Source organism: Hordeum vulgare, chromosome 7H, assembly GCF_904849725.1.
Source record: "Hordeum vulgare subsp. vulgare chromosome 7H, MorexV3_pseudomolecules_assembly, whole genome shotgun sequence".
Lineage (NCBI taxonomy): Eukaryota > Viridiplantae > Streptophyta > Magnoliopsida > Poales > Poaceae > Hordeum > Hordeum vulgare.
In genome coordinates, this window is record NC_058524.1 from 548,532,911 (window position 1) to 548,677,089 (window position 144,179).

At 42.9% G+C, this 144,179-nt stretch overlaps 1 protein-coding gene and 1 pseudogene across 1 annotated transcript; both read left to right on the forward strand.

Moving 5' to 3' along the window:
• Positions 1-46,488: 46,488 nt before the first annotated feature.
• On the forward strand, positions 46,489-47,523 carry LOC123412976 (MADS-box transcription factor ANR1-like). Its single transcript, XM_045105926.1, has one exon. It carries the CDS (start codon positions 46,520-46,522, stop codon positions 47,480-47,482), a length of 963 nt encoding a protein of 320 aa, XP_044961861.1. The 5' UTR covers positions 46,489-46,519; the 3' UTR covers positions 47,483-47,523.
• A 3,599-nt stretch (positions 47,524-51,122) lies between these two features.
• Positions 51,123-116,713, forward strand: LOC123409267 (annotated as a pseudogene).
• The last annotated feature ends 27,466 nt before the right edge of the window (positions 116,714-144,179 follow it).

Sequence of the window (144,179 nt, forward strand, 5' to 3'; positions counted from 1 at the left end):
ACACATGTGTGTAAATTTTCAGAAAAAATACATTGAAATGATGGTTGTGCAAAAAAGACAAATCTGAGGCTTTTTTACACATGACACTATTCATCGTTTCAGGCCATGAATTCTTTTTTTATGCAGATCGTATTTCATCCTAAATTTTTGCACACATACACATAACATCCTTCTTTACTTTCATATTTTTTTTTTCAGGTTTTTTTTAAACAGAAAAGTTTGAATTTTAAATTATTCAAAAATTTCGGCCTCCATGAAGGCCGAGCTCCAAACTTCCGCACTCGTCAAAAAGTCGTTATTATGAGGCGTGGGGAGTACCTCGGAATATACCATTGCTTGTATCGGTACAAAGCTCAGGTTAGCGATGGATCAAGCGAAAACTAGCAATGACGCATGAGCACCATGGTGTCTGTTTCCAAAAATCATATTTTTACAATGAAGAAAATTAAAATTTTTGTAGACACACATAAACATGTATATTATATATCTATAAAATTTCAAATCATTTTACTTTCACACGTGGCATACACAATATGACAAATATGTATCTTCAAATAGGCTTCTTTTTTGTTATTGGACTAAAATTTTGTTATTTTTGTATAGCTTAAAAATTACATTTTTAAAACAAGATTTCACTGATTCGTAATGCATACATAGAAGTTTCCATATAATTTTTTTTGATTTTTTTTGAAACTTTTAAATATGTTTTTGAATTTTTTCAAAAAAGGCACCAAGGTGCCCGAGCACACAAATTTCGCTCTCTGGATCAAGGGGTATTTGCGGCTCGGCATCGCATTGAGGGCGAGCATAGTGAGGTCGTGCCTGGTCGCGTGAGTATTTGCGGCCATTTTTTTGTAAGGACGTGGATGTGGTTAAATCTTAGCAAGGTGTAGGTGTTGGAAATATGCCCTAGAGGCAATAATAAATTAGTTATTATTATATTTCTTTGTTCATGATAATCGTTTATTATCCTTGTTATAATTGTATTGATTGAAAACACAAATACATGTGTGGATACATAGAAAAAACACTGTCCCTAGTAAGCCTCTAATTGACTAGCTCGTTAATCAAAGATGATTACGGTTTTCTAACCATAGACGGTTAGACAACTATTGTCACTTGATAACGGGATCACATCATTAGGAGAATGATGTGATGTACAAGACCCAAACTATAAACGTAGCGTATGATCGTGTCATTTTATTGCTAATGTTTTCTGCATGTCAATGTATCTGTTCCTATGACCATGAAATCATGCAACTCCCGGACACATGAGGAATACCTTGTGGGTTATCAAACGTCGCAACGTAACTGAGTGACTATAAAGGTGCTTTACAGGTATCTCAAAAGATGTGTGTTGGGTTGGCATGGATCAAAACTGGGATTTGTCACTCCGTGTAACGAAGAGGTATCTCGGGGCCCACTCGGTAATACAACATCACAACAAGCTTTGAAAGCAATGTGACTAAGGAGTTAGTTACAGGATCTTGTATTATGGAACGAGTAAAGAGACTTTTCGGTAACGAGATTGAACTAGGTATGGAGATACCGACGATCGAATCTCGGGCAAGTAACATACCTAAGGACAAATGGAACATCATACTGGATTAACTGAATCCTTGACATAGAGGTTCAACCGATAGAGATCTTCATAGAATATGTGGGTGTTGGGGAACGTTGCATGGGAAACAAAAAATTTCCTACGCACACGAAGACCTATCATGGTGATGCCATCTACGAGAGGAGATTTGGATCTACGTATCCTTGTAGATCGCACAACAGGAAGCGTTAAGAAACGCGGTTGATGTAGTGGAACGTCCTCACGTCCCTCGATCCGCCCCGCGAACCGTCCCGCGATCCGTCCCACGATCCGCTCCGATCTAGTGCCGAACGGACGGCACCTCCGCGTTCAGCACACGTACAACTCGACGATGATCTCGGCCTTCTTGATCCGTTAAGCAAGATGGAGAAGTAGATGAGTTCTCCGACGGCGTGACGGTGCTCCAGTGGTGGTGAAGGATCTACTCCTGCAGGGCTCCGCCCGAGCTCCGCAGAAATACGATCTAGAGGTAAAACTATGGTGTCTAGATCTGAGTTGCACGTGGCAAAGTTGTCTCAAATCAGCCCTAAATCACCACTGTATATAGGAGGGAGGGGGAGGAGGCTTGTCTTGAGGGCCAAGCCCTCAAGGGTGCGCCGGCTAGGGAGGAGGAGGAGTCCTAGTCCAATCCTAGTCCAACTAGGATTGGAAAGTGGAGTCCTTCTCTTCCTTCCCACCTTTTTTTTTATTTTCTTTGGTTTTTATTTCTTGGCGCATAGGTCCCTTTGGGTTGTGCCATCAGCCCACCAAGGGCTAGTGCGCCACGCCTAGGGCCTTTGGGCTTCCCCCAGGTGGGTTGCCCCCCTCCCGGTGAACATCTGGAACCCATTCGTCACTCCCGGTACATTCCCGGTAATGCCCGAAAACCTTTCGGTAACCAAATGAAGTCATCCTATATATCAATCTTCGTCTTCGGACCATTTCGGAAACCCTCGTAACCTCCATGATCTCATCCGGGACTCCGAACAACGTTCGGTAACCACACATATAACTCAACTATACTAAAACATCAACGAACCTTAAGTGTGCAGACCCTGCGGGTTCGAGAACTATGTAGACATGCCCCGAGGTACTCCTTGGTCAATATCCAATAGCGGGACCTAGATGCCCATATTGGATCCTACATATTCTCCAAAGATCTTATCGGTTGAACCTCGGTGTCAAGGATTCATATAATCCCGTATGTCATTCCCTTTGTCCTTCGGTATGTTACTTGCCCGAGATTCGGTCGTCGGTATCCGCATACCTATTTCAATCTCGTTAGCGATGAGTCTCTTTACTCGTTCCGTAATAAAAGATCCGGTGACTTAAACTTAGTCACATTGCTTGCAAGGCTTGTCTGTGATGTTGTATTATCGAGTGGGCCCCGAGATACCTCTCCGTCACACGGAGTGACAAATCCCAGTCTTGATCCATACTAGCTCAACGGACACCTTCGGAGATACCCGTAGAGCACCTTTATAGTCACCCAGTTACGTTGTGATGTTTGATGCACACAAGGTATTCCTTCGGTGCCAGTGAGTTATATGATCTCATGGTCATAGAAACAAATACTTGACACGCAGAAAACTATAGCAATAAAACGACACGATCAATATGCTACGGTCATAGTTTGGGTCTAGCCCATCACATGATTCTCCTAATGATGTGATCCACTTATCAAGCAACAACACTTTGCACATAGTCAGAAAACCTTGACCATCCTTGGTCAATTGGCTAGCCAACTAGAGGCTTGCTAGGGACATTATTTTGTCTATGTATCCACACTTGTATCTATGTTTTCATTCAATACAATTATAGCATGGATAATAAACGATTAACTTCAAACAGGAAATATAATAATAACTATTTATTATTGCCTCTAGGGCATATTTTCAACAGTCTCCCACTTGCACTAGAGTCAATAATCTAGTCCTTACATCGCCATGCGATTTACATTGTAATAAATCGAACACCCATACAGTTCTGGTGTTGATCATGTTTTGCCCATGGAAGAGGTTTAGTCAGCGGGTCTGCTACATTCAGATCGGTGTGTACTTTGCAAATATTCACGTCCTCTCCTTCGACGTAGTCGCGGATGAGGTTGAAGCGTCGTTTGATGTGTCTGGTCTTCTTGTGAAACCTTGGTTCCTTTGCTAAGGCAATGGCACCAGTGTTGTCACATAACAGAGTTAATGGATCTAGTGCACTCGGCACAACTCCAAGATCTGTCATGAACTGCTTCATCCAGACACCCTCCTTTGCTGCCTCCGAGGCAGCCATGTACTCTGCTTCACATGTAGAATATGCTACTATGCTTTGCTTGGAACTACACCAGCTTACCAAACCCCCATTAAGAATAAATACGTATCCGTTTTGAGACTTAGAGTCATCCGGATCAATATCAAAGCTTGCGTCGACGTAACCCTTTACGACGAGCTCTTCGTCACCTCCATAAATGAGAAACATTTCCTTAGTCCTTTTTAGGTACTTCAGAATATTCTTGACCGCCGTCCAATGATCCACTCCTGGATTACTCTTAAACCTGCCTGCCATACTTATGGCCAAGCTGACGTATGGTCTAGTGCACAACATTGCATACATGATAGAACCTATGGTTGAAGCATAGGGGACGAAACTCATTTGTTCTTTATCTTCCGCAGTTGTTGGGCACTGAGTCTTACTCAATTTTGTACCTTGTAACACTCGCAAGAACCCTTTCTTGGACTGTTCCATTTTGAACTTCTTCAAAACTTTATCAAGGTATGTGCTTTGTGAAAGTCCTATCAGGCGTCTCGATCTATCCCTGTAGATCTTAATGCCTAGAATGTAAGCAGCTTCTCCTAGGTCCTTCATAGAGAAACTTTTATTCAAGTAATCCTTTACGCTCTCCAAAAACTCCATGTTATTTCCAACCAGCAATATGTCATCCACATATAATATTAGAAACGCCACATAGCTCCCACTCACTTTCTTGTAAATACAAGATTCTCCAACCACTTGTATAAACCCAAATGCTTTGATCACCTCATCAAAGCGCTTATTCCAACTCGGAGATGCTTGCACCAGTCTATAAATGGATCGCTTGAGCTTGCATACTTTGTTAGCATTCTTCGGATCGACAAAACCTTTGGGTTGCATCATATACAATTCTTCCTTAAGAAAACCGTTAAGGAACGCTGTTTTGACATCCATCTGCCAGATTTCATAATCGTAAAAGGCAGCTATTGCTAACATGATTCGGACGGACTTAAGCATCGCTACCGGTGAGAAAGTCTCATCGTAGTCAACTCCTTAAACTTGTGAAAAACCCTTTGCCAAAAGTCGAGCTTTATAAACGATCACATTACCATCTGCGTCCGTCTTCTTCTTATAGATCCATTTGTTCTGAATAGCCTTGCGACCTTCAGGTAGTACTTCCAAAGTGCACACTTTATTCTCATACATGGATCCTATCTCGGACTTCATGGCCTCCATCCATTTGTTGGAATCCAGGCCCACCATTGCTTCTTCATAATTCGCAGGTTCATTGTTGTCCAACAACATAATCGTTAAGACAAGATTACCGTACCACTCACGAGCAGTACGTGACCTTGTCGACTTGTGAGGTACGATAGTAACTGGATCCGAAGTTTCATGATCGTCATCATCAACTTGCTCTTCAATCGGCGCCGCAGCAACAGGGGTTTCCTCTTGCCCTGTGCCACCATTTAGAGGAATTAGAGGTTCGACAACCTCATCAAGTTCTATCTTCCTCCCACTCAATTCTTTCGAGAGAAACTCCTTCTCATGAAAAGCTCCGTTTTTAGCAACAAACACTTTGCCCTCGGATTTGAGATAGACAGTATACCCAACTGTCTCTTTTGGGTAGCCTATGAAGACACACTTTTCCGCTTTGGGTTCCATCTTTTCAGGCTGAAGCTTTTTGACATAAGCATCACATCCCCAAACTTTAAGAAACGACAACGTTGGTCTTTTGCCATACCACAGTTCGTATGGTGTCGTCTCAACGGATTTTGATGGTGCCCAATTTAAAGTGAATGCAGCTGTCTCTAATGCATAACCCCAAAACGATAACGGCAAATCGGTAGGAGACATCATAGATCACACCATCTCTAATAAAGTATGATTATGACGTTCGGACATACCATTACGCTGTGGTGTTCCAAGCGGTGTCAATTGTGAAACAATTCCACATTGTCTTAAGTGAGCACCAAACTCGAAACTCAGATATTCACCCCCACGATCAGACCGTAGGAACTTGATCTTCTTGTTACGATGATTTTCAACTTCACTCTGAAATTACTTGAACTTTTCAAACGTTCCAGACTTGTGCTTCATCAAGTAGACATAGCCATATCTACTCAAATCGTCAGTGAAGGTGAGAAAATAACGATATCCGCCATGCGCCTCCACACTCATCGGACCGCACACATCGGTATGTATGATTTTCAACAAGTCACTTGCATGCTCCATTGTTCCGAAGAACGGAGTCTTAGTCATCTTGCCCATGAGGCATGGTTCGCACGTGTCAAGTGAATCAAAGTCAAGTGACTCCAAAAGTCCATCGGTATGGAGTTTCTTCATGCGCTTTACACCAATATGACTTAAGCGGCAGTGCCACAAAAACATGGCGCTATCATTGTTAACTCTGACTCTTTTGGTCTCAATGTTATGTATATGTGTATCATCGCTATCAAGATTCAATATGAACAATCCTCTCACATTGGGTGCATGACCATAAAAGATATTACTCATAGAAATAGAACAACCATTATTCTCTGACTTAAACGAGTAACCGTCTCGCAATAAATAAGATCCAGATATAATGTTCATGCTTAACGCAGGCACTAAATAACAGTTATTTAAGTTCATAACTAATCCTGATGGTAACTGAAGTGAAACAGTGCCGACGGCGATTGCATTAACCTTGGAACCATTTCCCACACGCATCGTCACTTCATCTTTCGCCAGCCTTCGCTTATTCCGCAGTTCCTGTTTTGAGTTGCAAATATGAGAAACAGAACGGTATCGAATACCCAGGCACTACTATGAGAGCTGGTTAAGTACACATCAATAACATGTATATCGAATATACCTGATTTTTCCTTGGCCGCCTTCTTATCAGCCAGATACTTGGGGCAGTTGCGCTTCCAGTGACCCATACCCTTGCAATAATAACATTTTGTTTCAGGCTTAGGTCCAGCTTTGGGTTTCTTCGTCGGATTGGCAACAGGCTTGCCGCTCTTCTTGGAATTACCCTTCTTTGCTTTGCCGTTTCTCTTGAAACTAGTGGTCTTATTCACCATCAACACTTGACGCTCTTTACGGAGTTCTGACTCTGGGACTTTCAGCATCGCGAATAACTCGCCGGGTGACTTGTTCATCCCTTGCATGTTATAGTTCAACACAAAGCTCTTATAGCTTGGTGGCAGTGATTGAAGAATTATGTCAGTGATAGCCTCTTGCGGGAGTTCAATCCCCAGCTCAGCTAGACGGTTTGAGTACCCAGACATTTTGAGCACATGTACACTGACAGACGAATTCTCCTCCACCTTGCAAGCATAGAATTTATCGGAAGTCTCATACCTCTCGATCCGGGCGTTGTTCTGAAAGATTAACTTCAACTCCTCGAACATCTCAAATGCTCCATGACGCTCAAAGCGATGTTGAAGTCCCGGCTCTAAGCCATACAAGACTGCACATTAAACTACTAAGTAGTCCTCCTTACGGGTTAACCAAGCGTTCTTTACATCTTGGTCAGCCGTAGCGGGTGGTTCATTTCCTAGCGCAACATTAAGGACATAATCCTTCTTTCCAGCTTGCAGGAGCAACTTAGGATTACGAGCCCAGTCTACAAAGTTGCTTCCATCATCTTTCAACTTAGCTTTCTCTAGGAACGTATTAAAATTCAGGGTGACTGTCGCGTGAGACATTGATCTACAACACAAATATTTTCAAAGTGGACTTAGACTATGTTCAAGATAATTAAAGTTTAACTAATCAAATTACTTGCTAAACTCCCACTCAAAAAGTACATCTCTCTAGTCATTTGAGTGGTACATGATCCAAATTCACTAACTCAAGTCCGATCATCACGTGAGTTGAGAGTAGTTTCAGTGGTAAGCATCTCTATGCTAATCATATCAACTATACAATTCATGCTCGACCTTTCGGTCTCATGTGTTTCGAGGCCATGTCTGCACATGCTAGGCTCGTCAAGCTTAACCCGAGTGTTCCGCGTGTGCAACTGTTTTGCACCCGTTGTATGTGAACGTTGAGTCATTCACACCCGATCATCACGTGGTGTCTCGAAACGACGAACTGTAGCAATGGTGCACAGTCGGGGAGAACACAATTTCGTCTTGAAATTTTAGTGAGAGATCACCTCATAATGCTACTGTCGTTCTAAGCAAAATAAGGTGCATAAAATGATTAACATCACATGCAATTCATAAGTGACATGATATGGCCATCATCATGTGCTTCTTGATCTCCATCACCAAAGCACCGGCACGATCTTCTTGTCATCGGCGCCATACCATGATCTCCATCAACGTGTTGCCATCGGGGTTGTCGTGCTACTTATGCTATTACTACTAAAGCTACGTCCTAGCAATATAGTAAACACATCTGCAAACACAAACGTTAGTTTAAAGACAACCCTATGGCTCCTGTCGGTTGCCGTACCATCGACGTGCAAGTCGATATTAACTATTACAACATGATCATCTCATACATCCAATATATCACATCACGTCACTGGCATATCATATCACAAGCATACCCTGCAAAAACAAGTTAGACGTCCTCTAATTTGTTGTTGCATGTTTCACGTGGCTGCTATGGGTATCTAGTAGATCGCATCTTACTTACGCAAAAACCACAACGGAGATGTGCAAATTGCTATTTAACCTCTCCAAGGACCGCCTCGGTCAAAACCAATTCAATTAAAGTTGAAGAAAACGACACCCGCCAGTCATCTTTATGCAACGAGGTTGCATGTCAAGCGATGAAACGAGTCTTTCATAAGGGTACGAATAATGTCGGTCCGGGCCGCTTCAATCCAACAATACCGCCGAATCAAGAAAAGTCTAAGGATGGCAGCAAATCGAACATCACCATCCACAAAAACTTTTGTGTTCTACTCGAGATTACATATACGCATGAACCTAGCTCATGATGCCACTGTTGGGGAACGTTGCATGGGAAACAAAAAATTTCTTACGCACACGAAGACCTATCATGGTGATGTCCATCTAGGAGAGGAGATTTGGATCTACGTACCCTTGTAGATCGCACAGTAGGAAGCGTTAAGAAACGCGGTTGATGTAGTGGAACGTCCTCACGTCCCTCGATCTGCCCCGTGAATCGTCCCACAAACCGTCCCGCGATCCGTCCCACGATCCGCTCCGATCTAGTGCCGAACGGACGACACCTCCGTGTTCAGCACACGTACAGCTCAACGATGATCTCGGCCTTCTTGATCCAGCAAGCAAGACGGAGAAGTAGATGAGTTCTTCGGTAGCGTGACGACGCTCCGGTGGTGGTGAAGGATCTACTCCTGCAGGGCTCCGCCCGAACTCCGCAGAAATATGATCTAGAGGTAAAACTATGGTGTCTAGATCTGAGTTGCACGTGGCTAAGTTGTATAAAATCAGCCCTAAATCACCACTATATATAGGAGGGAGGGGGAGGAGGCTTGCCTTGAGGTCCAAGCCCTCAAGGGTGCGCCGGCTAGGGAGGAGGAGGAGTCCTACTCCAATCCTAGTCCAACTAGGATTGGAAAGTGGAGTCCTTCTCTTCCTTCCCACCTTTCTTTTTTTCTTTTCTTTGGTTTTTCTTTCTTGGTGCATAGGTCCCTTTGGGCTGTCCCACCATCCCACCAAGGGCTGGTGCGCCACCCCTAGGGCCTCTGTGCTTCCCCCGGGTGGGTTGCCCCCCTCCCGGTGAACACGCAGAAAACTATAGCAATAAAACGACACGATCAATATGCTACGTTCATAGTTTGGGTCTAGCTCATCACATGATTCTCCTAATGATGTGATACAATTATCAAGCAACAACACTTTGCACATAGTCAGAAAACCTTGACTATCCTTGATCAACTGGCTAGCCAACTAGAGGCTTGCTAGGGACATTGTTTTGTCTATGTATCCACACATGTATCTATGTTTTCATTCAATACAATTATAGCATGGATAATAAATGATTATCTTCAAACAGGAAATATAATAATAACTATTTATTATTGCCTCTAGGTCATATTTCCAACAGCGGGAGCCAATATGGACATCCAGGTCCCGCTATTGGTTATTGACCAGAGAGTGTCTCAGGTCATGTCTGCATAGTTCTCGAACCCGCAGGGTCTGCACACTTAAGGTTTGGTGATGTTTCGGTATAGTTGAGTTATATGTGTTGGTGACTGAACTTTTGTTCGGAGTCCCGGATGTCACGAGGAGTTCTGGAATGGTCCAGAAACGAAGATTGATATATAGGAAGTTGGTATTTGGATTTCGGAAGGTTTTCGGACATTGCCCGGAGTGTACCGGGAGTGACGAATGGGTTCCGGGGGCCTACCGGGTGGGCCCACCATGCCCCAATGGGTCCACATGGGTTTATTGGATGTGCAATAAGGCATAATGTGCTGACAAAGTAATCCAAGGGCAGCCCATGAGGAAAAAGTGGACAATCCAAAAGAGGTGGGAAATTAAGGAAGGAGTCCTAATCCAAGTGGAGTTGGAGGAGGACTCCTCCCTCCTCCACCTCGGCCGACCCAAGGGAGCCTCCCTCGTGGCGCCAAGGTGCCTCCTCCATCGTCCTATATATATGAGGTTTAGGGCTTTTTGAGACACAACTTTGCCACGTACTGCCCTGTCCTCTAGATTGTAGTTCTTCCTCTAGATTAGTTTTCTGCGGAGCTCGGGGCGAAGCCCTGCTGGAATAGATCACCACCATCACCGGAGCGCTGTCACACTGCTGGGGAACTCATCTACATCCCTGCCTCTCTTGCTGGATCAAGAAGGCGGAGATCGTCATCGAGCTGTATGTGTGTGGAACGCGGAGGTGCCTTCCGTTCGGCACTTGATCGGGACGGATCACGAGACGGTTCGTGGCACGGATCATGGGACGGTTCGTGGGACGGATCGTGAAGAGGTACCACTACATCAACCGCGTTTATTAACGCTTCCACTTAGCGATCTACAAGGGTATGTGGATCCAATCTCCCTCTTGTAAATGATTGCTATCCCACAAACAATAGCGCCAGAAATTGACACGTTGACAGAGGCTGGGTTTGCGTCAGTTTTTCCCTTGAAGAGGAAAGGGTGATGCAGCACAAGAGCAGTAAGTATTTCCCTCAGTTTGAGAACCAAGGTATCGATCCAGAAGGAGGGTCTTGTCAAGTCGAGAGTACCTGCACAAACACAAACAACCTTGCACCCAACGCTTCAAAGGGGTTGTCAATCCCTTCAAGATTGTTTGCAAAGTGAGATCTGAAGGCGGAAAGTGCAACGAAGTAAAAAGTGTAAGGCTGAAAATATGGTGTGGAGTAGACCCTGGGGGCCATAGTGTTCACTAGAGGCTTCTCTAATAATAGCAAGCATCACGGTGGGTGAACAAATTACTGTCGAGCAATTGATAGAACCGTGCAAAGTCATGACGATATGTAAGGCAATGATCATACATATAGGCTGTTGGGGAACGTCGCATGGGAAACAAAAATTTTCCTACGCGCACGAAGACCTATCATGGTGATGTCCATCTACGAGAGGGGATGTATGATCTACGTACCCTTGTAGACCGTACAGCAGAAGCGTTAGTGAACGCGGTTGATGTAGTGGAACGTCCTCACGTCCCTCGATCCGCCCCGCGAACCGTCCCACGATCTAGTGCCAAACGGACGGCACCTCCGCATTCAGCACACGTATAGCTCGACGATGATCTCGGCCTTCTTGATCCAGCAAGAGAGACGGAGAGGTAGATGAGTTCTCCGGCAGCGTGACGGCGCTCCGGAGGTTGGTGGTGATCTAATCTCAGCAGGGCTCAGCCCGAGCTCCGCAGAAACGCGATCTAGAGGAAAAACCGTAGAGGTATGTGGTCGGGTTGCCGTGGCAAAAGTTGTCTCAAATCAGCCCTAAAACCTCCGTATATATAGGTGGGAGAGGGGGGGGCCTTGCCTTGGGGCTCAAGGAGCCCCAAGGGGATCGGCCGAGCCAAAGGGGGAAGGTCTCCCCTTCCAAACCGAATCCAACTTGGTTTGGAAGGTGGAGTCCTTCCCTTTCCCACCTCCTCCTTTTTTTTATTTTCTCTTTGATTTTATTCCTATGGCACATAGGGCCTTCTTGGGCTGTCCCACCAGCCCACTAAGGGCTGGTGCACCACCCCCAAGGCCTATGGGTTTCCCCGGGGTGGGTTGCCCCCCCGGTGAACACCCGGAACCCATTCGTCATTCCCGGTACATTCCCGGTAACTCCGAAAACTTTCCGGTAATCAAATGAGGTCATCCCATATATCAATCTTCGTTTTCGGACCATTCCGGAAACCCTCGTGACGTCTGTGATCTCATCCGGGACTCCGAACAACATTCGGTAACCAACCATATAACTCAAATACGCATAAAACAACGTCGAACCTTAAGTGTGCAGACCCTGCGGGTTCGAGAACTATGTAGACATGACCCGAGAGACTCCTCGGTCAATATCTAATAGCGGGACCTGGATGCCCATATTGGATCCTACATATTCTATGAAGATCTTATCGTTTGAACCTCAGTGCCAAGGATTCATATAATCCCGTATGTCATTCCCTTTGTCCTTCGGTATGTTACTTGCCCGAGATTCGATCGTCAGTATCTGCATACCTATTTCAATCTCGTTTACCAGCAAGTCTCTTTACTCATTCCGTAATACAAGATCCCGCAACTTACACTAAGTCACATTGCTTGCAAGGCTTGTGTGTGATGTTGTATTACCGAGTGGGCCCCGAGATACCTCTCCGTCATACGGAGTGACTAATCCCAGTCTGACCCATACTAACTCAACTAACACCTTCGGAGATACCTGTAGAGCATCTTTATAGTCACCCAGTTACGTTGCGACGTTTGATACACACAAAGCATTCCTCCGGTGTCAGTGAGTTATATGATATCATGGTCATAGGAACAAATACTTGACATGCAGAAAACAGTAGCAACAAAATGACACGATCAACATGCTACGTCTATTAGTTTGGGTCTAGTCCATCACATGATTCTCCTAATGATGTGATCCCGTTATCAAGTAAGAACACTTGCCTATGGCTAGGAAACCTTGGCCATCTTTGATCAACGAGCTAGTCAACTAGAGGCTTACTAGGGACAGTGTTTTGTCTATGTATCCACACAAGTATTGTGTTTCCAATCAATACAATTATAGCATGGATAATAAACGATTATCATGAACAAAGAAATATAATAATAACTAATTATTATTGCCTCTAGGGAATATTTCCAACAGTCTCCCACTTGCACTAGAGTCAATAATCTAGTTCACATCACCATGTGATTCCAACGAATCCAACACCCATATAGTTATGGGGTCTGATCACGTCTTGCTCATGAGAGAGGTTTTAGTCAACGGTTCTGAAATTTTCAGATCCGTGTGTTCTTTACAAATCTTTATGTCATCTTATAGATGCTGCTACTATGTGCTATTCAGAAATACTCCAAATATCTACTCTACTATACGAATCCGTTTCACTACTCATAGTTATTCGGATTAGTGTCAAAGCTTACATCTACGTAACCCTTTACGACGAACTCTTTAACCACCTCCATAATCGAGAAAAACTCCTTAGTCCATCAGTTACTAAGGATAAATTTTGACCGCTGCTAGTGATTCAATCATGGATTACTCTCTGTACCTCTCAACACACTTGCTGCAAGGCACACATCAGGTGCGATACTCAGCATGGCATACTTTAGAGTCTACGGCTAAGGCATAGAAGACGACCTTCGTCTATTCTCTTTATTCTGCCGTGGTCGGGTTTTGAGTCTTACTCAAATTCACACCTTACAACGCAACCAAGAACTCCTTCTTTTCTGATCTATTTTGAGCTCCTTCAAAACTTGTCAAGGCATGCATCTTGTTGAAACTTCCATTAAGCGCTTTCGATCTATCTCCATAGATCTTTGATGCTCAACGTTCAAGTAGCTCAATCCAGGTATTCCTTTGAAAACTCCTTTCAAACAACCTTGTATGCTTTACAGAAATTCTACATTACTTCTGATCCACAATATGTCAACCACATATACTTAACAGAAATTCTATAGTGCTCCCACTCATTTCTTTGGAAATACAAGTTTCTCATAAACCTTGTACAAACCCAAAATCCTTGATCATCTCATCAAAGTGTGTATTCCAACTCCGAGATGCTTGCACCAGTCCATTTAAGGATCGCTGGAGCTTGCATACTTACTAGTATCTTTAGGATCGACAAAACCTCATGGTTGTATCTCATACAATGTTTGCTCAAGGAAACCGTCGAGGAAACAATGTTTTGATATCCTACATGCAATATTTCATAAATAATGCAGCAACTACTAACATAATTTTAACAGACTTTTAGCATAGCTACGAGTGAGAAAGTCTCATCATAGTCAACTGTTTGATCTTGTCGGAAACATCTTTGCGACAAGTCGAGCTTTTCTTAACAGTGACTTATCACCATCATCGTCTGTCTTCTTTTAAAGATCCATCTTTACTCAATAGTCCTATGACCATCAAGTAGTTCTTCCAAAGTCTACACTTTGTTTTCATACATGGATCCTCTCTCGGATTTCATGGCTTTCAGCCATTTGTCGGAATCTGGGCCCACCATTGCTTTCTCCATAACTCGTAGGTTCACTGTTGCTCAACAACATGACCTCCAAGACAGGGTTACCGTACCACTCTGTAGTAGTATGCGACCTTGTCAACCTAAGAGGCTTGTAGTAACTTGATCCGATGCTCGATGATCACCATCATCAGCTTTCACTTCAATTGGTGTAGGCGCCACAGGAACAACTTCCTGCGCCCTGCTACACACTGGTCGAAGTGATGGTTCAATAACCTCATCAAGTTCTACCACCCTCCCACTCAATTCTTTCGTTAGAAACCTTTCCTCGAGAAAGGATCCGTTTCTAGAAACAAACACTTTGCTTTCGGATCTGAGATAGGAGATGTATCCAACTGTTTTGGATATCCTATGAAGATGCATTTATCCGCTTTGGGTTCGAGCTTATCACACTGAAACTTTTTCACATAAGTGTCGAAACCCCAAACATTCAACAAACGATAGTTTAGATCTCTCTAAACCTCAGTCTATACTGTGTCATCTCAATGGAAATACGTGGTGCCCTATTTAAAGTGAATGCGGTTGTCTCTAATGCTTGACCCATAAACGACAGTGGTAATTCGATAAGAGACATCATAGCATGCACCATACCAAATAGTGTGTGGCTATGACGTTCAGACACATCATCACACTATGATGTTTCTAGGTGGCATGAACCGCGAAACAATTTCCACATTGTCTTAACTGCGTACCAAAACTCGTAACTTAGATATTCATTTCTATGATCATATCGTAGACAGTTTATCCTCTTGTTACGACAAACTTCACTCCGAAACAGAATTGAACTTTTCAATATTTTAGACTTGTGATTCATTAAGAAAATACTCTAGTATCTACTCAAATCATCATTGAAGTAAGAACATAATGATATCCACTGCGTGCCTCAGCACCCATTGGACTGCATACATCAAAATGTATCACTTCCAACAAGTTACTATCTTATTTCATCTCAATGAAACAAGGCCTTGCTCATGTGGTATGATTTGCATGTCACTAGTGATTCAAAATCAAGTGAGTATAAAGATCCATCAACATGGAGCCTCTTCATGCAATTTATACCAACATGACTCAAGCGGCAGTGCCACAAGTAAGTGGTACTATCATCATTACCTCGTATCTTTTGGCACCAATATCATGAACATGTGTAACACTACGATTGAGATTCAATAAACCATTGAAGGTGATTATTCAAGAAAATAGAGTAACCATTATTCTCTTTAAATGAATAATCATATTGCAATAAACACGATCCAATCATGTTCATGCTTAACGCAAGCACCAAATAAGAATTATTTAGGTTTAACACAAATCCCGATGGTAGAGGGAGCGTGCGACGTTTGATCATATCAACCTTGGAAACACTTCCAACACGTATCGTCACCTCGCCTTTAGCTAGTCTCCGTTTATGCCGTAGCTTTCATTTCGTGTTACTAATCACTTAGCAACCGAACCGGTATCCAATACCCTCATGCTACTAGGAGTACTAGTAAAGTACACATCAACATCATGCATATCAAATATACTTCTTTCGACTTTTGCCAGCCTTCTTATCTACCAAGTATCTAGAGTTGCTTCGCCTCAGTGAATGTTCCCCTCATTACAGAAGCACGTAGTCTCGGGTTTGGGTTTAATCTTGGGTCTCTTCATTAGTGCAGCAACTATTTTGCCGTTTCACGAAGTATCCCTTCTAGCCCTTGCCTTTCTTGAAACTTAGTGGTTCTACAAACCATCAACTATTGATGCTCCTTCTTGATTTCTACTTTCGCAGTGTCAAACATCGCGAATCGCTCAAGGATCATTGTATCTATCCTTGATATGTTATAGTTCATCACGAAGCTCTCACAGCTTGGTGGCAGTGACTTTGGAGAACTATCACTATCTCATCTGGAAGATTAACTCCCACTTGATTCAAGTGATTGTCGTACTCAGACAATCTGAGCACACGCTCAACGATTGAGCTTTTCTCCTTTACTTTGTGGACAAAGAATCTTGTTGGAGCTCTCGCACCTCTCAACAAGGGCACGAGCATGAAATCACAATTTCATCTCTTTAGAACATCACTTATGTTCCGTGACGTTTCAAAACGTCTTCGGTGCCTTGCTTCTAAGCCATTAAGTATTTTGCACTGAACTATCGTGTAGTCATCAGAAACGTGTATGTCAGATATTCACAGCATCCACAGACGACGCTCGAGGTGCAGCACACCGAGTGGTGCATTAAGGACATAAGCCTTCTGCGCAGCAACGAGGACAATCCTCTTCAAAGTTTGCTACTATCAACTTTCAACTAAATTTTCTCTAGGAACATATAAAAACAGTAGAGCTATAGCGCAAGCTACATCGTAATTCGCAAAGACCATTAGACTATGTTCATGACAATTAGTTCAATTAATCATATTACTTAAGAACTCCCACTCAAAAAGTACATCTCTCTAGTCATTTGAGTGGTACATGATCCAAATCCACTATCTCAAGTCCGATCATCACGTGAGTCGAGAATAGTTTCAGTGGTAAGCATCTCTATGCTAATCATATCAACTATACGATTCATGCTCGACCTTTCAGTCTCATGTGTTCCGAGGCCATGTCTGTGTTGGGGAACGTCGCATGGGAAACAAAAATTTTCCTACGCGCACGAAGACCTATCATGGTGATGTCCATCTACGAGAGGGGATGAGTGATCTACGTACCCTTGTAGATCGTACAGCAGAAGCGTTAGTGAACGCGGTTGATGTAGTGGAACATCCTCATGTCCCTCGATTCTCCCCGCGAAAAATCCCGCGATCAGTCCCACGATCTAGTACCGAACGGACGACACCTCCGCGTTCAGCACACGTACAGCTCGACGATGATCTCGGCCTTCTTGATCCAGCAAGAGAGACAGAGACGTAGAAGAGTTCTCCGGCAGCGTGACGGCGCTCCGGAGGTTGGTGATGACCTTGTCTCAGCAGGGCTCCGCCCGAGCTCCGCAGAAACGCGATCTAGAGGAAAAACCGTGGAGGTATGTGGTCGGGCTGCCGTGGGAAAGTCGTCTCAAATCAGCCCTAAAACCTCCGTATATATAGGTGGGAGGGAGGGGACCTTGCCTTGGGGCTCAAGGGGGTCGGCCGAGTCCAAGGGGGGAGGACTCCCCCCCCCCAAACCGAGTTGGACTTGGTTTGGTGGGAGGGAGTCCCCCTTCCTTCCCACCTCCTCCTTTTTTTTTCTTTTCTCTCTTGATTTTCTCTCCTTGGCGCATAGAGCCCTTTTGGGCTGTCCCACCAGCCCACTAAGTGCTGGTGTGCCACCCTCAAGGCCTATGGGCTTCCCCGGGGTGGGTTGCCCCCCCGGTGAACTCCCGGAACCCATTCGTCATTCCCGGTACATTCCCGGTAACTCCGAAAACCTTCCGGTAATCAAATGAGGTCATCCTATATATCAATCTTCGTTTCCGGACTATTCCGGAAACCCTCGTGACGTCCGTGATCTCATCCGGGACTCCGAACAACATTCGGTAACCAACCATATAACTCAAATACGCATAAAACAACGTCGAACCTTAAGTGTGCAGACCCTGCGGGTTCGAGAACTATGTAGACATGACCCGAGAGACTCCTCGGTCAATATCCAATAGCGGGACCTGGATGCCCCTATTGGATCCTACATATTCTACGAAGATCTTATCGTTTGAACCTCAGTGCCAAGGATTCATATAATCCCGTATGTCATTCCCTTTGTCCTTCGGTATGTTACTTGCCCGAGATTTGATCGTCAGTATCCGCATACCTATTTCAATCTCGTTTATCGGCAAGTCTCTTTACTCGTTCTGTAATACAAGATCCCGCAACTTACACTAAGTCACATTGCTTGCAAGGCTTGTGTGTGATGTTGTATTACCGAGTGGGCCCCGAGATACCTCTCCGTCACACGGAGTGACAAATCCCAGTCTCGATCCATACTAACTCAACGAACACCTTCGGAGATACCTGTAGAACATATTTATAGTCACACAGTTACGTTGCGACGTTTGATACACACAAAGCATTCCTCCGGTGTCCGTGAGTTATATGATCTCATGGTCATAGGAACAAATACTTGACACGCAGAAAACAGTAGCAACAAAATGACACGATCAACATGCTACGTCTATTAGTTTGGGTCTAGTCCATCACGTGATTCTCCTAATGACGTGATCCAGTTATCAAGCAACAACACCTTGTTCATAATTAGAAGACACTGACTATCTTTGATCAACTGGCTAGCCAACTAGAGGCTTGCTAGGGATGGTGTTTTGTCTATGTATCCACACATGTAAATGAGTCTTCTTTCAATACAATTATAGCATGGATAATAAACGATTATCTTGATACAGGAATTATAATAATAACTATATTTATTATTGCCTCTAGGGCATAATTCCAACAGTCTCCCACTTGCACTAGAGTCAATAATCTAGCCCTCACATCACCATGTGAATTACATTGCAATAAATCTAACACCCATACAGTTCTGGTGTTGATCATGCTTTGGCCGTGGAAGAGGTTTAGTCAGCGGGTCGCACTTTGCATATATTTACGTCCTCTCCCTCGACGTAGTCGCGGATGAGGTTGAAGCGTCGTTTGATGTGTCTGGTCTTCTTGTGAAACCGTGGTTCCTTTGCTAAGGCAATGGCACCAGTGTTGTCACAGAACAAGGTTATTGGATTCAGTGCGCTTGGCACCACTCCAAGATCCGTCATGAACTGCTTCATCCAGACACCCTCCTTAGCCGCCACCGAGGCAGCCATGTACTCCGCTTCACATGTAGAATCTGCTATGACGCTTTGCTTGGAACTGCACCAGCTTACTGCACCCCCATTAAGAATAAATACGTATCCGGTTTGTGACTTAGAGTCGTCCGGATCTGTGTCAAAGCTTGCATCGACGTAACCTTTTACGGCGAGCTCTTCGTCAGCTCCATACACGAGAAACATCTCCTTAGTCCTTTTCAGGTACTTCAGGATATTCTTGACCGCTGTCCAGTGATCCACTCCTGGATTACTCTGGAACCTACCTGCCATACTTATGGCCAGGCTAACATCCGGTCTAGTGCACAACATCGCATACATGATAGAACCTATGGCTGAAGCATAGGGGACGGAGCGCATATGCTCTCTATCTTCATCAGTTGCTGGGCACTGAGTCTTACTCAATCTCGTACCTTGTAAAACTGGCAAGAACCCTTTCTTGGACTGTTCCATTTTGAACCTCTTCAAAACTTTATCAAGGTATGTGCTTTGTGAAAGTCCTATCAGGCGTTTTGATCTATCCCTATAGATCTTAATGCCTAGAATGTAAGCAGCTTCTCCTAGGTCCTTCATAGAGAAACTTTTATTCAAGTAACCTTTTATGCTCTCCAAAAACTCTACGTTGTTTCCAATCAGTAATATGTCATCCACATATAATATTAGAAACGCCACAGAGCTCCCACTCACTTTCTTGTAAATACAAGATTCTCCAACCACTTGTATAAACCCAAATGCTTTGATCACTTCATCAAAGCGTTTGTTCCAACTCCGAGATGCTTGCACCAGTCCATAAATGGATCGCTGGAGCTTGCACACCTTGTTAGCATTCTTAGGATCGACAAAACCTTCGGGTTGTATCATATACAACTCTTCCTTAAGGAAATCATTAAGGAACGCCGTTTTGACATCCATCTGCCAGATTTCATAATCGAAAAATGCAGCTATTGCTAACATGATTCTGACGGACTTAAGCATCGCTACGGGTGAGAATGTCTCATCGTAGTCAACTCCTTGAACTTGTGAAAAACCCTTCGCCACAAGTCGAGCTTTATAAACAGTCACATTGCCGTCAGCGTCCGTCTTCCTCTTAAAGATCCATTTGTTCTAAATAGCCTTGCGGCCCTTAGGTAGTACCTCCAAAGTCCACACTTTGTTCTCATACATGGATCCTATCTTGGACTTCATGGCTTCTAGCCATTTGTTGGAATCCGGGCCCACCATTGCTTCTTCATAATTTGCAGGTTCATTGTTGTCTAACAACATGATTGACAAGACGGGATCACCGTACCACTCTGGAGCAGCACGTGATCTCGTCGACCTGCGTGGTTCAACAGAAACTTGAACTGGAGTTTCATGATCATCATCATTAACTTCCTCCTCAACCGGCGTCGCAATGACAGAGGTTTCCCCTTGCCCTGCTGTTGGAGCATATATTGGAGCATATATCTCCATATGTGGTTTTGGTACTTGATGACAATTCCTATGGACTAATGGTTGCCTTAAGTTACATTTATAGGATTTGTCCATAGGCACTTCTTGAAGTCCATCTGTTGGGTTCAAGGAGTTTATATGATGACCAAGATGGTATTCAAGGTATTATCCAAAGAATGGTCATAGAGACGCATGGTTGATCAAGATCTCAGACAAAGAGTAAATCAAGATGATCAACACACAAAGCCTACAAGATATACCGAGAGGGATCAAGTGACCCCATGGTATGGTAAGCATTGTCCATTACGTGTTTGTGTACTAACCCATGGTCTTCGTGAGAGTTCTATGTGGGGGTTAGGTGTGTTTACATGGGCTTGCGTCAAAAGGAAGATCTCATACAACCCATGGAGTATGACGTCAAGTTGTGATCATCATCAATGGTTGATCAAGATCTCAGACAAAGAGTAAACCAAGATGATCAACACACAAAGCGTACAAGATGTACCGAGAGGGATCAAGTGATCCCATGGTATGGTGTGTTTCCATGAGCTTGCGTCAAAGGGAAGATCTCATACAACCCATGGAGTATAACGTCAAGGTGTGATCGTCATCAAGATTGCGACGTGCAAGTTCAAGTGGATCAGCACGAAGATAGCATGCTTGAAGCTTGCCGTCCATTATGGTGGCAATGGACTTGTGAAGATATGCTGAAGAGTGGCTCACCCATAGTGAGTATGGGGGAGCAATCAACTAGTATTCATCAAGCCAACACAATCAAGAAAGGTGGTCCATCTTGAGGAAGCTAAGATCATCATCATCTAGCTCAAGAGGATGAGGTGCAAGGTATAGGTTTGCCCTTGATAGGTTTTCTGGTTAGGATAGATTGTTGTTCTATCAAGGGGGGCTCTCAAGTGAGTAGCTTGATCGTATCGTTCGTTGAGAGCTCAAACCATTTGCATCCTTGCATCATACTTCTTGGTTCTTAGTTGGTGTTTCTCTTTGTGAGTTTTAGAGCTTATGGTCATCTTCATGACAAGCTCGAGTTCATCGAAAACGGAGTCCATATGCATCTACTATGATGTTTTCGATGTTGGAGTTTTTGCCGGTTCTTCATTCATAGAGATCTCACATCTCTATATCTTTGGCATATTCATAACCGCATGGTCTTAAGATTTCCCTTGTCGTCCTGAATCCAACAAGCTTGGGTTTGCTCGATTCGGAGCTCGTATGCGAAAGTTATGGCTGTTTCAGTGGCGAGCGGTAGTACCGCTGGACCTAGCGGTAGTACCGCTCGACCTAGCGGTAGTACCGCTAGAGTTGGCGGTAGTACCGCTGGCCCTAGCGGTAGTACCGCTGGCTCGCGGTAGTACCGCCCCTGGTCAGCGGTAGTACCGCCCCAGGAGCTTAGTACCGCCTGCCTAGCGGTTGTTCGTGGACGGACCTTTTTGCGAAGACTTTCGTGGCGGTGGTAGTGCCTTTGCACTACCAAGGGCCCAGCGGTAGTACCGCTGGGGACAGCGGTAGTACCGCTGGAGTGCCAGCGGTAGTACCGCTGCAGCTAGCGGTAGTACCGCTAGCTGGCGGTAGTACCGCTGGAGTGGCAGCGGTAGTACCGCTGGGGTGCCAGCGGTAGTACCGCTGCAGCCAGCGGTAGTACCGCTGGAGCTCGGGCAGAGAGTGGGGGTAACGGTCTGATTCTTCCCCCACTATATAAAGGGGGTCTTCTTCCCCCTTGCCTAATTTATCTGTTGAGCTCTTGTTCTATCTCCATTGTTGACATTCTTAGAGCTTGATTACTCTCTATCCCTCCAATGATTCTTGCTTGTTCTTGAGGGAAAAGAGAGAGGAGATCTAGATCCACATCTCCACCAATCACTTTCTCCTCTATGTGAGGGGAACCCCTTGGATCTTGATCTTGGAGTTCTTTGTGAGCTCCTTGTTCTTCCTCTCATATTTCTCCATAGCTTTTGTTGTTGTGGAGGGATTTGAGTGTGAGGGACTTGACCACTTCGTGTGTTCTTGCCATTGCATTAGTTGCATCGGTTTGAGTTCTCCACGGTGATACGTGGAAGTGAGAAGTTGAGAAGCTTACTACCTTCGGTACTTAGTACCCTTGATATTGTTCTTCGTGGATGCTTTGGCGTCCTAGAAGCTTGGTGGTGTCTCGGAGCTCAATCATTGTGGTGTGAAGCTCCGGGAAGCGTCGGGGTCTCCAATAAGGTTGTGGAGATTGCCCCGAGCAATTTGTACGGGTACCGGTAACCGCCCCCAAGGGTTGCCACGTGTACGGGTTCGGTGACCGCCCCCAAGGGTTGCCATTTGTACGGGTTCGGTGACCGCCCCCAAGGGTTGCCATTTGTACGGGTTCGGTGACCGCCCCCAAGGGTCCCTTAGTGGAATCACGGCATCTTGCATTGTGCGAGGGCGTGAGGAGATTACGGTGGCCTTAGTGGCATCTTGGGGAGCATTGTGCCTCCACACCGCTCTAACGGAGATTAGCATCCGCAAGGGTGTGAACTTCGGGATACATCATCGTCTCCCCGTGCCTCGGTTATCTCTTACCCGAACCCTTTACTTATGCACTTTACTTTGTGATAGACATATTGTTTATTGTAATATATCTTGCTATCACTTAGTTGTTTATCTTGCTTAGCATAAGTTGTTGGTGCACATAGGTAAGCCTAGTTGTTTGTAGGTTTTGTGCTTGACATATTAATCGTTAGTTTTATTCCGCAGTTGTTCAAGCCTAAACCTTAACTATTTTAAAAGCGCCTATTCACCCCCCCCCTCTAGGCGACATCCACGTCCTTTTCACCTGCGCCACCATCCAGAGGGATGAGAGGTTCGACAACCTGGTCAAGCTCTATCTTCCTCCCACTCAATTCTCTCGAGAGAAACTCCTTCTCGAGAAAAGCTCCGTTTTTAGCAACAAACACTTTGCCCTCGGATTTGAGATAGAAGGTGTACCCAACTGTCTCTTTTGGGTAACCTATGAAGATGCACTTTTCCGCTTTGGGTTCCAGCTTTTCAGGCTGAAGCTTTTTGACATAAGCATCACATCCCCAAACTTTAAGAAACGACAACTTTGGCCTCTTACCATACCACAATTCGTATGGTGTCGTCTCAACGGATTTTGATGGTGCCCTATTTAAAGTGAATGCAGCTGTTTCTAATGCATAGCCCCAAAATGATAACGGAAAATCAGTAAGAGACATCATAGATCGCACCATCTCTAATAGAGTACGATTACGACGTTCGGACACACCATTACGTTGTGGTGTTCCAGGCGGTGTTAACTGTGAAACAATTCCACGTTGTCTTAAGTGAGCACCAAACTCAAAACTCAGATATTCACCCCCACGATCAGACCGTAGGAACTTGATCTTCTTGTTACGATGATTTTCCACTTCACTCTGAAATTGCTTGAACTTTTCAAATGTTTCAGACTTGTGCTTCATCAAGTAGACATAACCATATCTACTCAAATCGTCAGTGAAGGTGAGAAAATAATGATATCCGCCGCGTGCCTCCACGCTCATTGGACCACACACATCGGTATGTATGATTTCCAACAAGTCACTTGCACGCTCCATTGTTCCGGAGAACGGGGTCTTAGTCATCTTGCCCATGAGGCATGGTTCGCACGTGTCAAGTGAATCAAAGTCAAGTGACTCCAAAAGTCCATCAGCATGGAGTTTCTTCATGCGCTTTACACCAATATGACCTAAGCGGCAGTGCCACAAAAATATGGCGCTATCATTGTTAACTCTAACTCTTCTGGTCTCAATGTTATGTATATGCGTATCGCTATCAAGATTCAATATGAACAATCCTCTCACATTCGGTGCATGACCATAAAAGATGTTACTCATAGAAATAGAACAACCATTATTCTCTGACTTAAAAGAGTAACCGTCTCGCAATAAACAAGATCCAGATATAATGTTCATGCTCAACGCAGGCACTAAATAACAATGATTTAAGTTCATCACTAATCCTGACGGTAACTGAAGTGACACTGTGCCGACGGCGATTGCATCAACCTTTGAACCATTTCCTACGCGCATCGTCACTTCATCTTTCGCCAGCCTTCGCCTATTCCGCAGTTCCTGTTTCGAGTTGCAAATATGAGCAACAGAACCGGTATCGAATACCCAGGCACTACTACGAGAGCCGGTTAAGTACACATCAATAACATGTATATCAAATATACCTGATTTTTCTTTGCCCGCCTTCTTATCTGCCAGATACTTGGGGCAATTGCGCTTCCAATGACCCATACACTTGCAATAGAAACACTCCGTTTCCGGCTTAGGTCCAGCTTTGGGTTTCTTCGTCGGATTGGCAACAGGCTTGCCGCTCTTCTTTGAATTGCCCTTTTTGCCTTTGCCGTTTCTCTTGAAACTAGTGGTCTTATTCACCATCAAGACTTGATGCTCTTTACGGAGTTCAGACTCTGCGACTTTCAGCATCGCAAACAACTCGCCGGGAGACTTGTTCATCCCTTGCATGTTGTAGTTCAACACAAAGCCTTTATAGCTTGGCGGCAGTGATTGAAGGATTCTGTCAGTGATAGCTTCTTGCGGGAGTTCAATCCCCGGCTCAGCTAGACGGTTTGAGTACCCAGACATTTTGAGCACGTGTTCACTGACAGATGAGTTTTCCTCCATCTTGCAAGCATAGAATTTATCGGAGGTCTCATACCTCTCGATCCGGGCGTCCTTCTGAAAGATAAACTCCAACTCCTGGAACATCTCAAATGCTCCATGACGCTCAAAGCGACGTTGAAGTCCCGGTTCTAAGCCATACAAGACTGCACATTGAACTATTGAGTAGTCCTCCTTACGTGCTAACCAAGCGTTCTTAACATCTTGATCAGCCGTAGCGGGTGGTTCATCTCCTAACGCAGCATTAAGGACATAATACTTCTTCCTAGCTTGTAAGATTAGCTTAAGATTACGAGCCGAGTCTACAAAGTTGCTTCCATCATCTTTCAACTTAGCTTTCTCTAGGAACGTATTAAAATTCAGGATGACTGTCGCGTGAGCCATGATCTACAACACAAATATATTCAAAGAGGACTTAGACTATGTTCAAGATAATTAGAGTTTAACTTAATCAAATTATTCACTAAACTTCCACTCAAAAAGTACATCTCTCTAGTCATTTGAGTGGTTCATGATCCACTTACACTAGCTCAAGTCCGATCATCACGTGAGTTGAGTATAGTTTCAGTGGTAAGCATCCCTATGCTAATCATATCAGCTATATGATTCATGATTGACCTTTCGGTCTCATGTGTTCCGAGGCCATGTCTGCACATGCTAGGCTCGTCAAGCTTAACCCGAGTGTTCCGCGTGCGCAACTGTTTTGCACCCGTTGTATGTGAACGTTGAGTCTATCACACCCGATCATCACGTGGTGTCTCGAAACGACGAACTGTAGCAACGGTGCACAGTCGGGGAGAACACAATTTCGTCTTGAAATTTTAGTGAGAGATCACCTCATAATGCTACCGTCGTTCTAAGCAAAATAAGGTGCAAAAAAGGATTAACATCAGATGCAATTCATAAGTGACATGATATGGCCATCATCACGTGCTTCTTGATCTCCATCACCAAAGGACCGGCACGATCTTCTTGTCACCGGCGCCACACCATGATCTCCATCAACGTGTTGCCATCGGCGTTGTCATGCTACTCATGCTATTACTACTAAAGCTACATCCTAGCAAAATAGTAAACGCATCTGCAAGCACACACGTTAGTATAAAGACAACCCTATGGCTCCTGCCGGTTGCCGTACCATCGATGTGCAAGTCGATATTTCTATTACAACATGATCATCTCATACATCCAATATATCACATCACATCATTGGCCATATCACATCACAAGCATACCCTGCAAAAACAAGTTAGACGTCCTCTAATTTTGTTGTTGCATGTTTTACGTGGTGACCATGGGTATCTAGTAGGATCGCATCTTACTTACGCAAACACCACAACGGAGATATATGAGTTGCTATTTAACCTCATCCAAGGACCTCCTCGGTCAAATCCGATTCAACTAAAGTTGGAGAAACCGACACTTGCCAGTCATCTTTGAGCAACGGAGTTACTCGTAACGCTGAAACCAGTCTCTCGTAAGCGTACGAGTAATGTCGGTCCAAGCCGCTTCAATCCAACAATACCGCAGAATCAAGAAAAGACTAAGGAGGGCAGCAAAACGCACATCACCGCCCACAAAAACTTTTGTGTTCTACTCGAGAAGACATCTACGCATGAACCTAGCTCATGATGCCACTGTTGGGGAACGTCGCATGGGAAACAAAAAATTTCCTACGCGCACGAAGACCTATCATGGTGATGTCCATCTACGAGAGGGGATGAGTGATCTACGTACCCTTGTAGATCGTACAGCAGAAGCGTTAGTGAACGCGGTTGATGTAGTGGAACGTCCTCACGTCCCTCGATCCGCCCCGCGAACAATCCCGCGATCAGTCCCACGATCTAGTACCGAACGGACGACACCTCCGCGTTCAGCACACGTACAGCTCGACGATGATCTCGGCCTTCTTGATCCAGCAAGAGAGACGGAGAGGTAGAAGAGTTCTCCGGCAGCATGACGGCGCTCCGGAGGTTGGTGATGACCTTGTCTCAGCAGGGCTCCGCCCGAGTTCCGCAGAAACGCGATCTAGAGGAAAAACCGTGGAGGTATGTGGTCGGGCTGCCGTGGGAAAGTCGTCTCAAATCAGCCCTAAAACCTCCGTATATATAGGTGGGAGGGAGGGGACCTTGCCTTGGGGCTCAAGGAGCCCCAAGGGGGTCGGCTGAGTCCAAGGGGGGAGGACTCCCCCCCCAAACCGAGTTGGACTTGGTTTGGTGGGAGGGAGTCCCCCTTCCTTCCCACCTCCTCCTTTTTTTTCTTTTGTCTCTTGATTTTCTCTCCTTGGCGCATAGAGCCCTTTTGGGATGTCCCACCAGACCACTAAGGGCTGGTGTGCCACCCTCAAGGCCTATGGGCTTCCCCGGGGTGGGTTGCCCCCCCGGTGAACTCCCGGAACCCATTCGTCATTCCCGGTACATTCCCGGTAACTCCGAAAACCTTCCGGTAATCAAATGAGGTCATCCTATATATCAATCTTCCTTTCCGGACTATTCCGGAAACCCTCGTGACGTCCGTGATCTCATCCGGGACTCCGAACAACATTCGGTAACCAACCATATAACTCAAATACGCATAAAACAACGTCGAACCTTAAGTGTGCAGACCCTACGGGTTCGAGAACTATGTAGACATGACCCGAGAGACTCCTCGGTCAATATCCAATAGCGGGACCTGGATGCCCATATTGGATCCTACATATTCTACGAAGATCTTATCGTTTGAACCTCAGTGCCAAGGATTCATATAATCCCGTATGTTATTCCCTTTGTCCTTCGGTATGTTACTTGCCCGAGATTTGATCGTCAGTATCCACATACCTATTTCAATCTCGTTTACCGGCAAGTCTCTTTACTCGTTCCGTAATACAAGATCCCGCAACTTACACTAAGTCACATTGCTTGCAAGGCTTGTGTGTGATGTTGTATTACCGAGTGGGCCCCGAGATACCTCTCCGTCACACGGAGTGACAAATCCCAGTCTCGATCCATACTAACTCAACGAACACCTTCGGAGATACCTGTAGAGCATCTTTATAGTCACACAGTTACGTTGCGACGTTTGATACACACAAAGCATTCCTCCGGTGTCCGTGAGTTATATGATCTCATGGCCATAGGAACAAATACTTGACACGCAGAAAACAGTAGCAACAAAATGACACGATCAACATGCTACGTCTATTAGTTTGGGTCTAGTCCATCACGTGATTCTCCTAATGACGTGATCCAGTTATCAAGCAACAACACCTTGTTCATAATCAGAAGACACTGACTATCTTTGATCAACTGGCTAGCCAACTAGAGGCTTGCTAGGGATGGTGTTTTGTCTATGTATCCACACATGTAAATGAGTCTTCTTTCAATACAATTATAGCATGGATAATAAACGATTATCTTGATACATGAATTATAATAATAACTATATTTATTATTGCCTCTAGGGCATAATTCCAACAGTCTGCACATGCTAGGCTCGTCAAGCTTAACCCGAGTGTTCTGCGTGTGCAACTATTTTGCACCCGTTGTATGTGAACATTGAGTCTATCACACCCGATCATCACGTGGTGTCTCGAAACGAAGAACTGTCGCAACGGTGCACAGTCGGGGAGAACACAATTTCGTCTTGAAATTTTAGTGAGAGATCACCCCATAATGCTACCGTCGTTCTGAGCAAGATAAGGTGCAAAAAGGATTAACATCGCACGCAATTCATAAGTGACATGATATGGCCATCATCATGCGCTTCTTGATCTCCATCACCAAAGCACCGGCATGATCTTCTTGTCACCGGTGTCACACCATGATCTCCATCATCATGATGTCCATCAACGTGTCGCCATCGGGGTTGTCGTGCTACTCATGCTATTACTACTAAAGCTACGTCTTAGCAATATAGTAAACGCATCTGCAAGCACAAACGTTAGTTTAAAGACAACCCTATGGCTCCTGCCGGTTGCCGTACCATCGACGTGCAAGTCGATATTAACTATTACAACATGATCATCTCATACATCCAATATATCACATCACATCGTTGGCCATATCACATCACAAGCATACCCTGCAAAAACAAGTTAGACGTCCTCTAATTTTGTTGTTGCATGTTTTACGTGGTGACCATGGGTATCTAGTAGGATCGCATCTTACTTACGTAAACACCACAACGGAGATATATGAATTGCTATTTAACCTCATCCAAGGACCTCCTCGGTCAATTCCGATTCAACTAAAGTTGGAGAAACTGACACCCGCCAGTCATCTTTGAGCAACGGAGTTACTCGTAGCGATGAAACCAGTCTCTCGTAAGCGTACGAGTAATGTCGGTCCGAGCCGCTTCGATCCAACAATACCGCGGAATCAAGAGAAGACTAAGGAGGGCAGCAAAACGCACATCACCGCCCAAAAAAACTTTTGTGTTCTACTCGAGAAGACATCTACGCATGAACCTAGCTCATGATGCCACTGTTGGGGAACGTCGCATGGGAAACAAAATTTTTCCTACGCGCACGAAGACCTATCATGGTGATGTCCATCTACGAGAGGGGATGTGTGATCTACGTACCCTTGTAGACCATACAGCAGAAGCGTTAGTGAACACGGTTGACGTAGTGGAACGTCCTCACGTCCCTCGATCCGCCCCGCGAACCGTCCCGCGATCAATCCCACGATCTAGTGCCGAACGGATGGCATCTCCGCGTTCAGCACACGTACAGCTCGACGATGATCTCGGCCTTCTTGATCCAGCAAGAGAGACGGAGAGGTAGATGAGTTCTCCGGCAGCGTGATGGCGCTCCGGAGGTTGGTGGTGATCTAATCTCAGCAGGGCTCAGCCCGAGCTCCGCAGAAACGCGATCTAGAGGAAAAACCGTAGAGGTATGTGGTCGGGCTGCCGTGGCAAAAGTTGTCTCAAATCTGCCCTAAAACCTCCGTATGTATAGGTGGGAGAGGGGGGGCCTTGCCTTGGGGCTCAAGGAGCCCCAAGAGGGTCGGCCGATCCAAAGGGGGGAAGGTCTCCCCTTCCAAACCGAATCCAGCTTGGTTTGGAAGGTGGAGTCCTTCTTCCCTTTCGCACCTCCTCCTTTTTTTTCTTTTCTCTTTGATTTTCTTCCTATGGCGCATAGGGCCTTGTTGGGCTGTCCCACCAGCCCACTAAGGGCTGGTGCGCCACCCCCAAGGCCTATGGGCTTCCCCGGGGTGGGTTGCCCCCCGGTGAACACCCGGAATCCATTCGTCATTCCCGGTACATTCCCGGTAACTCCGAAAACTTTCCGGTAATCAAATGAGGTCATCCCATATATCAATCTTCATTTCCAGACCATTCCGAAAACCCTCGTGACGTCCGTGATCTCATCCGGGACTCCGAACAACATTCGGTAACCAACCATATAACTCAAATACGCATAAAACAACGTCGAACCTTAAGTGTGCAGACCCTACGGGTTCGAGAACTATGTAGACATGACCCGAGAGACTCCTCGGTCAATATCCAATAGCGGGACCTGGATGCCCATATTGGATCCTACATATTCTACGAAGGTCTTATCGTTTGAACCTCAGTGCCAAGGATTCATATAATCCCGTATGTCATTCCCTTTGTCCTTCGGTATGTTACTTGCCCGAGATTCGATCGTCAGTATCTACATACCTATTTCAATCTCGTTTACCAGCAAGTCTCTTTACTCGTTCCGTAATACAATAAGTCACATTGCTTTCAAGGCTTGTGTGTGATGTTGTATTACCGAGTGGGCCCCGAGATACCTCTCCGTCATACGGAGTGACAAATCCCAGTCTTGATCCATAGTAACTCAACTAACACCTTCGGAGATACCTGTAGAGCATCTTTATAGTCACCCAGTTACGTTGCGACGTTTGATACACATAAAGCATTCCTCCGGTGTCAGTGAGTTATATGATCTCATGGTCATAGGAACAAATACTTGACACGTAGAAAACAGTAGCAACAAAATGACACGATCAACATGCTACGTCTATTAGTTTGGGTCTAGTCCATCACATGATTCTCCTAATGATGTGATCCCGTTATCAAGTAAGAACACTTGCGTATGGCTAGGAAACCTTGGCCATCTTTGATCAACGAGCTAGTCAACTAGAGGCTTACTAGGGACAGTGTTTTGTCTATGTATCCACACAAGTATTGTGTTTCCAATCAATACAATTATATCATGGATAATAAACGATTATCATGAACAAAGAAATATAATAATAACTAATTATTATTGCCTCTAGGGCATATTTCCAACATAGGCATCACGTCCGAGACAAGTAGACAGATACTTTCTGCATCTACTACTATTACTCCACACATCGATCGCTATCCAGCATGCATCTAGTGTATTGAGTTCATGACGAACAGAGTAAGCTTTAAGCAAGATGACATGATGTAGAGGGATAATCTCAAACCAATCATGAAACCCCCATATTTTTACCCTTGATGGCAACAACACGATGCGTGCCTCGCTATCCCTTCTATCACTGGATGAGGTCACCACACGGTATGAACCCAAAACCAAGCACTTCTCCCATTGCAAGAACCATAGATCTAGTTGGCCAAACAAAACCCACAACTCGAAGAGAATTACAAGGATATGAAATCATGCATAAGAGAGATCAGAAGAAACTCAAATAAGATTCATAGATAATATGATCATAAATCCACAATTCATCGGATCTCGACAAACACACCGCAAAAGAAGATTACATCGGATAGATCTCCATGAAGATCATGGAGAACTTTGTATTGAAGATCCAAGAGAGAGAAGAAGCCATCTAGTTACTAGCTATGGACCCGTAGGTCTATGGTGAACTACTCACACATCATCGGAGAGGTCATGGTGTTGTTGAAGAAGACCTCCGTGTCCTAGTCCCCCCTCCGGCAGGGCACAGGACGTGCCCCAGATGGGATCTTGCGGAGACAGAAGCTTGCGGCGGCGGAAAAGTGATTGCAATAATCTCCTGATTTTTTCTGGAATTTATGGGAATATATAGGTGAAAGACCTAGGGCAAAGGGCCTCCAGGGGGACCACAAGATTGGATGGCGCGGCCACCCTGGCCACGGGGTGGAGGCTTGTGGGACCCCTGGGGCTCCCCTGCCTTGGCTCCCAAGCTCCCCGATCTTCTTCCGTTCCAAAAAAACTCTTTTCGGGGATTTTCTTCCGTTTGGACTCCGTTTCAAAATCTCCTGTGAAAGGGGTCAAAAACATGGAAAAAATAGGTACTGGCACTTGGCACTGAGTTAATAAGTTAGTCCCAAAAAATATATAAAAGGCATGCAAAACATCCAAAGTTTGACAAGATAATAGCATGAAACCATAAAAAAGTATAGATACGTTGGAGACGTATTGATGATCATCACCATGATAGGACTTCGTGTGCGTAGGAAATTTTTTGTTTCCCATGCAACTTTCCTCAACAGTGGCATCATGAGCTAGGTTCATGCGTAGATGTAATCTCGAGCAGAACACAAAAGTTTTTGTGGGCATTGATGTTTGATTTGCTGCCGTCCTTAGTATTTTCTCGATTCGGCGGTATTGTTCGATTGAAGCGGGCCGGACCAACCTTACTCGTACGCTTATGAGAGACCGGTTTCATCGACTAACATGCAACTTGTTGCATAAAGATGACTCGCGGATGTGTGTTTCTTCAACTTTAGTTGAATCGGATTTGACCGAGGCGGTCCTTGGAGAAAGGTTAAATAGCAATTTGCATATCACCATTGTGGCTTTGCGTAAGTAAGATGCGATCATACTAGATACCCATAGCAGCCACGTAAAAGATGCAACAACAAATTAGAGGACGTCTAACTTGTTTTTGCAGGGTATGCATGTGATGTGATATGGCCAAAGACATGATGTGATATATTGGATGTATGAGATGATCATGTTGTAATATTTAAATATCGACTTGCACGTCGATGCTACGGCAACTGGCAGGAGCGATAGGGTTGTCTTTAAACTAACGTTTGTGCTTGCAGATGCGTTTACTATATTGCTAGGTTGTAGCTTTAGTAGTAACAACATAGATAGCACGACAACCTCGATGGCGGCACGGTATTGGAGATCATGGTGGGGCGCCAGTGACGATGAAGATCATGCCGGTGCTTTGGTGATGGAGATCAAGAAGTACAAGATCATGGCCATATCATGTCACTTATGAATTGCATGCGATGTTAATCCTTTTTATGCACCTTATTTTCCTTAGAACGACGGTAGCATTATAAAGTGATCCCTCACTAAATTTCAAGATAAAATTGTGTTCTCCCCGGCTGTGCAATGTTGCGACAACTCGTCGTTTCGAGACACCACGTGATGATCGGGTGTGTTAGACTCAACGTTCACATACAACGGGTGCAAAACAGTTGTACACGCGGAACACTCTGGTTAAACTTGACGAGCCTAGCATGTACATACATGGCCTCGAAACACAAGAGACCAAAAGGTAGAGCATGAATCATATAGTTGATATGATCAACATGGAGATGTTCACCACTGAAACTATACTCAACTCACGTGATGATCGGACTTGAGTTAGTGGATTTGGATCATGTGCCACTCAATTGACTAGAGGGATGTCTATTTTGAGTGGGAGTTATTAGTAATATGATTAGCTAAACTCAATTATCATGAACATAGTCAAAAATGTCTTTGCAAATTATGTTGTAGCTTGCGTTGTAGCTCTACTGTTTTTATATGTTCCTAGAGAAAATTTAGTTGAAAGATGATAGTAGCAATTTTGCGGATTGAGTCTATAAACTGAGGATTGTCCTCATTGCTGCGCAAAAGGCTTATGTCCTTAATGCACCGCTTGGTGTGCTGAACCTAGAGCGTCATCTGTGGATGTTGCGAACATCTGACATACACGTTTTTGATGACTACGTGATAGTTCAGTGCGTAATGCTTAACGACTTAGAATTGGGGCACCGAAGACGTTTTGAAACGTCACAGAAAATATGAGATGTTCCAACAGATGAAATTGGGATTTCATGCTCGTGTCCTTGTTAAGAGGCATGAGACCTCCTGCAAGATTCTTTGTCTACAAAGTAAGGGAGAAAAGCTCAATCGTTGAGCATGTGCTCAGATTGTCTGAGTGCTACAATCGCTTGAATTGAGTGGGAGTTGATCTTCCAGATGAGATAGTGATGGTTCTCCAAAGTCACTTCCACCAAGCTACTAGAGCTTCGTGATGAACTATAACATATCAAGGATACTGATGATCCTTGAGCTATTCGCAATGTTTGACACTGCGAAAGTAGAAATCAAGAAGGAGCATCAATTGTTGATGGTTAGTAAAATCACTAGTTTCAAGAAAGGGAAAGGGTAAGAAGGGATACTTTATGAAACGGCAAAACAGATGCTGCTCTAGTGAAGAAACCCAGGGTTGAACCCAAACCCGAGACTAAGTGCTTCTGTTATGAGGGAAACGGTCACTGAGGCGGAACTACCCTAGATACTTGGTAGATGAGAAGGCTCGCAAAGTTGACAAAAGGATATTGGATATACCTGATATTAATGTGTACCTTACTAGTATTCCTAGTAGCACCAGGGTATTAGATACCGGTTCAGTTGCTAAGTGTTAGTAAATCGAAGTTATAACTACGGATTAAAAGGATACTAGCAAGGGTGAGGTGACGTTGTGTGTTGGAAGTAATTCTAAGGTTGATGTGATCAAACATCGCACGCTCCCTCTACCATCGAGATTGGTGTTAAAGCTAAATAATTGTTATTTGGTGTTTGCGTTGAGCATGAACATGATTGGATCGTGTTTATTGCAATACGATTATTCATTTAAAGCGAATAATGGTTATTCTATTTGCTTGAATAATTACCTTCAATGGTTTATTGAATCTCGATCGTGGTGCTACACATGTTCATAATATTGATGCCAAAAGATACAAAGTAGTAATGATAGTACCACTTACTTGTGGCACTGCCACTTGAGTCATATTGGTATAAAATGCATGAAAAAGCTCCATGTTGATGGATCTTTGTACTCACTCATTTTTGAAATGTTTGAGACATGCAAACCATACCTATTGGTATAAACGCATGAAGAAACTCCATGCAGATGGATCGTTTGGACTCACTTCATTTCGAATCAGTTGAGACATGCAAATCATACCACATGGGCAAGATGACTGAAGGCCTCGTTTTCCAGTGAGATGGAACAAGAAAGTAACTTGTTGGAAGTAATACGTTTTTGATGCTTGCAGTCCAATGAGTGCTGAGGCACGCAGTGGATATCGTTATGTTCTTACTTCACTCACGATTTGAGTAGATACAGGAGTATTTACTTCATGAATCACAAGTCTGGAATACTGAAAAAGTTCAAAGCTATTTCAGAGTGAAGATCGCCGTGACAAGAGGATAAATTGTCTACGATATGATCATAGAAATGAATATCTGAGTTGTGAGTTTTGGTACACAGTTAAGACAATGTGGAAATTGTTTCCCAATTCATGCCACCTAGAACACCATAGTGTGATGGTGTGTCCGAATGTCATAGCCGCACCCTATTGGATATAGTGCATACTATGACGTCTCTTATCGAAATACCACTATCGTTTTGGGTTAGGAATTAGAGACAACCGCATTCACTTTAAATAGGGGACCACGTAATTCCGTTGAGATGACACCATATGAACTATGGTTTGGAGAAACCTAAGCTGACGTTTCTTGAAAGTTTGGGGCTACGACGCTTATGTGAAAAAGTTTCAGTCTGATAAGCTCGAACCCAAAGCGGATAAATGCATCTTCATAGGATATCCAAAACAGTTGGGTACATCTCCTATCTCAGATTCGGAAGCAAAGTGTTTGTTTCTAGAAACGCGTCCTTTCTCGAGGAAAGGTTTCTCTCGAAAGAATTGAGTGGGAGGGTGGTGGAACTTGATGAGGTTATTGAACTTTCACTTCAACCAGTGTGTAGCAGGGTGCATGAAGTTGTTCCTGTGGCGCCTACGCCAATTGAAGTGAAAACTGATGATAGTGATCATTAAGCTTTGGATCAAGTTACTACAAACCTCGTAGGTCGCGTACTGCTACAGAGTAGTACGGTAACCCAGTCTTGGAGGTCATGTTGTTGAACAACAATGAACTTACGAGATATGGAGAAGCGATGGTGGGACCGGATTCCGGCAAATGGCTGGAGGCCATGAAATCCGAGAGAGGATCCATGTATAAAACAAAGTATAGACTTTGGAAGAACTACTTGATGGTCGTAAGACTATTAAGTACATATGGATCTTTAAAAGGAATACATACGACGATGGTGAAAAGTCACCATTAAGAAAAGCTCGACTTATCGCAAAGATATTTCCGACAAGTTCAAATAGTTGACTATGATGAGACTTTCTCACTCGTAGCGATGCTAAAAGTATGTTGGAATTATGTTAGTAGTTGCTGAATTATTTATGAAATATTGCACATAGGATGTCAAAACATTGTTTCCTCGATGGTTTCCTTGAGGAAAGGTTGTATGTGATACAACCAGAAGGTTTTGTCGATCCTAAGGATGCTAACAAGTATGCAAGCTCCAGCGATCCTTCTATGGACTGGTGCAAGCATCTCAGAGTTGGAATATACGCTTTGATGAGATGATCAAAGCTTTTGGGTTTATACAATGTTTATGAGAAACTTGTATTTCCAAAAAAGTGAGTGGGAGCACTATAGAATTTCTGATAAGTATATGTGCTTGACATATTGTTGATCGGAAGTAATGTAGAATTTCTGGAAAGCATAAAGGGTTGTTTGAAAGGAGTTTTTCAAAGGAAAACCTGGATAGAGCTACTTGAACATTGAGCATCAAGATCTATAGAGATAGATCAAAACGCTAAATAGAACTTTCAATGAAATGCATGCCTTGACAAGTTTTTGAAGGAGTTCAAAATAGATCAGCAAAGAAGGAGTTCTTGGTTGTGTTGTAAGGTGTGAATTTGAGTAAGACTCAAAGCCCGACCACGGCAGAAGAAAGAGAAAGGACGAAGGTCATCCCCTATGCCTTAATCGTAGGCTCTAAAGTATGCCATGTTGTGTACCGCACCTGATGTGTGCCTTGCCATACGTCTGTCAAGGGGTACAAAGAGTGATCCAGGATTGAATCACCGAACAACGGTCAAAGTTGTCCTTAGTAACTAATGGAGGTGATTAAAGAGTTAGTCGTAAAGGGTTACGTCGATGCAAGCTTTGACACTAATCCGAATAACTCTAAGGAGTAAAGCGGATTCGTATAGTAGAGCAGTCATTTGGAATAATTTCAAATGGCACGTAGTAGCAACATCTATAGGATAACATAGATATTTGTAAAGCACACACAGATCTGAAAGGTTCAGACTCGTTGACTAAAACCTCTCTCACAAGCAAGACGTGATCAACCCCAGAACTGTATGGGTGTTGGATTCGTTAAAATCACATAGTGATGTGAACTAGATTATCGACTCTAGTGCAGGTTGGAGACTGTTGGAAATATGCCCTAGAGGCAATAATAAATTAGTTATTATTATATTTCTTTGTTCATGATAATCGTTTATTATACATGCTATAATTCTATTGATTGGAAACACAAATACATGTGTGGATACATAGACAAAACACTGTCCCTAGTAAGCCTCTAGTTGACTAGCTCGTTGATCAAGGATGATTAAGGTTTCCTAACCATAGACAAGTGTTGTCACTTGATAAGAGGATCACATCATTAGGAGAATGATGTGATGGACAAGACCCAAACTATAAACGTAGTGTATGATCGTGTTAGTTTATTGCTACTGTTTTCTGCATGTCAATGTATCTGTTCCTATGACCATGAGATCACGCAACTCCTGGGCACTTGAGGAATACCTTGTGGGTTATCAAACGTCGCAACGTAACTGGGTGACTATAAAGGTGCTCTACATGTATCTCCTAAGGTGTCTGTTGGGTTGGCATGGATCAAGACTGGGATTTGTCACTCCGTGTAACAGAGAGGTATCTCGGGGCCCACTCGGTAATACAACATCACAACAAGCCTTGCAAGCAATGTTACTAAGGAGTTAGTTACGGGATCTTGTGTTACGGAACGAGTAAAGAGACTTGCCGGTAACGAGATTGAACTAGGTATGGAGATACCGACGATCGAATCTTGGGCAAGTAACATACCGAAGGACAAAGGGAACAACATAGGGGATTAACCGAATCCTTGACATAGAGGTTCAACCGATAGAGATCTTCGTAGAATATGTGGGAGCCAATATGGACATCCATGTCCCGCTATTGGTTATTGACCAAAGAGTGTCTCAGGTCATGTCTGCATAGTTCTCGAACCCGCAGGGTGTGCACGTTCAGGTTCAGTGATGTTTCGGTATAGTTGAGTTATATTTGTTGGTGACCTAAGTTTTGTTCGGAGTCCCGGATGAGATCCCGGACGTCACGAGGAGTGCCGGAATGGTCCGGAAACGAAGATTGATATATAGGAAGTTGGTATTTGGATTCCGGAAGGTTTTCGGGCATTGCCGGCAGTGTACCGGGAGTGATGAATGGGTTCCGGGGGCCCACTGGATGGGCCCACCACGCCCCAAGGGGTCCACATGGGATTATTGGATGCGCAATAAGGCATAATGGGCTGACAAAGTCATCCAAGGAAATCCCATGAGGAAAAAGTGAAAAATCCAAAAGAGGTGGGAAATTAAGGAAGGAGCCCTAATCCAAGTGGAGTTGGAGGAGGACTCCTCCCTCCTCCACTTCGGCCAACCCAAGGGAGCCTCCCTTGTGGCGCCAAGGCTGCCTCCTCCCTCCTCCTATATATACTAGAGTTTTAGGGCTTTTTGAGACACAACTTTGCCACGTACTGCCCTCTCCTCTAGATCGTAGTGCTTCCTCTAGATCGGTTTTCTGCGGAGCTTGGGCGGAGCCCTGCAGGAATAGATCGCCACCATCACCGGAGCGTCGTCTCGCTGCCGGGGAACTCATCTACATCCCCGTCTCTCTTGCTGGATCAAGAAGGCGAAGATAGTCATCGAGCTGTACGTATGCGGAACGCGGAGGTGCCGTCCGTTCGGCACTTGATCGGGACGGATCACGAGACAGTTCGTGGGACGGATCGTGAAGACGTACCACTACATCAACCGCGTTTATTAATACTTCCGCTTAGCGATCTACAAGAGTATGCGGATCCCATCTCCCTCTCGTAGATGATCATCACCATGATAGGTCTTCGTGTGCTTAGGAATTTTTTTGTTTCCCATGCAATGTTCCCTAACAGTGGGAGGGGGGATTGGGGCCTTGAGAAAGGTGTAACACCACCCGGATGCCTACGCACCCTCTATGAACAATAAAATAAAAAATGATGAAAAACAGTTTCAAAAAAGTCTAAACCTTTGCAACATATAAGATGATCAAACTTTGTAGGTTCTTACAAGTTTTCATGCCAAAATATTATATAGAGAAAGGTCTACAAACAAATTTCAGATTTCAGTGCTAAAAGAGCTCAAAATTTGAAGAACTAAAAAGTTTTTCCTGTATAGAGCTCCTCAAATGTTTTTAGCACGAAAACTTGCAAGCACCTAAAAAGTTTGATCATGTTTGATCTTGCAAAGTTTCATATTTTTTGAATTTTTTTATTTGTTTTGATGTTACTATTCATAGAGGGTGCTGAGGCACCTGGGTGCTGAAAATTCACTCTCTTGGGGCCTTATGGTGGAGGAGGAGGTGTGATGGTGGTTGGGGAGGTGGGGGTGACAGAGGTGGTAGTGGCAGTGACAGGGGATGAGGTGGTATTGGTCAAAGTAATGGAGAGAAGATGACAAGAATGGTAAAGTTTGGTGTGAGGAGGGGCAAAGATGCATGAAGAGGAGCATGGCAACAACAACCATAGTACATGTTGATGAATTGATGGTAGTGGACGCAACGATGAAGAATGAGGAGAAGTGGTGGCAATAGAAATATTACCGGTAGCTAAAGAGACTGCAAAATAGTCATGGTAGTGGTACCAATGCACAAGGCGGCGTGGACACATGTGGTAATGGTGGTGACGGTGCTAGCAGATAGCAACAATAGTTGTGACCCGTTTGATAGTGGAAGCAGATGTAGCATCAGCTAGAGCATCTCTAGCAGACCTCGTATAATCGTCAGAACTGTAAAATTCCGGCGATTATATGGGTTTGGCCGTTTTAACTGTTAGAACAGGCACCGTAAATGAGGTCTGGACCGTAGTTTTTTTGCGATGGCCCACAAACGAGACGTGTGTTGACTCTACCTGCGAGTTCGACTGCTGGATACGGGTCTGAACCCTATTCCTCCATCGCGAAAAATTCCCACCCCTCACCCAGGCCCAGTTCTATGGGTGTACCACCTATGCGGGCGCAGAGGGCCCCCAGGATTTTGGGGCCTCAAATTTGTTTACAGGTCTATTAGGCTTGATAATGATATATGGGCCTCCCGACTGCTCCCCAGCTGCTGACCGCTGCGACGCTACCCTGGGCCTTGTGACGCGCACTAGTGTATGAGACCCAACGATCGAGACGAGACCCAGCGACTAGCGTCTATTAATCGAAGCGACAAAGTGGCTCTTCTTCCTTGTCCCTTCGGCTTTGTCGGATGGTCCCTTGTCTTCGTTTCTCTGTGCGGCAGGTAGCGCTTCTAGCAGTCCAGCGATTAGATCAAGAAAAAGGAGGAGGGCAGGAGAAAACGGCACTACGACAGCCGACACGAACTAGGGAGCAGGGCTGCAGGGTGCAGGTAAGGTTCACACCATCTTCATTATTCAATTTCTCAAGCAGCCAAGCCTCCAGCCTCGTTGCAACCCTTGAGATTTTGTCCGGCCTGACCGTGAGCTCTTGTCCCTTGAGCTTGTCTTGGCTGTCAGGTTGCGAGTATTAATTTTGATCTCTTATAGTCTTGCCTCAAGTTTGTACTTTGTAGCTAACTTTATTATTATCAAAATTGCAAGATTCAAGTCATGTCTTCTCTTAGAAAAATGACTCTGACCATCCCTGTATTTGTTTCATCACTAGAACGGAACTTTTTGAAATTAAAGTTATTAAAGTTCTATATGCGTACTATCATGACATAACAAAGACTTACTGATTTAACCATAATAGCACTTAGAAGTGAAGTATTGAAAAAGATTGATTATGAGGATATTATCAAAAAATTTATTTCAAGAAACCCTAAAAGAATGATGTTATTTAAGTAAACACTTTATGACCAAGAATAAGTATGATTCATGCCCTCGTGTGATTCTTGATATTATTCATTGCTCTCTAAGATCTTTATATTATATTGTAGTTATCTTTTTGAGGCCATATTATATTGTAGTTATATTTATATAGTTTTTCCAGTAAGGTAGGGCCCATTTTACAGTTTCGCACCGGGCCTCGAATTTCATCGGCCCACCCGTGCCTTCACCGTCGGCGCCACAGATTCGCCGCGCGCGCCTCGAATCCGCCGCCTCGCCCCTGCAATCCACCGCCCAAGATGGCCAACTCCGGCGGCTGTGGCAACGACGATCCCGAGAGGGCGCGCCATGCCAGATCCGACGCAGTGCGGAAGCACGCCACCCTGCGGTACACGCGTTGGAGTCATCCGCTGCCGCCGTCGCGGGACATAGAAGTACGACCGCGCGCGCGGCCGCCTCTTCTCCAGCAGCAGCAGTTCCTCTGAGGCGTTGAGCTCGCGCTCCTTCCTCCCCCCGGTGAAGAGGGAGCTAGAGGAACTCCCTTCGGTGAAGATGGAGCCTGACGGAGAGGCGGGACCGGAGCGACCTGCCGGGGGCGTCGTCGGATCGGAGGACTTCCTCCCCCCGGTGGAGGCGGACACCCTTTTGCCTATGATGCTAGCTCGCAGCGCGGGAGGCGGAAGAGGACCGGTAGCGCCATCGGAGGGGCGAGGAGATCGACACCGTGCTCTACGAGCAGGGTGTCGCGTCGGCCCTCGCCTTCGGCGACAAGGTGGAGGAGTGGCGCCGCAAAGCCACTGAGCAGGAGCGCATCTACGTCGACCTGTGCTCCTTCGACGACTACTGAGCACTGCCGCTGGATAACTATCCACGAGCTCCGATAAGCTTAATTTTGCATAGTAGAGTAGGGTAGTTAGCTCCCGTGAGCTCCGGTAGGGTTAGCTTAGTTCGACCCCCCCCCCCTCTAGTAGTTGTGCAGAATAGAATGTAGTATGTATGATCATATAGTATGTGATGAACTATGAATGTTCAGTGTGGTTGCAATTTCTCCTATGATTTTTTTTTTCAAATTATATAATTTCATATACGGGGTCTATTCTGCAGCGTACGGTTTCTCCCCGCAAAAGCACGCTCCATCGAACTATAAATAATTTATGCGGGTTGAAAAAATATAGGGTCTACTAAGAGCAACTCTAGCAGACCCCGCATCCTCCTCGACCCGCAATATAACCGCCAAAATGCGGGTACGAGCCGGAAAGCCTGCCCGACCAGACCCCTCATCCCGCCCCGGCCCACAAAATTTTTTGGGGGGCGCGGCAAATTCCCGACCCTAACCCAGGAAAATGCGTGTTTCCCCCTCGCGGTTGCGGTGCCATGCATCACAGAGAAGCAGTTGGCGGGAGGGACATTTCAGCCCGCGCTCTTTTCCCCCTCCTTCCGCCGCCGCCCCGCCCTTGCTTCCGCCCGCCCGCCGCCGGCGATTCCGGCCATATCTGCAGGCGAGCCGCTGCACCGCCCCTCCGGATCCGGAGAGAAGAGCCGCCCCCCGCCGCCGCCGCCGTCGAGCGCACCCCCTCGTCGCCGCCCGGGATCACCCGCCACCGGATAGTCCCTTTTTTGTGATTTTTGCGAGCTGTGCGAGACGATGGAGTTGACCCCGTGCGAGAAGTTCTTACTATCCGATTCGTCCGATTCGGACGGCTCGGATGTTGAGACCATGCTTGCGAACTTTCGGCAACAAACATTAGTCATGACGCTTGCCATGAAGGAGCATGAAGACGAGAACCGGAAGAGGAGGCGAGGATCGAATGTCGGGCGTATGTGCATTCCTCGGAATCGCCATCTTGGGAACGAGATGTTGGTGCAAGAATATTTCGCGGAGAATCCTACATATCCTCCGCACCTCTTCCAGAGAAGGTACCGAATGCGCCGATCCCTCTTTGTGAAACTTGTTCAAGCTTGCGAAGCAAATTGCTAGTATTTTACTCAAAGAAGGAATGTTGCGGGCTTAAAGGGATTTAGTGCATATCAAAAAATCTTCGCAGCCATGCGGGTGATTGCATATGGCGTTCCGGCTGACTATGCTGATGAGTATCTTCGCATTGGTGAAGATACCATAATTGAGTCTGTGCGTAGATTTGCGAAAGTGATCATCCGTGTCTTCGGTCCTGAGCATCTTCGGGCACCCAATGAAGATGACACAAAGAAATTGATGGCATCTAATGAGAGAAGAGGTTGGCCTGGCATGCTAGGTAGCATTGATTGTATGCATTGGAATTGGAAAAATTGCCCCAAGGCTTGGCAAGGAATGTATTGTGGCAGGTCTCGTGATGCAACAATTGTGCTAGAGGCCGTAGCATCCGAGGATTTATGTATTTGGCATTGCTTTTTTGGTATGCTGAGCACTCTCAATGATATCAATGTGTTGCAACAGTCTCATTTGTTTGCTAGGCTTGCTAGTGGTGATGCTCCTGCTTGCAACTACACTATCAATGGGCATGAATACACAAAGGGGTACTATCTTGCAGATGGTATATACCCTCCTTGGTGCATATTTGTCAAGAGCATCAAAGAACCCAAAACAAAAAAACAATGTGAATTTGCAAGGGTGCAAGAGGCAGCCCGCAAAGACATTGAAAGAGCATTCGGTGTTTTGCAATCTAGGTTTGCCATTGTCCGTGGTCCTGCTCGTTTTTGGGATAAGAAAACCTTGAAGAACATCATAACATGCTGTGTTATTTTGCACAATATGATTCTTGATGATGAGCGAGGATTGAACTTAGAATTCTTTTACGACAATGTGGGTAGCCGTGTCAAACCAGCTAGAGACCCAAACCGCATTAGAGCTTTTTTTGAGACATACAAGGAGATTGAAAATGTAGACACCCACTTTCAACTTCACAAAGATCTCATTGAGCACCATTGGCAATTGGCTGGACAGTGACTTATTTTTGTACCCATTTGTATTGATGACAAGTTTTGTATTGCACTATTTAAGTTTGCTACGGTTATTTGAATAATTATTTGTAATGCGGATGATTATTGTATTATGTTTGATTCGAATAATTCAGTTTGTTTTCGATTGTTGAATTATGTTGTATTTGATATTGACGGGCTGATGATATGCGGGATGCAGCGGCGCAAAGAGCAGATCCCGCAAAGCCGACCCGTAAAAAAGTATATTCCGCGAATATACTTTTTTACGGATCCGTTTGAGGGTCTGCATATGTGCTAGCCCGGGCCAGCCGCAAAAGCTGTTTTGCGTGAACTGTAAACGAGTTTTACGGACAGGCGGGATGTGGGGTTTGCTAGAGTTGCTATGTTCTTACCATGCTAGACATCACAAGAGTCACCACGACATTATTGTATAATGTTGAGTTGCCACAAAGCTACACGGTGATCCAAATAAGGCATAAGCTTCGTTAGACACAAAATAATATGTCGAGTTGCGAATATTACAGGTTAATGCCGGATTGGCTTGACTGCCTCCTGAGAACTTTCTAATTGTTGCGAGTACTTCTGTCTGCTTTGAACATTCTGTTGATATGGTTATCTAATATATGGCCTTTAAGTGCACGAAATCAATTCTTTTTCTTTTTTGCGAGTGAAGCTTTGGCAATTACATTCCATGTGGTTGAACCAACTTATCAGGGTTTAAGTCCTAAGTTTGACATTGATGATTGCATTTCTTTATAATTATTTTAAGTCTTTTGATGATGTGCGTTCAGTTAAAAAAGACGTTCTCGTCGACTATGAAGACATCTATGACGACTTCGTTAACTTTAAAATGATATGTCAGTTCAGTCTTTCAAAGTTGTCCATAAAAGTAAAGTATACGTGTGTATGTTCATAAAGATAAACGTATGTACATATGGAAGTAATTTTGAGACGCAAATGTTTACAACTATAGCAAAGCTGCACTAGCGGGGACGTGATGTTTTTGAGTCCGAACTCAAATGAACTCGAGTGAACAGTATGGTCAAAAAATATTCAAATTAACAAAAGTTCCCAGTGCTTCGTCAAAAGATAACATTTGTAGAAGTCGTAGCAAAAATAACAAAATTGATGCTTCAAAAATGTTATTTACATAACATTTTGGGTACTGATTTTATTTTTTTCATGACTTCTACCAATGTCAAATTTTGTAAAATTTTACAAGCACTGAGAACTTTTGTCAATGATTGCAGCAAAAATATTCAGATCTTTTTCAAATATTTTTCAGTTATTTTCGAATTTACTGTTCATTCTAAGTTCAAATGAGCTTGGGGGCAAAACATGACTTTCCCACTAGCTAGCTTAACTAGGCATCTAAAGAAAAAGTCCGTCCATATCTTCTACCCTCCGTTTCAGTTTATAAGTCCGGCACGTGTATCTAGGTCGTCAATTAGCTAGTAGATGGAAGTAATTATTGCCTTTGAATATATGCTGCCATTAATTAGGTTTCAGTTACTATGAAACTCCGGTGGTCATCTAGCAACCGTGGTCAATTATTTAATTCACATATAGCAAAAAATGGTAGAACTTAATTCACACAACGTGCATGACCAATCGGTTTAATTGGGTGTTTATCTTTGTAGATAAATAATTTCACTTTATCTATGCATTTTGAGATAATTTAAGTATGCTCTTTACGGATTTTTTTGATAATAATTCGGTTACAACGTAGCATTTGAATAAGCATTCATCTTTAAAACATATTAAATTATAAAATTAATTTGGTAATGTATAGCTGAAATAACGATATCCATTTAATAAAGATTCATGCGGCTCTTGAGAGAAACTAATCTTTTAATGCATTTTTTGCTCGAATGATTACTATGAGTAGTCTATGTGTTAATCTTAAAAATGTTATGTTTTGATGATGCATTTATGAAGAACCTCCTTATCCTATCAACGTACATTTAAAAGTTTCTGGATTGGCAAGCTACAACTTCGTCGTCTTGGGCTTCTTGGCTGAACGTCTACTATAAATCTATCCACTCACAATGCTTTCAACTCACCAAAACAAAGCAACTCTCATTTGTCGTTTTATCCCTTTGTCGGAAATGGCTCGCAAGAAGGTGGCCCTTCGGTATATCCTCGATAAAAAGTCTCGATGCGCTACTTTAAAGAAGCGTCGCGAGGGCTTGCAAAAGAAGGCAGAGGAGTTGGCCATCATGTGCAATGCCACAACATGCGTCCTAGTGTATGGCGAAGGTGAGGCGGTACCAAAGGTGTTCCCATCTCACGCTGAGGCGGTGCCTATACTGACTCGGTACAAGAATATGCCAGAGGGGAGGTTCAAGAAGACGGTGAATCACGAAGACTTTCTCAGCCAACACTTTAGCAAGCTCCTGGCCAAGGGAGACAAATTCCGTGGGGTCTGCCAGGACAACGAGACCAGAATCCTCCTACACAAGGCCATGCTCGAAAGCAACCTCACGAGCCTCGATGGCCTCAACGTCGAGGATCTCACGAATGTTGGCCTAAAGCTAGAGGTTATCCTCCAAAGCACGGGGGAAAGCATCACAAAAATTAGTGGCCAACCTCCAGTCTTCCAGCCTGAGGAGCCATACGTCACCAACAACATGGACATGGGGCCTCCGTCAATGTATCACGCACCACCACCAACTCCATACGTCACCAACTACATGCACATGGAGTCACCATCGACTTATCAGGCACCACCATTGGCGCCATACATCAATCACAACATGGACATGGAGTCTTCAGCGATGTATCAGGCGCCATCGCCAATTCCTTACGTCACTACTGGCATGGACATGGGGCCTCTGACAATGTTTGAGGCCCGACCGCAGCAACAAGAGGATTCACTTGACATGATGAGGTATGGAGGAGACCTCAATGCCCTGGTCTATAGTGGATACAAGTCTAATGGTTGTAATGACACAAGCACTGGCTTCTCTAGTGGTGATATTCCGAAGAAGTCGTTTGAGGTGGGGTTTGGTTGGCAGTTCGGTGGCGCTGATCCCGAAGCGTCTTCTTCGAGTCATTTCCCCCCAATGTAAGTCATGAGACAATGGTTAAAAAATGAAAGCAAGGAGAGGATCTTTACATGCAATCCCATCAATAATAAGAGACATCTAGTCTTGGTTTGCTATTTGAGTGAAAGCATATTTCATTTAGTCATTGGAATTGTTATTATGGATGTGGTCAATGATCTATTTGTTTGATCTCCTCTATTTAGCTTGTTCTAACTTCTATGTTGCACCTACTCTTTGTGTAAACATGCATGTGTTGTCACGCACACCTTTTTTGATAGTTTTTGTTTACTCTTAACGTCGCGTGAAGTTATACAACCATGAAGAGTTCACTCCCGATGTCTGCATAGCTAGATGCACACAACCTATACAAATATATCATAGTTCTAGGAAAGTTAAAACACGTGACATTGTTTGACACAAAAAAAAAGAAAAACTTCGAGAAACGGAAGACTGATCCGATGATCACACCTTCATCCATGTTAGGTAAAGAACACCTTAAAGATCACCAATTCTATTGTAAAATGCTTCCTGTGTACTGTATCCTAAGTGGGGTCATTTCCCAACCACAAGTCCCGCCAAAACCTAACATGTGAGTTGTCCTTGATAGTGATAGTTTTAGACCAGAAAAAGAGTCGTGTTTGCTTCACCAAAAACAACCGAAAGGTGGGAGTCCTCGGTTTTCCTCTAGACCTAGGACAGAACCTTAGAGCTCGTATATTTAGTACCGAATATATCATGCCATGCCTCATCCTTGGTAAGAAGTTTGAGTAATTACTTATGGATAATACATATGTGGTGACTTCTCTCGATGCCAATCTCTAAGGCGTAGTACCTTTGAAAATGAAATTAATGAGCTCCTTCGTAATGTTCTAAGCTATTATAACAAATATTTTGATTTAGTAAACACAAGTTTAGTCCAATACTGAATTAATCCGCAAGTCATTCGGAGGCAACTAGAAAGGAGTATCCAACAAGAAATTCTAAAGGGCGAATGAAAATGGTTTGTACGTCAACAGTAAATAGGATGTAAGCATGAATGCTATTCACATTAAATTTTCTCCACTTTTGCATATTTGGTGTATTAAGCCTATTGTAAATAAGCAACCACATAAATACTTTAAACTCCAGTTTTTCACTTTGAAGAAACACATCATCTAAATAATCATATTAGAAAGCACATAATTGGTAAGGATATGTCATCCTACGTAGAGAAAATGCATCCCTTTCCAACTATTGAGAAACTTTATATTCCTTCATCCACGTGTATCCATTCCTAGTGGTCTAGCATAATCATACACATTTCTATTATAACCAACAAATTCCTCTTTCTACTTGATGTTCAAATCTACATTTGACGCTTTCTCTTCATATGGTATATAAGTAAATGAATGTGCAAAAGAGTCTGTAGGAGATGTAGGATTGCTTCAATAATGTTCAAGGCCTAGCATGATGAGAATATGATGGCAAATTTAGTGGGACTTGACGACCCACGAGTATTGGGGATCAATCGTAGTCCTTGCGATAAGTAAGAATATCGAACCCAATGAGGAGCAAAAGGAAACGATAAACAGTTTTCGGCAAGGTATTGACTACAAGTGTTGTGATTAATAGTGATATATAGTTTTATAGCAAGATAATTGGTAACAGGTAACAATTAACAAGAGTAGCAAGTGTGCAGCAAGGTGTCCCAGTCCTTTTTTCTAGCAAACGACAAGCCTAGAAGTTCTCTTATATAGAGGAAAACACTCTCAAGTACACATGAGAATTTCTATCTAGTCATGTTCATCATGTTGAGTCGATTCACGTTTGTTACTTTCGTAATTTGATATGTGGGCGGACCGGTGCTAAGGTGTTGTTATTAGTTGAATAAGCAACCCACTTATGATTGCCCCATCTCGCAAGCATCCTCAAGTACGAAAGAATAATTAAGATAAATCTAACCATAGCATGAAACATATAATCCAAATCACCTCCTTATAAAATAATGAACAAACTAGGGATTAGGCTTATATCACTCTAGCAACTCATCATCTACTTATTTATCTACAATGCCTTCCCTTAGGCCCAAAATATGCTGAAGTTTCATGTGGTCGACGTTCACATGACACCACTAAAGGAAGCAACAACACACAAACTATCGAATGAATACCAACTTCACACGATTACTTATAACTAGACTTCTCCCATGTCCCCGAGAACAAAAGCAACTACTCACATATTATATTCCATCAAGAAAACCAACAATCATTAACTACAAGAAGTAATCAAAACTACTAGTAACCCACATGTACCAATCTGAGGTTTTGAGACAAAGATTGAATACAACAGATGAACTAGGGTTTGAGAAGATGTTAATGAATATTGGCCCTCCCAGAGGTGATGATGATGGCTTCAATTTCCCCCTCCGAGAGGTGACTTTCCCCAGCAGAATCTCTCTACTAGAGAGCAAAAGGGCATGTGTCCAGGTTTCTGCCTTGAGACGACAACACTTCGTCCTGAAAGTATCTTCTTAATTTTTTCCTAGGTCAAAACCCATCATATAGCATAAGAGGGGGGTCAGAGGCCGCCTTTGGGCCTGCCAAGCCATCAGGGCGTGCCTACGGGGCAGGCGCGCCCTGTTGGCTTGGCACCAATAGGTGGCCCCTCCTCCTGTACTTCCTTGTTGCATAAATTCAGATATATTCAACAAAAAATCCTCGTGAAGTTTCAAGTCATTTGGAGTCCAAATAATTTTCAACCTTTTTCTTGGTTTTCAGGTCTACAATTCTAGTTTCCGGCAATTTCCCTCTTTGTGATGTATGTGTAAATTAAGAGGGAAAAGGCATAAGCATTGTATCATAGAATAATGACCAAGAATAATATAGTTATCAATAAGAAATCATGATGCAAAATGGACGTATCAAGACTACCCGTGATAATGGGATAAGGTGAATGAGTACAAAAGGCAAACAAGATATGAGTCATGGCTAGAGTTGTAGGTAACATGGAGAAAAGCTGAATATACTTTGAGTTTACCAAGTAGTTCTATGCTTGTAGTTTCCTTAAACTATCGGCGAATTCTAAACATGTAATCATTCCATGCTTTCACACTTCAAATGGGGGGGGGGGGTCATGACAAAAATTAGAGTGGATAAACAAAGTCACAATATCATTCAAAATGATTTCAAAATTCAAGTTAATTGGAAAATTAAGGACATACATCAAGGCTAGATTTATGTGACAGGATGGAAGAAATGCATGAGTGCTTTAATGTTAATTCACTTCTAGAGGAAAGAGAATAGAGAAATCAAGCATAGGAATTGGAGCCCACAAGTGACCTTGACTATCTATAATTAAGAATGCATTGCTAAAATACCCGACCATTCGTCGGGCGAGACCGGGCTTCAAATCGGGCCTAACCATGCTGCACGCAAAAAACCCAGGTCCAAGCCCAGCCCTACCCAGGCACCGGGCCTAGAAATAAGGCCCAAGCCCGACCCATCAGTGTAAAAGCCCGTCAGGAATAACACTGGGCCTCTTTGCTAAATCGTGAATATGAAAGGCCCGAGCCCAGCCCGGGCCAACCTCCAGGCTTAAAATCTAGACCTAGGCACGGTCCGCACGCAGCACTGGGTCGGACCGAGTTGGGTCGGGCCGGGTGTCCCATGGCTAGTTATAATCGATAATGGGGTACATGTTACTTATAAGTGACCTTTATTTAATGTTTAACATGCTACATTCCATGTCTGAATATTGAAATGGCAAGAACATGGTGAGGTGAGCGGGGGCACGTTTCACACATACGTTGACGAGCGTTACAATAATGAGAGGAACTACAATGAAGATGTAGGTGACTAATAAATAAGTGATAGGCAACATAACTTGATGGCGGTAACTCGACAAGTCAATTCATTTATCTAATTTGGCAACACCTAAGTAGTTCTTATAAAGTTTAATTTTATTCTTTCTTTCTAAAATTAGATGATCTTATTGATATTTTAAATGACTATCTGATACGTCCATTTTGCATCATGTCTTTCCACTGTATTTATTATATTTTGAAGTCATATTACCTTTTATTATGCAATTATAAGTTTTTCTCTCTTAAAATGCAAGGTACACCCCAAGAGGAAGATTATTGACAGCTGGAATTCTGACCTAAAAAAGCTACAACAAAGATAGAAATTTTGTGGAGCTCCAAGTGACATGAAGAGTTAGGGGACTTGTTTTGGAATTTATTAAAAATACTAGAAAGAAAAAAATACCGGAGACGAGTGACGACGAGATGATGTGTATACTTCTCGCACCTCGTTGGTTACCCCAAGTGGAAGGTCGAGATGTAGTCAGCAAGTTCTCCCTTAAACGAAGACTGTAAGGTTTATCGAACCAGGAGGACTCCTAGGATCAACAAGTAGGTGTGGCAAGTCCTGGTCAGCAGGAGACGTGGACCTGCACACACAACAAATAACTTTGCTCCCAACGAGTACAGAGAGGTTGTCAATATCTCCGACCTTGTAGTTTGCAAAAGATCAAAACACAAGTGGGAAAGGTAATACTGTTGGAAATATGCCCTAGAGGCAATGATAAATAGTTATTATTATATTTTCTATTTAAAGATAATCGTTTATTATCCATGCTATAATTGTATTGAATGAAAACATAGATACATGTGTGGATACATAGACAAAACAATGTCCCTAGCAAGCCTTTAGTTGGCTAGCTAGTTGATCAAGGATAGTCAAGGTTTGCTGACTATGTGCAAAGTGTTGTTGCTTGATAACTGGATCACATCATTAGGAGAATCATGTGATGGACTAGACCCAAACTATGAACGTAGCATATTGACCGTGTCGTTTTATTGCTATTGTTTTCTGCATGTCAAGTATTTGTTCCTATGACCATGAGATCATATAACTCACTAGCACCGGAGGAATACCTTGGGTGCATCAAACGTCGCAACGTAACTGGGTGACTATAAATGTGCGCTACAGGTATCTCCGAAGGTGTCCGTTGAGTTAGTATGAATCAAGTCTGGGATTTGTCACTCCGTGTGACGGAGAGGTATCTAGGGGCCCACTTGGTAATACAACATCACACACAAGCCTTGCAAGCAATGTGACTAAGTGTAAGTCACGGGATCTTGTATTACGGAACGAGTAAAGAGACTTGCCGGTAACGAGATTGAAATAGGTATGCGGATACCGACGATCGAATCTCGGGCAAGTAACATACCGAAGGACAAAGGGAATGACATACGGGATTATATGAGTTGTTGACACTGAGATTTAACCGATAAGATCTTCGGAGAATATGTAGGATCCAATATGGGCATCCAGGTCCCGCTATTACGTATTGACCAAGGAGTGCCCCGGGGCATGTCTACATAGTTCTCGAACCCGCAGGGTCTGCACACTTAAGGTTCGATGATGTTTTAGTATAGTTGAGTTATATGTGTGGTTACCGAATGTTGTTCGAAGTCCTAGATGCGATCACGGACGTCACGAGGGTTTCCAGAATGGTCCGGAAACGAAGATTGATATATAGGATAGTTTCATTTGGTCACCGGAAAGTTTTGGACAATTCCGGCACTGTACCAGGAGTGACAAATGGATTCCGGGAGTTCACCGGGAGGGGCCCACCCACCCGGGTGTGAGCCCAAGGCTCTAGGGTGGCGCCACAAGTCCCTAGTGGGATGGTGGAGTTAGCCCAAGGGGCCCATGGCGCCACTTAAAGAAATACCAAAATAAAATAAAAGGAAAAAGGAAAAAAGGGGAGGTGGGAAGGAAGAGGAGGACTCCTCCTTCCCCAAACCGAATTGGAGGAGGAGTCCTCCTCCTCCTAGCGTCGGCGCACCCCTTGAGGGCTTGGCCCTCAAGGCAAGCCCCTTCCCCTCCCTTCTATATATAGTGGTATTTTAAGGCTGATTTGAGACAACTTTTGCCACGTGCAATTCAACCCTAAACGACATAGTTCTACCTCTAGATCGCATTTCTGCGGAGCTCGGGCGGAGCCGTGCAGGAGTAGATCATCACCACCACCGGAGCGACATCATGCTGCCAGAGAACTCATCTACTTCTCCATCTTGCTTGCTGGATCAAGAAGGCCGAGATCATCGTCGAGCTGAACGTTTGCTGAACGTGGAGGTGCCGTGTGTTCGGCACTAGATCGGAACGAATCGTGGGACGGTTCATGGGACGGTTTGTGGGGCGGTTCGAGGGACGTTAAGACGTTCCACTACATCAACCGCGTTTCTTAACGCTTCCTGCTATGCGATCTACAAGGGTACGTAGATCCAAATCTCCTTTCATAGATGGACATCACCATGATAGGTCTTCGTGTGCGTAGGAAATTTTTTGTTTCCCATTCAACGTTCCCCGACAATGGCATCATGAGCTAGGTTCATGCGTAGATGTTATCTCGAGTAGAACACAAAATGTTTTGTAGAGTTCGATTTGCTGCCCTCCTTAGTCCTTTCTCGATTCAGCGGTATTGTTGGATTGAAGCGGCCCGGACCGACATTACTCGTACGCTTACGAGAGACTGGTTTCATCGATTAACATGCAACCTCGTTGCATAAAGATGACTGGCGGGTGTCGGTTTCTTAAACTTTAGTTGAATTGGTTTTGACCGAGGCGGTCCTTGGAGAGGTTAAATAGTAATTTGCACATCTCCGTTGTGGTTTTTGTGTAAGTAAGATGCGATCATACTAGATACCCCTAGCAGCCACGTAAAACATGCAGCAACAAATTAGAGGACGTCTAACTTGTTTTTGCAGGGTATGCTTGTGATATCTTATGGCCAATGACGTGATGTGATATATTGGATGTATGAGATGATCATGTTGTAATAGTTAATATCGACTTGCACGTCGATGGTACGTCAATCGGCAGGAGCCATAGGGTTGTCTTTAAACTAACGTTTGTGTTTGCAGATGCGTTTACTATATTGCTAGGACATAGCTTTAGTAGTAATAGCATAAGTAGCACGACAACCTCGATGGCGACACGTTGATGGAGATCATGATGATGGATATCATGGTGTGGCGCTGATACGTCTCCATCATAACCACTTTTCCAAACTCTTTTGCCCTTGTTTTGGACTCTAATTTGCATGATTTGAATGGAGCTAACCAGGACTGACGCTGTTTTCAGCAAAATTGCCATGGTGTTGTTTTTGCGCAGAAATAAAAGTTCTCGGAATGACCTGGAAATCTACGAGAATTTTTTGTGGAATATATAAAAAATACTGGCGCAAGAATTACCTGGAGACGTGGAGCGAGGAGCCCACAAGCCCAGGAGGCGCGGGCCCCCCTAGTCGCGCCTAGCAGGCTTGTGAGGCCCTCGTGGCTCTGCAGCCTCCAACTCCAGCTCTATATATTCTCTTTCGCCCAGAAAAAATTAAGAAAGGAGAGTTCATCACGTTTCACGATACAGAGCCGCTGCCACCACCTGTTCTTCCTCTGGAGGGAAGATCTGGAGTCCGTTGGGCTCCGGAGAGGGGAAATCGACACCGTCGTCATCACCAACCATCCTTCATCGCCAATTCCATGATGATCTTCATCGTTCGTGAGTAATCTCATCGTAGGCTTGCTGGATGGTGATGGGTTGGATGAGATCTATCATGTAATCGAGTTAGTTTTGATGGGGTTTCATCCCTAGTATCCACTATGTTCAGAGATTGATGTTGCGACTACGTTGCTATGCTTAATGCTTGTCATTAGGGCCCGAGTGCCATGATTTCAGATCTGAAGCTATTATGTTTTCATCAATACATGTGTGTTCTTGATCCTATCTTGCAAGTTGTAGTCACCTACTATGTGTTATGACCCGGCAACCCCGGAGTGACAATAGCCGGATCCACTCCCAGAGATGACCATAGTATGAGGAGTTCATGTATTCACTATGTGCTAATGCTCTGTTCAGGTTCTCTATTAAAAGGAGACCTTACTATCCCTTAGTTTCCATTAGGACCCTGCTGCCACGGGAGGGATGGACAATAGATGTGATGCAAGTTCTTTTCCCTAAGCACGTATGACTAAATACGGAATACATGCCTACATTACATTGACGAATTGGAGCTAGTTACATATCACCCTATGTTATAACTGATACATGATGAGTGTCATCCGGCAAAATTATCCATCACCGATCCAATGCCTACAAGTCTTTTCCTACTCGTCCTTGCTAAGTTACTTTACCGCTACTGCTGTCACTACTATTACCGTTACTATCACACTACTTTGCTACTGAAACTTTGCTGCAGATACTAAATCATTCAGGTGTGGTTGAATTGACAACTCAACTGCTAATACTCGAGAATATTCTTTGGCTTCCCCTTGTGTCGAATCAATAAATTTGGGTTGAATACTCTACCCTCGAAAACTATTGCGATCCCCTATACTTGTGGGTTATCAAGACCTTTTTCTGGCGCCGTTGCCGGGGAGGCATAGCTCTATTCTCTGAGTCACTTGGGATTTACATCTGTTGATCACTATGAGGAATCTGATACGTCTCCAACGTATCTATAATTTTTTATGGTTTCATGCTATTATCCTGTCAAATTTTGGATGTTTTGTATGCCTTTTATATCTTTTTTGGGACTAACCTATTAACTCAGTGCCAAGTGCCAGTTCCTGTTTTTTCCGTGTTTTTGACCCTTTTTAGAGGAGGATTTTAAACGGAGTCCAAACGGAATAAAACTTCCAAAAAGATTTTTCCGAAACAGAAGAAGATCACGAAGCTTGAGAAGCAAGGCAGTGGGCCACCAGGGACCCCACAAGAACCCTAGTCACGGCCAGGGGGGCTTGCGCCTCCCAGGCTTGTGGGCTCCCTGGGCCACCTCTGCCCTAGGTCTTTCGCCTATATATTCCCAATAATTCCAGAAAAAAATTAAGAGATCACCGAAAGTACTTTTCCGCCGCCGCAAGCTTCTGTCTCCACAAGATCCCATGTGGGGAACGTTTTGGTGCCCTGCCGGAGGGGGGATTCGGATACGGAGGGCTTCTTCATCAACAGGATGACCTCTCCGATGATGAGTGAGTAGTTCACCATATACCTAAGGGTCCATACATAGTAACTAGATGGCTTCTTCTCTCTCTTGGATCTTCAATACAAATTTCTCCATGATCTTCATGGAGATCTATCCGATGTAATCTTCTTTTGCGGTGTGTTTGTCGAGATCCGATGAATTGTGATCTTCATGTCATCTTGCTTAAAGCATTACTCTGTTCGTCATGAACTCAATACACTAGATGCATGCTGGATAGCGGTCGATGTGTGGAGTAATAGTAGTAGATGCAGAAAGTATCGGTCTACTTGTCTCGGACGTGATGCCTATATGTATGATCATTTCCTTAGATATCGTCATGACTTTGCGCGGTTCTATCAATTGCTCGACAGTAATTTGTTCACCCTCCATAATATTTGCTATTTGGAGAGAAGCCTGTAGCGAACACTATGGCCCCCGGGTCTACTTCACACCATATTTTCAGCCTTACACTTTTACTTTATTGCACTTTCCGTCTTCAGAGCTCACTTTGCAATCAATCTTGAAGGGATTGACAACCCTTTTATAGCGTTGGGTGCAAGCTCTTTTGTGTTTGTGCAGGCAGTCTAGACATGACGAGATTCTCCTACTGGATTGATACCTTGGTTCTCAAACTGAGGGAAATACTTATTGATCCTGTGTTGCATCGCCCTTTCCTCTTCAAGGGAAAAACCAACGCAAGCTCAAGAGACGACAAAAGAATTCTGTCGCCGTAGCAGAAGGATTTCTGACGCCGTTGCCGGGGAGGATCAAGTCAAGAACTCATCCAAGTAAGTGTCCCAAACTCATCTCTTGCATTTACTTTTTTGCCCCTCGTTTTCCTCTCCCCCACTTCTGAAAAACAAAAATTTACAAAAAAATATTTGCCTTTTCCGTTTGCGTTTTTCGTTCGCCCTTTTCTCTCGCTTGATCTTTGTTCGCTTGTGTGCTTGCTTGCTGAAGTCACCATGACTGAAAACACCAAACTTTGTGACTTCTCGAATACTAATAATAATGATTTTATTAGTACTCCGATTGCTCCCGCCTCTAGTGCGGAATCATACAAAATCAATGCTGCTTTGCTGAATCTTGTTATGAAAGAGCAATTCTCCGACCTTCCTAGTGAAGATGCCGCATCCCATCTTAATACCTTCATTGAGCTTTGCGATCTGCAAAAGAAGAAAGATGTGGATAATGATGTGATTAAATTGAAGCTTTTTCCTTTCTCGTTGCGAGATCGAGCATAAACTTGGTTTTCTCTTTGCCCAAAAATAGTATTGATTCTTGGAATAAGTGCAAAGATGCTTACATATCCAAGTATTTTCCGTCGGCTAAGATTATCTCTCTCCATAATGATATCATGAATTTTAACCAAATTGATCATGAACATGTTGCACAATCTTGGGAGAGGATGAAATTGATGATTAGAAATTGTCCCGCTCATGGCTTGAGTCTTTGGATGATTATACAAATCTTCTACGCTGGCTTGAATTTCGCTTCTAGAAACATCATGGACTCCGCCTCCGGTGGAACATTCATGGAAATCACGTTAGGAGAAGCCACAAAACTCCTAGATAATATCATGACGAACTACTCTCAGTGGCACACTGAAAGGTCACCTACTAGTAAGAAGGTACACGCTATAGAAGAAATTAACTCGTTGAGTGCTAAGATGGTTCAAGAAGACGGTGAATCACGAAGACTTTCTCAGCCAACACTTTAGCAAGCTCCTGGCCAAGGGAGACAAATTCCATGGGGTCTGCCAAGACAACGAGACCAGAATCCTCCTACACAAGGCCAGCTCGAAAGCAACCTCACGAGCCTCGATGGCCTCAACGTCAAGGATCTCACGAATGTTGGCCTAAAGCTAGAGGTTATTCTCCAAAGCACGGGGGAAAGCATCACAAAAATTAGTGGCCAACCTCCGGTCTTCCAGCCTGAGGAGCCATACGTCACCAACAACATGGACATGGGGCCTCCGTCAATGTATCACGCACCACCACCAACTCCATACGTCACCAACTACATGCACATGTAGTCACCATCGACTTATCAGGCACCACCATTGGCGCCATACATCAATCACAACATGGACATGGAGTCTTCAGCGATGTATCAGGTGCCATCGCCAATTCCTTACGTCACTACTGGCATGGACATGGGGCCTCTGACAATGTTTGAGGCCCGGCCGCAGCAACAAGAGGATTCACTTGACATGATGAGGTATGGAGGAGACCTCGATGCCCTGGTCTATAGTGGATACAAGTCTAATGCCCAAGGCCTTTTCCTAGCAACCCCTCTAATAACTTTCGCAACTCCTACAACAATACTCATGGAAATTACAATAGATTACCCTCTGATATAGAGAGTAATATCAAATAATTTATCAACTCACAAAGGATTTTCAATGCGTCCATAGAGGAAAAACTACTCAAAATTGACGATTAGGCTAGGAGCGTTGATAGAATGTCTAGTGACATTGATGCTTCGAAAGTTAGATGTGTTGGAAATATGCCCTAGAGGCAATAATAAATTAGTTATTATTATTTTTCTTAGTTCACGATAATCGTTTATTATCGAAACACAATACTTGTGTGGATACATAGACAAAACACTGTCCCTAGTAAGCCTCTAGTTGACTAGCTCGTTGATCAAAGATGGTCAAGGTTTCCTGGCCATAGGGAAGTGTTGTCACTTGATAACGGGATCACATCATTAGGAGAATCATGTGATGGACTAGACCCAAACTAATAGACATAGCATGTTGATCGTGTCATTTTGTTGCTACTGTTTTCTGCGTGTCAAGTATTTGTTCCTATGACCATGAGATCATATAACTCACGGACACCGGAGGAATGCTTTGTGTGTATCAAACGTCGCAACGTAACTGGGTGACTATAAAGATGCTCTACAGGTATCTCCAAAAGTGTTTGTTGAGTTAGTATGGATCGAGACTCGGATTAGTCACTCCGTGTGACGGAGAGGTATCTCGGGGCCCACTCGGTAATACAACATCACACAAAAGCCTTGCAAGCAATGTGACTTAGTGTAAGTTGCAGGATCTTGTATTACGGAACGAGTAAAGAGACTTGCCGATAAACGAGATTGAAATAGGTATACGGATACTGACGATCGAATCTCGGGCAAGTAACATACCGAAGGACAAAGGGAATGACATATGGGATTATATGAATCCTTGGCACTGAGGTTCAAACGATTAGATCTTCGTAGAATATGTAGGATCCAATATGGGCATCCAGGTCCCGCTATTGGATATTGACCGAGGAGTCTCTCGGGTCATGTCTACATAGTTCTCGAACCCGTAGGGTCTGCACACTTAAGGTTCGACGTTGTTTTATGCGTATTTGAGTTATATGGTTGGTTACCGAATGTTGTTCGGAGTCCCGGATGAGATCACGGACGTCACGAGGGTTTCCAGAATAGTCCGGAAACGAAGATTGATATATAGGATGACCTCATTTGATTACCGGAAGGTTTTCGGAGTTACCGGGAATGTACCGGGAATGACGAATGGGTTCCGGGAGTTAACCGGGGGGGCAACCCACCCCGGGGAAGCCCATAGGCCTTGAGGGTGGCACACCAGCCCTTAGTGGGCTGGTGGGACAGCCCAAAAGGGCTCTATGCGCCAAGGAGAGAAAATCAAGAGAGAAAAGGAAAAAAAAAGGAGGAGGTGGGAAGGAAGGGGGACTCCCTCCCACCAAACCAAGTCCAAACTCGGTTTGGGGGGGGGGGGGGGGCGAGTCCTCCCCCCTTGGACTCGGCCGACCCCCTTGGGGCTCCTTGAGCCCCAAGGCAAGGTCCCCTCCCTCCCACCTATATATACGGAGGTATTGGGGCTGATTTGAGACGACTTTCCCACGGCAGCCCGACCACATACCTCCACGGTTTTTCCTCTAGATCGCGTTTCTGCGAAGCTCGGGCGGAGCCCTGCTGAGACAAGGTCATCACCAACCTCCGGAGCGCTGTCACGCTGCCGGAGAACTCTTCTACCTCTCCGTCTCTCTTGCTGGATCAAGAAGGCCGAGATCATCGTCGAGCTGTACGTGTGCTGAACGCGGAGGTGCCGTCCGTTCGGTACTAGATCGTGGGACTGATCGCGGGATTGTTCGCGGGGTGGATCGAGGGACGTGAGGACGTTCCACTACATCAACAGTGTTCACTAACGCTTCTGTTGTACGATCTACAAGGGTACGTAGATCACTCATCCCCTCTCGTAGATGGACATCACCATGATAGGTCTTCGTGCGCGTAGGAAATTTTTTGTTTCCCATGCGCTATTTCCGCTTTTTCTAACAAAAAGTTCGAGTAGTTCAGTGAAAAAACGGTCAAGCTTTCTTCCATCCTTCCTAGCTCCTCGAGCTTGCACCCGCTCGACGCCTTTTTCATTGTTCGTTCTGAGGCGACGTTCCCCAACAGTGGCATCATGAGCTAGGTTCATGCGTAGATGTCTTCTCGAGTAGAACACAAAAGTTTTTGTGGGCGGTGATGTGTGTTTTGCTGCCCTCCTTAGTCTTTTCTTGATTCCGCGGTATTGTTGGATTGAAGCGGCTTGGACCGACATTACTCGTACGCTTACGAGAGACTGTTTTCATCGTTACGAGTAACTCCGTTGCTCAAAGATGACTGGCAAGTGTCGGTTTCTCCAACTTTAGTTGAATCGGATTTGACCGAGGAGGTCCTTGGATGTGGTTAAATAGCAACCCATATATCTCCGTTGTGGTGTTTGCGTAAGTAAGATGCGATCCTACTAGATACCCATGGTCACCACGTAAAACATGCAACAACAAAATTAGAGGACGTCTAACTTGTTTTTGCAGGGTATGCTTGTGATGTGATATGGCCAACGATGTGATGTGATATATTGGATGTATGAGATGATCATGTTGTAATAGTTAATATCGACTTGCACGTCGATGGTACGGCAACCGGCAGGAGCCATAGGGTTGTCTTTATAACTAACGTTGTGCTTGCAGATGCGTTTACTATTTTGCTAGGACGTAGCTTTAGTAGTAATAGCATGAGTAGCACGACAACCCCGATGGCGACACGTTGATGGAGATCATGATGATGGAGATCATGGTGTGACGCCGGTGACAAGAAGATCCTGCCGGTGCTTTGGTGATGGAGATCAAAAAGCACATGATGATGGCCATATCATGTCACTTATGAATTGCATGTGATGTTAATCCTTTTATGCACCTTTTTTTGCTTAGAACGACGGTAGCATTATGAGGTGATCTCTCACTAAAATTTCAAGATGAAATTGTGTTCTCCCCGACTGTGCACCGTTGCTACAGTTCATCGTTTCGAGACACCACGTGATGATCGGGTGTGATAGACTCAACGTTCACATACAACGGGTGCAAAACAGTTGCGCACGCGGAACACTCGGGTTAAGCTTGACGAGCCTAGCATGTGCAGACATGGCCTCGGAACACATGAGACCGAAAGGTCGAGCATGAATCGTATAGTTGATATGATTAGCATAGAGATGCTTACCACTGAAACTATTCTCGACTCACGTGATGATCGGACTTGAGATAGTGGATTTGGATCATGTACCACTCAAATGACTAGAGAGATGTACTTTTTGAGTGGGAGTTCTTAAGTAATATGATTAATTGAACTAATTATCATGAACATAGTCTAATGGTTTTTGCGAATTACGATGTAGCTTGTGCTATAGCTCTACTGTTATTTATATGTTCCTAGAGAAAATTTAGTTGAAAGTTGATAGTAGCAAACTTTGCAGACTAAGTCTGTAAAACCGAGGATTGTCCTCGTTGCTGCAAAAAAGGCTTATGTCCTTAATGCACCACTCGGTGTGCTGCACCTCGAGCGTTGTCTGTGGATGCTGTGAACATCCGACATACACGTTTCTGATGACTACACGATAGTTCAGTGCAAAATACTTAATGGCTTAGAAGCAAGGCGCCGAAAACGTTTTAAAATGTCACGGAACATAAGTGATGTTCTAAAGAGATGAAATTGTGATTTCATGCTTGTGCCCTTGTTAAGAGGTACGAGACCTCCGACAAGATTCTTTGTCCACAAAGTAAAGGAGAAAAGCTCAATCGTTGAGCGTGTGCTCAGATTGTGTGAGTACGACAATCACTTGAATCAAGTGGGAGTTAATCTTCCAGATGAGATAGTGATGGTTCTCCAAAGTCACTGCCACCAAGCTGTGAGAGCTTCGTGATGAACTATAACATATCAAGGATAGATACAATGATCCTTGAGCGATCCGCGATGTTTGACACTGCGAAAGTAGAAATCAAGAAGGAGCATCAATAGTTGATGGTTAGTAAAACCACTAAGTTTCGAGAAAGGCGAGGTCTAGAAAGGATACTTCGTGAAACGGCAAAACAGTTGCTGCGCTAATGAAGAGACCCAAGATTAAACCCAAACCCGAGACTAAGTGCTTCTGTAATGAGGGGAACAGTCACTGAGGCGGAGCAACTCTAGATACTTGGTAGATAAGTGGGCTGGCAAAAGTCGAGAGAGAAGTATATTTGATATACATGATGTTGATTTGTACTTTACTATTGCTCCTAGTAGCACGAGGGTATTAGATACCGGTTCGGTTGCTAAGTGATTAGTGACACGAAATGAAAGCTACGGCATAAACGGAGACTAGTTAAAGGCGAGGTGACGATACGTGTTGGAAGTGTTTCCAAGGTTGATATGATCAAACGTCGCACGCTCCCTCTACCATCGGGATTGGTGTTAAACCTAAATAATTGTTATTTGGTGCCTGCGTTAAGCATGAACATGATTGGATCGTGTTTATTGCAATACGATTATTCATTTAAAGAGAATAATGGTTACTCTATTTTCTTGAATAAATCACCTTCAATGGTTTATTGAATCTCGATCGTAGTGTTACACATGTTCATAATATTGGTGCCAAAAGATACGAGTTAATGATGATAGTACCACTTACTTGTGGCACTGCCTCTTGAGTCATGTTAGTATAAATTGCATGAAGAGGCTCCATGCTGATGGATCTTTGTACTCACCTGATTTCGAATCACTAGTGACATGCAAATCATACCACATGAGCAAGGCCTTGTTTTCATTGAGATGAAATAAGATAGTAACTTGTTGGAAGTGATACATTTTGATGTATGCAGTCCAACGGGTGCTGAGGCATGCAGTGGATATCATTATGTTCTTACTTCACTGACGATTTGAGTAGATACAGGAGTATTTACTTAATGAATCACAAATCTGAAATGTTGAAAAGTTCAAATCCGTTTCAGAGTGAAGTTCGTCGTAACAAGAGGATAAACTGTCTACGATATGATCATAGAAATGAATATCTGAGTTACGAGTTTTGGTACGCAGTTAAGACAATGTGGAAATTGTTTCGCAGTTCATGCCACCTAGAACATCATAGTGTGATGATGTGTCTGAACGTCATAGCCACACACTATTTGGTATGGTGCTTGCTATGATGTCTCTTATCGAAATACCACTATCGTTTATGGGTTAAGCATTAGAGACAACCACATTCACTTTAAATAGGGCACCGCGTATTTCCGTTGAGATGATACAGTATAGATTGAGGTTTAGAGAAATCTAAACTGTCGTTTCTTGAAAGTTTGGGGCTTCGACACTTATGTGAAAAAGTTTCAGTCTGATAAGCTCGAACCAAAGCGGATAAATGCATCTTCATAGGATATCCAAAACAGTTGGGTACATCTCCTATCTCAGATCCGAAAGCAAAGTGTTTGTTTCTATAAACGGATCATTTCTCGAGGAAAGGTTTCTCTCGAAACAATTGAGTGGGAGGGTAGTAGAACTTGATGAGGTTATTGAACCATCACTTCAACCAGTGTGTAGCAAGGCGCAGGAAATTGTTCCTGTGGCGCCTACACCAATTGAAGTGAAAGCTGATGATGGTGATCATCGAGCATCGGATCAAGTTACTACAAGCCTCGTAGGTTGACAAGGTCGCGTGCTACTACAGAGTGGTACAGTAACCCTGTCTTCGAGGTCATGTTGTTGAGCAACAGTGAACCTACGAGTTATGGAGAAAGCAATGGTGGGCCCGGATTCCGACAAATGGCTGGAGGCCATGAAATCCGAGAGAGGATCCATGTATGAAAACAAAGTGTAGACTTTGGAAGAACTACTTGATGTTCATAGGACTATTGAGTAAAGATGAATCTTTAAAAGGAAGACAGACGATGATGGTGATAAGTCACTATTAAGAAAAGCTCGACTTGTCGCAAAGATGTTTCCGACAAGATCAAACAGTTGACTATGATGAGACTTTCTCACTCGTAGCGATGTTGAATGTCTGTTAGAATTATGTTAGTAGTTGCTGCATTATTTTTGAAATACTGCATGTAGGATGTCAAAACATTGTTTTCTCGACGGTTTCCTTGAGAAAACATTGTATGTGATACAACCAAAAGGTTTTGTCGATCCTAAAGATACTAGCAAGTATGCAAGCTCCAGTGATCCTTCAATGGACTGGTGTAAGCATCTCGGAGTTGGAATATACACTTTGATGAGATGATCAAAGATTTTGGGTTTGTACAAGGTTTATGAGAAACTTGTATTTCCAAAGAAGTGAGTGGGAGCACTATATAATTTCTGATAAGTATATGTGGTTGACATATTGTGGATCAGAAGTAATGTAGAATTTCTGTAAAGCATACAAGGTTGTTTGAAAGGAGTTTTTCAAAGGAATACCTAGATTGCGCTACTTGAACGTTGAGCATCAAAGATCTATGGAGATAGATCGTAAGCGCTTAATAGAAGTTTCAACAAGATGCATGCCTTGACAAGTTTTTGAAGGAGTTCAAAATAGATTAGTAAAGAAGGAGTTCTTGGTTGCGTTGTAAGGTGTGAATTTGAGTAAGACTCAAAATCCGACCACGGCAGAATAAAGAGAATAGACGAAGGTCGTCTTCTATGCCTTAGCCGTAGAATCTAAAGTATGCCATGCTGTGTACCGCACCTGATGTGTGCCTTGACTCAAAGTCTGTTGAGAGGTACAGAGAGTGATCCATGATTGAATCACTAGCAGCGGTCAAAATTTATCCTTAGTAACAAATGGACTAAGGAATTTTTCTCGATTATGGAGGTGGTTAAAGAGTTCGTCGTAAAGGGTTACATCGATGCAAGCTTTGACACTAATCCGAATAACTATGAGTAGTGAAACAGATTCATATAGTAGATATTTGGAGCATTTCCGAATAGCACGTAGTAGCAGCATCTATAAGATGACATAAAGATTTGTAAAGAACGCACGGATCTGAAAGTTTTAGAACCGTTGACTAAAACCTCTCTCACGAGCAAGACGTGATCAGACCCCATAACTATATAGGTGTTGGATTCGTTGGAATCACATGGTGATGTGAACTAGATTATTGACTCTAGTGCAAGTGGGAGACTGTTGGAAATATACCCTAGAGGCAATAATAAAATAGTTATTATTATATTTATTAGTTCATGATAATCGTTTATTATCCATGCTATAATTGTATTGATTGGAAACACAATACTTGTGTGGATACATAGACAAAACACTATCCCTAGTAAGCCTCTAGTTGACTAGCTCGTTGATCAAAGATGGTCAAGGTTTCCTGGCCATAGGCAAGTGTTGTCACTTGATAACGGGATCACATCATTAGGAGAATCATGTGATGGACTAGACCCAAACTAATAGACGTAGCATGTTGATCGTGTCATTTTGTTGCTAAGGTTTTCTGCGTGTCAAGTATTTGTTCCTATGACCATGAGATCATATAACTCACGGACACCGGAGGAATGCTTTGTGTGTATCAAACGTCGCAACGTAACTGGGTGACTATAAAGATGCTCTACAGCTATCTCCAAAAGTGTTCGTTGAGTTAGTATGGATCGAGACTGGGATTTGTCACTTCGTGTGACGGAGAGGAATCTCGGGGCCCACTCGGTAATACAACATCACACACAAGCCTTGCAAGCAATGTGACTTAGTGTAAGTTGCAGGATCTTGTATTACGGAACGAGTAAAGAGACTTGCCGGTAAACGAGATTGAAATAGGTATACGGATACTGACGATCGAATCTCGGGCAAGTAACATACCGAAGGACAAAGGGAATGGCATACGGAATTATATAAATCCTTGGCACTGAGGTTCAAACGATAAGATCTTCGTAGAATATGTAGGATCCAATATGGGCATCCAGGTCCCGCTATTGGATATTGACCGAGGAGTCTCTCGGGTCATGTCTACATAGTTCTCGAACCCGTAGGGTCTGCACACTTAAGGTTCGACGTTGTTTTATGCGTATTTGAGTTATATGGTTGGTTACCGAATGTTGTTCGGAGTCCCGGATGAGATCACGGACGTCACGAGGGTTTCCGGAATAGTCCGGAAACAAATATTGATATATAGGATGATCTCATTTGATTACCGGAAGGTTTTCGGAGTTACCGGGAATGTACCGGGAATGACGAATGGGTTCCGGGAGTTCACCGGGGGGGGGCAACCCACCCCGGGGAAGCCCATAGGCCTTGAGGGTGGCACACCAGCCCTTAGTGGGCTGGTGGGACAGCCCAAAAGGGCTCTATGCGCCAAGGAGAGAAAATCAAGAGAGAAAAGGAAAAAAAAAAGGAGGAGGTGGGAAGGAAGGGGGACTCCCTCCCACCAAACCAAGTCCAAACTCGGTTTGGGGGGGGGGGGAGTCCTCCCCCCTTGGACTCGGCCGACCCCCTTGGGGCTCCTTGAGCCCCAAGGCAAGGTCCCCTCCCTCCCACCTATATATACGGAGGTATTGGGGCTGATTTGAGACGACTTTCCCATGGCAGCCCGACCACATACCTCCACGGTTTTTCCTCTAGATCGCGTTTCTGCGGAGCTCGGGCGGAGCCCTGCTGAGACAAGGTCATCACCAACCTCCGGAGCGCCGTCACGCTGCCGGAGAACTCTTCTACCTCTCCGTCTCTCTTGCTGGATCAAGAAGGCCGAGATCATCGTCGAGCTGTACGTGTGCTGAACGCGGAGGTGTCGTCCGTTCGGTACTAGATCGTGGGACTGATCGCGTGATTGTTCGCGGGGCGGATCGAGGGACGTGAGGACGTTCCACTACATCAACCGCGTTCACTAACGCTTCTGCTGTACGATCTACAAGGGTACGTAGATCACTCATCCCCTCTCGTAGATGGACATCACCTTGATAGGTCTTCGTGCGCGTAGGAATTTTTTTGTTTCCCATGCGACATTCCCCAACAAGATGTGCTCCTCCCAAGATCAATATGGATGAAACTTTGAAAGCTATGCGTGTTTCCATGAGTGAGAGCAAAGAAAGAACTGCCCAAATTCGTGCTAGACATGAATGGATTAAAAGGGCGTGTTCTCGTGATAAGAATCACGAAGATCCTAAGGTGCTTGGTGTGACTCCGATTGAATCTTGTTTTCTTGTGTCAAACCTAATGATGATGGGGCTGGATATGAATCCACCTTGGTTGAAAAACGCCCCAATGATTCAGAGTCCATCTATCTTGATGCTAAAAGCATTAAAAGTGGAGTAGAAGATATTAAAACCTTGAGTAGTAATGAAATTACTACTTTGGATTTCAAGGAATTCAATTATGATAGTTGCTCCTTGATTGAATGCATTTCCTTGATGCAATCCATGCTAAAATCTCCACATGCTTATAGCCAAAACAAGGCCTTTACCCATCATATCGTCGAAGCTATGATAAAATCTCTTGAAGAAAAACTTGAATTGGAAGTCTCTATCCCTAGAAAGCTTCATGATGAGTGGGAACCTACTATCAAAATCAAAATCAAAAACTATGAATGCAATGCTTTGTGTGATTTGAGTGCTAGTGTTTCCGCAATTCCAAAGTATTTATGTGATGTTTTGGGTTTTAAAGCGATTGAGGAGTGTTCTCTTAATTTGCATCTTGCGGATTCTACTGTCAAGAAACCCAAGGGAAGGATCAATGATGTTCTTATTATTGCAAATAGGAACTATGTACCCGTGGATTTCATTGTGCTTGACATTGATTGCAATCCTATATGCCCTATTATTCTTGGTAGACCTTTCCTAAGGACTATCGGTGCTATCATCGATATGAAGGAAGGAAATATTAGATTTCAATTTCCTTTAAAGAAGGACATGGAGTAATTTCCTAGAAAGAAAATAAGATTGCCTTATGAATCCATGATGAGGGCTACTTATGGTTTGAGCACCAAAGACGACGATATGTGATTTTATCGCTTTATGCCTAGCTAAGGGCGTTAAACAATAGCGCTTGTTGGGAGGCAACCCAATGAATTTATCTTTTTCTTTATGTTTTGTTGCTTACATACCATCATAATTCTGTTGTGATTGTGTCTTTTGTGTTTGAGCCAAGCAAAACCTTTATGACTAGTCTTGGTGATGGTTGTTTTTCATTTTTATTCAGAAAGAGATTTTGTGTTGATTCTTTTGTCAGCTGGTTGATATGCCTTTTGCCCACGCACTCGTAATTTTTCAGATTTTTTGAGGTAGTAGAAGTATACAAAGTATACAGATTGCTACAGGCTGGTCTGTTTTTGACATATTCTGTTTTTGTTGAGTTGGTTGCTTGTTTTGATGAAACTATGTATAGTATCGGGGGTACTAGCCATGGAAAAGTGAGAATACAGTAATATAATACCAATATAAATAGAAATAAAGATTGCTACAGTACCTAAAGAGGTGGTAGTTTGTTTTCTTGTGCTAATGATATCACGAGTTTCTGTTTATGTTTTGTGTTGTGAAGTTTTCAAGTTTTGGGTGATGTTCTGATGGAAAAAGGGATAAAGAGTGGAAAGAGCTCAGCCTTACACTTTTACTTCGTTGCACTTTCCGCCTTCAGATCTCACTTTGCAATCAATCTTGAAGGGATTGACAACCCCTTTATAGCGTTGGGTGCAAGTTCTTTTGTGTTTGTGCAGGTACTCTGGACTTGACGAGATTCTCCTACTCGATTGATACCTTGGTTCTCAAACTGAGGGAAATACTTCAAGGGAAAAACCTACGCAAGCTCAAGAGACGACAGAAGATTTCTGTCGTCGTAGCAGAATCCAAGAGATCCAAAAACTAAAGTCTTGCCCTCAACTACGAGGACAGGTAAGGAACTGCCATCTAGCTCTGCACTTGATTCACCTTCAGTTATGAGTAAATTTGCGACACCACCACCTATTGGTAATCCTGATATGTCGCATGTGCTTGATGATGCTACTTCTGCTATCCATGATGCTTATGATGATGCTTTGCTTGATTATTATTTGCCACTGGGTGCATTTCTTGATTCACAAATTGCTAGAGTTACTGCTGAATGTGATGATACTTTTGAAACTGATGAAATTATTGAAGTAGAACCTGCTATTACACCTGTTAGACCTAGCTCTCCTAGATATGAATTGCCAGATATACCTAAGGGTTATGTTATGGAGGGAGAGGTAGCTGAAGACTTTCTTGCTTGTAAGGATAGCTATGATCTTGAGAATTTATTGCGCAAGTGGAAAGAAAAAAAATCTATGAATGCAAGAATGAAGTACGATCCTAAGTTTGCTACTTCCCCTATCTTTGTTACTGATAAGGATTATGAATTCTCTGTCGATCCCGAGTTAATCACTTTGGTCGAATCTAACCCTTTTCATGGTTATGACTCTGAAACGGTTGTAGCACATCTTACCAAACTGCACGATATAGCCACCCTATTCACGAATGAGGAAAAGATTCGCCATTACTATATCCTTAAGTTGTTTCATTTATCACTAAATGGTGATGCTAAGACTTGGTTCACTTCTCTTGCTCCTGGTTGTGTGCGTAGTCCCCAGGATACGATTTATTACTTCTCTGAGAAATATTTTCCTGCCCATAAGAAACAAGCTGCCTTGCAGGATATATATAACTTTGTGCAAGTTGAAGAAGAGAGTCTCCCACAAGCTTGGGGGAGGCTTGTCCAGCTACTTAATGCTTTGCCTCATCACCCTCTTGAGAAAAATGAAATACTTGATATCTTTTATAATGGACTAACCGATGCTTCTAGGGACCACCTAGATAGTTGTGCTCGTTGTGTTATCAGGGAACGAACTGTGGAACAAGCTGAAATTCTACTGAATAATATCTTGAGCAATGATAATGCTTGGACTATTTCCGAACCACCTCCGAAGCAAACTCCGAAGAAAAGAGGCATTCTATTCCCAGTCCTGAAGATATGCAAGAAGCCAAGAAATCTATGCAAGAGAAAGGTATTAAATCTGAAGATATTAAGAATCTACCACCTATCAAAGAAATACATGGTCTTGATAACCCGACACGGGTAGTAGAGGTAAATTCTCTACGTAGATTCAATGAGAGTGATATTCCTTATGATAAACCTGCTAGCTTATGCTTAGATTAATTTGATAACTTTGTTGCCAAACAACAAATGATTATGTTAGCAGACAATTGAGGAAAAATCCTCGTATGATTGATCATATAAGTGCTTGTGTGGATAGAAATGTCAATGATCTTAAGCTTTTGAGTAAACATGCCTCTATGGTCACTACTCAAGTAGAACAAGTGCTTAAGGCTCAAAATGACTTGCTCAATGAGTTGAATGACAAGTCTGTTAGAGTTGTCACTAGAGGTGGTAGAATGACCCAGGAACCTTTGTATCCGGAGGGCATCCTAAGAGAATTGAACAAGATTCTCAAGGAGTTAATAGTGATACACCTAGTCATCCTGGTATTAGGAAGAAAAAGAAAGATGAGAGGAACTTGCATGCTAGCAAACTTGTTGCTGTTACACCCGAGAATCCAAACGATGTCTCTGTTTCTGATGCCGAAACACAATCTCGTGATGAACATGAGCCTAGTGATAATATTGATAGTGGTGTTCATGTTGATGCTCAACCTAGCAATGATAAGGATGTGGAGAGTGAACCTGTTGATCTTGATAACCCACAACCTAAGAATAGGAGAGACGATAAGAATGACTTTGTTGTTAGGAAGCATGGTAAATAAATAGAACCATGGGTTCAGAAACCCATGCTCTTTCCTCCCAAACCATCCAAGAAAAAGGATGATAAGGATTTTGAGCGCTTTGTTGAAATGATTAGACCTGTCTTTTTGCAAATGCGTTTGACAAATATGCTCAAAATGTCTCCTTATGCTAAGTACATGAAAGATATTGTGACTAATAAAAGGAGGATACCTGAGGTTGACATTTCCACCATGCTCGCTAATTACACCTTCAAGGGTGGTACTCCTAAGAAACTAGGTGATCCCGGAGTGCCCACTATACCTTGCTCCATTAAAGGAAACTACGTTACAACTGCTTTATGCGATCTTGGAGCCGGTGTTAGTGTTATGCCTCTCTCTTTATACCGTAGACTTGAATTGGATAAGTTGACACCTACTGAAATGTCTTTGCAAATGGCCGACAAATCCACTGCTTTTCCTATCGGCATTTGCGAGGATGTGCCTGTTGTAGTTGCTAACGTTACTATCTTAATGGACTTTGTTATTCTGGATATTCCCGAGGATGATGCCATGGCGGTTATCCTTGGAAGACCCTTTTTAAAATCTGCAAGGGCTTTTATTGATTGCAACAAAGGAAATATCACTTTCCATGTCAATGGTAATGAGCATACGGTGCACTTTCCGAAGAAACAATATCGAGTTCATTGGATCAATGCTATTGAAAAACTTCATCAATTCTTATTGGGAGCTTTGAATGCCCTATACCTACTGTCAAGATGAAGTATGATTTACTTGTTGGGGATATGCACATCCCCATTGAGGTAACCTAGTGATTATTCGAAAATTCTCCAGTTTTATGTGATTCAAAAAAAGTTTGTCAAGGAGACTTGATCAACCTCATTGACGGATTTCTTTTGATGACTATGAGATGGATGAATCTAGGAGTCACAACCTTCTGCGACGAACTTTTACTTTCTGTTGTTTAGAAGAAAAATGATAAATTTAGCTTTAGTTTTTCCTGTTTTCTGCTTTCTCCGTCCCTTAGAATAGTGTCCCGGAAATAAAAGTTCTCCAAATGCCCTGAGATTCAAGTATGATTTTTTCTAGAATTTTTGAAAAATTCTGAGACCGAGAGCTAGTCAGGGGGATGCACCAGTGGGCCACAAGCCCAGGAGGCGCGGGCACCTCCCTGGCCGCGCCTACAAGCCTTGTGGGGCCCACGTGTCCCCCCTCCACTTATTCCAACTCCCATCTCCTTCTCCTACCTCCAGAAAAATTCATTCTATAGCTCAAACCCGTGTTCTTGCTCTTCTTGCTGCGATTTTCGATCTCCTTGTGCAAAGCCCCATTCACCAAACTGTTTTGGGGGAATTGTTCCTTGGTGTGTGACTCCTCCATTGGTCCAATTAGTTTTTGCTCTAGTGCCTTATTCGTTGCGTAGTATTGCTGCCTTTGTGACCGTGTTCTTGAGCTTTGCATGCTAATTTTAGCTGGTCCCAAGTAGTTTTGATGCGTGATATGGCCTCTAAGCACTTGTAGGAGTAGTTGCTATGAGTTTCGTTGAGCCTTGTTCACTTTTCCTTTTAGTCACTAAAAATTTCAGAAACTTTCAGAGAAAGAAAAAGGAAAAGATGAGGAGGTTCCTAAGAGGCTCTTCAAGCCGTGACCCCAAGGATGATGAAAATGAGAAGAAGAAACCCAAGTATCTGGTACCTCGAGTTGCAGAAGTTCGAGCATGCGAGTGGCCAAGCGATGTGTTCTTACGCGCCGCCGGACTTTATGAGGACTTTTACTACTTGGTGGAGAACGTAGGGCTTACCGCCTTCGTTGAAGATAAGTGTACGCAAACCCAAAAAGACTTCTCGTTCTTCTTTTGCTTGTTGGGAGCTTTCCCGTGTAAATAGTTTTCTTTTTCTTTGGGTCAAGGTAGAAGACCATGGTTACAATGTTTAGTGGCTCTCACAAGCATATCTGTCAAAGAGACATATTACTCTGTCTTCTCCTTTGTGTTTGCTTGTAGATTCTAGCTTAGTCCAATGCACGAACACTCTTATTATTGTTCACATCATTCGGCCGTGCATGTGAAAGGCAATAATGACGATATATGATGAAGTGACTGAGCCTGGAAAAGCCGTGTCATTAACTCGACCTATTTTTTTTGTAAATATGACTAGCTCATCGTTCCTAATTCATCTTTGTTGTGAGAGAAACATGTTTGCAATGACAACTTAGAGATCATAGTTTCTGATGCCATGCTTAATTAGCTAGGAGCTTATAATGGTTTGTCTTGAATGCCAACATGAATTTTGAGATGATTATGATGTAGTATGATAGGATGGTATCCTCCTTTGAATGATTCAAGTGGCTTGACTTGGCGCATGTTTACGCATGTAGTTGAAACAAAATCAACATAGCCTCTATGATATTCATGTTTATGGTGATTTATGTCCTACTCATGCTTGCACTCAATGTTGGTTAATCTCAATGCATTTTGATGGCTGTTGTCGCTCTCTAGTTGGTCGCTTCGCAGTCTTTTGCTAGCCTTCACTTGTACTAAGCGGGAATACTGCTTGTGCATCCACTTCCATAAACCCAAAGTTGTTCCATATGAGTCCACCATACCTACCTATATGCGGTATCTACCTGCCGTTCCAAGTAAATTTGCATGTGCCACTCTCTAAACCTTCAAGAAATAATCTGTTTTGCATGCCCGAACCGCTCATGTGGTGACAAGGGGCAATCAATATCTTCCATGCTAGGCGTGTTATCCTCGATATGTATTTATTCACTATCACTCACGAGAAAGGGGCCGATAATTGGAATGCCCAGTTCCATGCTCAAATCGAAAAGTTAATTGCAAACAAAACTCCCCCTGGATTGTTGTTGGTATGGACGGCACGCGAGTATTCGGCTAGTCGTGGAGTGTGATTGATCGGTGGTGGGGGAGTCAAAACTTTACTTTTCTGTTTGGGAACCGCTTATAGTCTGTGTAGCATGGAAGATGGTGAAAACTCTTGGTCATTGCATTGACAATGAAAGCATGCCACCCAAAATTATTTATCTCTGTCTTCAAAGCTTGAGCTCTCGCACCTCTACAAATCAATGCTTCCCTCTGCGAAGGGCCTATCTATTTATGTTTCTGTTGAGTCATCCTCTTCTTTCAAAAATCACCAATTAAAGAGCACATCTTTCATTTCTATGCTTTGTTTTAAATTGATATTGAGTATGACTGTGACTAGATCTTCTTTTCCATGAATTACAATGTTCAGTCAGCCCTTGGTCTTTGAAGGTGCTCTGCGTTTATGTTTTGCGGTCTGAGAAAGAGCTAGCGAGATACCATCTATTCATATTGCTTCATGATTGTTTTGATTGAAGTTTGACGTTTGAAACTTATTATTATTGCTCGCTAGTTGATTATACCATTGATATGAGTTCCTCTTGAGACCTAAATGTCATTACTTATGTGGTTTGCTTATGATCTTGCTGGAAATCTGAATATGAGTTAGACATAATTACAACTACAAGATCAAACAGAGTTCGTAAAAGTTTTTGTTTTGTCTCTTTCAGTTTGTCAACTGAATTGCTTGAGGATAAGCAAGTATCTAAGATTGGGGGAGTTGATACATCTCCATCGTATCAACTTTTCCAAACTCTTTTCCCCTTGTTTTGGACTCTAATTTGCATGATTTGAATGGAACTAACCCAGACTGACGCTGTTCATACCAACAACAATCCATTATTATGTTTGTCAACTGACTATGTTCTGAGATTGATGTTGCTACTACTTTGCTATGCTTAATGCTTGTCACTAGGGCCCGAGTGCCATGATTACAGATCTGAACCTATTATGTTGCCATCAATATATGTGTGTTCTTGATCCTATCTTGCAAGTTGTAGTCACCTACTATGTGTTATGACCCGACAACCCCGGAGTGACAATAGCGGGAACCACTTCCGGAGATGACCATAGTATGAGGAGTTCATGCATTCACTAAGTGCTAATGCTTTGTTCCGGTTCTCTATTAAAAGGAGAACCTTAATATCCCGTAGTTTCCATTAGGACCCCACTGCCACAGGAGGGATGGACAATAGATGTCATGCAAGTTCATTTCCGTAAGCACGTATGACTATATACGGAATGCATGCCTTCATTACATTGACGAACTGGAGCTAGTTACATATCTCTCCGTGTTATAACAGTTGCATGATGAATGTAATCCGGCATAATTATCCATTGCTACGGTAACAGAAGTCCTTCCTTGGAGCTAGGAATTATTCTTGCTACTTCTCTTGTTTACGTCAGTTTTTCCCTTGAAGAGGAAAGGGTGATGCAGCACATGAGCAGTAAGTAAGTCCCTCAGTTTGAGAACCAAGGTATCGATCGAGAAGGAGGGTCTTGTCAAGTCCTGAGTACCTGCGCAAACACAAACAAGCTTGCCCCCAACGCTATAAAGGGCTTGTCAATCCCTTCGAGATTGTTTGCAAAGTGAGATCTGAAGGCGGAAAGTGCAACGAAGTAAAAAGTGTAAGGCTGGACATATGGTTTGGAGTAGACCCTGGGGGCCATAGTGTTCACTAGAGGCTTCTCTCAAAATAGAAAGTATTACGGTGGGTGAACAGATTACTGTCGAGCAATTGATAGAACCGCGCAAAGTCATGACGATATCTAAGGCAATGATCATACATATAGACATCACGTCCGAGACAAGTAGACCGATACTTTCTGCATCTACTACTATTACTCCACACATCGACCGCTATCTAACAAGCATCTAGTGTATTGAGTTCATGACGAACAGAGTAACGCCTTAAGCAAGATGACATGATGTAGAGGGATAATCTCAAACCAATGATGAAAACCCCATCTTTTTACCCTTGATGGCAACAACACGATGCGTGCCTCGCTACCCCTTCTGTCACTGGGTGAGGTCACCGCATGGTATGAACCCAAAACCAAGCACTTCTCCCATTGCAAGAATCATAGATCTAGTAGGCCAAACAAATCCCACAACTCGAAGAGAATTACAAGGATATGAAATCATGCATAAGAGAGATCTGAAGAAACTCAAATAAGATTCATATATAATCCGATCATAAATCCACAATTCACCGGATCTCGACAAACACACCGCAAAAGAAGATTACATTGGATAGATCTCCATGAAGATCATGGAGAACTTTGTGGTGAAGATCCAAGAGAGAGAAGAAGCCATCTAGCTACTAGCTATGGACCCGTAGGTCTATGGTGAATTACTAACGTATCATCGAAGAGGTCATGGTGTTGATGAAGAAGCCCTCCGTGTCCGAATCCCCCCTCCGTCAGGGCACGAGAACGTGCCCCAGATGGGATCTTGCGGAGACAGAAGCTTGCGGTGGCGGAAAAGTACTTTCGATGATCTCCTGATTTGTTTGGGATTTTTAGGGAATATATAGGTGCAACCCCTAGGGCAGAGGGCACCCAGGGGGCCCACAAGCCTATGGGCCGCGGGGTGGGGGCTTGTGGGGCCCCTAAGGCCCCCTGCCTTGGCTCTCAAGCTTCCCGATCTTCTTCCGTTACGAAAAAATCTTTTCGGGGATTTTCTTCCGTTTGGACTGTGTTTCAAAATCTCCTCTGAAAGGGGTCAAAAACATGGAAAAAACAGGAACTGGCACTTGGCACTGAGTTAATAAGTTAGTCCCAAAAAATATATAGAAGGCATGCAAAACATCCAAAGTTTGACAAGATAATAGCATGAAACCAAAAAAAATTATAGATACGTTGGAGACGTATCAAGCATCCCCAAGCTTAACCCCTGCTCGTCCTCGAGTAGGGAAGTGATAAAGAATGAATTTTTGATGTGGAATGCTACCTAGCATAGTTGTCCTTTGCAACTTATTTCACGTGACATGAATGTTCATATCCGTAATATTCGAAACAATAGTTTGCTATTGACATGAAAACAATAATACTTCAAGCAAACTAGCAAAGTAATCATGAACTTTCAAAATGACAAGGCCAAGGAAAGTTATCCCTACAAAATCATATAGTCTCGCTATGCTCCATCATCCTCACACAACTAATGTAAATCATGCACTACCCCGGAATTGGCCAAGTAATTGTTTTCGCACTCTTACTTTCTCAAACTTTTTATAACTATCACGCAATACATGAGCATGAGCCATGGATATAGCACTATAGGTGGAATAGAGTGTGGTGGTGGTTGTGAGACAAAAAGGAGGAGATGGTCACATTGACTCGGCGTATCAAAGGGTTATGGAGATGCCCATTAATAGATATCAATGTGAATGAGTAGGGATTGCCATACAAGAGATGCACTAGAGCTATAAGTATGTGAAAGCTCAAAAGGAGGACTAGTGGGTGTGCATCCAACTTGCTTGCTCACGAAGACCTAGGGCAATTTTGAGGAAGCCCATCATTGGAATATACAAGACAAGTTATATAATGAAGATTCCCACTAGCATATGGTAGTGACAAAGCAACAAGCTCTCAATCATGAAGAACATGGTGCTATTATGAAGCACAAGTGTGGAAAAAGATAGTAGCATTGTCCCTTCTCTCTTTTTCTCTCTTTTACTTTTTTTATTTGGGCTCTTAGGCCTCTTTTTTCTCTTTTTTTTTCTTTTTGGGCTCTTTGGCCTCCTTTTTTTTCCTCACATGGGACAATGCTCTAATAATGATGATCATCACACTTTTATTTACTCACAACTCAAAACTCACAAGGATGACTCCATAGGAAATGCCTCCGACAGTGTACCAGGATGTGCAACGATCTAGCATGGCGTATGACGTTGAAACATCTCGCTAGCTATCTTAAAATCATGCAAAGGCAATATGAGAGTGACGGCACAAGTCATGAGATGGAATAGTGGGAGTTGCATGGCAATATATGTCGGAATGGCTATGAAAATGCCATAGTAGGTAGGTATGGTGGCTGTTTTGACGAAGGAATATGGTGGGTTTGTGCACCGGCGAGAGCTGCGCGGCACTAGAGAGGCTAGCAATGGTGGAAGGTGAAAGTGCATCTATACCATGGACTCACATTAGTCATGAATAACTCACATACTTGTTGCGTAAGTTTTTATTAGTAATCGAAACAAAGTGCTAAACGCATACTCCGAGGGCAAGGGTTGGTAGGTGTTAACCATCGCGCGATCCCGACCACAACACAAAGGATGACAATCAATAGATCAATTGTGCTACGACTTCCTAACATAGCGGTTCACCATACGTGCATGCTACGGGAATCACCAACTTCAACACAAGTATTTCTAGATTCACAACACCCTACTAACATAACTCTTAATATTACCGAATCCTCGTCTCAAAACTAATTGAGAGGAATCAAGACTTCTCTTTCTACTCAATGCACATGAAGATGGAGGTTTTTGCATCCTCTTTGGGTAATTATCACATTTGGGACTACTTTCATAGCATAACCCAACTACCAAGTCACGCACCGCCGTGCTCTAAAAGATATAAGTGAAGCACAAAGAGCAAAATTATCTAGCTCAAAAGATATAAGTGAAGCACTATGAGCATTCTAGCAAAATCACGATGAGTGCATGTATCTCTCTCTCAAAAAAAGGTGTGCAGCAAGGATGATTGTGACACAACAAAAGGAAAAGACTCCTATGATACAAGACGCTCCTAGCAAAACACATATCATGTGGTGAATAAAAATATAGCTCCAAGTAATGTTACCGATGGATTGAAGACGAAAGAGGGGATGCCTTCCCGGGACATCCCCAAGCTTAGGCTTTTTGGTGTCCTTGAATATGGCTTGGGATGCCTTGGGCATCCCCAAGCTTGAGCTCTTTCCACTCCTTATCTCTTTGTCCATGAGAACGTCACCCAAAACTTGAAAACTTCACAACACAAAACTTAACAGAAACTCGTGATATCATTAGCACAAGAAAACAAACTACCACTTCTTTTGGTGCTGTAGCAAACTTGAATTCTATCTATATTGGTGTTGGGATACTGTATTCTCACTTTTCCATGGCTAGTACCCCCCGATACTAACCATAGTTTCCTCAAAACAAGCAACCAACTCAACAAAAATAGAATCTGTCAAAAACAGACCAGTCTGTAGCAATCTGTATACTTCGTATACTTCTGGTACCTCAAAAAATCTGAAACATTACGACGTCCTGGGAAAAAGGCATATCAACCAGAAGCAAAAAGAATCAACTCAAAAGCTCTTTCTGAATAAAAATGAAAAATCATCTCATGAGCAAAACGTTTCTGTCTTTTTCTAGCACGATCAAACAACCATTACCAAGACTAGTCATAAAGGTTTTGCTTGGCTCAAACGCAAAAAGAAACACAATAAACACAATCACAACATAATTATGATGGTGTGGACGCAACAAAACATAAATAAAAAGATAAATTCATTGGGTTGCCTCTCAACAAACGCTTTTCTTTAAAGCCTTTTAGCTAGGCATTGATAATTCAATGATGCTCACACAAAAGACAAGAATTGAAGCACAACGAGAGCATCATAAATGATGTGAAAATCACATCTAAGTCTAACATACTTCCTATGCATAGGCATTTTATAGGAAAACAGATTGTCAAGACAATCAATAGTTACCATATGCAAGGAAGAAGAAAGAGACAATAGCAATCTCAACATAACGAGAGGTGATTTAGTGATATGAAAGTTTCTACCACTAAATTTTCCTCTCTCATAATAATTACATGTGGGATCATATTCAAATTCAACAATGTAACTATCACATTGGAAATTCTTTTCATGATCCACATGCATGCAAAGTTGACGCTCTTCAAAAATAGTGGGATTATCATCAACTAGAGTCATGACTTCTCCAAACCCACTTTCAATAATATTGAAAATATCATATTCATCATGAGGCTTAAACAAATTTTCCAGATCATAAGAAAAATCATCGCCCCACTCATGATCATTGCAACAAGTAGTGGACATAGCAAAACTACCATACCCAAGCTTAGGGTTTTGCATATTTTTAGCATGATTGTCACTAATAGAATTTATAGTGAAATCATTGCAATCATGCTTTTCATCCAAGGAGCCCTCGTGAATCACTTCATAAATTTCGTCCTCACAATTTTCAGATTCACACATCTCAAGCAAAACTCCATAAAGATAGTCAAGTGCACTCAACTCACTAGCAATTGGATCAACATAATTGGATCTCTTAAAGAGATTAGCAAGTGGATGAGGATCCATATCACTAGATTTTCAGCAAGCGAAGATGCAAGAATATTGAAGGCACATGGCACACATGCGAACAGAAAGCAAGCGAGAAAAAGTGCGAACAAAAAGGCAAACAAAAAAGGCAAATTGGTGAAGTCGGGGAGAGGAAAATGAGAGGCAACTGGCAAACACAGTAAATGCAACAGATGAGTTTGCGACACCTACTTGGATGAGTTCTTGACTTGATCTTCCTCCCCGGCAACGGCGCCAGAAATTCTTCTGCTACGGTAACAAAAGTCCTTCCTTGGCGCTAGGAATTCTTCTTGCTACTTCTCTTGTTTGCGTCGGTTTTTCCCTTGAAGAGGAAAGGGTGATGCAGCACAGAAGCAGTAAGTATTTCCCTCAGTTTGAGAACCAAGGTATCGATCCAGAAGGAGGGTATGATCAAGTCCAGAGTACCTGCGCAAACACAAACAAGCTTGCACCCAACGCTTCAAAGGGGTTGTCAATCCCTTCAAGATTGTTTGCGAAGTGAGATCTGAAGGCGGAAAGTGCAACGAAGTAAAAAGTGTAAGGCTGAAAATATGGTGTGGAGTAGACCCGGGGGCCATAGTGTTCACTAGAGGCTTCTCTCAAAATAGCAAATATCATGGTGGGTGAACAAATTACTGTCGAGCAATTGATAGAACCGCGCAAAGTTATGACGATGTCTAAGGCAATGATCATACTTATAGCCATCACGTCCTAGACAAGTAGACCGATACTTTCTGAATCTACTACTATTACTCCACACATCGACCGCTATCCAGCATGCATCTAGTGTATTGAGTTCATGATGAACAGAGTAACGCCTTAAGCAAGATGACATGATGTAGAGGGATAATCTCAAACCAATGATGAAAACCCCATATTTTTACCCTTGATGGCAGCAACACGATGCGTGCCTCGCTACCCCTTCTATCACTGGGTGAGGTCACCGCACGGTATGAACCCAAAACCAAGCACTTCTCCCATTGCAAGAATCATAGATCTAGTTGGCCAAACAAAACCCACAACTCGAAGAGAATTACAAGGATATGAAATCATGCATAAGAGAGATCAGAAGAAACTCAAATAAGATTCATAGATAATCTGATCATAAATCCACAATTCATCGGATCTCGACAAACACACCACAAAATAAGATTACATCGGATAGATCTCCATGAAGATCATGGAGAACTTTGTATTGAAGATCCAAGAGAGAGAAGAAGCCATCTAGCTACTAGCTATGGACCCGTAGGTCTATGGTGAACTACTCACGCATCATCGGAGAGGTCATGGTGTTGATGAAGAAGCCCTCCTTGTCTGAATCCCCCCTCCGGCAGGACACCAGAACGTGCCCGAGATGGGATCTTGCGGAGACATAAGCTTGCGGCGGCAGAAAAGTTCTTTCGATGATCTCCTGATTTTTTGGGATTTTTAGGGAATATATAGGCGCAACCCCTAGGGTAGAGGGCGCCCAGGGGGCCCACAAGCCCGTGGGCTGCGGCCTCCCCCATGGCCGCGGGGTGGGGGCTTGTGGGTCCCTGAGGCCCCCCTGCCTTAGCTCTCAAGCTTCCCGATCTTCTTCCGTTACGGAAAAAATCTTTTCGGGAATTATCTTCCGTTTGGACTCTGTTTCAAAATCTCCTCTATAAGGGGTCAAAATCATGGAAAAAAAGGAACTGACACTTGGCACTGAGTTAATAAGTTAGTCCCAAAAAATATATAAAAGGAATGCAAAACATCCAAAGTTTGACAAGATAATAGCATCAAACCATCAAAAATTATAGATACGTTGGAGATGTATCATCCATCACCGATCCAATGCCTACGAGTTTTTCCTACTGGTCCTTGCTACGTTACTTTGCCGCTACTGTTGTCACTTCTGCTATTGTTACCGCTACTGTTGTCACTGCTGCTACTGTTACCGTTGCTATCACACTACTTTGCTACTGATACTTTGCTACAGATACTAAGTCTTTCAGGTGTGGTTGAATTGACAAGTCAACTGCTAATACTCGAGAATATTCTTTGCTTCCCCTTGTGTCGAATCAACAAATTTGGGTTGAATAGTCTACCCTCGAAAACTGTTGTAATCCCCTATACTTGTGGGTTATCAGTATTCGATACCAGTTATGTTGCTCATATTTGCAACTCGAAACAGGAACTCCGGAATAAGCGAAGGCTGGCGAAGGATGAAGTGACGATGCGCGTGAGAAATGGTTCCAAGGTTGATGCAATCGCCGTTGGCACAGTTTCAGTTCAGTTACCATAAGGATTAGTTATGAACTTAAATAATTGTTATCTAGTGTGTGCACTAAGCATGAACACTATATCTGGATCTTGTTTATTGCTAGACGGTTACTCGTTTAAGTCAGAGAATAGTGGTTGTTCTATTTCTATGAGTAATATCTTTTATGGTCATGCACCCAATGTCAGAAGATTGTTCATATTGAATCTTGATAGCGATGATACATATATACATAACATTGAGACCAAAAGAGTTAGAGTTAACAATGATAGCGCCATGTTTTTGTGGCACAGCTGCTTAGGTCATATTGGTGTAAAGCGCATGAAGAAACTCCATCCCAATGGACTTTTGGAGTCACTTGACTTTGATGCACTTGACACGTGCGGACCTTGCCTCATGGGAAATATGACTAAGACTCTGTTCCCCGGAACAATGGAGCGTGCAAGTGACTTATTGTAAATCATACATACCGACGTGTGTGGTCCGATGAGTGTGGAGGCGCGCAGCGGATATCGTTATTTTCAAACCTTCACTGACGATTTAAGTAGATATGGTTATGTCTACTTGATGAAGCACAAGTCTGAAACGTTTGAGAAGTTCAAGCAATTTCAGAGTGAAGTTGAAAATCATCCTAACAAGAAGATCAAGTTCCTACGGTTTGATCGTGAGGGTGAATATCTGAGTTTCGAGTTTGGTGCTCACTTAAGACAATGTGAAATTGTTTCATAATTGACACCGCCTGGAACACCACAGCGTAATGGTGTGTCCGAACATCGTAATCGTACTTTATTGGAGATGGTGCAATCTATGATGTCTCTTACTGATTTGCCGTTATCGTTTTGGGGTTATACATTAGAGACAGCTGCATGCACTTTAAGTAGGGCACCATCAAAATCCATTGAGACGACACCATACGAACTGTGGTATGGCAAAAGACCAAAATTGTCGTTTCTTAAAGTTTGGGGATGTGATGCTTATGTCCAAAAGGTTCAGCCTGAAAAGCTCGAACCCAAAGAGGAAAAGTGTGTCTTCATAGGTTACCCAAAAGAGACAGTTGGGTATACCTTCTATCTCAAATCCGAGGGCAAAGTGTTTGTTGCTAAAAATGGAGCTTTTCTTGAGAAGGAGTTTCTCTCGAAAGAATTGAGTGCGAGGAAGATAGAACTTGATGAGATTGTCGAACCTCTAATCCCTCTAGATGGTGGCACACGGCAAGGGGAAACCCGTGTCGTTGCAAAACCGGTTGAGGATGAAGTTAACGATGATGATCATGAAACTTCGGATCAAGTTCCTATTGGACCTCGCACGTCGACAAGATCACGTACTGCTCCTGAGTGGTACGGTAATCCTGTCTTATCAATTATGTTGTTAGACAACAATGAAGCTGCGAATTATGAAGAAGCAATGGTGGGGCCGGATTCCAACAAATGACTGGAGGCCATGAAGTCCGAGATAGGATCCATATATGAGAACAAAGTGTGGACTTTGGAAGTACTACCTGAAGGCCGCAAGGCTATTGAGAACAAATGGATCTTTAAGAAGAAGACGAACGCGGACGGTAATGTGACCGTTTATAAAGCTCGGCTTGTGGCAAAGGTTTTTTCACAAGTTCAAGGAGTTGACTACGACGAGACGTTCTCACCAGTGGCGATGCTTAAGTACGTCTAAATCATGTTAGCAATAGCTGCATTTTTCGATTATGAAATCTGGCAGATGGATGTCAAAACGGTGTTCCTTAACGGTTTTCTTAAGGAAGAGTTGTATATGATGCAACCCGAATGTTTTGTCGATCCAAAGAATGCTAACAAAGTGTGCAAGCTCCAGCGATCCATTTATGGACTGGTGCAAGCATCTCGGAGTTGGAATAAGCGCTTTGATGAGGTGATCAAAGCATTTGGGTTTATACAAGTGGTTGGAGAATCTTGTATTTACAAGAAAGTGGGTGGGAGCTCTGTGGAGTTTCTAATATTATATGTGGATGCAAATTGCTGATTGGAAACGACGTGGAGCTTTTGGAGAGCATAAAGGATTACTTGAATAAAAGTTTCTCTATGAAGGACCTAGGAGAAGATGCTTACATTCTAAGCATTAAGATCTATAGGGATAGATCGAGACGCCTGATAGGACTTTTAGAAAGCACATACCTTGATAAAGTTTTGAAGAAGTTCAAAATGGATCAGTCCAAGAAAGGGCTCTTGCCAGTATTACAAGGTATAAAATTGAGTAAGACTCAGTGCCGAGAAACTGCAGAAGATAGAGAACAAATGAGTTTCGTCCCCTACCCTTCAGCCGTAGGTTCTATCATGTATGCAATGTTGTGCACTAGACGAGACGTCAGCTTGGCCATAAGTATGGCAGGCAGGTTTCAGAGTAATCCAGGAGTGGATCACTGACGGTCAAGAATACTCCGAAGTACCTGAAAAGGACTAAGGAAATGTTTCTCGTTTATGGAGGTGAAAAAGAGCTCGTCGTAAAAGGTTACGTCTACGCAAGTTTTGACACCGATCCGGATGACTCTAAGTCGCAAACTGGATACATATTTATTCTTAGTGGGGGCGCAGTAAGCTGGTGCAGTTCCAAGAAAAGTGTCATTGCAGATTCTACATGTGAAGCGGAGTACATGGTTGCCTCGGAGGAAGCAAAGGAGGGTGTCTGGATGAAGCAGTTCATGACAGATCTTGGAGTTGTGCCGAGCGCACTAAACCCAATAACTCTGTTATGTGACAACACTGGTGCCATTGCCTTAGCAAAGGAACCAAGGTTTCACAAGAAGACCAAACACATCAAATGACGCTTCAACCTCATCCGCGACTACGTCGAAGGAGAGGACGTGAATATTTGCAAAGTGCACACGGATCTGAATGTAGCAGACCCGCTGACTAAACCTCTTCGACAGGCAAAGCATTATCAACACCAGAACAGTATGGGTGTTTGATTTATTACAACTTAAATCACATGGCGATGTGAGGAGTAGATTATTGACTCTAGTGCAAGTGGGAGAATGTTGGAAATATGCCCTAGAGGCAATGATAAATAGTTATTATTATATTTCCTGTTTAAAGATAATCGTTTATTATCCATGCTATAATTTTATTGAATGAAAACATAGATACATGTGTGGATACATAGACAAAACAATGTCCCTAGCAAGCCTCTAATTGGCTAGCCAGTTGATCCAGGATAGTCAAGGTTTTCTGACTATGTGCAAAGTGTTGTTGCTTGATAACTGGACCACATCATTAGAAAAATCATGTGATGGACTAGACCCAAACTATGAACGTAGCATATTGATCATGTCGTTTTATTGCTAATGTTTTCTGCGTGTCAAGTATTTGTTCCTATGACCATGAGATCATAAAACTCACTGGCACCGGAGGAATACCTTGTGTGCATCAAACGTCGCAACGTAACTGGGTGACTATAAAGGTGCTCTACAGGTATCTCCGAAGGTGTCCGTTGAGTTAGTATGGATCAAGACTGGGATTTGTCACTCCGTGTGATGGAGAGGTATCTCGGGGCCCACTTGGTATTACAACATCACACACAAGCCTTGCAAGCAATGTGACTAAGTGTAAGTCATGGGATCTTGTATTACGAAACGAGTAAGGAGACTTCCCGGGAACGAGATTGAAATAGGTATGCGGATACCGATGATCGAATCTCGGACAAGTAACATACCGAAGGACAAAGGGAACGACATACGGGATTATATGAATCCTTGACACTAAGGTTCAACCGATAAGATCTTCGGAGAATATGTAGGGTCCAATATGGGCATCCAGGTCCCGCTATTGGATATTGACCGAGGAGTTTCTCGGAGCATGTGTACATAGTTCTCGAACCCGCAGGGTGTGCACACTTAAGGTTCGATGATGTTTTAGTATAGGTGAGTTATATGTGTGGTTACCGAATGTTGTTCAGAGTCCCGGATGAGCTCACGGACGTCACGAGGGTTTCTGGAATGGTCTGTAAACGAAGATTGATATATAGGATGGTTTCATTTGGTCACCGGAAAGTTTCTCGCAATTCCGGCAGTGTACCAGGAGTGACGAATGGGTTCCGGGAGATCACCGAGAGGGGCCCACCCACCCGGGAGTGAGCCCAAGGCTCTAGGGTGGCGCCACAAGTCCCTAGTGGGCTGGTGGAGTCATCCCAAGGGGCCCATGGTGCCACTTAAAGAAATACCAAAAGAAAATAAAAGGAAAAAGGAAAAAAAGGGGAGGTGGGAAGGAAGAGGAGGACTCCTCCTTCCCCAAACCGAATTGGAGGAGAAGTCCTCCTCCTCCTCCTAGCGCCGGCGCACCCCTTGAGGGCTTGGCCCTCAAGGCAAGCCCCTTCCCCTCCCTCCTATATATAGTGGTATTTTAGGGCTGATTCGAGACAACTTTTGCCACGTGCAACTCAACCCTAGACCACATAGTCCTACCTCTAGATCTCATTTCTGCGGAGCTCGGGCGGAGCCCTGCAGGAGTAGATCATCACCACCACCGGAGCACCATCACGCTGCCGGAGAACTCATCTACTTCTCTGTCTTGCTTGCTGGATCAAGAAGGCCGAGATCATCATCGAGCTGTACGTGTGTTGAACGCGGAGGTGCCGTCCGCTCGGCACTAGATTGGAATGGATCGTGGGACGGATCACGGGACGGTTCATGGGATGGTTCGTGGTGCGGTTCGAGGGACGTGAAGACGTTCCACTACATCAACCGCGTTTCTTAACGCTTCATGTTGTGCGATCTACAAGGGTACGTAGATCCAAATCACCTCTCGTAGATGGACATCACCATGATAGGTCTTCGTGTGCGTAGGAATTTTTTTGTTTCCCATGCAACGTTCCCCAACAAATAGTGATTGGAACAGAAAAGTAAATAAAGTAGTAAATGATGGAGGTGTAAACAATGATGGTGATATGGACCGGAGTCACATGACATTCACTAGTGATGTCTCTCTCCCAAAAGACGATAATCAACTATGTTTGGGTAAACAAATCAAAGTTGGGCAATTGATAGAATTATAAACGCACCGCAATGATAATTATGCTACTTGATAGTTAGAGGTTCAATAGTAATGGGCATTATGCCAAGACAAGTAGACCGTTTATTCATCAGCATTTACTTACTAATCATCCACCTTGAGATATCTATCCAGAACATCTCGCCGGTATTAAGTTGCGAGCCCCACCCAAAGTGTAAACTCAAACAGACAACTACATTAACGAACTATGCGTATGGTAAACAATCCTTGCAACCGTGGTCACAAGCACCGTTGTTTTCTCCCTGGTGGCAACTGCACATCCCCTAGTCTCTTATTTCTGTTACTCAAGCTAGACATCGAGGGGCATGAACCCACAATCATGCATAACGCTCCCTCTTGGAGTTACAATCTACTACTCGGTCAAAGCAATAAATAGTAACAGAGAAGATGCATGAATCACTAAGTAACATAATATAAAAGGATAATCAAATATATAACTCATAACAATCTGAACATAATCTCATAATCCATCGGATCCTAACAAACCGAGCATAGCAGTAGCAAGAGAATTACATAGATGCCTTGATCATGTAGGGCAGCTCACAAGGACTAACCATTGAAGCACAATATTGGAGAGAAGTCATCACATAGCTACTGGTCATGGACCCATGGTCCAAGGAGGATTACTCATGGCACGTCCGGGAAGCGTCCATGGCGGTGGAGAAGCTCCCGGAGGTCAATCCTCCCTCCGACAGGGTGCCGGGAAGAAGTCTCCAGACGCTGCCAACCTCGGAAGTGTTGCGACGGCGGAGTGATGGAGAAATTTGCGATTCTGGAAGTTGTGGAAGGGTTTCCTCTCGGGACTCTAAATATAGGCCAAAGGAGGACACCGGAGGAGGTGGGGCCCACCCAGGCGGCCTCCTGGCACGGCCTAGGGCCTGGCCGCGCCAGCAGGTCGCTTGGGCAGCCCCTAGCCCCCCTCTGGCCCATCTTCGATGATCCGGAAGCTTCTGTTTCGCTAATTTTTTATATATTTTTCCTGGAATTTTTCGATCTTCGGAAAATTGGGTAAAAGCCCCTGCAAAATAGTCATCAGCAGACAGAAATTGGCACTGGGTGCACTGAGTTAGTACGTTAGTCCAAATATGTGTAAAATGATATAAAAGTGTAGCAAAACATATAACAATGTCACCCAAAAGATCATGGAACAAGCAGAAATTATAGATACGTTTGGGACGTATCAACGAGCCTTGGTAGGGCCACAGGCATTGCCCCCCAAGGCGTGCCACCCATACTTGTGGGCCCCAAGTTGGCCCTCGGACGGTGATCTTCTCCTATATGAAGAGTTTTACCCCAGAAAAATCAAGAGAAGACTTTCAGGACCTACCGCCGCTGTTTCATTGCAGAACCTGGACATGCACCCATTTGCTCTTTGGCACAGTGATTCTACTGGGGAAACATTGCCGCAAGAGGTGGGATCGAAGCTATCATCATCACCATCGTTCCTCTTATCATGGAAGGCTTTGATATGTCTCCAACATATATATAATTTTTAATTGTTACAAGCTATAATATTATCATTCTAGGATGCTTTTTGGGTGTTTATATACCAATTAATATTATTTTTTAGCACTAATCTATTAGCCCAATGCCCAGTCCTACTTGTTGTTTTCTACATGTTTTTGGCTTTTCAGGTTTACAGTACCAAACGAAGTCCAATTGCCACAAAACTTTTTTTTGATTTTTTTGTACCAAAAGAAGACTTGGAGGCATCGGGAGGAGACTAGCGCTCCACGAGGGAGGCAACACACAACAGGGCGCATCCAGGTGGGTGGATGCGCCCTGATGTGTGATGGCCCCTGGCGCACGTCTTTGTCCTATAAATTCTCAAATACCCCCAAACCCCTAGGGAACCTCCCGAAACACTTTTTCGTTGCCGCAAGTATCTTTTCCATCATGAGGCCAAGCGCTTTTCAGGTGCCCTATCAAAGGGGGGATCGATCACGGAGGCCTCTACATCAATCTTGCTGCTCCCATGCTGATGTGAGTAGTTTACCACATACATATGGGTCCGTATCTAGTACCTAGATGCCTCTTTCTCTTGATCGTCAATCCAATGACCATCACATCTTCACTTTGATATATCCCATGTAATGCTATTGTGCAGTGTGTTTGTTGGGATCGGATGAATTATGGGTTAATGTTAAGATTGTTCATGATAAAGATATGAGTCTTCTCTGAATTGTAATCATGTTTTTTAATTATTTTTTTGCGATGAGTAATCATGTTTATTACTTGCATGATTATCATAGCTTTGTAAATCTCTTCGATCTATTGAAATAGTTTGGCAAACTATATTGATATTACTTCAGTGGGAGGGGTTGCATTGTAGTGGGTTCAATCTGTTTGGTTTCTATATCCTAGTAATAGAAGGGGAGAAGATACATCTTTGTATTGTTTCCACTAAGGATAAAACGATGGGGTTAATTCATATTGATTGTGTTATCTTTGTCTACATCATGTCATCGTTCTCCAAGCATTACTCTATTTGTCATGAACTTAATACGTAGGGAGGTAAGCATAGAAGCGCTCTTGAAGTGGAGTAATAGTAACAGGTGCAGGAAGCAGTCGGCCTATTTTCTTATGGGCTTGATGCCTGTATACATATGATCATTGTCGTGAATATCACATAACTATGCACTTTTCTATTAATTTCCTAACAGTAATTTGTTTATCCACCATATGCCTACGAGAGAGATGCCATTAGGGAAAACCACGGTCCCCGGGTCAATTCACTTGTAAGTTTAGAAACGCTACAATACCTCACTTACTTAATTTACTTTATATTTACTTTTCACTTTGCAACTTCTATCTACACACTTTACTTGCTTCCAAATAATGAGTCCAAGGGGATTGACAACCCTCTTGCCCGCGTTGGGTGCAAGTGTTTGCTTCTTTTGTGTGTAGTTGCTGAAGACAGGGGTTGTTGTTACTCCTATTGGTTCAATAAACCTCGGTTCTCTATTGAGGTGTATACTTACCTTTATTGTAATGCATCACCCGTTCCTCTTCACGGAAAACCCAACGCAGATCACAAGCATCGGGCTTCATTTTCATTAATATCTTCACCAACACCATCTCATTTCCAAAGCCATATTCATCTCGTGTTCTCAATCTTTCTATCAAACCTCGGACTGGTACGTGGGGGTGTTAGTAGTATTGATTATACCTTGTAGTTGGTTCTAGTTGGTTTACTTGGTGGAAGATTATATGTTCAGATTGTTAATCACTTCTTTATCTCCTCTGATCATGAACACAATCATGATTTGTGAGTAGTTTTATTAGTTATTGAGGATATGGGAGAAGTCTTGCTATAAGTAATCATGTGATGTTGGTTTTGGTTCAATATTTTGATGATGTGTTGTGTTAAACTTCCTCTAGAGGTGTCGTGCGAATGTTGACTATATGACACATCACCATCTTCGTGCCTGGGGTAAGGCATTATGGAATTAGTTTGTAGATTATGGGTTGAGGCAGTGACAGAAACTTAAACCCCAATTTATGAATTGTTCCGTAAGGGGCTGATTTGGATCTAAGTGTGTAATGATATGATTAGATTTATCTTAACTACTGCTCTTGTAGTTTCTGATGCTTGCATGGAGGGTATAGCCAATTAATCATGGGGAAAGTGACTAGATTATATTCATGTGTGTCCTTGAGAAAACTTTGCTTACTATAAGAAGTATTATCGGGTTGCTCTTGGCAATATTAATGGTTGCGCCACTTGCTTCACCATGCTACTTTTGTTACTTGTTACTTGCTACTCCCTCCGTAAACTAATATAAGACCATTTAGCTCACTACTTTAGTGTTCTAAATGCTTTTATATTAGTTTATAGAGGGAGTACCAGTTATATAATATTACACTATCTGTCAAATTTATCTTAAAGCATTTGTAGAGAATACCTTGCTGAAAATTGCTAGCCAATTCTTTCTGCTCCTCGTTGGGTTTAACACTCTTACTTACGAAAGAATCATGATTGATACCCTATACTTGTGGGTCATCCCTGTCCAAACATTTGTTGGAAGTAATTCCAATTTTCAATGCATGCATCTTAAATAAGGTACCATAAACCAACAAAAATTAACGTATGTATATGTTTTAATGGTTAGTTCGTGTTTAAAAATGATGCAAAAAATTGAAATGTCAAATTGAAAAACATAACTAAATTGTATTTGTAACCCAATGGTTTATCATTTTTAGTAACTAATTTTTTTCTTTAGAAAATCATATAGCTTATCTTGAGATCTACTACGGTATAATAAGACTTCCATTAAATTTAAAAAATATTAGAGTAAAATGTGATTATATGTTGCTCTCTAAGGGTGACAATGGCATCTCCAAATACGTTTCATGTCTCTCAAACATAATATTAATCTGGATTTACAAACATTGTTTTCTTCATTTTGAATCAATATCTTAAATGGAATCTCATATGCTAGGTAATTCACAAATATAAAATGGTAAAATTTGTTTCGTGTATAGAAAATTCAAATATTAGAAGGTTGCCTCCAAAATTTCATGAAATATGGTAACGCCACTTAGGAATGCGAAGAAATTAGTTGCATGCCTATGTATAATTTTCGTTTGTTCTATCTCACTTCAACCGTCCTCTGTGAGACCCACCATTTGTCATGCCAACCACATTGATGAGGAAACGCGTTTTCTATAATAGGACGGGACACTGTGAACATAAGAGTAAATTGCACGGAGGTACCACAATGAGATTATACTGGCTCAGCAACTCCTGATCCACGTATAAGAAAATAAAGGAAATGTAACCAATATAATTTTTAATTATTCTTTTCCGTCAAAGAGAGCTTACTGTGGTACACAGGGGTGGAAGTCGGTTGAGAATGGTATTGCCACAACATTACAGTTATACATGAAGCTTCATACGTAGAAGAGCCTGCAACATCAATGTATTCATGTGTACCATCTGAAACCGGCTAAAGTGGCAAACCCACCTTAAAATGATAGTATCAATTATGTTATCCCCCCATGAAATTAAGAAAGCTATAAAAGTTTAACATGATTCTTGTGATGTAAGATCAAAAGGAATGAGGGAAGAAAGTTGTGTTAAGGACGCATGTGTGGCCTACTGCCATGAAAACTTTTAGGGAGAGTTCAGCTCATGTCTCAACTTAGAAACTAATAGTGGTACACAAAAACATATCAACGGATGATTGAGTTTAGAAGCATCTTGTAAGTAATGAACTGATAATTACCTGATGAGCATCCCTGTGAGGCTGTGAAACAGTCCCAGCAAGTTTAGCATTTTACATCGACAGAATCCAGAAGTAAATAATTCAAACTATTTAAACATGATATATGTGCAATCTGGTCTAAAAGAAAAAAGAAAGTAAATGAACAGAAGAAGTAATGCAAAAACAATATATTTTGCTGAAAATGTAAAAAGCATGATGCAATAAAGCAAACCTTTAGTTAGGCAAGCACTCACATGATTGAGGCTACCCAATATTGTGATGGTGATTCGAATTTACTTCCCAAGTTCAAAATCTGACACTGCCATGTAAGAAAAATGTGAAGCATGCAAAGAGCTTGAGCGATAAAATTCTATCAATGGTGCATGCCCGATCATCTCTCGTAGTCGTCTACTTTCCGCTGAGAATACACTCACATTCATCAAATCGGCCAAGTCATGGACACGCATGTACATGCTAGCTTGATTCCACCAAGCACGTCACGGGTCTATGTCAAAGAATTTGGAACATAGTGTGTATGTGTTTTCCCAAACAATTCGAAGGGATTAGCATCATATAACTGCGCCTTGGAGCAAAATCAGTCCAGCAGCCTGCTACCTTCTCTACGCGCCCTGTATATTTTCATTTGCTCTCAGCACTGATCGGTTAGGAAATAATAGAACTAACCTACCAGATATTGACTACATGTGTCCTGCCAATCGTGACTATTGTATCATGTCTACATCTCGCTCAGCCATCTCTAATGCAAAACGTTTATACAGTGCTTAAATGCCATGATAAAGAAAAAGGCAGTACATACACTACTTCCAAGACTCCAACACAAACAGCTATTCAGTAGGAGCTTATATTACGTGAAAAAGTACTAAGATCCCACCTAAGCGCCAGCTGGGTGCACTTTTTGGCAGAGAATAAGTCTCTCAACTTCTCCTCTCTCTCACACACACAAACGTACGTCTGCTGCAATGCAAATAATGAAGCGTTCAGTTTTAGAAAACGTTATCTCTCAGATGTAATTGAGTATTGACCATCTTGCTAGTGTCAATATTTTGCCGAGTTAGCTAATCGATTGAAGCACTCATCTATTATTTAAAGAAGCCTATTAGTTCTAACAGACCTAATGACAACACACATGACCAAAATTCTCCTCCTAGTGAGGTTATCCTGCACGTAAATTCTTCTATTGAGGAAATCAACTCAATTAAATTGCATGAAACATGGAATTATTATCCAATAGAGCATGATTGTAGTTGTACCTGTTGATCGCCGTAACCAAATCTTAAGGCGTGGGGAAGGTAGTGACAGAAAAGTAAGATGATCCGGTGATGTCTGATGCTGCTCGGCTACTGTCCGTCGTTGGCCTGGGCTGGATGGGGCGAGATGTGACAGCCTATGTAAGAGGCAACAGAGACCTTATCCAAGAAAATAGTTTGGCAGGGCTGGCTCTCCTATGGCCATAGCGAGCAGGGGTAGGTGGCGACCCTACTTGTTTCAGCTTGAGCTAGATGATGTATTTTTTTCCATGGGAAAAAGAGAGAAGACCAACAATTTATTCACATGTACTCCCTCCGTACCGAAATATAAGTATTTTAAGATATTTCACTAGATGTCTACATACGAAGCAAAATGAGTGAATCTATACTTTAAAGTATGTATATATACATCCATATGTAGTCCATTAGTGAAACCTCTAGAAAGACTTATATTTAGGAACGGAGGGAGTACATGTGTGTATTCTGCAGTATATTTTCATCTTCTCCTAGCACCGATGCATACGTGCGCCGCCTCAACTTGCTTCCTTCAGCTTGACACAGATGTTGTGTTTTTATTCATGGAAGAAGAGAGACACGTTGGGCTTTTTTTCCATCGGAGGAGAGGGAGTTGATGAGAAGGAATAGATCTTGAAAAATAGTTAGATGGAAATAAAAAGGAAGAGGCGGAGCAATATTTTTATTTAACAGATCATGAGTATTAGATACGTTGAGATAGAAAATATTTGAACTAAAGATTCATTGATGGAGGATTTCATGAGTCAATCTACACCGTAATAATTCGGTCCCACCAGATTAACGGCTCGTAAATCCTGATTAACGTGGGAATTTTTAGGGACTCTCTAATTAGTATAAGTATAGATTATATTTCTTTGTTCATGATAATCGTTTATTATCCATGCTATAATTGTATTGATTGGAAACACAATACTTGTGTGGATACATAGACAAAACACTGTCCCTAGTAAGCCTCTAGTTGACTAGCTCGTTGATCAAAGATGGTCAAGGTTTCCTGACCATAGGCAAGTGTTGTCACTTGATAACGGGATCACATCATTAGGAGAATCATGTGATGGACTAGACCCAAACTAATGCACATAGCATGTTGATCGTGTCATTTTGTTGCTACTGTTTTTTTGCGTGTCAAGTATTTATTCCTATGACCATGAGATCATATAACTCACTAACACCGGAGGAATGCCTTGTGTGTATCAAACGTCACAACGTAACTGGGTGACTATGAAGATGCTCTACAGGTATCTCCGAAGGTGTTCGTTGAGTTAGTATGGATCAAGACTCGGATTTGTCGCTTCGTGTGACGGACAGGTATCTCGGGGCCCACTCGGTAATACAACATCACACACAAGCCTTGCAAGCAATGTGACTTAGTGTAAGTCACAGGATCTTGTATTACGGAACGAGTAAAGAGACTTGTCGGTAAACGAGATTGAAATAGGTATGTGGATACTGACGATCGAATCTCGGGCAAGTAACATACCGAAGGACAAAGGGAACGACATACGGGATTATATGAATCCTTGGCGCTGAGGTTCAAACGATAAGATCTTCGTAGAATATGTAGGATCCAATATGGGCATCGAGGTCCCGCTATTGGATATTGACCAAGGAGTCCCTCGGGTCATGTCTACATAGTTCTCGAACCCGCAAGGTCTGCACACTTAAGGTTCGGCGTTGTTTTATGCGTATTTGAGTTATATGGTTGGTTATCGAATGTTGTTCGGAGTCTCGGATGAGATCACGGATGTCACGAGGGTTTCCGGAATGGTCCGAAGACGAAGATTGATATATAGGATGACCTCAATTTATTATCGGAAAGTTTTCGGCATTACCGGGAATGTACCGGGAATGACGAATGGGTTCCGGATGTTCACCGGGGGGGCAGCCCACCCCGGGGAAGCCCATAGGCCTTAGGGGTGCCGCACCAGCCCTTAGTGGGCTGGTGGGCAAGCCCAGGAAGGCCCCTGCACAGGAGAGAAAGAAAATCAAAGAGAAAAGAAAAAAAGGGGGAAGTGGGAAAACAAAGGACTCCTCCTTCCAATCCTAGTTGGACTAGGATTGGAGGAGGAATCCTCCTCCCCCCCTTCGGCCGACCCCTTGGGGCTCCTTGAGCCTCAAGGCAAGGTCCCTCCCCTCCCTCCTATATATACTGAGGTATTAGGGCTGATTTGATACAACTTTGCCACGGCAGCCCGACTACATACCTCCACGGTTTTTCCTCTAGATCGTATTTCTGCGGAGCTCGAGCGGAGCCCTGCTGAGATAGATCACCCCCCACCTCCGGAGCACCGTCACGCTACCGGAGAACTTATCTACCTCTCCGTATCTCTTGCTGGATCAAAATGGACGAGATCATCATCGAGTTGTACGTGTGCTGAACGCGGAGGTGCCGTCTGTTCGGCACTAGATCGGAACGAATCGTGAGATGGATCGCAAGACGGTTCGTGCAACGGATCGCGAGATGGTTCGTGGGACGGATCGTGGGACGGATCGTGGGACGGATCGCGGGATGGTTCATGTGACGGTTCGCAGGGCGGATCGAGGGACGTGAGGACGTTCCACTACATCAACCGCGTTTCTTAAGGCTTCTGCTGTGCGATCTACAAGGGTACGTAGATCGGAAATCTCCTCTCATAGATGAACATCACCATGATAGGTATTGCATGTGCGTACGAAATTTTTTGTTTCCCATGCGACGTTCCCCAACAGTGGTATCAGAGCTAGGTTCATGCGTAGATGTTATCTTGAGTAGAACACAAAAGTTTTTGTGGGCGGTGATGTGCGATTTACTGCCCTCCTTAGTATTTTCTTGATTCCGTGGTATTGTTGGATCGAAGCGGCTCGGACCGACTTTACTCGTACGCTTACGAGAGACTAGTTTCATCGCTACGAGCAACCCCGTTGCTCAAAGATGACTGTCGAGTGTCGGTTTCTCCAACTTTAGTTGAATCGGACTTGACCGAGGAGGTCCTTGGAGAGAGGTTAAATAGCAATTCATACATCTCCGTTGTGGTGTTTGCATAAGTAAGATGCAATCCTACTAGATACCCATGCAAACCACGTAAAACATGCAACAACAATTAGAGGACGTCTAACTTGTTTTTGCAGGGTATGCTTGTGACGTGATATGGCCAACGACGTGATGTGATATATTGGATGTATGAGATGATCATGTTGTAATAGTTAATATGGACTTGCACGTCGATGGTACGGTAACCGGCAGGAGCCATAGGGTTGTCTTTAAACTAACGTTTGTGCTTGCAGATGCGTTTACTATTTTTCTAGGACGTAGCTTTAGTAGTAATAGCATGAGTAGCACGACAACCCCGATGGAAACACGTTGATGGAGATCATGATGATGGAGATCATGGTGTGACGCTGGTGACAAGAAGGTCGTGCCGGTGCTTTGGTGATGGAGATCTAGAAGCACATGATGATGGCCATATCATGTCACTTATGAATTGCATGTGATGTTAATCCTTTATGCACCTTATCTTGCTTAGAACGATGGTAGCATTATGAGGTGATCTCTCACTAAAATTGCAAGACGAAATTGTGTTCTCTCTGACTGTGCACCGTTGCGATAGTTCGTTGTTTCGAGACACCACGTGATGATCGGGTGTGATAGACTCAACGTTCACGTACAACGGGTGCAAAACAGTTGCACACGCGTAACACTCGGGTTAAACTTGACGAGCCTAGCATGTACAGACATGGCCTCGGAACACAAGAGACCGAAAGGTCGAGCATGAATCGGATAGTTGATATGATTAGCATAGAGATGCTTACCACTGGAACTATTCCCGACTCACGTGATGACCGAACTTGAGATAGTGGATTTGGATCATGTACCACTCAAATGACTAGAGAGATGTACTTTTTGAGTGGGAGTTATTAAGTAATATGATTTATTGAACTAATTGTCATGAACAACTAATAGCTCTACTATTTTTATATGTTCCTAGAGAAAATTTAGTTGAAAGTTGATAGTAGAAACTTTGTGGACTGAGTCTATAAAACTGAGGATTGTCCTCATTGTTGTGCAGAAGGCTTATGTCCTTAATACACCACTCGGTGTGCTGCACTTCGAGCATCATATGTGGATGTTGTGAAACATCCGACATACACGTTTCTGATGACTACGCGATAGTTCAGTGCTAAATACTTAATGGCTTAGAAGCAAGGCGCAGAAGACATTTTGAAACGTCGCGGAACATAAGAGATGTTCTAAAGAGAGGAAATTGAGATTTCATGTTCGTGCCCTTGTTGAGAGGTATGAGACCTCCGACAAGATTCTTTGTCCACGAAGTGAAGGAGAAAAAATCAATCCTTGAGCGTGTGCTCAAATTGTCTGAGTACCACAATCGCTTGAATCAAGTGGGAGTTAATCTTCCAGATGAGATAGTGATGGTTCTCCAAAGTCACTGCCACCAAGCTGTGAGAGCTTCGTGATGAACTATAACATATCAAGGATAGATACAATGATCCTTGAGCGATTTGCGATGTTTGACACTACAAAAGTAGAAATCAAGAAGGAGCATCAATAGTTGATGGTTAGTAAAACCACTAAGTTTCAAGAAAGGCAAGGGCTAGAAGGGATACTTCGTGAAACAGCAAAACAGTTACTGCACTAATGAAGAGACCCAAGATTAAACCCAAACCCGAGACTAAGTGCTTCTGTTATGAGGGGAACGGTCACTGAGGCGGAGCTACCCTAGATGCTTGGTAGATAAGAAGGCTCGCAAAGTCGAAAGAAGTATATTTGATATACATGATGTTGATGTGTACTAGTACTCCTAGTAGCGCGAGGGTATTGGATACCGTTTCGGTTGCTAAGTGATAGTAACACGAAATGAAAGCTACGGAATAAACGGAGACTAGCTAAAGGCGAGGTGACAATACGTGTTGGAAATGTTTCCAAGGTTGATATGATCAAACGTCGCACGCTCCCTCTGCCATCGGGATTGGTGATGAACCTAAATAATTGTTATTTGGTCCTTGCATTATGAATGAACATGATTGGATCGTGTTTATTGCAATACGATTATTCATTTAAAGAGAATAATGGTTACTCTATTTGCTTGAATAATCACCTTCAATGGTTTATTGAATCTCGATCGTAGTGTTACACATGTTCATGATATTGGTGCCAAAAGATACAAGGTAATGATGATAGTACCACTTACTTGTGGCACTGCCGCTTGAATCATGTAGGTATAAATTGCATGAAGAGGCTCCATGCTGATGGATCTTTATACTCACTTGATTTTGAATCACTGGTGACATGCAAATCATAGCACATGAGCAAGGCCTTGTTTTCATTGAGATGAAACAAAATAGTCACTTGTTGGAAGTAATACATTTTGATGTATGCAGTCCAATGGGTGCTGAGGCACGCAGTGGATATCATTATGTTCTTACTTCAATGAAGATTTGAGTAGATACAAGAGTATTTACTTAATGAATCACAAGTCTGAAATATTGAAAAAGTTCAATTCTGCTTCAGAGTGAAGTTCGTCGTAACAAGAGGATAAACTGTCTACGATATAATCATAGAGATGAATATCTGAGTTGCAAGTTTTGGTACACAGTTAAGACAATGTGGAAATTGTTTCGCAATTCATGCCACCAAGAACAGCATGGTGTGATGGTGTGTCTGGACGTCATAGCCGCAACCTATTTGATATGGTGCATACTATGGTGTGTCTTATCGAATTACCGCAATCATTTATGTGTTATGCATTAGAGACAACCGCATTCACTTTAAATAGGGCACCGCGTAATTCCGTTGAGATGACACAGTATAGACTGAGGTTTAGAGAAATCTAAACTGTCGTTTCTTCAAAGATTGGGGCTGCGACACTTGTGTGAAAAAGTTTCAGTCAGATAAGCTCGAACCCAAAGCGGATAAATGCATCTTCATAGGATATCCAAAATAGTTGGATACATCTCCTATCTCAAATCCAGAAGCAAAGTGTTTGTTTCCAGAAAACGGGTCCTTTCTTGAGGAAAGGTTTCTCTCGAAAGAATTGAGTGGGAGAGTGGTGGAACTTGATGAGGTTATTGAACCGTCACTTCAACCAGTGTGTAGCAGGGCGCAGGAAGTTATTCCTGCGGCGCCTACACCAATTGAAGTGGAAGCTGATGATAGTGATCATTGGAGCTTCAGATCAAGCTACTACAAACCTCGTAGGTCGACAAAGGTCGTGTACTACTACAAAGTGGTATGGTAACCCTGTCTTGGAGGTCATGTTGTTGAGCAACAATGAACCTATGAGTTATGGAGAAGCAATGGTGGGCCCGGATTCCGACAAAGGGGTGGAGGCCATGAAACCTGAGAGAGGATCCATGTATAAAACAAAGTGTAGACTTTGGAGGAACTGCTTGATGGTAGTAAGACTATTAAGTAAAGATGGATCTTTAAAAGGAAGAGAGACGATGATGGTGGTAAGTCACTATTAAGAAAAGCTCGACTTGTCGCAAAGATGTTTCCGACAAGATCAAATAGTTGACTATGATGAGACTATTCTCACTCGTAGCGATGCTAAAAATCTGTTAGAATTATGTTAGTAGTTGCTGCATTATTTATGAAATATTGCACATGGGATGTCAAAACATTGTTTCCTCGATGTTTTCCTTGAGGAAAAATTGTATGTGATACAACCAGAAGGTTTTGTCGATCCTGAAGATACTAACAAGTATGCAAGCTCCAGCGATCCTTCAATGGACTGGTGCAAGCATCTCGGAGTTGGAATATACACTTTGATGAGATGATCAAAGATTTTGGGTTTGTACAAGGTTTATGAGAAACTTGTATTTCCAAAGAATGAGTGGGAGCACTATAGAATTTTTGATAAGTATATGTTGTTGACATATTGTGGATCAGAAGTAATGTAGAATTTCTGTAAAGCATAAAAGGTTGTTTGAAAGGACTTTTTCAAAGGAATACCTGGAATGCGCTACTTGAACATTGACAATCACGATCTATGGAGATAGATTGAAACGCTTAATAGAAGTTTCAACAAGATGCATGCCTTGACAAGTATTTGAAGGAGTTCAAAATAGATCAGCAAAGAAGGAGTTCTTGGTTGTGTTGTAAGGTGTGAATTTGAGTAAGACTCAAAACACGACCCCGGCAGAATAAAGATAATAGAAGAAGGTCGTCTTCTATGCCTTGGTCGTAGAATCTGAAGTATGCCATGCTGAGTACTGCACCTGATGTGTGCCTTGCCTCAAAGTCTGTTGAGAGGTACATAGAGTGATCCATGATTAAATCACTAGCGGCGGTCAAAGTTATCCTTAGTAACTAAATGGACTAAGGAATTTTTCTCGATTATGGAGGTGGTTAAAGAGTTCGTCGTAAAGGGTTACGTCGATGCAAGCTTTGACACTAATCCGAATAACTATGAGTAGTGAAACGGATTCGTATAGTAGAGTAGATATTTGGAGTATTTCCAAATAGCACGTAGTAGCAGCATCTATAAAGATGGCATAAAGATTTGTAAAGAACACACGGATCTGAAAGTTTCAGAACCGTTGACTAAAACCTCTCTCACGATCAAGACGTGATCAGACCCCAGAACTATATGGGTGTTGGATTCGTTGAAATCACATGGTGATGTGAACTAGATTATTGATTCTAGTGCAAGTGGGAGACTGTTGGAAATATGCCCTAGAGGCAATAATAAATTAGTTATTAATGGACTATACCCAAACTAATGAACGTAGCATGTTGATCGTGTCATTTTGTTGCTACTGTTTTTCTGCGTGTCAAGTATTTATTCCTATGACCATGAGATCATATAACTCACTAACACCGGAGGAATGCCTTGTGTGTATCAAACATCACAACGTAACTGGGTGACTATAAAGATGCTCTACAGGTATCTCCGAAGGTGTCCATTGAGTTAGTATGGATCGACACTGGGATTTGTCGCTCCATGTGACGGACAGGCATCTCGGGGCCCACTCGGTAATACAACATCACACACAAGCCTTGCAAGCAATGTGACTTAGTGTAAGTCACGGGATCTTGTATTACGGAAGGAGTAAAGAGACTTTCCGGTAAACGAGATTGAAATAGGTATGCGGATACTGATGATCGAATCTCGGGCAAGTAACATGCCGAAGGACAAAGGGAATGACATACGGGATTATATGAATCCTTGGCACTGAGGTTCAAACGATAATATCTTCGTAGAATATGTAGGATCCAATATGGGCATCCAGGTCCCGCTATTGGATATTGTCCGAGGAGTCCCTCGGGTCATGTCTACATAGTTCTCGAACCCGCAAGGTCTGCACACTTAAGGTTCGGCGTTGTTTTATGCGTATTTGAGTTATATGGCTGGTTATCGAATGTTGTTTGGAGTCCCGGATGAGATCACGGATGTGATGAGGGTTTCCGGAATGGTCCGGAGATGAAGATTTATATATAGGATGACCTCATTTGATTACGGGGAAGTTTTCGACATTACCGGGAATGTACCGGGAGTGACGAATGGGTTTCGGATGTTCACCGGGGGGGGCAGGCCACCCTGGGGAAGCCCATAGGCCTTAGGGGTGCCGCACCAGCCCTTAGTGGGCTGGTGGGAAAGCCCAAGAAGGCCCCTGCACAGGAGAGAAAGAAAATCAAAGAGAAAAAAAAGGGGGAAGTGGGAAAATAGAGAAGGACTCCACCTTCCAATCCTAGTTGGACTAGGATTGGAGGAGGAATCCTCCTCCCCCCCCCCTTCAGCCGACCCCTTGGGGCTCCTTTAGCCTCAAGGCAAGGTCCCTCCCCTCCCTCCTATATATACTGAGGTATTAGGGCTGATTTGATACAACTTTGCCACGGCAGCCCGACTACATACCTCCACGGTTTTTCCTCTAGATCGTATTTCTGTGGAGCTCCGGTGGAGCCGTGCTGAGATAGATCACCACCAACCTCCGAAACGCCATCACGCTGCCGGACAACTCATCTACCTCTCCGTCTCTCTTGCTGGATCAAGAAGGCCGAGATCATTGTCGAGCTGTACGTGTGCTGAACGCGGAGGTGTCGTCTGTTCGGCACTAGATCGGAACGGATCGTCAGATGGATCGCAAGACGGTTCGTGCAACGGATCGCGAGATGGTTCGTGGGACGGATTGCGGGATGGATCGTGGGACGGATCACGGGACGGTTCATGGGACGGTTCGCGGGGCGGATCGAGGGACGTGAGGACGTTCCACTACATCAACTGTGTTTCTTAACGCTTCTGCTGTGCGATCTACAAGGGTACGTAGATCGGAAATCTCTCTTGTAGATGAACATCACCATGATAGGTATTGCGTGTGCGTAGGAAAATTTTTGTTTCCCATGCGACGTTCCCCAACATGTATCTGCACCTGTATTAGTCTAGATATAAATACCCTCCATGTACATGGTGTGTATTCAGTTTGTGTTGAAGAAAAGTAAGGTCGTGCATGCGGCCTACGTGTCTTTCATGGTGTGGCGTTGTTCGTCACCTGAAAAAAATTCAGTGTGCTTCTCTCCTTGTTCTACCTCTATCCATGATTGAGTGAGAGATAGCTAGGATTCGGCCCGGGGTTGTCCCAACATGACATGCCTTGCCAGCTCATGCCAAGGAGAAAGCATTGTCTCCCCTTGTCGAGGACGGCGCACTGGATCCTTAGCATCAGGAGCTCTGTGGTGCAATGGACGCTTCCTTGTGGAAGTCATTGTGTTCGGTGGAGTGTGCTAGGAGAGAGCACACATAAAGGAAGAGGAGGACGAGTGTGCTTACCCATAAGTGTAGGGGACCAATCATAGTTCTTTTAATAAGTAAGAGTGTCGAATTCAACGAGGATCAGAACAAAATGATAAGCAGTTTTCAGTAAGGTATTCTCTCTAAGTGTTGTGACTAACAATGATAGATAGTTTTGTATCAAGATAATTTGTAACAAGTGACAAGTAACAATATTATCAAGTGTGCAACAAGATATACCAACCTTTTTATAGAAAAGGGCAAACCTAAAAGTACTCTTATATAAGGAAAAGCATTCCCAATGACACATGGGAATTGTTGCCTAGTCATGTTCCTCGTGTTGAGTTGATTCGTGTTCATTACTTTGATAATTTGATATGGATGGACCGACGCTTGGGTTTTGTTCTTACTTGAACAAGAAACCTACTTATGACTATCCTCTCTCGCAAGCATCCACAATTAGGACAGAAGAATTAAGATAAATCTAACCATAGCATGAAACGTGTGGATCCAAATCAGCCCCTAATGAAATGACGCAGAAACTAGGGTTTAAGCTTTTGTCGCTCTAGCAACCCATCATCTATTTATTACTCCACAATGCGTTCCCTTAGGCCTAAGTATTTTTGAAGTGTCATGTATTCGATGTTCACATGACACCACTAAAGGAAGCAACAACATACATGCCATCAAAATGTCGAACGAATACCAACTTCACATATTACTTATAACAAGACTTCTCCCATGTCCTCAGGAACAAAAAAACTGCTCACAAATCATCACCATGTTCAAGACCAGAGGTGTAATAATTATGAAGAAGGATCTGAACATATTATCTTCCATCAAGTAAACCAGCTAGAATGAACTATAAGATGTAATCAACCCTACTAGTAACCCATAGGTACCAATCTGAGGTTTTGAGACAAAGATTGAATACAAGAGATGAACTAGGGTTTGAGATGAGATGGTCTTGGTGAATATGTTGATGAAGATTGATCCTCCCATGAAGGAGGAAGCGTTGGTGATGACGATCACTTCGATTTCCCCCTTCTGGAGGGAAGTTTCCCTGACATAATCGTTGTGCTGAAGAGCAAAAGGGCCTCTGCCTAGGTTTTACGCCTCGATACGCCGGCATTTCATCTCGAAAGTTTCTTCTTATTTTTTTTCTAGGTCAAAACCCATAATATAGTAGAAGAGGGAGGCCAGGGCACCTGGGAGGTGGTCCCAAGCCATCCGAGCGCGCCAGGGGGGTGGGCGCGCCGTGTTGGCTTGGCACCTACGGGTGCCCCCCTCTTGTGTAGTATTGCTCCATAAATTCACATATATCCCAAAAACGTTCCTCCTAAAGTTTCATGTCATTTGGATTGCACTAAATTTATAGTCTTTTTCTTGGTTTTCAGATCAAGAATTCCAGTTTCCGACAATTTTCCTCTTTGTGATGTACCTTGTAAATTTGGCGAGAAAATGAGAGGACCGGTTTCCAAATAATATAATTATCTCAAATCAGCCATGAATGTCGTCCCAGCCTAGAAAATAATTCACACTCGTAGGCCAAACTTGATATAAAAACTAGTAGTACTTAATATTATACACGGTAGAGCGGAGGCCGCTCAATATTTTATTACAAACATGCCCATATTTAGCATAAAGGCGGATATAATGCAGTGGTCATGGGGTAGAACTAGTACTCACATAAATAGGTAGGCGTGTCACATCGGAGTGAAGTGACACAGCTAAGATACTACTACATGCCAAGCGTCAGCGTGAGGCTTGTAAATTATTCATGGTGGCAGAAACGATGGAATAATACAACGATGGACTCCAAGATCCCAAGACTATCTGAGACTCCTCTAAGCATCAAACTCGCTATCGTACTCTTCATCCATGAGATCTCCTTCATCAATATCTGGCCAAATCAACAAGCCAGTGAGTACTTTGAAAGTACTCGCAAGACAGTTCGGACAAAAGATAAAATGAATGCAAACATAATGCATATGCATAGATTAATTTAATTGTCACAATCAGTAAGGTTAACTAATTAGCAGTAAATGAAGTAATGGTAGATAAATCACGCGGTAGTCATCAAGAAATATCCAAGAAAGTAAAATGCATCGATCGGGTCTGTGAAGCGACGCCTCGAAGGGTTAACAATAAAATAAGCTCTCGCAGTCGGGCGTCTAGGCGACACCGCATACAGGGCTTAACAATAACTTAACAAACCATAGATGAGAATCTCTGTGACACCGTGAAAAGGGTATAATAAATTAAATCACTAGACACAGTCAACCATCTCAGCGACACCATGGAAAGGGCATAACAAAATAAATAGCTAGTCGCAGTTGGGCGTCTCAGCGACACCACGGAAAGGGCATAAAAACAAATAACAGCCCGTAGTAGGGCATCTCAGCGACACCATGGAAAGGGCATAACAAAATAAATAACTGGCCACAGTCAGGCATCTCAGCCACACCACGGACAGGGCATAATAAAACAACTGAATATCCGGGTGCTACAACCAACCTTCAGGATACTCAACATAACAAAGATTTCATCCAGTTAATTTCAAACTTCGGAGTCATATAATCAAAAGTAAGAGTTTCATAAGTAATATCTTGTTCTCCACAGACCAACATGAAGACCGACATTTGGCCTGTCAACCAGTCATCCTTGACCGTGGACGCGGTTACTCGAATAGTTTTGACTCTGCAAACGGTGTACTCATTACCGACATCCAACGTGTTTCGAGAGCAACAAGGACTAATCCCGTGTACGGCATTTTAGAAGTAAACACACAAAACTAGAACACACTCATATTAACCAGCAAGGTCCATAATCACCCGAACTACACTTCCAAGGAAAAACTATAAGACGAGGAGGCCAACATCCTTGAATATCATGGGATCAAATTTATACCGCGCACTACAAGGGGTGCCCCCTCTCGGTCCGAGACCAGAAACACCCATGCCCCCTGACCGGATGACTGGCATTATTCCAGGGCCATGAAATCTTCATTCGGCCCCTCTACTTGGTGTGCACATGGAGTTAGGATCATGACCTACTAACAGTATTCCCTTTCGGTAAGACGTGTGGCAACACGAAAAGTAAGGTGACACACTGAAAATATTCGATCTATGCCGATACTCGAGGTGTTAATTTTTTAGATTATTCATGATAAAGGTATGAGTCTTCTCTGAATTCTAATTATGATTCTTATTTGCATGATTATCATAGCTTCATAAATCTCTTTGATCTATTGAAATAGTTTGGCCAACAAGATTGATATTCATTTAGTGAGAGGGGTGCGTTGTAGTGGGTTCAACCTAAGGGGTTTTATATCCGAGTGATAGAAGGGAACAAGACACTTCTTTGTGTTGTTTCCACTAAGGATAAAATGATGTGGTTAATTCATATTCGTTGAGTTCTCTTTGTCGACATCATGTCATCGTTCTCTAAGCATTACTCTGTTTTTCATGAAGCTAATACATAGAGAGGCAAGCATAGAAGTGTTCTTGAAGTGGAGTAATAGTGATAGGTGCAGGAAGGAGTCGACCTATTTTCTTATGGACGTGATGCCTATATACATATGATCATTGTCGTGAATATCATATAACTATGCACTTTTCTATCAATTTCCCAACACTAATTTGTTTACCTGCCGTGTGCTTACTACATGAGAGATGCCATTAGGGAAAACTACGGTCCCTGGGGTGTACACACTTATAAGTTTACAAACACTACAATTCCTCGCTGCCTTATTTTTTTTCACTTTGCAACTTCTATCTACACACTTTCACTAGTAGGAAAAACCTTATAGGTAGGAGGCTAGTAGTAGCGCTAGAATATGGCATGCGCTGCTGCTACTTAGCAGTAGTGCTCGATTTGACAACCGCTACTGGTCATGGTCGTAGCAGTAGCGCTTGATTTCTAAATAGCACTACTGCTAAACGTAGCCCAACGAGCCCACCGACGGTAGCAGTAGTAGTAGCGCGCGCTTGGAAAAAGCGATGCTTCTAAGTAGAATGGCAGTAGCGCTCTTGGGGAATCAGCGCTACTCGTACGCTGATACGTCCAAATGTATCTATAATTTTTTTATGGTCTCATATTCTATAACATGATATGGCATGCCAACTATGCATTTATAGGTGCACAAGAAGCCTTTCGAGTGGACCATTCTTCAGTATCTATCTCGTAGAGGGGTTCCTAAGTTCAGTTCTAACAAACTATTCTTTTTCGTACACTTGTAATCATTTGTGTTTCTTTGTTAGTGCTTTTACCATTTATATAACATGTGTTTCTTTGTTAGTGCTTTTACCATTTATATAACATGTGTTTCTTTTTATTTTGTTATACATATTGTCCCATGTGACGTAAACATGCAGTTTAATGAATTAACAAGAGAGAGTGTGCTCTTTGAGGTATTGGGGGCACATACAAGTTTGAATTGGAGAAAGGACCAACAAGGACCCGCATGGGAGGCGAAGGATAGGACCTTTTCATTACGAACAATGGTATAATAGGAGGGAAAATGATATGATTTTTTCCTTTTGAGGACTAGTACCCAAGATGAATGTTATCTATGTCGACGATGGTGAGGCTCGCGCATTTGTTTCTACAGTCTTGACTCAAACGATCAAGCTCAATGATGATGAGACCTGCCATCACCTTGACATCCTAACACCAAGCAGTATCTATATTAGGGTGCTATTTGTGACCCATTTCACATAGACAAATCTTATCAACAAACACATGATTGTATGTTCTTTAAATTTATTTAACATTTTCTCTTTTTTTCCATCACATGTGGCGGTCTGGCATGAATTCTCTTTTGTTTTTTCATCCACGACGTCATCCTAGAAATTATCTAAAAAGATAGATCCCAAAACTACCATCCCAAGTGATGAAGCCTCGGAGTAGAGGGCGTCAACACTTCTGATTACAAGACGTGGACAGACGATCACATTGTTTTCAACAAGGATGGTTGGAGGAGTTCCTTGTGCGAAAAAAACTACAAATTAGCCAAGTTTTGTTATTCACTCTAAGGAACACTACATACAACAACTTCAAGATGATTATTTTTTATTGATATCAACAAGCTCCAATTATGTGAGGTCAATAATGCAGGATCGGACATTTATTAAAATGCATCGTTTTTTATTGATGATAAACCATTTGGGTTGGTGGTAATGAAGATGAATTCATCCTCCAACCGAGTACCAGATTAGGGCTGAGTTTTGGGGGTATATAAAGCCATGAGGAACCAGAGCGTGATGGGTGTCGTAGGGGGCATAGACACCTGCAACATCTAGATGCCTACACAGTGCGCCTACACCATATCGGCCACCCCAGGTGTTGGACTTCATTCCTCTAGTGGCGTGAAATTTCCTCCCAAAATTTCTTTGATTTTTCAATGAATTTTTTCCTTCTAAAATTAAAAAAATGGGGAAATGAATGTTTAGGACGTTGCATACTTCAAGGATGATAGACATGAAACATACAAAAATTATAGATACATTGAAAACGTATCAACATCGTGTGCTCTCCCTCGAGCATGAAGATGATAGTAACAAATATAATTTTTGTATGTAAACGCTACCCATCGTGAACTTGATTAACTGATGGAAGCCCTTTTATTAAGTCTAAATCAATAATAAGGATGTTTGAAAATGATTTATATTATAAATATTCAACTACCTTAATGCATACAAAAGAAGTTCTCACATATTCTTTGATAGCCAAATACATCAGGTCAAAATCACCATTGTCAAAGGTTTAGAAAAAATTCAATATTTATGCAACACAGTGATAATATTCTTTACGTAGTATCTAAAGATGGCAATCACTTCTAGGTTATCCCAAGATACAAGATCGAATACAATTACTTCTTTCATGTTTGCACTATTTTAACTAATCAACAACTTATTACAAATCAGAGTGTAATTTCATATCCAATGGCCTAATCATTGCGAGGAGAATATAACTACGAGTTATAAGAAGTCAAAAATATAAATTCCTCCACCATTGTAGTTAATCATTAGGCCAAGAGGAATACCTTATAATCGATGCTATGCAACAAGTAGAGCTTGCCATGTACTTAAATAGTGAGGGTGTATTCAACATACATGCGAAAGTCGTAATCTTGTTTGAGAATGTTCATCATTAAAATATACAAATCAAGTTCTATAATATGGTGTGACCACGAGAGTAAACTTAGGGATGTGCCTCGGTTTATATTTTAAGAAGGACACTAACAACGAACCGAGCAGAGCACCATACGCCACATTTGTCGAATGAATTATTTGTTTTGGACAAAAGGTGGATTTTTATTACCTCAAAATGGAGCATCAAGAGGATACAAACATGATGAGCACACATTTGGCCTCTGCATAGATAGGATGCACACAACCAACACCAGCACACACATGCAAACATGTTAACAACTAGCAAAGTGATACGTCTCCAATGTATCTATATTTTGTTATTGTTCCATGTTGTTATATTATCATTCTTGGATGTATTGAAATCATTTTATAGCAACTTTATATCATTTTTTGGGACTAACATATTGACATAGTGCCCAGTGCCACTTGATGTTTATCGTTTGTTTTTTTACTTTACATAAAATCAATATCAAACGGAGTCCAAATGTCATGAAAATTTTTGGAGATATTTTCTACCCACAAGACATCGAGAGGAGCAAAGAACCACCATAAAGGACGCCTAGGCTGCCCACTAGGCACCAGGGTGCGCCTGCCCCTGCTGGCATGACCTGGTACCTAGTGGGCGCCTCGTGGCCCATCTTGGTGTGATTCCAACGCCCAAAATTCCTATAAATTGAGATACCTCCAGAAATAACCCCAGAGGAAAAGGTTCCATTGCTGCAAGCCTCGGTAGCCATGAAAAACTAGTCGGGAGCCTGTTCCGGCACCCTTCGGAGGGGGAGATCATCCCAAGTGGCCATCTTCATCATCCCGGCGGAGGCCATGACGAGGAGGGAGTAGTCCACCCTCAGGGCTGAGGGTTTGTACCAGTAGCTATGTGTTTAATCCCTCTCTCTCGTGTTCTTGAGATGTTATGATATTGATATATCATGGGCCTTGTTAATATAGTTGGATCATATGCTGTTTGTCCCATGATAGGGGTATATTGCACGATTTCATACTATGTTCTGTGATACAAATCATGGTGAGCTCCTTGAAGTTCTTTATGCTGGATCGAATATGAAGAATGTGAAACTGTTTGATGCATGTCGTATAATTAGCCCATGGATACTTGAGGTGACATTAAAGTATCTAGGTGACGTTAGGGTTGATTGATATGTATCAATGGTGTTATTTTAGTATGAACTCTTGAATAGATCGGAAAGGATAATTTGTTATTCTAGTACGAACTCTTGGAAATATTATCAGAAAGTCTAACTTTAAGGTGGTTTCGTACCCTACAAACAATTTCTTCTTATGCTCTCCGCTAGACACGAACTTTGGAGCGATTATTTATCGCACATTGAGAGATTTTTATGTGATCCATATATATTAGCATTCTTGAGATATTGCATTAGCGAAAGTACGGACCCTAGGCGTCATTTTCAAGCATTGCAATACCATCTATGCTCACTTTTGTTACTTGCAACCTTGCTGTTTTTTATTGTTCCTATTACAAAAAACTATATCTAATCTCATTACTACACTTGTATGACAGTCTCTTTGCCGAACTAGTGCACCTATACAAATTACCATTGTATTTGGTGTGTTGGGGATACAAGAGACTTTTTATTATTTGGTTGTAGGGTTGTTTGCGAGAGACCATCTTCATCCTACGCCTCGCACGGAGTGATAAACCTTACGTCATCCACTTGATGGAAATTTACTACTGTTCTACAAAACTCTGCGCTTGGAGGCCCAACACGAGTCTACTATAACAAGTTGTGTAGTAGACTTCAAGCTCTTTCCTGGAGTCATTGCCGGGGAGGTGAGTGCTTGAAGGTATATCCTTATATCTTGCAATTAAATCTTTCAGTTTCTTATTTTTCACTAGTTCGGTTTTATAAAAAAAACTACAAAATGGAATTGAGGTGGTCCCATATTGTTCATCTTTATCATGTCTTTCTTGAAAATTATGGAAAGGAAAATTGTGCTCAATTGATAGAAGAAAAATTCAATAAAATGTTTGGCATAGAATCCTTGAATGATGAGCATGGTAGAAATAATGTTAGTATGAATTCTCTGAATATCCATGATGTTAATGATATGCAAAGCCACAAGCTTGGGGATGTTATGTTTGATGAAGATGATATTTTTAGTCCCCCAAGTTTTGATGAGCAAGTTTATTAGGATGAAAGCATGCCTCCTATTTAATATGATTATATTGATGAAAGTGGGTTTGGAAGAGTGTCAACTCTATGTACTAACAATCCCACTAACTTGGAGGGTGTTAAATCTTATTGTCATAATAATAAAAGTGGATATGGAGAGGTCATGACTTTATTTAGTGATGAGTCCACTGTTTTGGAAGAGGTTTCAATTGACTATGACACCAAAGTTTCTATCTATGATAATTATGGTGATGACATGTATGTTATAAAGAATAATAAAAACCTTGAAACTTGTCATCATGATTTTAATTTTCAATTGGATTATGCCACTCAAGTATGACATGATAGTTATTTTGTTGAGTTTGCTCCCGCTATTATGAATGAGAATAAATTTTCTTATGGGTATAGTAATAAATTTTCTATGCTTGTGCATCGATAAAATAATGATGTATGTGATAGTTATATTGTTGAATTCCTTCATGATGCTTAATATTATTATGAGGGAGGAACATATGCTTGTAGGAATTGCAATAATATCAAGCTTCCTCTCTATGTGTTCAAACTTTTGAATTTATGCTTGTTTTGCATTCCTATGCAAGATTATTCTTGCTAAAATAAATTGTTTTCTTGAAAAATCCCTAAGCATAGGAAGTGTGTTAGGCTTAAATGTGCTTTCCATGTGATTCATGATGCTCTCTTGCATGTTTCAACTATTATTCCTATGCGATGATCATTGATATCATCATGCCTAGCTAGAAGGCATTAAAGAAAAGCGGTTGTTGGGAAACAACCCAATATTTATTCTTTATGTTTTTGAGTGTTCACATGATTAGTATACTGTATTAATCATGTTTTGTGTCTTCTATTTCAATAAAGTGCCAAGTAAAGCCTTTGGGATAGTGTGGATACTTGTTTGTTTGATTCTGTGCAAAAATAGAAACTTTTACGTCAACTGCAGAATTTCTACAAATTTCTGGACCATAAAATAATTCTGAACTTTTTACACAGTTTTTGTATGCAAATTATCTATGTTGTCCTATTTTTTCAGAATTTTGGAGTTAGGGCGGTATGGTTTTTATTCAGATCATCACAAACTGTTTTGTTTTGATAGATTCTCTTTTGCATGCATAGTTTGCTTGTTTTAGTGTTTCCATAGCTTATATTGAGTGATATAAATTATGGAATGATAGAATACAGTAGGTATTATGTGATAACAATTATGAATCTTGTCTTGGCAGTACGTAAGTGAATGATCTATATTTACCATAGTAACCCATCTCACGAAGTTCCGTTAAGTTTTGTGTGATTGAAATTTTCATGGTTTGGGTGAGATACCAATATGAAGAGAATAAGAAGCAGAAAGAACCAAAGCTTGGCAAATCCCAAGGTACCCCAAGGTAATATCCAAGGAAGAGTCAAGTGTCTAAGCTTGGGGATGCCCCGGAAGGCTTCCCCTCTTCCATCTCCAACATTATCGTTATATCTTACTTGAAGCTATATTTTTATTCATCACATCATATGCATTTTTCTTGGAGAATTATTTTATTTTGTTTTTCTATGTTAGATTTTATTTATAATCCTGTTTTTAAATACAAAGTTCCAAGAATTATTTATACCTTTAGAATGCTTGAATTGCATGTGTGATGTGTGCTTACAAAATCAGAAACTTTTGTTGTAGTATTTGAATTATCATATTTTACTGGAACATGGAAAGTTTCTGAAGTTTTTACGCAGTGATGTCATACAAATTATTTAGCTTGTACTAAATTTTCAGAATTTTTTGGAGATACAGAAGTATACGTTTTATATAGATTGCTACGGACTATTCTGTTTGGACACATTGTTGTCATAGTTTTGTTATCTACTTATCCTATAGTTTCCATATCTTATATTGGTAGATATAAATTGTGGAAATGCTAGTAAACAGTATATAATGTTTGAAAATTATCATGGAACTTGTCTTAGAAGTACATAAATAGTTGATTTGTGCTTATGTGCACTAACCTATCTCATGACTTCTTTTCAAGTATTGTGTAGATGAAGTTTTTGGGACTTAGGTGAAACCGGGATATGAGAGGATTGAACGAGATACAGAAACTCAAGCTTGGTGATGCCCAAGGCACCCAAAGTACATATTTCAAGAAGTCTCTAGCATCCAAGCCTGGGGATTCTATGCATCCCACCTTTCTTCATCAACAACTATCGGTTAGCCTATGTTGAGCCTAAATTTTTATTTGTCCACATGATATGTCCTATTGTTGGAGTATCTTTTTTTAGTTGATATTTGAAATAAAATATCAGATCTGAAAATCTTTATTGAGAGAGAGTCCTCACATATCTACTTCATTGTTTGACTACTCTTTGATCTTCACTTATATCTTTTTGGGAGTAGTTAGATGTTTACTCTTTTACTGCACTTATATCTTTTTGAGCACGGTGGTGCTGTTATTTTGAAGAAATATGCTCTCATGATTCACTTAGATTTTTTTGTGAGTTAGTAGAAACTTTGAAGAAATCCTATCTTGCTTCACTTATATTATTTTGAGAGTTGAAAATTTAAAAGAAACTTGTGGTCTCGTCCTTCACTTACATTTGTTTGAGAGGTTGTTATTAGCAATGCCAATTTGCTTTAAATGTAATAGGTCCCAAAGTGATAGATATCCATGGGATCTATAATAAAAACTTTCATGAATATCATTGGATGTTAATATTGATTCATTGCAATAGTTTTGTGATATGAAGATAGTGGTATGTGAGTAATGTTGATGAATAATTATGCGTTAGTAAGAATATTGGTGTTAAGGTTCGTAATTCCCTATGAATGCACATGAAGTCAATAATTATGCTATGAAATTACATTGGCACAACTTTGGGTTTAGTATTTGGATGCACAAGCAGCATTCCCGCTTAGTACAAGTGAAGGCTAGCAAATAGATTGAGAAGCGCCCAACCAAGGAACAAAAATCATCATAGGTGAACATTAAACATAACTAACACCGAATAATGCAACAAAAGTAGGATGTAATTTCATAGCATAATTATTGACTTTATCTGCATGCATAGGGAATCACAAACCTTAACACCAATATTCTTACTAGAGCATAATTACTCATCAGCATAACTCACATATTACCATCTTCATATCACAAAACTATTGCTAAGAATCAAGCTTAATATCCAATGGCATTCATGAAAGTTTTTATTATATTGTTCATGGACATTCATCACTTTGGGACTATTTTTCATTTTAAGCAAATTGCCAATGCAAATAACAAGCCCTCAAACAAGTATAAGTGAAGCAGGAGAGCACAAGTTTTTTTAGAATTTTCTACTCTCAAAATTATATAAGTGGAGCAAGAGAGGATTTCTTCAAAATTTCAGGAACTCTCAAAATAGTCCAAGTGAAGCATGAGAACAAATTTCTAGAAAGTAACAGCACTACCGTGCTCAAAAATATATCAGTGAAGTACTTGAGCAATTCCATGGCTCAAAACAATTAAGTGAAGCGTAAAGAGCGATTTTAACAAATCGTAGCATAATTTGGTTATCTCAAATGGGTTTGTCCAGCAAGGTTTATTATGAAAAACTAACCAGAAAATAAATCAAAGACACAAATGATACAATATGCTCCGAGCAAAACTCATGATATGTGACGAATAAAAATATAGCTCCAAGTAAAATTACCGATGGTTTCTGGAAGAAAGAGGGATGCCTTTTGGGGCATCCCCAAGATTAAATTCTTTATACTCCTTAGATATTGCCTTGGTGTGCCATGGGCATCCCCAAGCTTATGCTTTTATCACTCCTTATTCCATCATCCATCGTGTTCTCACTGAAAACTTGAAAACTTCAATCACACAAAACTTAACAAAATTTCATGAGATCCATTAGTATAAGAAAGTCGAACCTTGCTATAGGTACTGTTGAAAACCCCTTCCAATTTTGTTTCTGCATTATACCTACTATACTCTAACTTTACCATGGCTTATGCCCCCCTATATAAACCATAGAATAATTAAAATAAGCACATAACATAAAGAAAATAGAACATGTTAGAAACAAAAGAGTCTATAAAGATTTAAAATTTACTTATACTTTTGTAACTAAAAAAATTCTGAAACATTAGGAAAATGTAGGGAATTTGTATATTGATCTTGTGTAAAGATTTAATATACTTTTGACATTTCTGTGATTTTTAGGATTTTTTCTACTCGACGCAAAAGCTTTTGTTTTACAACAGGATTACAGCAACTAATACCCCGCATGATCCCAAAGGCTTTGCTTGGTATAAACACTAAATGAAACACAAAAAACACAATTATAATAGTAGCATAATTGTGAAAGCACTCAAGAACAGAAAACAAAAATGAAGATAAATTTTATTCATTGGGTTGCCTCCCAACAAGCGCTTTCTTTATAGCCATTAAGATAGGCTTGAGATTTTATTGATGCTCACATGAAAGATAGTAGTTGAAATACAAAGAGAGCATCATGTAGTATAAGACAAACACATTTAAGTCTAACATACTTCCTATGCATAGTCATCTCATAAGCAAACAAATTATCATGATAATAAATATCTGACATATGCATGGAAGAAGAAAGAAACAATAACAATCTCAAGATGAAGAGAGATAATTTAATAACAGGAATATTTATATAACCATATTTCCCTCTCTCATAATAATTACATGTAGAATCATATTCAAATTTACCAATATAGCTATTACATAAAATATTCTCTTCATGATCCACATGCATAAAAATCTTATAATCTTCCAAGGTAGTGGAATTAACATTAACAACATTCATGACCTCTCCAAACCCACTTTTGTCGAAAAAATCATGAGATATATAATTCTCCAAAATAGTGGGATCATTACTACATAAAGTTCACACACTTACAATCCCACTTTCAATATTATTGCAAACATTATTATCGATATCATATTCATCATGAGGATTACATATATTTTCAAGATCATAAGAAGCATCACCCCAATCATGATCGTTACAATGAGTAGTGGACATGAAACAATTGTCATCCCCAAGCTTGTAGTTTTGCATATTATTGTCACAATTGACATTAATAGAGTTTATAATAATATCATTGCGATCATGCTTCTTATTTAAGGAGATATCATGAATCACTTTATGAATTTCTTCTTTTAACATTTCATCACAATATTCAGATTCACGATTTTCAAGCAAGACTTCACAAAAATAATCAAGAGCACTCGAGTCACTAGCAATTGGTTCAACATAATTAGATCTTTTGAAAAGATTACCAAGTGGATGAGGATCCATATGTCTTTACTTTTTGTGTTTATTTTTTTGTTTTCGAGTGTTGTTGTGAAGGCAATAGAAGCAAGCAAGAAAAAGGCAAATGGAAAGAAGGTAAATAAAAAGGCAAATTTTGTGAAGTGTGGGAGAGGTAAACGAGAGGCAAATGGAAAATAATGTAACTACAAGGGGATGAAATTTGTATGCAGGAACCTGATAGATCTTGACTTGATCTTCCCCGACAACAGCGCCAGAAATCTTGCTGACTCCTCGCAAGTGAGTTGGTCTCCCTCCAAGCTTAAAGGGTGATGTAGCACAGCGACGACAAGTATTTCCCTGAGTTAAGAAACCAAGATATCAATCCAGTACGAAGATTCACAAATCTATGTAAGCAACACCTCCACGCAAATAGCAAATCCTCGCAACCCAATGCGTAGAGGGGTTGTCAATCCCTCGTGGGTAAAGTAAGGATAGATTGATAGATGCAAATAAGAGTGATAACAAAAAGAACGCAACAAGGTATTTTTGGGTTTTTTGATAATATAAATCTGATATGGATTTTCTGTAAAGGAAAAAAATAGCAAAAAACAGCAACTCGCACTAGGCACTATGTCAATATGTTAGTCCCAAAAAGTGATATAAAATTGCTATAAAATGATTATAAAACATCCACGAATGATAACATAACAACATAGAACAATCAAAATTTATAGATAATTAGCCCACGGATACTTGAGGTGACATTGGAGTATCTAGGTGATATTAGCGTTGATTGATATGTATTTATTGGGGACCGTTGCATGGGGAAAAATCCTACGCACAAAAAAGACCTATCATGGTGATGATCATCTACGAGAGGGGAGATTGGATCCACATACCATTGTAGATCGCTAAACGAGAAGCATTAAGAAACACGATTGATGTAGTCGAACGTCTTCGCGATCCGAACCGCAAGCGTCTCATGAACTCCGTCCCGATCTAGTACCGAACGGACGGCACCTCCGCGTTCAGCACACGTATAGCTAGATGAAGATCTACGCCTTCTTGATCCAGCAAGAGAAGCGAAGAGGTAGCTGAATTCTCTGGCAGCACGACGGCGTGACAGTGATGGTGGTGGAGCTACTCCGGCAAGGCTTCCTGCCGTACCGAACTAGCTACGAGGTGTCATGGAGTGGTGGAGTCAGAGAGGGTTGCACTATGGCTTGGGGTGCAAAAAGACTCTCCAACCTCCACTATATATAAGTGGAACAAGAGGGAGGGTTGCCTTGCCTCGTACTCAAAGTAGTAGGGTTTGGCCGAGCCCAGAGGGAGGAGTCCTACTCCAATTCGGTTTGGTGGAGAACTCCCTTCCCACTTGTCCACCTCCTTCCTTTTTTCCATTTTCCTTTTTTGCTTTGTCCGAAATAGGTTATTGGTCTGGCCTGACCTACCCACTAAGGGTTGGTGCGCCACCCATAGGCCTATTAGGTCCTCTCCCGGGTGAGTGGCCCCTCCCGGTAAAATCTTGGAACCCATTCGTCACTCCTAGTACTTTATCCATAATGCCCGAAATATTTCCGAAAGGAAAATGCAACATTCCTATATATCAATCTTCGTTTCGAAACCATTCCGGAAAGCCTCATGACGTCCGGGATCTCATCTGGGACTCCAAACAACATTTGGCTGCCAACATCAATAATTCAACTATACCGAAACGTCACCGAACCTTAAGTGTGTAGACCCTCCGGGTTCGAGAACTATGTAGACATGACCGAGACACTCTCCGGTCAACATCCAATAGCGGGACCTCGATGCCCATATTGGATCCTACATATTCTACGAAGATCCTATCGGTTGAACCTCTGTGTCAAAGATCCAGTTAATAACGTATAATATTCCCTTTCTCCTTCGGTATGTTACTTTCCCAAGATTCGATCGTCGGTATCTCTATACCTTTTTCAATCTCATTACCGGCAAGTCTCTTTACTCGTTCCGTAATACAAGATCCCGTGGCTAACTCTTTAGTCACATTGCTTGCAACGCTTGTTTGTGATGTTGTATTACCGAGTGGGCCCCGAGATACCTCTCCGTCATACGGAGTGACAAATTGTTGGGGAACGTAAGATGGGAAACAAAAAATTTCCTACACACACGCATTACCTATCCATGGTGATGATCATCTACGAGAGGGGAGAGTGAATCTACATACCCTTGTAGATCGCTAAGCGGAACCGTATATAACACGGTTGATGTAGTGGAACATCTTCGTGATCCAAATCGCAGCCCATCCCGCGATCTCATCACGATACGTCCCGCGATCCCATCACGATCCTTCTTGGTCTAGTGCCGAACGGACGTCACCTCCGTGTTCAGCACACGTACAGCTCAATGACGATCTCCACCTTCTTGATCCAGCAAGAGGGGGCGGAGAGGTAGATGAGTTCTCCAGCACGGCGGCGTGGTGGTGGTGGTGGTGGTGCTATTCCAGCAGGGCTTCGCCTAAGCACCGCTGAAACTAGAGGAGAAACAGATCTAGAGAGAGGGCAGCACGCGGCTCTTTTCTATTTATTCAAAACCCTCAATACCTCTAGTATATATAGGAGGGAAGGAGGGGAGGAGGCAGCCTCAAACCCTCAAGGTTTGGCCGAAATTGGAGGTGGAGGAGTCCTACTCCAATCCTACTAGGAGTAGGATTCCTCCGTTCCACTTGGAAACCCTTTCCACCTTTTCCACCTTTGGGTTTTTTGCCTCTCAAACCTCATGGGCCTTAGTGGGAGCTTATGCCAGCCCACTAGGGGCTGGTTTGTATCCTCCCACAGCCCATAAGGCCCCTCGGGGCGTGGCACCCCTCCTGATGGTCCCGGGTACCCTCCCGGCACTCCCGGTACACTACCGATGAGCCCGAAACTTTTCTCGTGACCAAAACAAGACTTCCTATATATCAATATTTACCTCCGGACCATTCTGGAGCTCCTGGTGATGTCTGGGATCTCATCCGGGACTCCGAACAACTTTCGGTTACCAACACCTATACCTCAACTATACCGAAACGTCACCGAACCTTAAGTGTGAAGACCCTACGGGTTCGAGAACTATGCATACATGACCTGAGACACTACCCGGTCAATAACCAATAGCGGGACTTGGATGTCCATATTGTCTTCTACATATTCTACGAAGATCTCTATCGATTGAACCTCTATGTCAAGGATTCAGTTAATCCCGTATGTTGTCCCCTTTGTCCTTCGGTATGTTACTTGCCCGAGATTCGATCGTCGGTATATCCATACCTAGTTCAATCTCATTACCGGAAAGTCTCTTTACTCATTCCGTAATACAAGATCCCGTAGCTAACTCCTTAGTCACATTGCTTGCAAGGCTTGTTGTGATGTTGTATTACCGAGTGGGCCCCGAGATACCTCTCCGTGACACGGAGTGACAAATCCCAGTCTTGATCCATGCCAACCCAACGGACACCTTTGGAGATACCCGTAGAGCACCTTTATAGTCAGCCAGTAACGTTGCGATGTTTGATACACACAAGGTATTCCTCCATTGTCTGGGAGTTGCATGATCTCATGGTCATAGGAACAGATACATTGACATGCAGAAAACAGTAGCAATAAACTGACACGATCATATGCTATGTTCATAGTTTTGGGTCTTGTCCATCACATCATTCTCCCAGTGATGTGATACCGTTATCTAGTGACAACACTTGTCTATGGTCAGGAAACCTTGACCATCTTTGATCAATGAGCTAGTCAACTAGAGGCTCACTAGGGACAGTTTGTTGTCTATGTATCCACACATGTATTTAAGTTTCCAATCAATATAATTCTAGCATGGATAATAAACGGTTATCATGAATAAAGAAATATAATAATAACCAATTTATTATTGCCTCTAGGGCATATTTCCAACACAAATCCCAGTCTTGATCCATGCTAACTCAACGGACACCTTCGGAGATACGTGTAGAACATCTTTATAATCACCGAGTAACGTTGCGACATTTGATACACACAATGCATTCCTCCCGTGTCAGTGAGTTACATGATCTCATGGTCATAGGAACATATACTTGACATACAAAAAACAATAGCAACAAAATGACATGATCACATGCTACGTTTATAGTTTGGATCTTGTCCATCACATCATTTGCCTAATGATGTGATCCTCTTATCAACTGACAACGCTTGTCTATTGCCAGGAAACCTTAACCATGTTTGATCAACGAGTTAGTCAATTAGAGGCTCACTAGGGACTTTGTTTTGTCTATATATCCACACATGCATTTGGGTTTCCATTCAATACAATTATAGCATGAATAATAAATGATTATTTTGAAACAGGAAATATAATAATAACTATTTTATTATTGCCTCTAGGAAATATTTCCAAGAGTCTCCCACTTAGGGATGGCACCCGCAGGGTATGGGTACGGGTGGAGCCTCCCCGTACCCTTACTCGCCCGTCTGATATTACCCATCACCCTTACCCATACTCATCAATGGGTACAATTCTTCCCATACCTATTACCCGACAGGGTAGACGGGTACCCGCGGGTAAAATTATCCATATTTGCGAACATCAATTTAAACAACTTATAGTTATAAAATGCATTGTATCATATATTTTACAAAGATAGATTATAACTACAACACATACTTATAAAACAACATCATATAGTCATAAACAACAACACATAGGCATACACTTTCAATTCATAAATTATTCACATAGTGTAGACTGTAGAGATAATTTTGAGTTTACATAGATTTTATATGGGTACATGGGTATATGAGTATGGGTTATATGATCCCATACCCGTACCCGCTCTACCCGATGGGTTTTAGATTTTTCCTATTTATATACCCATGGGTAAGTTTTTGTCCCATACCCTTACCCTAATAGGGTTTTTACCTGCAGGGTACGTGGGTAATGGGTACCCATTGCCATCCCTACTCCCCCTTGCACTAGAGTCAATAATCTAGCTTCACATCTCTATGTGATTTATAATGTAATGAATCTAACACCCATACAGTTGTGGTATTGATCATGTTTTGCTTGTGGAAGAGGCTTAGTCACACTAGTAGAAAACAGGGCATTGAGCCAACCACATTGGACCCGGATTGGATATAAACCGGTTCTAAAGGGTCTGTCCGCTGGGCCCCCTCCCTGCAGCAAATGGCCGCAAGGCCTTTAGGACCGGTTTGTAACACAAACCGATCCTAAAGGTTTTTGGACCGTTTGCTGCAGGGAGGGGGGCCCAGTGGACAGACCCTTTAGAACTGGTTTGTATCACAAACCGGTGCTAAAGGTTTTCTCATTTTTGCAGCAACTGCGGGGCCCCGCTGTCAGACCCTTTAGCACCGGTTTTTAACACAAACCGGTCCTAAAGCCCTCCTCTCCTTCCTCCCCGAGCACCCATATATTCCACCCCATTTTTTCTAGCTCCATTTTTTCTAGCTTGAGCTCAACTCCATTTTTGCTCTCTCCTTCCTCTTGGGAGCTCTAATCCATCCCCATTTTTCTCCACCATTTGTCAAGATTGTTGGCACCCATCGGTCCTACGGTTAGCATCAGCATTCCCTCTTCCGGTATTGCAAGTTTTGCTCGTTTTCTTGCTCATTTCATTTTTGTTGTGCTAGCTAGGTGTTTGATGAAATGCCTAAGCTAGAGAGAGTTCATCATTTGTTATGTATACATATGCAATTTGAGCTCAAATTTAATTATGATTTGTGGTTTTTTTTAGTGTCGCGCGCCTTGTCCTCTTCCTCACCGCCGTCGATCGCCCCGTCACCGACACAACCTTGGTGAGCCTATTGTTTTTATTTACCAAAACAAAATTTGATTTGTATGATTTACATATTTACTTGTATATAATTTTCTTATTGTGTAAGATTTTTTTTATTTGTATAGCGCCATGGTTTTGATATCCGTCCCCGTTGGCCCTCGTCCAGTCTATGATTCGGATGTGGTATATTATCTTTTATAACTACATATTTTAATTTCCTGATTATATGAAAATTAATTACCCGACCAACTTGACATAGATATTTTTATCTAGGAGGTAGTGGAACCGGAAATGCCAATCGACCCTATTGTTGAGAAGTTACACTTAGTTGAACAAGAAAATGTTGGCCTGAAAGAAAGATTGAAAAAAACTGAAGAAAGGTTGGAAAAAACTGAAAGAGAGAAGATGACCTTGGAAAAGGTTCTTGCCGGTGTCGTCGATGGTCACAAGAGCGAGATGGACGCAATGCGTCTGAAGATTAGAAAGATTAGAAAATATGCAATTAGTCAAGAGGCTTGGTATCATTATGCCGTCGGGTCAATTGTTACCTTTGTTGCGATTTTGATCGCATTTGTTGTTGTTTTTAAATGCATTAATTAGAGAGAGTTTTTATGGTTGGTTTCAGTGTGTGTTTTTATGAGAACTATATATGTATGGTCACTACGCTACTTTGGTTTTAACTTGTGATGAACTTTTTGTATTAATTAATTAATTTAGTCATGATGATTTAGCATAATGGTTTTTGATAAATTTATATAATGCAGATGAACCGGCAATGGATGTACAGTGATCGACGTCGTCCCGAATTCCTTAATGGCATGCATAGTTTTCTCAATGTGGCTGAGAAAAACAGGCAGAATGGATTTATTTTTTGTCCATGTAAAAAATGCCAGAATAAGAGGAATTTCCCTAACTCAAGAACCATACACACCCACCTGTTGCAAGAAGGCTTCATGCCCAGTTATTTTTGTTGGACCAAGCACGGAGAAAGAGGGGTTGTAATGGAAGACAATGAAGAAGAAGAGGATAATGATAACTATCCTATGTTCGGTGAACACGGTGATACTGAAATGGGGGAAGACGAGCCTGAACTTGAGGACATTGTTGATGAGTCTGATGATGATCTTCGTCAGGTCATTCGTGAAGAACAGATAAACTGCGGAAGTGAAAACGAGAGGTTGAAGTTGGAGCGCATGTTAGAAGATCACAAAAAATTGTTGTACCCAAATTGCGAAGATGGCCAGAAAAAGCTGGGCACCACCCTGGAATTGCTGCAATGGAAGGCAGAGAATGGAATATCTGACAAGGGACTTGAAAAGCTGCTGAAAATAATGAAGAAGATGCTTCCAAGAGATAACGTGCTGCCGTGCAGTACGTACGAAGCAAAGAAGGTTGTCTGCCCTCTAGGATTGGAAGTGCATAAGATACATGCATGCATCAATGACTGCATCCTCTACCGCGGTCAGCACGAGAATTTAAATGCCTGCCCGGTATGCGGTGCATTTCTGTATAAGATCAGGCGAGATGACCCTGGTGATGTTGAGGGCGACGATCGCCCCAGGAAGAGGGTTCCTGCCAAGGTGATGTGGCATGCTCCTATAATACCACGGTTGAAACGTTTGTTCCGAAACAAAGAGCATGCCAAGTTGCTGCGATGGCACAAAGAAGACCGTAAGGAAGACGATATGCTGAGACAACCCGCTGATGGGTCGCAGTGGAGAAACATCGACGATAAGTACGAGGACTTTGCACGTGACCCAAGAAACTTAAGGTTTGGTCTAAGTACAGATGGCCTCAATCCGTTTGGGGAGCAGAGTAGCAGTCATAGCACTTGGCCCGTGACTCTATGTATCTATAACCTTCCTCCTTGGTTATGCATGAAGCGTAAGTTCATTATGATGCCAGTGCTTATCCCAGGCCCGTCGCAACCCGGCAACAACATTGATGTGTACCTGAGGCCACTGGTTGATGAACTTTTAGAGTTATGGGCTGACGAAGGTGTACGTGTGTGGGACGAGTACAAACATGAGGAATTTGACCTACGAGGGTTGCTGTTTGTAACCATCAATGATTGGCCCGCTCTTAGTAACATCTCAGGACAGTCAAACAAGGGATACAGCGCATGCACACACTGTTTAGGCGAGACTGAAAGTATACATATAGGCAAGAATGTGTACCCGGGGCATCGTCGATTTCTTCCAGACAGGCATCCCGTAAGAAAGAAAGGAAAGCATTTCAAAGGCGAGGCAGATACACGGAGGAAGCCAACCCTCCCTAAAGGTACTGATATATATGACATGGTCAAAGATATAAAAGTAATCTTTGGTAAGGGTCCTGGCGCACAATCTGTTCCGAATGACACCGACAACCACGTAGCCATGTGGAAGAAGAAATCTATATTCTGGGAACTACCCTATTGGAAATTCCTAGAGGTTCGCTCTGCGATCGACGTGATGCACGTGACGAAAAATATTTGCGTGAACCTGCTAAACTTATTGGGCGTGCATGGGAAGAAGTCGAGAGATACACCAAAAGCACGGCTGCACCACCAACGTATGCACGAACGAGACGACCTGATGAATCGAGAGAATTTCAAAGGTCCTGCCAGCTACGCTCTTACCAAGGAAGAGAAGGAGATCTTTTTCCAAGTCCTGAGCAGTATCAAGGTCCCGTCTGGCTACTCGTCGAACATAAAAGGAATACTAAACCTAGAAGAGAAAAAGTTCCAAAACCTAAAGTCTCATGACTGCCACGTGATCATGACCCAGTTACTTCCGATTGCATTGAGGGGGCTTCTGCCAGAAAACGTGCGAGTACCCATTGTGAAGCTATGTGCATTCCTCAACGCAATTTCTCAGAAGGCAATCGATCCAGCAACTCTACCAAGTTTACAGAAGGACGTGGTCCAATGTCTTGTCAGCTTCGAGTTGGTGTTCCCACCAACCTTCTTCAATATTATGACGCACCTCATAGTTCACCTAGTCCAAGAAATTTCCGTTCTCGGTCCTGTATTCTTACACAATATGTTCCCCTTTGAGAGGTTCACGGGAGTCTTGAAGAATTATGTTAAAAACCGTGCTAGGCCAGAAGGAAGCATGGTCAAGGGCTATGGAACAGAGGAGGTCATTGAGTTTTGTGTTGACTTTATTCCTGACCTGAACCCGATCGGTGTTCCTCAGTCGCGCCATGAGGGGAGACTGCGTGGAAAAGGCACGCTAGGAAAGAAATCAACAACATGTATGGACGAGCAATCTTTCACTCAAGCACACTACACAGTTCTAGTTAATTCCAGCTTGGCGGCTCCATATATCCAGGAACACAAGGATATTTTACGCTCGGAATACCCGGAGCAACCTGAAGATTTCATTGCTAAAGAACACGCGAAGACTTTCGGCGGTTGGTTGCAAAGACGTCTCATTAATGACAACATTGTTGAAGATGAGCTATACTTGTTGGCCAAGCAACCATCTTCGACTGTATTGACCTTTAAAGGGTACGAGATAAATGGTAACACATTTTACACGGCAGACCAAGATAAAAAGAGCACCAACCAAAACAGTGGCGTCCGGTTTGATGCAAAAGACGACAACGGGCAAAGGGTCACATACTATGGTTACATAGAGCAGATATGGGAACTTGACTACGGACCTTCCTTTAAGGTCCCTTTGTTCTGGTGCAAATGGTTCAACCTGTCAGGCGTGAAGGTAGACCCGAAGTACGGAATGACAACAGTGGATCAGAAGAATCTTGGGTACGGCAATGATCAATTCGTCCTAGCCAATGATGTGGCTCAGGTTTTCTATGTGAAGGACATGTCTAGCAGACCGAGAAAAAGAAAAGATAAGGAAGCGAATACATCAGACGATGAGCCAAGGCGCCACATAGTTCTTTCAGGGAAAAGAAACATCGTGGGAGTCGAGGACAAGACAGACATGTCAGAAGATTACAATAAATTTGATGAAATTCCTCCCTTCAAAGTCAAAGATGATCCAAGCATCCCGTTAAATGATGAAGATAGTCCATGGTTACGGCGCAATCAGAAGAAAGGCAAGAAGAAAAATAGATAGGGGATGTTGTTGGTGATGTGTAATAATGTATTAAACCTTTTATGTAATTGTGTTGACCATTTTGATAAATATTAAAAATTTGACCAGTTTCCACTAAATTTGACCATTTTGATAAATATCATTTTTATTTTTTAAGTGTTAAAATGACATTTTGACAATTTGTAAATAAATGTAAAAGAAAACATAAAAGGGAAACAAAAAAGAAAAATAAAAGAATAAACAGGAAAAAGAAAAAGGAAACAAAAAGAAAAAGAAAACAGGAAACAGAAAAAAGGAAAAAAGAAAAATAAAAGAAGAAACAGGAAAAAGAAAAAGGAAACAAAAAGAAAAAGAAAACAGGAAACAGAAAAAAGGAAAAATAAAAATAAAAGAAGAAACAGGAAAAAGAAAAAGGAAACAAAAACAAAAAGAAAACAGGAAACAGAAAAAAGGAAAAAAGAAAAAGGAAAAAAACCTTTAGGACCGGTCTGTAACAACAACCGGTCCTAAAGGTGGGTTCGGTTCGCGCCCAATTTTTGGACCCTTTAGCACCGGTCTGTGTTAACAACCGGTGCTAAAGGGTCTTTAGCACCGGTCTGTGTTAACAACCGGTGCTAAAGGGTCTTTAGCACCGGTTGTTAACACAGACCGGTGCTAAAGGGTCTATACCTCTCCGGGGTCGCCAACTTCTCGCCTTCCCGCGCGTCTCTCCTCGCCTTCTCTCCACGCCGCCTCTCTCCTCGCCGACTCGACCTCCTCGCCGCCTCCTCGCCGCCGTCGCCTCCTCGCCGCCTCCTAGCCGATCCTCGCCGCCTCCTCGCGCCGCCTCGCCGGCCGATCCTCGCCGCCTCCTCGCCGCGCCGTCGCCTCCTCGCCGCGCCGCCGCCTCCTCGCCGATCCTCGCCGCCTCCTCGCGCGCGGCCTCCTCGCGCCGCCTCCTCGCCGATCCTCGCGCCGCCTCCTCGCCGCCTCCTCGACGCCTCCTCGCGACGCCTCCTCGCCGCCTCCTCGCGTGCCACCCCACGCCGCCTCCTCGCCGCCCCACTTCGTCTTCTTCACGTACGGTATATCCATATTTTCGTATATCCATATTGTTGTATGCTTGTAATTATAACCGTCGATATTAGTTTTTTTCCGGCCCGAATAGGACATCCTATAAAAAAAAGTTACGTGATCATGCATATTCTCGGCCATTTCTACGGGAGAGGCTGCTATTTTGTTGGACCTTGTCGTAAATTCAATTGGTTTATATGGGATTTGTTCTATCGACGTACAAATCGTACCTGCTAGAGATGCTCTCACGGCTCGATTTGAAGCCGCCTTCATCATTTATGTCGCTAAAGCGAGGAAGACGATTCTAGTAGACTCACTTTTTCAGTCAACATTCAAAACTTTCCGACGTACAAATCCTATAGACGAAGTCGGTCAACATTCGTGCAACGTGAGGTGACTCCGACGATTTCGACGATTCCGTAAAACCCTAAACCGACGATTCTGACGATTCCGACGATTCCGTAAAACCCTAAACCGACGATTCCGACGATTTCGTAAAACTTTCCGACGATTACAATTCCGTAAAACTTTCCTACGATTCCGACGATTCCATAACTGCGGGGAAATTTCCGACGATTCCGACGATTCCGTAAAACTTTCCGACGATTCCGTAAAACTTTGCGACGATTACGACTCCGACGATTCCGTAAAACTTTTCCGTAAAATTTCCGGTTCCGTAAAACTTTTCCGTAAATAATTTTGCTAAGTTAATTTCTTGTTACTAGCAGGTGTTGAGCTATGGATCCCCAAGAACCACATGATCAGCACGCCGATCAGCTCGCGGGAATGGGTGAGGCGGAGAAGGAAAGATACATGTGCCAGATGATTTTGAAGATGCAACGGCCATATATCATGATGACGACGGTGGGCATGCGTTTAGCAATCAATTTTTGAACGACTCCGGTGACGGAGCTGAGAATATAGAAGATGTAGTAGATGCAGAAGTGCCCTCCGGAACAAACTCTGCCAATGTATATCTCAAGTCACTGTTGACGCAACAATTAATTTGTATTGCACTTACTAACGAATCATTATTTTCCCGTTTAGGTGCCCTCCGGAACACCTAGCGCAAGTACTGAGACAAAGTCGAAACGAGGCCCGGCCGCAAGGTTGAAAGATACTGCAAGGTACTCGATCGATAAAGTTGCTACTGATGGCAAACCACTGGAACCCCCAGAAACTTATCGCAAATTTGTAAATCAATGCGGAGTTGTTGTAAGAGACCTGGTCCCGATCAACTTAATAGAATGGAATAAGCCGAAGACCGGCGCCAACGTTGGAGCTACTTATGTCGATGACAGATTGAAAAGAGTGCTTTGCGACACGGTCTGGCTAAATTTCAGCGTAGCGGAAGATAAGAAGAAGAAAGTCGAGGAGTGGGCTTTGAAGAAGATGGCCACACAATTCCAGAGGTGGAAGAAAGACTTGTGGAAGAAATATAAGGACGAAGATCCAGTTTTCACTGGGCACCTAGTGAAGATAAGAGACGCTTGGCCTGATTTTAAGGCATACAAGAAATCGGGTGTCTTTACATCCCGATCAGCCACAAATACGGAGAATGCGAAGAAGAAGAAATATCACCATATTTTGGGGTCAGGTGGCTACATGACTGCCCTGCCTAGGTGGCGACGCTATGAAGATGCGCTTCTGAAAAGAAATATCATTCCACAGACACATGACTGGCCCGATAGGTCCAAGTTCTGGTTGTTCGCGCATGGGGCAACGTTGGACGCTGAGACTGGGATGATTGTTGCGGAGGGACCATGGTCGGAAAAAATAACACAAGTCGTATCAGATCTAGAGAAGGCAATAGAAGCTGTTCGAAAAGGAACTTTTGTTCCCGATAGAGAGAACGACGAGTTGACGAAGGCACTCGGGAACCCCGAAAAGTGGGGACGAACACGAGGCTTTGGAGCCACTACCCCGTGGAACCAAGGGTTTCCGGCGGACCTTGGCACTTACAGAAGCCGTGGTAGAAGCAAGAGGAAGGCGCTGGAACGGATAGCGACATTAGAAGAAAAGGTGGCGTTTCTCTTGAAGAAAGGGGGACACCCTGTACCTGACACTGAAGAGGAGGAAGAAGATCCTGCACCTGACGCTGATCAGCAGCAATTAGAAGACGATCCTGTAGCAGATGTCGTCCCATCTCAGCATAGAAGCAGCGTGGGTTCCACGCAGCTGCAGCTAGAAGACGGTCCTGCAGTCGAACCGTCGGCGCCTCACTAGCCCGTGGATGATGTCACGGAGAAGACAAACTGTGAGATACATATGCTAATGGGGAACATATCCTTCATGGTGGCGTCAGGCTATGCTTTACCGAATCAACCTGGAGCAACCTACCATGGTGGTCAGATTCCAGCATCCCATGCTCGTGTCGGGTTGTCAACAATTACGCCGGGATGCCAGTCAATTGAGCTTGATATTCCTGGAGGTGAAGGCGAGAAGACACTGGGAGAAATGGAGCTTGGTATCATCTTGTGGAAGAAGAAACACATCGTGTTTCCTAACGCGGCGCCAAGGCCACCGACTCCTCCAGGTACAAATGCACCACCTCCAACAATTACTGAATGTTGCACCACATGTAAGCCTATTTTTAATAGTTTTTTCACTTTTGTACAGAGAATGCATGACCTCCAAGTCCACCCCCCAACGCACCTCCAAGTCCACCCCCCAACGCACCTCCAAGTCCACCCCACAATGAAGATAGGGAGCCCGAGGCCGAGAGTCCATCGCCCGTGCACTCCAGTGAGCCGACGGATGCACCCACTACGGGTACGGCAAAGCGGAAGCTGCAGTGTAGAAGAAACGGGACTCCTCCCAAGAAGAGAGAAAGGAAACCCAATAAAGTCAAGACTCCCCCGAAGTTACCAGGCCTGATGACTCCGGAGGAACTAGACGAGGCCGTGAAAGCCAAAAACAAAGCATGGTTCGCACGGTTTCCCCTGAAGCCCCCTCCAGACATCTGGAAGGAAACTCTGAAGAACGTACCAAAGTGGAAAATTGAGCGCACCATTGACAACTTATATTATCCTGAACCGCCGCCACCGCCGCCCCTTTCAGACTATGAACGGTTCATTGAAAAGATGCACACCGCACAGATGAAGCAGGCGGAGCAGACGAAATGCGGGAAACAAGTTCCCCAGCTCGGACAACAAGAAGCACAGTCAATTGCCCCGCTCAAGGTGTTATCTGACCAGGCTTCAGTGTCCGGTCCACGCATGGGCGACGTAGGTTACGCTATTGCTGATGTGGTATATAAATATAAGCCCGAGCACCCTCTGGTTGAAAATCCTAGTGCTCTAACAACCCAACTATGGAATTTACATGGTTGGTACTTGGAGGCCGCAAGGCAAAAGAGAGACTGTATCATGGCGGCAGTTCAGGATCAACACTACTTCGGAGAGTACGGTGTGGAGGTTGGGTTCGATGATTTTTTCCAGATGTACAATCAACGTGCCCTCGACAAAGCTACCGCCAGCTGCTACTGTTTGTAAGTGATTTATTTGTGTAATTTAATTATTTAGTTAAGCTCGCGTTCATTGCCCGTATAATTATCACTCACGAGACATTCTTTTTGTACGCTACTATGCAGAATGAAGATTCGTGAATGCAGGCTCGCAGGAATCTGGGACTTTGGGTTCATTGACCTGTATTCGTTTCATCAAGAGACAATAGAAAAGTTCAACAAGGATACACCGGATGATTTGCTAAGGTTTTTGAAGCGACAAAGTACCAAAAAAGAAATACTTTGGCCCTACGGATTCAAGTGAGTGTTACTGTCTTGTACACATTCCATTTTGCTTACCTGATGTTAAGTGTAATTGATGAGTATGCATGACTGCGTGTGTACACGTGCGCAGGTCCCACTTCATATTGTTCATCATTAGAATCGATCAAGGACAAGTTGAAGTCTGGGACCCGTTAACCTGGGACGCTGACAAATGGAAGAGCGCGCGTCAGATGCTTCAAAGGTATATATATATCGGCCTCTTTCGTTCATCGGCCTCTTTTTCGTTCATTTCCTGATATCAAGTAAGTAATAATTAACTCTTGTATTCATTTTTCTTTGTCGGACAGGGTTTGGCAAATGTTCATCAAGGAAGAACCCGGTACATGGGCAGACAAGCTCCACTTTCAGATTAACAAAGTAAGTAGTACTACGTACCCTGGTTTCAATACCATTACCATTCTCTTGATTATTATTAATTTGACTGAATTATGTTCTCGTATATAGGGCGTCCCGCAACAACCATAGGGCACTGATTATTGTGGATACTACGTTTGCGAGTACATTCACAGGATTATCAATGAGAAATCCCGTACTTCCAGAAATCTAGAGGTACGTAACCGGATCTTCACAACTTTATTTATGTTGCCATCAATTATGTTAGTTTTGTTCATAACTTAATTGTTTTCATCTACTTATTTTAAAGCTGCAACGAAAGCGGGCGATGCTAAGACCAATCCAACGTTGCAAGGCAGTTGCAGAGGAATTGGCAGGATTTCTCCTCACGCAAGTCATAGATGAAGGCGGAGAATTTTTCCATCCTATGAACCAATAGCCAGCTCCCTTCTCTATGCAAGTATACAGCTATAGGAAACGAACTTCAAATTATGTAATGATAATCGGTCCAGTACTTCATGTTACATGTATATATGTACTTTTATTTGGTGCATCAACATTTAACCGCAAACACGGAATCGGAAACACTTAACCGCAAACACGGAATCGGTGTTTCCGGATACGTGTTTCCGATTACGTGTTTCCGATTCCGTGTTCGTAAAAAACGGAACACGGACACACGGAATCGGAAACACGGAATCGGAAAGACGTAAACGGAAATACGGAACCGGAAACACGTAAACGAAAACCCTGAAAATACGGAACACGGAAACACCGAAATACGGAATCGGAAACCCTGAAAAGAAAAGGAAAAAAAAAGAAAAAAAAACATTAGGACCGGTTGGTGTTACCAACCGGTTCTAAAGGTCCTCCGCCTGCGCACACTCTTCGGCGCCCACGTGGAGGCATTTAGCACCGGTTTGTAAGAGACCGGTGCTAAAGGGGGGGGCTTTAGTCCCGGATACGTAGCACCGGATGTGTATCCGGGTCCAAAGGCCCTTACCAACCGGTTCTAATACCCCTTTCTCCACTAGTGTCAGTGGATCTGTAACATTCAGATCCATGTGCACTTAGCAAATATTTATGTCCTCCTCCTTGATGTAATCGCGGATGGCATTGAAGCGTCGCTTTATATGTCTGGTCCTCTTGTGAAACAATGATTCCTTTGCTAGAGCAATGGCACTAGTGTTTGATACCTAATGGATCCTGTCACTCTCCTAATCACCTCCTTACTCCATGATCTCCTGCCTAATGATCATGCCATGTGTTTAGGAAAAATATATGTTTTACCAAATATTATTTTCACCAAAAAGCTTTTCTTTGAATTAAACCTTCAAACCCCTGAAATGAGGTTTGTACTACAAGTCCTCAAATTAGGGAGTTTCTTTTGCACCAATTGTTTTATTTAAAACCTATTATCAAAATGAATTTCAAAAACCATCTTATTATTATTTTAAAGGATATTTTATTATTTTATTTAAAAGCCCTTCTATGAGGCCAGAAATGGTCTCCTATGAAGGAAAGTTATTTTTATTGCCTTCAAAATATTTAAGAAAATTTAGGGAAACTCAGTGGATATATTTATTCCATATTTATGAGTTTCAACACATGCTAATGTTCAAAATATTGGGCAAACCCCTCCAAAACCATTGCTGCCTATTTCAAGCTTTTGGAATATTTCTATAAGAAATATTCTCAATAAATTCCAGTAAAACTCTAGCATGACATCTATGATATTATTGATGATCTTGCCAAGTTTCATTTCAATCCAAGTTGATTTGGCTCCCCTAATCACTCTAAAACCGTGTCTGTCCAGAATTAAATTTGAGCAACTCTACATTGTGAAGTGTCTCCAATTGTGCTCAAATTTGGTGGACATATTCTAGTACTCCAATGAGGCATCCACACCAAGTGGTACCCAAGGAGAATAGAGGAACTTGTCCTAAAACCCTCAAAACCCTCTCTGTTGATTTCTGACTTAGACAAACTTTACATTATAAAGTTTGTCCAATTGACCTCAAACTTTTTGTGCATGCCTTAATGCTCAAATAATGCCCCTACAACAAATATTGGATTTGTGGGAATTTATTTGAATAGGGTCCTAAGAAGAAACTCATTTCTGCCCATTTCTAGGGTTTTCCAAGTCTACATTGGAAAACTTGTCCAGCAAATCCCAAATTTGGTGTGCAAGCCTATTTTCATCTATTATTTGATCCTGTTAAGTTTCATAGCCATTGGAATTCATCTGGTAGCCCAACCACAGATCAAACACCTTGTGTGCACTCACTAATTTGGCTTCTATTGGCCCTTCTACTTTTACCCTTGAGCTCAACTTTCTACCACAGCCTCAACTAGTTACATTTCACCTCCAGTAACTTTCCCATGGCCACTGGTCAATTATTGGGGAAGGTCCCTTTGTAAGTTTCTCTCATTTTTACCCTTGGCAGCACTGTTTTACCTTTCTTTCCATTCTTCTGCTTAACCCAAGACCCCCAATTCTTTCCAAAGCCTCCCTTGTGTGCCAAAGAATCATTTAGAACCAAGTTATGGCATGCTCATGTAGGAAAAATGAGCAGCACTTCTTCAAATAGATTTCTGGCTGAATCTTGGTTTTGAACAGCAAGTACTAGCTACACTTGTTTTCTCGAGCTGCAACTTTGCAGTCTTGTAGTCCTTCTATAAACAAGAGTGCTAGACATGTTTTTATTCCATTATCACTTCTGCTAGTGCCCTCATTAGTAGCCCTAAGATTCCTGTTGCAAGCTTAAGCCCAGTCAAACCCTATTCAAATCAGCCCCACTAGGGACCAAACTCCTCATTCACCTTCCTGGTAGAATGCCCCACCTCCCAAACATAATTTACTGGTCGTTTGGGCCCTGTAGGCACAGGTGGCCGTGGTGACCACCACTCTGGCCTGCAGTATGGGCGCTCTGCGTCTTGCCTCCTCCTTCCAGGCCTCTTTCGACTGTTTCATCGCGTCTCAGAGCACCGGGGTATCTCGTTTGACTGGTCCAACCCCCTCCACGATGCTAGCTAGCCTCCAAGATGCCCAGAGACGCGTGTCTTCCCCGTGCTCTCAGAGCTCCAGAAAGCTCCCGAGCTGTCCTTCTCTCTCTCCTCTCTTATCTTCTCTCCCGAGCCCCCATTATCTCTTTCCTCCTCCCCTGGCTCCCATTTGGCTTCTCCTCTCTCCCTCGAGGCACCCCATTTCTCCTCCCGTGCTCTGTCTTCTCTCCCATGGCCGAATCTCGCCGGCGGCTTCCATTCCAACTTGGCTAGGACCGAGGCTCCCCTCGCCCTAACCTCCCCTGCGCTCCCCTTCCTTTGGGCCTTCTCTTGGCGCCAAGGACCCGGGACTGGAGGAGGTTGCGGCCACCTCCACTGCCCTAGGAACCGGCGACGCTCGGGCCGTCTTCGGCCGGAAGGAGCCACCCAGTTGGGCGCACCTCGTGGCCCTGGTGCCCACCGACGGTTGGGCCATAGCCAGAGGTGGACGGAGGCGTGGGTCACCGGCGGCAAGACTCCCCTCCTCCTCTGCTGCCCGTTCGGCGGGAGGTTGAAGAAGGGCCGCGGGCCCCGCACGTCAGCGGGTTGGCGAGACCGCCAGGTGGGCCGCGCCACTTAAGTGGCAGCGCCCCCACCCTTGCCGTCTCCCTGCCCGGAAGGCGTATTCTTCACTTGGGCGCCTCCTGCGTGGCTTAGCTGGCCAGCTAGCGCAGCTGGGCCGGCCTAGAGGCCTACCAAGCGCCAGTGCGCAGGATAGCCCCCAAAGCTAAGTTTTTCTCTTTTTCAGATTTGCTTCAACTTCAAAAATCCATTACAAATTCATTCTAACTCCAAATCTGTTGATTCAAACTCCTGCGGGATCCTAAAATCAAGCTCTATCCGAATATGTGCCTTGCACATTTTTCCAAGAAAACTTTCTGTGATATTATTATTCAAATGCAGATTTGAATATATTTACCCACCTTTGTAAAATCATATAGGGTTCAAATCAACTCCAAATGGAGTGATTCCAATTTCCAGAACCTTCTTAAATCATCCTCTATTTTTACAGACTTGGTCAACATTTTTATCAAACTTCATTCTGTTACAATAAATAAATAGCTTCTATTGCTATTTAATCCTCATTGTTAAATCCCTAGAATATTCATCTCAACTCCAAATCCAGTGAAACCACTTCCTAAATATTTCTAAAATCCTTCTCTGTTAAATGGGTGCCTCCACTCATTTTTTAACAGAAAGATTTCTGTTGGCTTATTCAATGGCCACATATTGCTCCTTTCACCTATTCAAAAATCCTTGATGATTCAAATCTCCTGTGAGAAGCTTCAGGTATTTTTATTATGACCAGAGAGGTCCAAGAAAAATATAACTTCTACTTATATAACACTTTTATTCTGCTGGATGTGTGGCTTACTATGGTTATTTCCGACGTAGTTGACGGTAGACGGAGTATTCGGGGACGGAGCGGAAGACCTCGAAGACCCCGAGGACTTACGTGAGCAAGGCAAGCAGTCCTTTTGCCATGACTTAAGTATATAAAATGATGCATGCTAGAATAGCAAGTATATTTCCGTTGCATGTGATCATGATGCCGGTTCATCATTGATGTGATGGTACCGAAGGCTTCTTCGAAGCACTTGCATTGATAGTAATAATAATCACATGGCTCCTCGGAGCACAAACATGATGAGCTGACCCTACCATCTACGAGGATCATGCTACTGTTATGTTGACTAGTAAAGTAGAATCACTGCTTTGAGTTTCACCCTACCCCGTGAGGGTCACGATATTATCATGTTGACAAGTAATAGTAAGAGAATTTTATCATGAGCATAATGATGAGTTAAAATAAGGAGTTTATGAAAACCCCGTCGGGTGCCACTAATGCCCGAGGGTGAGGATGAGTTGGTGATCACTTTTGGTGAAGTGATGCACTGGTGATTTTGGTGTGAGTATGGTTTCGGAAATGGATTAGATTTATGATGTGTCGACCGTCCCAACCTTACCAGTACGACCACGATACCCCTTTATGAGACGGGGCTTTGTTGATTACTTTGGTCGGTACTAGCAAAGAGCCACATTACTAGTGGCGGGAGTGATCGGTGTCACTCTCGTGATGGGGTCGTGCCAGGTAGGACGACTATGCCATTATTATGAGTTCCAGGCACACCGTTGGTCCCCGCATGGTTGATACTGTCCAGAGTCGGTGCTCGTAAGACGTACAACATGTGGGCTGGGTACCAATCGAGTGGACCTCTTTGTCTAGTATCGTCAGGGGAAAGATGATGATCGGGTACTTACCTCGGGTATACGTGATATACCGCGAGTTGTGGATGACACGGAAGTTTCCCGTTTCTCGTGGGTCCAGCGTACTACCTCTGCAGAGTGTCAAACTATTCGAATAGCCGTGTCCACGGTCAAGGACAGTTGGGTGGTGCTGCTTAAACTACGTCCAGAGTTTCCGCATAAACCAAGCGTGTGTGCGTGGTGTTAAAAATGTGTTGTTATGACAATCACAATAATATGATCAAGTTCGGTGACTTGACATATAGGGTAAACCCGGATGGTTTAGCCCTCATTAATACATTGAGATTATGACAAGTCCGATGACTTGGCATATAGGGTAAACCCGGATGGTTGAGCCCTCAATAATACATTGAGGTTATGACATGTTCGATGACTTGGCATATAGGGTGAACCCGGTGTGTTCAACCCTTAGCAGATATGTTGATATCTGTAACCTGTTCTTCAAAAGTAATTCTTTAACCTGATGCACATACATGATCATTCCACCCAGTTGAGTTACACTAAAGATGCATGATACTGTTATCCTTCACTTTTGTTGTTTGTATCATGGGCTGTTTGCGAGTACATTCAAAGTACTCATTGGTTTGCCACTAGTTATTTCATTGACCAGGTATGAAAGTCAGGGTATGGTGAAGATTAACTCGGTGACGTTCTTGCGAGCTAGGATGCTTTCCAGTCAGAATGCCTGTAGGTTAAGGCTGATGGCATGGGTTCACGCTTTCAACCAATAATTCCGCTATTGGTCCAGTTTGGTGCTTTGGCCTTTAAGGCCCTATGTATGTAAGACTCGACCGAAGTGGTCATTTATTGTATCAAACGGTATGTATGGATGTAAGACTCTATTATTCAGTATCTGTGTTCAGTGAGCATTGATCCTTGGGATCACTGGGCACGGCGATCTCGACTTACCAGTCGGGGCCCCACAGTTTCTCTATCTTCTTTAGTTACTAGGCATTGAGTCTTACTCAACTTTACACCTTGTAACACAGGCAAGAACCGCTTCTTGGATTGTTCCATTTTTAACTTCTTTAAAATCTTATCAAGGTACGTGCTTTGTGAAAGTCCTGTCACGCGCCTTGATCTATCTCTATAGATCTTAATGCCCAATATGTAAGCAGTTTCTCCCAGGTCCATTGAAAAACTTTTATTCAAGTAATCCTTTACTCTTTCCAAAAGTTCTACATTGTTTCCAATCAGCAACATGTCATCCACATATAATATTAGAAACATTATAGAGCTCCCACTCACTTTCTTGTAAATACAAGCTTCTCCAAAAACTTGTATAAACCCGAACGCCTTGATCACCTCATCAAAGCGATGATTCCAACTCTGAGATGCTTGCACCAGTCCATAAATGGATCGCTGGACTTTGCATACTTTGTCAGCATTCTCTGGATCAACAAAACCTTCCGGTTGCATCATATACAACTCTTCCTTAAGAAACCCGTCAAGGAACGTTGTTTTGACATACATCTGCCAAATTTCATAACTGAAAAATGCAGTTACTGCTAACATGATTCTGACGGACTTAAGCATCACTACGGGTGATAAAGTCTCATCGTAGTCAACTCCTTGAACTTGTGAAAAACCCTTTGCCATAAGTCGAGCTTTATAGATCGTCACATTACCGTCTGCGTCTGTCTTCTTCTTAAAGATCCATTTGTTCTGAATGGCCTTTCGGCCTTAAGGTAATACTTCCAAAGTCCATACTTTGTTTTCAGACATAGATCCTATCTAGGATTTCATGGCCTCTAACCATTTGTTGGAATCTGGGCCCACCATTGCTTATCCATAGCTCGCAGGTTCATTATTGTCTAATAACATGATTGACAAGACATGATTCCCGTACCACTCAGGAGTTGTATGTGCCCTTGTCGACCTACGAGGCCTGATAGAAACTTGATCTGAAGTTTCATAATCATCATCATTAGCTTCACCTTCAACTGGTGTAGCATCGACAGAAACTTCTTTCTATCCTGCGCCACCATCTGGTTGAAGCAAAGGTTCTACAACCTCATCAAGTTCTATCTTCCTCCCACTCAATTCTTTCGAGAGAAACTCTTTCTCAATAAAAGCTCCATTCTTAGCGACAAACACTTTGCCCTCGGATCTGGGATAGAAGGTATATCCAACTATCTCTTTTTGGTAACCTATGAAGACGCACTTTTCCTCTTTGGGTTCCATCTTTTCATGCTGAAGCTTTTTGACATAAGCATCACATCCCCAAACTTTAAGAAATGACAACTATGGCTTCTTGCCATACCAGAGTTCATATGGTGTCGTCTCATTGGATTTTTATGTTGCCCTATTTAAAGTGAATGCAGTTGTCTCCAATGCATAGCCCCAAAACGATAACGGCAAATCAGTAAGAGACACCATAGAACGCACCATATCTAATAAAGTACGATTACGATGTTCAGACACACCATTGCACTATGGTGTTCCAAGCGGTGTCAACTGTGAAACAATTCCACATTGTCTTAAGTGAGCACCAAACCCGTAACTCAGATACTCACCTCCTCGATCAGATCATAGGAATTTGATCTTCTTGTTACGGTGATTTTCAACTTCACTCTAAAATTGCTTGAACTTTTCAAACGTTTCAAACTTGTGATTCATTAAGTAAATATAACCATATCTACTCAAATCATCAGTGAAGGTGAGAAAATAATGATATCCACCACACGCCTCTATGCTCATCGATCCGCACACATCAGTATGTATGATCTCGAACAAGTCACTTGCACGCTCCATTGTTCCGGAGAACGGAGTATTGGTCATCTTGCCCATGAGGCATGGTTCACATGTCTCAAGAGATTCAAAATCAAGTGACTCCAAAAGTCCATGAGCATGGAGTTTCTTCATGCATTTTGCACCAATATGACCTAAGCGGCAGTGCCACAAGAAAGTGACGCTATCATTACTAACTCTACATCTTTTGGTCTCAATGTTATGGACATGAGTGTCATCACTATCGAGATTCAACATGAACAAACCCCTCACATTGGGTGCATCACCATAAAATATATTACTCATATAAATAGAACAACCATTATTCTCCGACTTAAATGAGTAACCGTCTCGCAATAAACAAGATCCAGATATAATGTTCATGCTCAAAGCAGGCACTAAATAACAATTGTTTAAGTTCATCACTAATCCCGATGGTAACTGAAGTGAGACCATGCCGACGGCGATCGCATCACCTTGGAACCATTTCCCACGCACATCGTCACTTCATCCTTCGCCAGCCTTCGTATATTCTGCAGTTCCTGTTTCGAGTTGCAAATGTGAGCAACAGAACCGGTATCAAATACACATGCACTACTATGAGAGCTGGTGAGGTACACATCAATAACATTTATATCAAATATACCTTGTTTGGCGTTGGCCGCCTTCTTATCGGCCAGATTCTTGGGGCAGTTTCGCTTCCAGTGCCCGGTCCCCTTGCAATAATAACACTCAGTTTCCAACTTGATTCCAGCCTTAGGTTTCTTTGTCGGAGGGGCAACAGTTTTACCACTCTTCTTGGAGTTAGCCTTCTTACCCTTGCCGTTTTTCTTGAAACTATTGGTTTTATTGACCATCAATACTTGATGTTCTTTCTGGATTTCTCACTCAGCGACTTTCAGCATCGCAAACAGCTCGGCGAGTAACTTATTCATCCCTTGCATGTTATAGTTCAACACGAAGCTCTTATAGCTAGGTGGCAGTGACTGAAAAACTCTGTCACTGATAGTCTCTTGCGGGAGAGCAATCTCCAGCTCAGCTATACAGTTAGACTACCCAAACATTCTGAGTATGTGTTCACTTACAGACCCGTTCTCCTCCATTTTGCAAGCATAGAACTTATCATAGGTTTCATACCTCTCGATCTGAGCATTCTTCTCAAAGATAAACTTCAACTCCTCGAACATCTCATATGCTCCACGACGTTTAAAACGTCTTTGAAGTCACGATTCTAAGCCATACAAAACTGCGCATTGAACTAATGAGTAGTCATCCTTACGCGACTACCAAGCGTTCAAAACGTCTTGGGTTGTTGTATCGGGTTGTGCATCACCTAGCGCTGCATCAAGGACATATTGCTTTTGGCCAGCCATGAGGATAAGCCTAAGATTACGGGCCCAGTCAACAAAGTTGCTTCCATCATCTTTCAGCTTAGCTTTCTCTAGGAACATATTAAAATTCAGGGTTGCTACTGCGCGAGGCATTGATCTACAACATAAAATTTTACAAAGATTACTTAGATTATGTTCAAGATAATTGAGTTTAGCTAATTATATTACTAATAAACTCCCACTCAAATTGACATCCTCTAGTCATTCGAGTGTTGCATGATACAAATTCACTAACTCAAGTCCGATCATCACGTGAGTTGAGTATAGTTTCAATGGTGAACATCTCCATGTTGATCATATCAACTATATGATTCATGCTCACCTTTCGGTCTCTTGTGTTCCGAGGCCATGTATTTACATGCGAGGCTCATCAAGTTTAACCCGAGTGTTCCGCGTGTGCAACTGTTTTGCACCCGTTGTATGTGAACGTTGAGTTTATCACACCTGATCATCACGTGGTGTCTCGAAACGACGAACTATCGCAACGGTGCACAGTCGGGGAGAACACAATTTTATCTTGAAATTTTTAGTGAGAGATCACCTTATAATGTTACCGTCATTCTAAGAAAAATAAGGTGCAAAAAATAATTAACATCACATACAAATCATAAGTGACTTGATATGGCCATGAACTTATGCTTCTTGATGTCCATCACTAAAGCACCGGTATGATCTCCATCGCCACCGACGCCACACCATGATCTCCATCATCGTGCTGCCATCGAGGTTGTCACGCTAACTATGTTGTTACAACTAATGCTACTACTAGCGATAAAGCAAAGCATCACCAAGCGCAAAAATAATTAAAGACAATCCTATGGCTCCTGTCGGTTGACGTAGCATCGACGTGCAAGTCGATATTTAACTACTACAACATGATCATCTCATACATCCAATATATCATATCATGTCTTTGGCCATATCACATCACATGCATACCCTCCAAAAACAAGTTAGAGGTCCTCTAATTTGTTGTTGCAAATTTTACGTGGCTGCTATGGGTATCTAGTATGATCGCATCTTACTTACGCAAAGCCACAACGGTGATATGCAAATTGCTATTTAACCTTCTCCAACGACCGCCTCGGTCAAATCCGATTCAACTAAAGTTGAAGAAACACCCACCCACCAGTCATGTTTATGCAACAAGTTGCATGTTAGTCGATGAAACCGGTCTCTTGTAAGCGTACGAGTAATGTTGGTCCGGGCCGCTTCAATCCAACAATACCGTTGAATCAAGAAAAGACTAAGGAGGGCCGCAAATTGAACATCAACGCCCACAAACTCTTTTGTGTTCTACTCGAGATATCATCTATGCATGAACCTAGGTATGATACCACTGTTGGGGAACGTTGCATGGAAAACAAAAAAAAATTCTACGCACACGAAAGACCTATCATGGTGATGATCATCTACGAGAGGGGAGATCGGATCCACATACCCTTGTACATCGCTAAGCAGGGAGTGTTAAGAAACGTGGTTGATGTAGTCGAACGTCTTCACGATCCGAATCGCAAGCGTCCCACGAAGTCCGTCCCGGTCTAGTACCAAACAGACGACACCTCCACGCTCAGCACACGTACAGCTTGATGACGATCTCCGCCTTCTTGATCCAGCAAGAGAGACGAAGAGGTAGTTGGATTATCTCGCAACACGACCCCGCGGCGGTGATGGTGGTGGAGCTACTCCGGCAGGGCTTCGCCGTGCCGTACCGAACTAACTACGAGGTGCCACAAAGTGGTGGAGAGAGAGAGGGTTGCACTATGGCTTGGGGTGCAAAAAGCATCTCAAACCTCCACTATATATGGGTGGAACAAGAGGGAGGGTTGCCTTGCCTCCTACTCAAAGTAGGAGGGTTCGGCTGAGCCAAGAGGGAGGAGTCCTCCTCCAATTCGGTTTGGTGGTGGACTCCTTTCCCACTTGTCCACCTCCTTCTTTTCATTTCCCTTTTCCTTTTTTTTTTTGCTTTGGTCGAAATAGGTTATTGGGATGGCCTCACC

Coding starts and splice junctions, on each gene's coding strand:
- LOC123412976 (XM_045105926.1), top strand. CDS start 46,520: ATGGCTCGCAAGAAGGTGGCCCTTCGGTATATCCTCGATAAAAAGTCT.